Source organism: Porites lutea, chromosome 6 (genome assembly GCF_958299795.1).
Source record: "Porites lutea chromosome 6, jaPorLute2.1, whole genome shotgun sequence".
Classification (NCBI taxonomy): Eukaryota; Metazoa; Cnidaria; class Anthozoa; order Scleractinia; family Poritidae; genus Porites; species Porites lutea.
This window is the reverse complement of record NC_133206.1, coordinates 34,829,220-34,972,190: the sequence shown is the minus strand read 5'-3', so window position 1 is coordinate 34,972,190 and position 142,971 is coordinate 34,829,220. Positions and strand designations below refer to the sequence as shown.

Sequence of the window (142,971 nt, the reverse complement as noted above, 5' to 3'; positions counted from 1 at the left end):
ACTGGCCCTTCTACATTTTGTTACAAAAAACCTCAGCACAAATCTTCATTGCCAACTCGGCTTCTGATTTTTTAATTCCACTTCAATTTTGTAATTATCTTTAATTGTAAGATCAATTACTCTGAACGATTTTCTGCTCAGCTAACCAAAAATAAGTAACTGCATGGAACATTTCTTTGAATTTTCCCACATATTGAAACAAAATGTTTGCTAGTGTTTCTTTTGTGATCTCTTGTGACACATTCTGTGTTTCTCTGGAAGCAGTTTCCGTCCGATCTTTGCTAAGCAAAGAGTAGGCCGGATGCATATTACGGAAAGAGAAATTTTATAAAACACATTGTAAAAGTCAATGATTATTAGAACAAGGAGCACAAAACAAACAAAAATCCAACAGAGGATAAGAAGAGATAAGAAATGCTCCGTCGTAATTTGGTGCCAGGTTCATTGGCAAAAAACGAACAAAATCTTAAGACGGTGACAAACGGACTGAGTAAGAAGATTAACGATATACTGAAAAAAATAATCAAAATATATATTTATGGTAACGAAAATTTGAATGGACTTGTAAATTTTGATTTGCATAAAAATTAGATTCTATTAAGTTATTTGTTTAATGTCTGCGATTTTATTACAAGAATATTCCAGGCGTCTCTTTTCACTGATCAGTGCCGCAAAAAAAGAAGACTTAACGTATCTCCCCGAGAAAAATTATCCTCGGCCGGGGTTATGACATAACATATAAATTGCCTGCAGACTTTCAAGACCTTTCTGCACCTGAGGGCCGACAGAATTGACCGAAGTGGGCAAACTACTTTGGATATTTTCTGGGTCAATGCTTAACTCAAAACCACACTGCTCGCAAATGACAGTTTTCATGTTTTCTGCCATTGTTTAATGATATGAAGGGCTGCATCAAGTTGTTCATCAACGAAATTTATTTGGAGCTGACTCGTAAGAATAATCGATGAAAACTATTCGTCAATCGCCAAACTGAAAACAAAAGCACGGCTATGGTTTATGCCTAAAGCTTGAGTTTAGCCAGTTTACTTTTCTTAATTTATAGACAAGGAGTGCTAATATTTCTTAAATTTGTACCTCTTGCTATTAAAATCACGTGTATTTCACGCGTTCCAAAGATTAAACATCAACAATAACTACGCTACGGCCCATTACCTCAAAGAACATTTGGGTCACTTGCATTTTCGCATATTAATTGCTATACTAAGGACCTGTTTAGGTATGTGAAATAACATGTGGTGGGTCACCCCACCTATTATGCAAACGTGATCAAATTAAAATGAAAGATTATATGGCCAGGTGGGTTACCCCACCTAAGCAGATTACCTCACCTAGCTGGGGTCCCCCATCTCCATGTAAACAGGCCCTAAAGCAATGAAAAATGATCGAATCTGGTGACAAGTTTTCTTTTCTAGGCTAGTCCCTGGCAACAGTACAATCATCTCGTGTATTCCCGCCATTTTCATCTTGTACGCATGTTATACATGTACTGCAATAGTTACGACGTCAGCGTTCTTGAAACGTTCCGTTTTTGCCTGTCCGCCACACTGAAACATAGCCTAATGTTCAAATGTCTTTTCTTTCGACGACGTTGATGATGTCGGGGTCCACAAAATACGAAATCAAAAAACGGATTTCTTAGTTGGCCTAAGTGCACTTTAAATTTCGTGTTTTATTGGCACATCCAAAATATTATTCTTTTTAATGATCATAGGGCAGTATCCCAGCTAACCGGGCGGGAAATTTCCTTTGTATAAATAACTCACGCCAGGCCAGGCCAGTCCAGCGAACCAAAACAGCAACAATACTTAACATACTGATCATGCGCACTGCTATCAATCTCTCTGAAAACATGAGGGCTCTGAACTGGCTTGCTTCCTGGAATACCGGGATCAAAAAAGTCGTCTCAGTAGCCTCTAAACCTCTAAGATATTCAACTATAACTAGAAATATGTATCTCGCAGACCCTGTCGAAACACGTTGTTGCACTCAAGTTAAGGTCGCCGGATGGGAAAAAGTGCACGTTCTCCTGCAAATTCTGTTCGGAATCGTGACGGCCGATCGATGTACGTAGCTGAAACCAGTTTTTGATCCATCGGCGGGAAAAGCGCTACGTTATTAAATTGACCTCCGTGCAACTTGAATTCGGAGGTAGATTCCAGGAAAAAGAGAAAGGTTTTGCGTTAAGAAGCCGAGCTGAAACGCATCTCCGGCGAACAAGAATGCAGAAGCCGCGACTCATGCTACGGTAAAACGGGCAACAAAACAGGCGTGCAACTTGGTTTGAAAAATTGTTGCAAAACGAGTTGAAGAGAATATTAAGCGCTTTACCAAATTCCAAATTGCCTAAATGTTCTCTTTGCAATACTTTTTCCGCGGAAATGTGCTGGCAGAGGTATTTCTTGATCACCAAAATGACCGCAAAAACAGTTAACACAACGGACCAAACTTGTCGCTTAATGACGTCATTGAAGACATCAAAAGATATTACACAACTATCCCCCAAAGGGGAGGTGAATAGTGGTGGATATATGTACCGAGACGCCAGGGGTCGAGGTATATAGCTAGCGCTGTTTTCTGACCTTGAGGGGGATAGTTGCTTTGGTTGAATAAAAACGAAAAAAGTAAATTAAAAACGTCACTTAGTAGGAACTTTATTTACAATTCACAAACATTTCAGAGATTTTGTCACCTGCATTTTTACGATTTTGTTGCAGATTCAGCATGAAAATAATTGTCTACCTACCATTAACACCGTCAAGCCAAAGTTAGTCACTTTCTTGGTATTTTTTTGTATGACTGCCTCATTTATTGCTCAAATTTCGTCTTCCGTTAATGTCTCGAAGCGACACGCCATCTTGACTCCGGTCGCAAAACAGTGAATAGCCAAGGATATTCCGAGTTACAGGAGCCAGTCAAAACGCGCGAAAAGTGCCATTCACTGATTTGGTAAATATAAAATATACGTGCAAGCCACAACAATGTACGCTCAATACGCAACAAATTTATAAAACTGGGCTTCGCGAGGAACAAAAGGTCATGAAAGCATAAGGAGCGGTATAGGCACGTCTGAATCGTTGTGCTACTACTACCGTGCATAGCTGGTTCGACTAAAGTACGACCTGTTCTTTTTATCAGTCAGATAATGTATGTATTGAGTTAGGCACAGTATTGAGTAACACGACTTTTGTGATCGAGAAGGGCCTTACAAATCAACAATCAGATGTAGCGTTGAAAGCCGCGGAGAACATTTTTGTTGTTGTTTTTAGAACGGGCTTCTTGTTCTCCGATTATTTCTGTCTATTAATTTGGAAAAGAAGATAATAGTTATCCAAAACATATTAAGTACTTGCAAGATTTCATCCGTTAAATTAAGGTTACTACGTGCCTTTCTATAAACTGATGAACTCTCTTTTTTTAACAAACATTCACCAGACTAGTTATTCCCGCTACGGAAAAGAAAATGCTATGCAGAAGATCAAGGAGCACTTAGCCCCACTCACACTCTTTCGATTTGACTTTATTTGAAACGAATACTGTTTTCTCCGTTTTCTAATCGATATTGTTCGTCTGTACGTTTCCATTAGCGTTAACGGATATTTCATGGATATTTCTTAGTAACATTATCTTTCTACACCTCCAAAATAACTGCTTAGTCGACCAAGTTGTCTCACCTATCCCACCAGGCAGTCTTAGGGCCTGTTTACATGGAGGTGGTGGACCCCAGATAGGTGAGGTAACAAGTGGCGGTCACCCCACCTACCATGTAAACGTGATCAAATTAATATGAGAGATAATATAGACAGGCGGATTATCTCACCTGTGGTCCCCCACCTCCATGTAAACAGGCCCTTACATTCTGGTCTAACCCCGAGGTCTCCAAGTCTACTAAATATCCGGCTGACCCTCACTGGTTTGTCGATGTGGTTTTACCTTCACAAGTGTTTTTAACCTCCAAAACGGCTTGCTTGTTAAATTTCGTGTACTGCTTTGATTTTTCACACAGGGAAAATAGCCGTGAGGTTTATTTCAAGTAGTCTTCTGTCATGATAAACTTTTATCTTTATAAAGGAAAAACTGACTAATGACGTGTTTTCATCCGCTGAACACAGTTTTGGCAGTTTGTGATTATATGTCATTTGCCAAATCATGGCAAGAGAAAGGTTTCTGGTCACAAGCTGAAACTTGGCAAGTAAAAAATGTACTGATGAAAGATTTTGATTGACAGGTAAATCGTGACATTTTCGTAGTTTCCATGGCAACATGAACGATTGAATACAACCTTAAAATTTCACTTTTTCTCAGTTTGCATAAAATTCACTCATTAGATTTTCCTATAAATTCGCACACAGCTTACTATAATTAATCATTACCATTTGAAACTTATTTGACCAAATTTTAACTGACGGGTTTTTAGATAATCAATAATTTAATTGAACTGTAATTATTAAATGTGTCACAAAACTCGTCTGTTCAACTTCCATTTTAAAGTTCTCTTCACTTAAAACACTATAAAAGGAAAAATTCTGCCAAATGTCACAAAATTCTAACGAGTAGATTTTAAGAAATCGTGTTCTGTGTACCATTGCTTTTTCGCCGCCATGTCTGTCTGTCTAATTTAAACACGCGCCGTCACGCAAGTTACCGCTGACCGCCCGCAAAACTGTTTTCAGCCACCTTAAACGAGCACGGCAAAAATGTTTGTGAAGGCCGAAGTAAAATGTCAAGTTACTTAACCCTATTACATCTCATTTAGTAAGAAAGTTGAACAAATGCAATTAACTTATACCTACTTTTTGGGGTTTTGTAAGCAGCTATGAGGCGGCCCAAGCGTGGTGGTCAAGCATAGTTACGACATAGGTCGGAAAAATTACTATCACCCGTGTGTGAAGCGCAAGTAAAATTTACTGGTCTACCTGAACTGAAACGGCTCGCCACGGTTTCGGTAGCTCCGTCGTTCTTGCACTTTTACTTCTAACTATTTGCTCAACCACAAAAAGGCATGACTTACCACCTGGAGCACATCCCCGAGCATTGGGTCGACTGACATCATTGCGACTTTTCCAGAAAAATTAGGGTTTTCTGTCTGGTTGGCGTCGACTTGGTGTTTTGGAGGTTTGAATATTTCTTCGACGAACAACTGGTGGGATTCCGGCGATAATGAGCTATTATCTTCATTAAACAAATGGTGGGACTCCAACAATAATGAGCTATTTTCATCTTGGCACATCTGCGACGACGCTACTGGGTGTCTAAACACCTGTCACTTGTCCTATTATGGCCTGGAATGTGTTACACGTATATTAAAGATCAAACGAAGTAAACACCCTTGGGCTTATTATTCAAACTCCTCAACTACATTTCATGACTGCTTATTAGAAGGCGATTTGGTATTTACACTAAATATATAAATAAATGTGAAGATATTTCAACTTGTCACTTTCATTGTTTCCATACGCACCATGTTTTCTTGTCTTCTCGGTCAAGGAACCCGTGAAATCTCATCAATAATCGATTGCCTTTCAACAAAATATCAAACTCGCCACTTTCTCTGTGTTTGCTTATAGCTGTTACAGAGACTTCGCTTAACAATCAAGATGACGCAGTTCGAGCAGAATTTTCTCCAGATAGATATAATCTACTGGATCATGCTCGCCCTTGTCGGCAAGGAGGCGGTACAGCTCTTCTGTTCAGGGACTTGCTAGCGGTTAAAAAAGAGGATGGGGGATTAAAAGTGTCGTTTGAGTTTTCTGAATGGACCGTCCAGCAGGCCTCTTCTCATGATCGGCGGGTGGTTATAATATATCGACGACAGTCAGACTCTGGTGATCGTGGGATTCCAATGAATATATTTTTTACTGAGTTCAGTGACTATCTTGAAACCGTAGTTCTATTCAAGGAACACCTGGTGCTTGTTGCCGCTTTTAATATTCATGTGGATGTACCATATGACAGCTAGTGTACAAAATTTCTAGATCTTTTGGAGTCTTTCAGTTTACAACAGCATGTGGTGGGCCCCACCCACATTTATGGACACACCTTAGAGTTGGTCATCATCCGACAGTCTGATCAGATTTTTCGATCTACATCTCAAGTTGATCGCTATTTCTCTGATCACGCATCAGTGTTTTGTCAACTTCATTTTGTAATGCGTTCCCTCTCTACCAGGACACTTCCGTTCAGGAAACTTAAATCAATTGACGTTGACTCCCTGAATGATGACCTGGCTAAAATCCACCAGATGATCTTGACGACCTTGTTGTTTCCTATATTAAAACCTCAAAAGCTGTTTTGGACAAGCATACTCCTTTAAAGACTCTAAGCATTGTTGTGCGGCTGCGAGTTCTATGGTACACGAAATTCGACATGCTAAGAGAGAGTGTTAGAAAGCTGAAAGACGATGGAGGTTGTCAAAACTTGATTCCGACTTGGCTGCCTCCAAAATCAAGCGCAATACTGTCAACAATCTTTTGAAAGAAGAACGAAAGGGTTTTTATACTAACTTAAGGTGGCTGAACACAGTTTTGCGGGCAGTCAGCGGTAACTCGCGTGACGGCGCGTGTTTTAAATTAGACAAACAAACATGGCGTCGAAAAAAAGCAATGGTACACAGAAGACAATTTCTCAAAATCTGCTCATTAAAATTTTACTTTTATCGTACTTATCGTGACCAACGGAAGTGATTCAGTGCTAGTAAATGCTTGTTTAATCAGCCACAGGATTTGCAAACCAGAAGGGAGAGGTATTTTGAGACAAAGATCGATACAATCTAAAGATAAATTTAACTGTCCCCGAGGCGTCTATTTCTATAGTACTATTAAGGTAATTCCAACAGCATCTGAATTTGAGACTTCGTCCGAAAGTAACGTTAAATCGCTTATTCAGAACTCGGCGTTGAAGTCCAGCCCACTCGACCTCATGCCCTCTCGACTGGTCAGCAAATGCGATGCTCTTCTTCCGGTCATTACTACGATCATCAAAAAATCATACGAAGCTGGAATCTTTTAGGATATTTGGAAGGAGGCGCTTGTATGTCCGTTACTTAAGAAGCCTGGTCTTGATATTATCTTTAAGAACTTCAGACATGTAAGCAATCTGACTTTCCTTTCGAAGCTCACGGAGAAAGCAGTTTTTCATAAGATACATGATCACCTGGCTGATATGGGCTTATACCCGATTGCGCAATCGCCTTCCAGGAACAAACACAGCACTGAAACTGCTCTCCTGAATGTCAAAAACGACATCCTAAAATGAATAAGCAGCATGTAACTCTCCTCGTGCTACTAGCTCTTAGCGCGGGTTTCGATACTGTTCACCACGGTATCTTGCTGGAGGTACTCAACAAGCTGAGACTTAAAGGTAAAGTGTTTGTGTGCGGATATCGGTTCGTGGTTGTCAGTCTGAGAGTCTTGGAATGAAATGCGGAGTTCCTCAAGGCTCCTGTCTTGGGCCATTTTTGTTTACCATCTATACGAGTTCGCTACTAGATGTTGTTCAAGAATATCTGGGGAGCAAGGGATGGCGCAGTGGTGACATATTTTAATGACGGGGGGGTCCGACAGAGGTTCATATTTTATACCCAAAAAAATCCCAACTTCAGAATTTGTCTACCCAAAAAAATCCCTACTTTTTTTAGCATACCCTAAAAAATTCCCTCAGTGTTTTTGCATCAGCAAATTTTATTATTTATCTTCTGAAATAACTGAGTCAGCGACACATCTTTGTATGGGTTCATAAACCACTTTGGCAAGCTTGATGTTATGTTACTAATATTTTCAAGAGCACTTCTTCATACAACAAAAATGGGATCACAACTGACTGTACCTCTTAGCTCTTGCTGGAACTCAACAGCATTGACTCCCGGTTTGAGTTTAGTTTACAAAATCAGTTTTCCTTGCCTTTATTTTTACATAGCAACGTGATCATTTGATAATAGATATATATCAGCGGGTAAACATCTAATTCATGAAACGTTTACTTTGTATACAGTGTTTCCATTGTGGTCTTGATGACTGGCTTGAAAGGCCTTGAATTACGTGACCAATTGAATATTTCTCTCTGGATTAGATGCACGCGGAGTGCCGGTAATTACTTTTCAAATAGATTACAATCTCAGAAATATCCCGTAATACCACACAAGCAGTAAATTGCGCTTATGTTATTGTTGATTTGAGCTGATGAAAAATACAATACCCAAAAAAATCCCTGTGTTGTTTTCGCGACCCAAAAAAATCCCGACCTCTTTCATAGACCCCAAAAAATCCCTTTTGGCCAAAATGTCAGACCCAAAAAAATCCTTCGGACCCCGTGTCATTAAAATATGTGAGTGGGCCCCCTGGACTTCCATCTGTCTGTTGTTACGCTGATGATAAGCGATTTTTACGTCTCTGTTAGTCCCTCAGATGAGACAGGTCAGTCCCCGGGGGTCAGTCAGATGCTGTTGGCGCTATCGAGCGTTGTATTCAAGTTATCAGGAACTGGATGCATGATAACAAACCATTATAGAATGAGACTAAGACTGAGTTTCTTTTAACTGGCACAAAACAACAGATCTGTAAATGAACTTTCTGCTAAGACTATATGAATTTATCACAAACCCAGAACCAGAAAGTTTTCGTAACTTTTTCACAACCACAAAAGGCATCTTTTGGCCCCTTTGGGTCGTATTACAGACCGAAATTACGGAAACCCCAACCCTGTCTGCAAACGGTATAGGCTATTTTTGGGAGCACACTCCCGGATTCTACAAATCCTAGATTCTTTTCCATCGATTACTGTATCTCAATATGTAAAGCGGTTTTGGCTCCATTTCTTTCCTAAAGCGTGACAAAATATTCGATGGCAATAGAGGGATTTCGTCCAACTTGTTAGTCATTTTTTCAAAATGCCAGCCAGCTTCTACTAAGTCCCAAAATTCGGTTAGCATTATTGCTTTAGAAGTGTTACAATTTACAACCACAAACCTTAAGTCAGAAGGTCTTCTCGGTCTGCTCCGCCACGTGGAATCGAATACACTAGGCCATAGTTGTTTGAGTGCAGCAAGACATACAAGTTTTTTAGTGGGGTTTAAGGTAGCGAATTTGATTAATGACACAATTTCAAATAACCGTAATTCCAAAATAGGAGGCTCATGAACGAGCAGCGACTTCTTCAAAGCCGCGGCCATTTTTAAATGTCAAAGACGTACAAACTACTGTCACGCAATTCAATGTACACTTTTCACTGTACGACGTGACAAATTCAGGACTAAATTTCTTAGGGCATTCTTAGATGAGAAACTCAGAAGCTTCAGTGAAAAAAAAAAAAAAAAAAATATATATATATATATATAAAATACTATAACAATAAATGAATCAGCGGAGAAACTAAACAAAATTTCCAGTCGTCGTAAGGAATCACTTAGCACTTATTCCAGAAAAAAATAGCAAAAACGAAAATGGGGAAACTGCAGCAAATTTCTGTTGAATCGCTGCCCTCATGGTATTTTAGAACGTCCCTTAATTTTTAGTCATCAGGGCAACTCTTCTCAAAAACAAAAAGAAAGAATGAGGACAACGAAAACGGCGCAAAAACTTACGGGGTTTTAGAGGGGCTTATAAACGGAGGGACTTAAATCCGGAGGGGTTTATGAAGCACTTCGAAATAAGCTATAGCAGTGCTGATCAAAACACGTTTTGCGTTTACTAGAGTTCAATAAAAATCAAAACGTCAATATAAATCAAATTCAGTTCAATACTTTTGGAACCGAATTAGAGGGGGCTTAAATCGGAGGGGGGAGACTTTAAGCGGAGGTATTTTTTTGGGATCAATTTAGGTTTCTGGGAAACTGCCCACCTACCCCTCCCTTAAGCCAACATTTGCCCTAAGTGAGAAGTAAGTGTTAATGTTTGCTTAGGGGAGGGGTAGATGGGCAGTTTCCCAGAAACCTAAATTGATCTCTTTTTTTTTTGTTTAGTAGGTACATGGGTCTATAACTGGGGGGCTTAGAAAGCAGAAGTTGACGGTATCGCAGTGTCAACAAAATTGGATCTTTTTAAAACTAGTTTTCCAGGAGCCTGCAGACAGATCAATGTTAGGCGAAGGCAAAGAGCGAAAAAGCTTAATGTAGGGTACTCATATTAGTCCCGGTTGTGAAATCCGGAAATATCGTCTACGTAACCAACGCTTAACACCCGACGCTATTAAAGCTCAAGAGACCCCTGCCCCAGGTACAGACTACCTTTAAAATAAGGAGAGTGTAACGAAAACGTTTAAATAATTGAAAATAAGGGAAGTTTGCCATAAAACTAGAACTTAAGTCAAAGAAATACTCGAGAGAAACAAAGTTTCAGTTCGTATGAAAAAAACTCTTCCTGGGAATGAGCAGGATAATGCGCCGCAGTGCTCGTTGTCTTGCCCAGTCCCTTGGCCTCATTATTGCCCGCGGCCGAAGCACTTCGGGTCACGTGGTCCGAGCAAGTTTACTCTGGGCCGTTCTTCTCGGATATGACACCGAGAAGGCCGTCGAAGACACCGCACAGGGACGAGGTAACTCGTTGCCCTAGTGCAGTCTCGACTGGAGACATTGAACAACTTTGTTATTACCATTTGCTAGAAGTAATCCTTTATTAAATAAATACAAATTCAGGGTCCATTAAGAGTAATATATACATTAAATAGGTTGGGATAATTCATCTTTCAAGAATGTTACAGTACAAATGCCGAAGAAAAGTATTGATCACTATAGAGCCTTTTCACATGACGTCACGTCCGCCATAATATACATTGGTTACCCAAAACAATGAAACGGCGGCCATTTTGGTCCTGTTGGAGTTGAGCCTTCTCCTCATGTTAAAACTTCTTTTTGTTCCAATAAATTCCCTAAGCTGCTGGCCACGTGAGCGAAGACGGTTCATTGATCACTGACCACATTACACTCTCATGAGGGATTTGCGTAGAGAGACAAATGCCACAATTTGACCTGGGTACAAGGGTCACGTGCCTACAACTTTCGCTCGAACAGCCTGGTCAACTCAGCTTGGTTAAGGTAAGACAACCAGGACCCAGTTGTTCGAAGGCCGATTAGCTCTAATCCGGGGTTAAATTTTCATCCACGTTTCTTTTTCTTTCGTCGAAAAGTATTTTCTCGTATAATTTTCGAAAATTTTTTAGAGCATCCTATCACCACAATGTAGATAAAAAGAATTAGACTGAATTTGCTTCTTAAGCTTTCATATCTGAATTCAAATTTCGCACCAACCCTGGGTTATCTTAACCCGGCTTTGAACAACCCGGCCCAGAGCATGCGCCAGCGCCGTTTTAGAAAAACGCTTGTTATTACGACACTGTAAAGTAATCTAGACAATAGATTCGAATTTAGAAGAAATCCATACCAATTGGCAAAAATACTGATAACATTTGCAAAATTGTCCTCATCAATGGATGATCACCAAACACCATTTATCCTAGCAAAATCACCAACGTGTAGAAATTGACAGAAAGTGCGTTTCACGTACAGAGTTGTTGTTTAGCTGGTTTAACAAATTGCTTTTTGACGTTCTCGCTCTCGTCGCTGTCGCAGTTTGCTACGGTCCTATTTTTTTTGAAGTAATACTGATCGAATCTGTTATCCTTGAGTTCTTTTTGTTATTATCGGACATTGCCTCAGTTCTCATTGTTATACATTTTCTATTTTTCTTTCAATAAAGTTTCCAATTCAGATGTAATAAATAATTAATTGGGCAACCAGTTTCAACTAGCTGTTAATAAATAATTTAGTACAATAGCTCACACTCGATATATTAAAATTCTAACATGACTACGAGGCTCATTGTGTCGAAATTCCTAGAGGAGATTTGAGCACAAAGAAAACCGAACCAAATATGGAAATATAACCAGAAAGCCTCGAAGTCATGTTAGAATTCTAATATAGCGAACGTGGGCTAATGTGACGACACCAGACGTGCCAGTAATTTACTTCACTGAAGTAAGGGAAAGTTCATTTAATATGACAAGGGGGGGGGGATGAAGATATTGAAACTCGAAGCTTGAAATTTTAGCAGCCCCCCTCGCTAGCGGTTCAATTTTTTAGGAGCCCCCTCCTTGGTAGTCGAAAAAATTTCAGACCCCCCCCCCCCCCTCCTCCTTCAATTCCTTTGCTCCCCTGAAAAAAGATCGCTGGACTGTATTTAATATATTTACCGTTATTGTCTTCAATGGTTTATACTATGACAAACTTGAGATACAGTTGTGATACAATTTTCTAAAGCATTTTTGGGATGAACAAGAGTGTAATAATTACTGAGACTACATTTGTTATATCTGTAAACCACGTGATATAGCTGAGTTGCACAGGTCATTAAATTGTTGAGTTGACAACCATCCGATCTGTATGATGATGTCATGTGTTGGTTTTGAAGTATACAAATTTTCGGAGCCCCCCCTCCTAGCGCAACAATTTTTTCAGAGCCCCCCCCCCTTCGGGTGTCTTAAAATTTTCGGAGCCCCCCCTCAATATCTTCATCCCCCCCCCTTGTCATATTAAATGAACTTTCCCTAAGCGACTCGTATATTCCCCGTATAAAAGACAAGGCGACTGATTTGCTGTTATTTTAACCATTTCTTTCAGTCTGTTTTCCATTCATATTCGTAGAGACACCTTTCGTAGATGCCCTGGGACTGTCCAATAATTCTCCTTCACTCTCCGTGTCAGATAACTGAGTAAGCTGAAGCTTGGAGTTGTTAGAAGACGCGTCCTTCTCATCAGGGGCGCGGTATTCTTCGTTATTTTCGTCTTCCGCACGACAGTTACTAGTGCTTCGTCTCTGATTTGACAAAAGGATGAGCTGAAGCTTTTCACATAGCTTCTTGAAACGATGAACAGGTCCTGAAAAACAAACAAAGAGGTTTTCAATGTTGTGTCCACTGTAGCCACCCTTCTGAATCTACATAATTATTCTGATCATACGAAAACCGAATTCAATAATTTTTTTATTATTCATTCATAATAATTCATCATTTAAAAAAAACTTCAAAAGCATGTTTAATACCTCGATCGGAAGTTCCCGTTTTCATTGCCCTGCTCCTCGATAAAAATTCAGGATATAAAGGCATGTTTAGTCTAACAGATAATTCTTCAAATAGCACTTCACATCCGTCGAGTTGTATTTTTGCTTCTCTTACTACGTTTCTTTCTATTTCTTCGTCGCAAATAGCGTGAAATTTATCGCCATTCTCTCCAGCTCTACCAAAACAGCTGAGCTAACGAATGCTCGTCCTAGAGCTTCTCAGCTGCCAAGCCTTTTTGTGTTGTTATCCCGCAGCACTGACGTCATTTTATCGGATATCGCATACATCTTTCAAATCTGGTCAACGCAAGCTGGTTATCAAGAGTAAGCCGGGGGATTTGAGCCAGTCAGAAAAGGATAAATATTTTGAATGAATAATCCTTATCCGACGAGAAAAAGGCTCCCTGTAACCCCAACTTTTTCCTTAATAAACCGCAACAAAATAGCACAGGGAACTGGACACTAACCTGACTCAAGAACGATGGAGATGGTGTGAATTGTGCTTTCCTCTTGCTTATCACGGTCAGCAGGACAAATGTCAACCGAGATGCGAACAGCTTTCTTGAACATTGTTTTACCTACAAAAAATTTTTCGAAAAAAAAACGGGTTTTATCAACCTCGTTCCCAGGGTCTCTCATGAGAGACCCTGGGAACGAGGTTGGGGTTTTATGAGAATAACCTCCGCCGCAGACGTTCTTAGGGCTTCATGACGCGTTCGTGGGGAGGAAAAGAGTGATGAAGCGAAGCTCTAAAGACGTCTGTGGAGGAGACTTGTATAGTAATAGCCTGCGTCACAGACGTAATTTAGCCTCGGTTAGTAACGTCTGCGAAGCAGCGTCGAGATCCTTGTTCTGGGCCAACGGACTCAACGAATTACCAGAATTTCCTTTCAATCTGATTGGCAAATCGACAATGGCTTTTTTCACCAAGCCAATCATAGCGCGTACCCAAATCCTGGTACACAGGTGGGGCGGACGGACTTTAAAAGCAGGGTTTACTTCGCCTGTGGCGCAGGCAAGTATAACAACTGATTGGAAAGTAAGGACTAAAGGGTCAATGGTCATTGTCACTGATGTTACAGTCAGCTGCTTTTATCGCAGACACTGTAAGGACCTCTAGTCAGTGTCCTCATTAGCGAGAGTCCGTAATAGAGGGAATTCGTTTATTCGTTTTTGCCGGGATTTTTAGGCACTGTCCGTTTTATCGGGGTGTCCATTATACTGAGCGGGGTGTCCCCAAGGCGAGAGTTGACCATATCTACACAGAGAACACCGTACTAAAGCTCTGGCCACCTTTACTCAATCGGTAAGTCTCAAAGTGAAACTACTTAAGAATACACGAAAAGAGAAAGAAATCCCGTACAAACTTTCTTAATTGAATTTGAAGAGGATAATAATTGTTGTTAATTGTTGTATCCGTGTGTCGTACTGTTCACCAGCAGCATGCTTGAAATGTATGCAATTCAACAATTGCTTTTTTCAAAGTCTTTCCCAGTTGCGGAATTTTAAAAGGAGCCAACTTCAATTTAACCACAGTTACTAACAACACATTTAGGGAGGAAAAAATTAACTTTAAGTACAACACACACGATATCCCGTCATCAACGTAAACTTTCTGCTCAAGAAGACAAAATTAGTCTTTCGATTAACATCCAATACAATGTCATCACTCTGACCAACTTACCTCCAGGTTTTTTGTATTCTGCTTTGAAGCCGTTTTGTGAAAGAATCGAGTGTGTTAAGTGACTAACCTGAAATCAAAGAACAATTGTCATCATTATCACAGAAGCTTTGAGTGAAATACTGTCAAGAGAAGAGTCATTTATCTCAACAAAGAAAAATAAAAAAAATTAATAATAATGTATTTTAAAATTGAAGAGAAAAGTAATTTATCCCCACAAAAGAAAAATAAAATAATTTAATAAAAATTTATTTTATAATTTACAGAAAAATCAGCGACCTATTATCCACTTTAGAAACGAGAAGGGAACTGGAGCCGAAATTCGTCCCGCAATTATTTCTGGGATCGTTAGTGGGCACGCGCCGGTCAGCTATTGGCTGATTTTTCTATGTCCCTAGAAACAATCCCAGAAGTCTTTGCGGAAGTTAACACTGTTCAGTTTGCTTCTTGTTTCTAAAGTGGTGAATAGACCTTATTCACGATACCCGCCATCTTTGCACGCGCTAAATGACTTATGGGATAAAAGCAATGTCAAGTGGTTTCTCAGGGGATAAACAAGTGAAAACAATTGCCAATGGAAGAAATCGCGGTCTAGTTTGTTTGTTCTAGACAACAGGAAATGAAGACTTTTTCATCTTAAAGACGATAATGTCAAAATATGGGTGGAATTGATCCTTGTTACTTTTTTGTATGCAATAGCGACCGTAGACGTCCTCATGGCAAACAGTAATGACGTAAATCTTGCAAAAACGCGATATATACATTTTGCATGACTATGAAATCGTCGCCGCGTTTTGATAGAATAAACAAACTCGGCAGTGATTTTATCACTTGTTTGCCCCCTGAAAACCACGTGACATAGCTTTTATCCCATCGATCCTAGAGCTCGTGCAAAGATAGCAGGTATCGTGAATAAAGTCTATTAGACGTCAATGAAACAGCGCGGTAAAGCTCTACGAGCAAGTTTCCAGGGGGTGATGCTTAAGAGCGAGTAAAATACTTCTCCAGCCAACATCTTGCTTCTCTTCAGCCAAAATGTCAGTATCAACTAAAATCAATGTGCTATAACTTACCGATAAAAATGCATGGACAAGATCCGCTTTGACGGTGCTGAAGGGTTTTTCTCGTGTGATTATAAAGAAAGGCTGAAAAGAAAATCACATGAAGTTAGAAAGAGATTTTCAGTTATATCTTGACCCAAATTTAGACTGGTACTCGACCGATACATCAGTCGATGGTGATTGCTACCGCCCTCCGACGACTAGGTCAACGGGGCTGACATAATTAGATGAGTTCAAGTCTTCATCAAACAATTCTGTTGGTCCCTGTTGCGACGAACCACGTCGCATCAGGTTGGTCACTACTAATAGCTTTCGAAACAATGTTATATGAAGGTATGCCCAATTGAAACTTATTTTAAATGGTATTTTGATCAAAAAAAGCAACAACGAAAACAATGGCTTTGCACAAGCAATTTACACTTATAATGCAATATGTTGGAAGATGTCGCGTTCCTTTACACGCCTCATCTAACATCGCCCAACAACATGCAACTTTGTTGCGGCTCCAAAAATACCGGATGCTATTCATCGGCCTTAAATGCTGTACACATCACGTGCCTACCTCGTGTTTATGGTGTGAGTTATGGTGTCCTAACATCAGATGCCCAAACCAGGAGCGCTTAGCGATGCTGTGGTAAGCAGGAAATAAAGACATTATTTTTTTTGCGAGAGGATGAGGGGATGGGGGGAGGGGGCTTTCGTATGGTAATGCTTTTGAAAGAGGAAAATAGAAGCCTAAAACAAGGATAAATATACATTATGGCAAATCTTTTGGCAACAAGAAAAAATTACAAGCAAACTTAAGCATAACAGAAACTTGCGTATACATCAAATGCAGTTAATGGCAATCAAAAGTAGAACTTACTCTGGCGATGAGTCTGGCGAGGCAGAAACTGTACTACTTTCCTGAAAATCTAAGAAAGTAAATAAAACTCTGAGAAAACAGAATACAGTTCGACTAATAGCTCTTGTAAGCATCTCCCTACCCAAACTACCAATATCTTTCCAGTCAAAGTACTATAGAAAAGGAACCGCCCGTATTAAAATTCCCTGACTTTCTCTGACTTTTTCCTGACAAATATATAATTTCCTGACCAACTGAATCAACAATTTCACAAATTAATTCTGGTGATGGATCCAACCCTCTCCTCACAGCCATCCTCTCCACCCACTTATTTATGCTTTCAGCACGTCACGTGCAGTGCCATGAATTATTGATAGTTCCTTAACGTAACATGCAAAAAGAATTGATTATCTTGAAAACTCAAAATCAGCTTGTAGTTCAATTTCATGAACAATATTCTACAATACAACAGGATTCATGTCCGTAAAATGTACAAAAGAATGTTAAATGGTAGAAAACAATAAAAAAAGAGGGAAAATAATAAATATATTTATTCTCTTAAAATTTCACTTTTCCCTGACCTTGAAGAATTTTTTTCCCCTAATTATTTTCTGACCTGTGGCAACCATGATCACCTTTTGCGGTAACACTGATGATTTCTGTTAACTTTTGGTAGGCTGCGAACGTCGCAGACGTATTTCCGGTCGTTGCTTCTCTGAATACGTCTGCGTTTGCAAGCTAATTACACGTGGACTTAAAAAGGCTTAAGTATGGATAACTTGATTACTTTCGTCACTACAAACAACAACTTAAAAAATTTTATTTATGTTTGCAAATTCCGGAAACTACGTTTTATGTCCGCAATAAACTGACTTTCTGGTTGCTGGCTAACGTGGGAACGAATTTGTCAGCCATAGGCCCTTAGCGAAACAGTCACGTGGTACAAAAACACTTTCCTGGGACGAAAACAACACAATGGGGCAGAAAAAAAAACAGGACTTACATAGATAGCACGACAAGCTTGTTACTTCAAAACCATAGTGGGAAAATAAGTTAAAAACAAGGTTTATAAAGCTACTAATTCTATTCAAATCGATTTATTACCACGGATAATATTAGCAATAAATTACATGGCAGGAACCGGTTTTTTTATAGAGTGCCCTTCATATGCGCGCGCACGTCCTCGAAATTTTACCCGTCGCCCTAAAAAAACCGGCGCCTGCTACACAGGCTAAATTAACAACAGATATCAAAACCTACTATTTGCTATTTTTTTCCTGTGAAATCTTGGCGAGCCAACAATCGCATTTTTAAAGTTAACAAATCGGGATCGCCAGGGGCTCCCTGGGGGTGATGTTGCATGGTGCGAAGGCGACTCAGGGGGACTGGACAGCGGACTTTCTTGTTGCGCATTACGGCAAACTGGCTGGTGCTTTGGACTCACATGTACCAGAGGACTGCAAACATTGAAATACAAAGCAATGAAACAATAGCAGAAACAGTTCCGTGTTGGTAAATATCCACTCCTCTAAGAAAACAAACAAAATACGAGTTTAAAAGTAAATAATTGTTTTTGGGTCAGAAACTGGAGTGCGTTCATTGAAGTGCAAGAGATGTGCAATGTGCAGCAGAATCTGCAGTGTACTGGTCTGTGTCTATCTTCTCCTGTCTGGGTGGCAAACTTCTCTGCTTTCATGCACCTGGCTTGTTGAATACAGAGCTAGTGAAAAATTAGCCTGAGAAAACAGCCGACATTTGGCGACGCTACCACTGGTTTTCCCGCCAAATGACGCCTGAGAAACGAGCGCAGAAATTCCATACCGATGACGCGTCACTACCCAGATCTGGGTAGTGATTCTGATTGGTCGTGCCGCGTGGGAAATTTTATTCAACCAATCAGAAGCACTACCCAGATCTGGGTAGTAACGCATTATCATCTCCACAAAGTTTTATACCGGGAGGTTCCGCCCCGAGGTCCAACCCCTTACCCTTTTAAATACCACTATTAACAGAAAAGGTACCCCTTTTGAAGACCTTGTTTTTCGCGGACCTGACCAACCCAAACTCATTCCCAGAGTTCCCTTCTACTTGTAGTTGGAGAGGATCCTGGGAACGAGGTAGCCAGTAAACTCGTTTCTCCCTTGGCTCACAAGAATACTTCGAAATAACTTGGTTTTTCGAACCGCTGTATTACCTGGTTCCTGCTCCAGAATAAGTCTCTGCCCTTGTCCTTGGGGTAACAGGAGGCGAGGCGGTCAGCGAAGTTTTCCTACAAATTTTTAGAAGCTTAGAATAAATTTTTTAGATGCTGTTTTACAAATAAGAAACCTTGATTAACTTTAAATCTACAACAATCTTCAAATGAGCTTAAATCGCACTAAGGGAAGGTCATCGCCTCAATGGTATTATACTAACACCACCTGATATCGTCCTTTTGTGTCCATTTACAGAAGAATTTTAACATTGGCAAGCGTGCAGACAATATCATTATATTTTCAAAAGAGGTGTAAATAACATTTTGGCTTTCACTGGCTGTCTTTAATATTGCCACGTTCAAGTCAGTCTTAGACAAAAATAGTTGAGACACTTGCATCGAACGCTGTTTCTTTTTCCTCTTGACCCGTCTTCTCTCCCTCTCAATATGGTTTATCGCTGTTAACTCACCAAATCTTGTGCGCCACCATTAGGAGGGCTAGAAGACAGTAAAGTGTCCCAAATATTTTGACTGAGACTAAAGCCATAATGTCATGTACTTGCAATATTGCAGTGACTGCTAAGCTTACCTTGGTCTTTGCAATCTTGGAGATCCACAAGAGTCGATCCTTTTTCTTGGTGCATCTTCCACTATAAGAAATTGAGAAAGAATTGCAGCGAGGATCTTTAGTACAAGAATGCTGAATTGATGTTGTTAAACTTTGAAACAGTATCACAACAATCCTGCATTGCTGTGATACGCCGAAAATCGTCGTTGCGAATTGTTTCGTGTACCATGGCCTTTAAAATTTTAAACAGGCCATTTCCGAGTTCTAAACACTTGCACTTTCAAAACGAGGCTACCGGTAAGTGCGAAACCGTCCTGGCGAAAGTGAGTTTTATTTGCAAGAGAATCAAAAGTAATTTAATAATGACAAACCAAAAACTTACAAATCTCTCTTATATTCTTTATGGCTGCAACTGTTGCATCTTCATGAGTGGGGGACCTTTCCTTCCTCTCCAATAACATGAAGTAAATGACTTTTTCTATCGTCTTTCTATAGAATGACAATGAGGAAAGAAGTTCTTAGGATTTAGGGCTCGAAAAAAAACTTGAATCCCAGATTGTCATTTGGACAAGCAGCTCTCACATTTTGCTTGCCTGCGGCCACTTCTTGCTCGTCTTGGTTAATGATTTTGTGAATGGATGACTTACCTGGATCCTTGCCCATTTGCCAAGTAAGTTTTAAGACTTACTTGCCCAGCAAGACTTACTTCCAGACAGGAATTTTTTTGAGCCATGGGATGGTGTAACATTTAGGCCCAAGACATCAGTCACAAGGAAAGCTTTGAGTGCCAGGTATTTTCAAGGAGTCAAGCAGTCATGGATAAGAGGACAACAGACAAGCCCTCTTTACAATATATATATTAACATATGAACAGTAAGCTTGGACGTCAGCATACAAAGGCACCACTGGTAGCCACTCTCAGTCCATTTATGAACTTACTGTATGCACCGAATGTGGATAATGTGTGAAGGTTGGCCACACCAACAGGGTCTATGTCCCCCCTATTTTCCCGTTGTCCAAGCCTCCCACCCCTTTTTTTGCAATTGCCAATTATTAGGAACTGTTGCATAATTTCCCCCTATTCCCCCACTTTCTGTCCTTTTAGAACTCACAGCTCCAGACCTTTCCTCTATCGTCTCACACCCCCTATTATCCAGGGCTCCCAAGCCACTGCCATTCCCACATTACACTGTACAACAGGACTCTAACACCACTGTCTCTGGATGTTTCCCAAAACTTGATCCTACACGACCTTAAATCCTTTGCTTGATACTATACGTACAGTCTCAATTGTGTCAGTAACACACAGTTCAACAGTTGCTGAACAAAACATGTCGCAGCTTCCCTTGTTCATTAAGTTGCAACTTATCGCAAGGTATGGAGTCCATCTCTACTCTCCCTTAACAATGTTCAGCATGCTGAATGGCCTATTTAGCGTTCAACATTTGTTGAACAATGGCCACAAGATTTGTTCATCAATAAATGTCGAAATGTGTTATACTGACGTTACAAGGGCTACAACAAAACTTTTACAACTTAAAACGTAATGTCAGAGTACTCACTCTTGCTTTAAAAGATTGCGTAGAAGCTTTTCCCTGTTCTTGAAGCAACCCAGTGATGACATGCTCTTTAACACATCAGGATCAACCTCATCTTTACTGGGAATCACTTCTGTCTGTCGGGAAAACGTTCGTAATTACACATAGTAGGGATGTATCTTAAGAGCTTTATTTTTTATCTTTAACAACATAAAAGTTCGAAAATTGTGAATGAAACATTGTTTCCACGAGAAGGTTCAGGAACGGGATGAGAGACCTGTGTCTTAAGTATTTAAGGGGTCTGCCCTGCAGGCTTTTAAACCCTTCTCCTGTTTAGCTCACTTTCTCTATTCTTAAGACATAAAATTTAATACTTAATTATCCTTCCCTCTTATAGGCTTTATAACAAAATGAAGACTCTAAACTGATACGAGGCAAACCAGTTGGCTATTTAACAAGTGTGGCCAAGGATTTAAACTCGGCACTACAGAGAACAAATCCAGCTAGCAGTCAGTGCTAAACTTGAATTTGGGGCCTCTGAATTACAAGGCCAACACTCTCAACACTCGGACACACTACCTCCACCAAGTAGATATCACCTACAAGAAGATATCATTTTTTTGACACTAAAGTATAGCAAGTCTACCTGCAAACACCCATACCCTAAGATGTTATGGCATTAGTGAAAAAATTAAACAATATTTTGATACCTTGACCACATCAGCAACATGGGGTACAGGAGCAAGTTCATCTTTGAAACTGAAAAGAAAAATTCAAAGGTTAAAATTATTTTAATATTGGAGAGAGTAATGCAAATGAAACTTTAAACAGCTTTTATTTAAGTTTATATGATGATGCAGGTAAATTGTAGATGAAGTTGACCTCAAGACGTATGAAATAGAACTTAGAAGAGAACATTATTTTGTTACATGGACAAAACAAGTTTAAAATACCTGGTAAGAAAAGGATGCTTTTTTACAGCTTCCATCTACAACAGACAACTAAATCTTAGTTTCCAGGCTAACAACATACGTTTGTTATTTCAACTAAAACAAAGAAAACAAAACAATACATACTTTGTAAATATTTGGCACAAATTGATTGTGTACTTAACTGTAATTCTCTTTTCTGGGTCTACTGTAATCATGCCTTTAATCATTTCTTGGACATCTGTTGGAATGAAGACTGGGATACTGAAATGTCCCCTCTTCACCTGAAAACGAGAAATAACGTGGCTGAAGCCATGGCTCACCTCTTTCATTAACAACAAAATAACTTAAGTACTAAGAAACTACAGTGATGAAAGGTATGGCAGCAGAGATGGAAAATGTGTGTAACACCTAATACAGCTGTAAGAACTGTGTAGTGCTGCACCTTCTTTATGAAGTGGATGTAAACTTCAGTTTGAGCAGGAGAAGAAAGGAGAACAGTGAAGTCCATATGTTCAAAAGTGACCACTGTCTTCAATCAACAAAAGTTTCACAGTGAAAGCCTTTAAATTGAACATCTCATAAATGACTACTTCTTGAGTAATTGACCATGACCACTTTTTGGGGGGAATGTTTATAGTGCAGCTCCACACGCACTTGCGAAGTACGTATGAACAAAGCCCCATTGTTAAGATAATTTGGTAATCTATTCATCCAAGAAAATTTGGTTATGACGTCAGTACACACGTCCGTCCGTTTAGACTCTGAGAGTAGGGGGAAAAAACTCAGAAGGGTAGGGAAGCAAGTCCCAGACACGTGTTTCATTTGGCACAAAAGAAATTTGATTGCCAACAGACTCGCGGACAACTGAAGCCCATTTTTCACTTCAGTTAAGTTTAAAAAATTGTTCTTCAACTGCCACCACAAAATGAAATACAACTGCTGCCAGGTTTCTTTTTTCTGTTATTCAAAACTGAATTGTTACCAATAATAGTGTGAATTACATGTAAACAGATAACGTTACTATACTGCATCACAACAGAACAGTATGCATGGCATGAACTTACTTTCTCCAACAGATTGCGCAAATTTTCATCATCAAAGGGAAGAGCACCCTATATAGATATTAATGAGAAGTAAAAACAATTGCTTCTTTGGGGGAAGAACCTGAACTAACAGCTAGAATAACAGTACAATGTACCACACTGGGCACAGTTTATTCAAACAAAATTCCAAGAGTCCAACACCAAATGGATTGCTTCCGTTCAACCAGTAAAGTTTAAGAAAAAAAATGCCACCTTTGCAGGTGGACTTCCTTTCTTGGTTGAACCAGTGTTGTTGACAATAATTATTTGCCATTACCTTTGATCATTCCTGTTTATTTACCAATACCCACATGTTGGAAATTCAGCCAAAAAGAGAATAATCAGTTTTGAAATGGGGATGTAACACCACAATTTCAAGCATATCTGGGTTCCAAATTTATCCTTGAGGGGACCAAAACAAGACTTGTCAAAAAATGAATTCTATTCGCCACCATAACATTTAAAAATTTGGTTAAATGAAATATGCCCTAGTTTTCTTTTAGGTACAACAATATTAAGTCCAAAACCAGTCATACTTCACAACAGGTTTTTCTTAATAATATTATTTTTTAACAGATCACAATAAGCTGAGTAAGTGTTTACAATGTTGGAAAATTAATACAGTCCCTGAACTTACCACTAACAGAGCATACAAAATAACACCACAGCTCCAAACATCTGCCTTACGACCATCATATTTTTCTCCCTGAGGGGACAAAAGTTATAATTAGGTACATATACAGCATTTTCCCTAAATTTTAGCTCAGCAGGTAAGGGACCATTCATGGCTGTAAGAGGGTCTGAATGGGGGGGTCCACTTGTCGGTTGTTGGTTAAAATTCAGTAATTTTGTCGGTAGTCGGTTAAAATTTTCGATCTTTGTCGGTAGTCGGTTAAACTTTTCGATTTTTGCCGGTTGTCGGAAAATCTCAGTTAATAAGTAAATACGCTTGTTAATTATTTATATTTTTTATGTATTTCACCCACTTTTCAAGACTTTGATCCCTAAGGAAAGAGTAAAACTTGCAAGAATGCATCAATTGATCGTGCCTACACCGCTCTTGTTTTTTATGCAACATGAACGTTTATTTCATCATTGTTTGCCATTAAATGAATAATTAGTACTGATAAAATCACCCAAGCTTTTATTGTAAATGCGAACTTGGTTTCCCTGTCGACTACAGGGCACAGTAAAAAGTAATTAATTAATTACTTACTGGACTCTAGCCTTTTGGATACTTAAATTATTTTCATTGAAAAACTGCAAGGGATGACAGGCTGTACATCTATCCCTCTCATGTTTTGGTTCTAACAAGCATGTCCTTTGCCATAATTTTCCTTTCTCAAAGAAATAGCACTTTAGGTGGTTCTTTAAAATTTTGGCAAGGTAGTGGTTGGTTTTGTATGAGATTCCACTTTTTCATTAAAGCTTCTTTTTTATAGACACTAAGGGCTGGTATTGTGTCACGAAAGGCCATATTTCAGTCTTTTTCTTCCTGGTTGTTTTTTTTCAGAAGCACTGCCTTCCTTTCTGTGAGTTTTACTTCTAATAGCAATTTTTCTTTCAAAATTGTGTGGCTAGCTTCTGTCCATCAAGCGCTTTTGAAATCTGAAATACTTCCTCAGAGGAGTTTGTTCGTAGGATTCTCAAGGCTTCTCGTTTGTCAAACAGGCGCTTTAACAATTAGTGGGTGATAAGAGGTGAAAATGTATATACTGTAAGGTTTCCGTTTCAAATGCGTCTTTACGTCAAGGATAGCTTTTTCTCATTTTTTCGCTGAATGTTGTATCTTGGTATACAACCATTTCTAAAAAGGATGTCTCATTTTCAGATCTTTCGGCCGTAAATTTCATAGGAGGGCATGTAAGTTTAATTGTTCCACGAAGAAAGCTACGATGTCTGGTTTACTTATGTCCCATAGGGGAAAAATGTCATTTATGTAGCGTTTTCAAACAGTTTGATTCTAATAGCAATTTTTCTTTCAAAATTGTGTGGCTAGCTTCTGTCCATCAAACGCTTTTGAAATCTGAAATACTTCCTCAGAGGAGTTTGTTCGTAGGATTCTCAAGGCTTCTCATTTGTCAAACAGGCGCTTTAACAATTAGTGGGTGATAAGAGGTGAAAATGTATATACTGTAAGGTTTCCATTTCAAATGCGTCTTTACGTCAAGGATAGCTTTTTCTCATTTTTTCACTGAATGTTGTATCTTGGTATACAACCGTTTCTAAAAAGGATGTCTCATTTTCAGATCTTTCGGCCGTAAATTTCATAGGAGGGCATGTAAGTTTAATTGTTCCACGAAGAAAGCTACGATGTCTGGTTTACTTATGTCCCATAGGGGAAAAATGTCATTTATGTAGCTTTTTCAAACAGTTGGTTTAAAGACGGTTTTGCTTAAACTTTGTGTTTCAATATGTGCCATGAAAAAGTTTGGAAAGGAAACTGCTGTCTTTGTGCTCATCGCGGTAACGTGGGTTTGTACTGATAGTTATTTACATTAAACGGGGAAGAATTTTCTTTGAAGATTAATCTAAGCAAAAAAACATTCGGTTTTTCACGTTTGACTTTTCAATAAAATTTATAAAGTCGGTAGTGTCTTTAAGGTGTGATTTTGTGATTTTGATATTGGCTGTAGCAATGTACCTGTATCAACAACAAAAAAAGGAAATTCTTTCCCTTAGGCCATCTGATGAGTCATAAATTTAAAGAGGTTACTTACTTCCTCGAGCTAACGGTTAGATTAAATACAAAATGCATTTTTTTCTGGAAACAAATATTGATAATACCAGCCCATGTCGGTCCTCGGTTAATATTTTTCCTATCGGTAGTCGGCAATTTTTTACTCATTTTGTTGGTAGTCAGTAATATTTTTCGCCCTTTGTCGCTAGTCGGTTAACCCCATTCACACCCTCCTGTAAGGCAATAAATGGGCCAGAGGTGCATTTTCCTAGGGGGGGGGGGGAGACGGGAGGAGGTATTGGAGTGAGGGACATGGCCCCACCCTCATTGGGAAATTTAAGAGCTAAGTTCTCTGAAAGGCCATTCCCTTATTTTAAGACCGATTGTACGATGCAAATCGGCCATTGTTCTCTTTAAACAACATTTTCAAACGTTGATTCCAATAATACTCTGCCTTTAATGTTCTCTTCCCACAATGCGCAGCCCATAAAAAGAAAAGCTGTGTATTCTTTACTACTTTTCCACATATTCATTTATTTCCTTGATTGGATCAGATCAAAACGATGGCCAGGTGTTGTAAACATTCATTGTATGCAAATGGTCTTGTGATGAGCATGTAGTTTATTTTCGGTGATGATTGAAATAATGTGGCATGTAAGTCGCTTTTTTGATCTCTGGCAATGATGTAATTCTCTGGAATTGAGGCCCAAGTGAATTTTTTTATGTTTATACAGGCGTATAGCCTGCACCGTCAGATGTATTTCCGGTTGTCGCTACGACGCGTACTAAATCAATTCAGAAACAAATAAAACGTTAATGACCTGAAGAATACGCGACGTCAAAAAAATAGGAATTGAAAAGCCTTTAGCAAGTAAATCCTCTTTCATGTAGAAATAAACCTCCAAGCAAGCGAGACTGAATGCCACTGTAAGACCATTCTTGTTAAATTTTAGTAAACCTTCAAGCGGTTGCAGGCGGTACGAAGAACTATAGACATTAGCTGTGATCGTTTTCACTGTTAACTACAAAGTCCCATAATTACATGTACAAAATATTACATGTATATATATCAACAAACAGCTGTTTATGCAAATGCATGAACAGTATTCATATGCTGATACAAGATGCTTAACTTACCCGGATGACTTCTGGACAGGCATAATGGGGTGACCTATGGATGAAACAATGTACAGTGTACCAGTAATACATGTATGTATCTTGAAAAATATTACTGAAAAAGAACTACATTTAACTAATAATAATTAATTCCACATTTGCTTCAATTTCATTCCTGGTTCAAAATTCATTTTCCTTTGTTTCTGCGTATGGTATGTGTACATGTATGTGTCATGACTCATATTGTAAGTTTACACAAGGGAGATAAATTTTGAACCAAAGATATTAAATAGACCCACACATTTGATTTCAAAATTATATTCCATAATATAATTTAAATAACAACCGTGCACTCACAGAAAAAAAATAGTGCATGTGCTAAAGGTTTGCTCACTCACAAAATAATTCAGAATTTGTATAATACATACATGTACAATATTTTCAGGGCCCAAAATAAATGTTGGGTAGAAGGGGAGGTTGCAGTTATGTTCGTCAGATATTAGCATAAAAATTCTTATAGACAGTATAAGAGCAAAATAGACAGTTGTATAACATATTTTTTTTTCTTCATAAAGGCATAAAGTCTGTTCTGCATATTCATACAGCAGCTGGGTCCACCTTACCAAGTTTTGTTTTTAAATGGCATTGTTTAATCAGGAAAATAGAGGAAAATGAAAAACAAACATCCCTTAAGTAAAGTTTAAATAATATTATTGAGAAAAATAATTTGAAAAATAAACGCAAACTCTCTACAATATTATAAATAACTGTAGCAGTAATCAAGTTACTAAGCAACTAACCCACAACTTGTTTCCAGCATGGCATTATCTCCAACCTAGAGGGTACAAAAATCCTAGATTGAGTCCTTTAAGAAGGAAAAATTAATTCTCTACAGTTCTGTACAAGTTGTATTATGGGTTAAATGTAGATATTTGTTACAGAACCTGGAATTTCAAAACTAGTCCTTCGATTCTAGAAAGCCTGAAAAAGCATATTTGTTATAATACACCTGTAATGTTGGACGTTTAAGTGGGTATCCCCAAGGAATAAAGGGATTGGAGGTCACACCCATAAGAAAGGGGAGGGGGTCTGGGGCCACGAACTCCAAGAATATTTTGAATAATAGAATAAATAAAGTGAAGTCTCTTTGGACAAAGACAATTTTCACATTTGTCCCAATAACCCTTAACTCATATTCTGTCCCTCATGCAGGAAGTTACTTAAACCACAAAAAAATAATTTGCTGCCAAAATCTGTCCATTCACAGGATGGTGGCAGACACCCACCATGCTAAGACCCTGCAGGGAAAGTAAAGCTTAAACACAGATATTAGTCACCTGCAAAGATGCCATTCCAAAGTCTGCAACTTTGATGTTCATCTTCTTGTCAAGAAGTAGATTTTCTGGCTTTAAGTCTCTGTGGCTGTTAGGAAAAATGAAAAGAAATATATATATACATAGGGTAATTTATCTACCGTTAATATATATTGTCATGTTTCAAAGTAAAGCCACACCAGACCCAGACTGTGGATGCTTCTGCTCCAGTATACATGTATATTTTAGCCCTTCACCCTTTAAGTCTCAAGTGTGACCAACATCAATTTTCACATAACAATATCAATGCTTAATCAAATAGAAAGGTTATGAGAATTTATAAAATGATCATTAAGGAGAAAATACCTTGATTTTTTAACAAATTCTCTTAACTGACTTTTCAACAAATCTATGGAGATCAGTTTGTAGAATTTTTATGTGGATATTGGGGATCAAAGGGTTAAAAGAGATTAAGAAGGAGTATCAGATGGATAGTTTACAGAAGTGCACATCAACAATCAAACCAAAGCAAACTTTTTACTTACCAGATACAATGTTTATGGCAGAAGTCAACAGCAGAAATCATCTGAGCAAAAAAACGCCTTGCCTTAAAATACAAACATTTACAAAGGAAACCTTGTTAACTTCATACATGTAATTCTGCACAATGCAGCAAAACAATCAAGATGCACAATTAAATTTCAGACAATGAAAATGTTAGCAATGGATTAAAAGGCAAGCAAGACCAAACATTAGTCAGAAAAAATACCTCTCCCAAGGGAAGTCTTCCTCGTTTTACCAAGTAGTCAAAAAGTTCCCCTCCAGACACATGTTCCAAAACAAGAAACCTAAAGGAGAAGGTACAAGTCAAACCCGCAACCCTTATATTTGTGACTTATTTTCAGTCCAAAAAAATGAAAATATAGGACAAAATAACCTTCTGAGGAAAGTCCTATTGCTGCTTGGAAATGTTGAAAATACATTCATCTAAAGCCTGGTTTCTATATCATCGCTACGATCATACCAATCATATGGAAACCTCTTTCCAGCGATTGTTGCGATCGTAGAGACAACGATCGCCGAGATAGAACTTTTTCCATCTCAGCAATCGTTGTCAGTAAATTGCTATGATTGCTGGAAAGTGGTTTCCATATGATCGCTATATCTATCTCTGAACTTTTTTTTCAAAGCGATTGCAACAATCATATGGAAACCATTCCCCTGGACCCCACAGAACATGAGAAGATCATTAAATCCTGGCTAATACAGTGGGGAGAAAAGGGGGTGGGGGAGCCAGAAAGAACAGAGAGTGGGAGAAGGGCAGGAAGTGGGAGAGAAAAGGAGTGGGAAGTGGCACAAGTAGGGGGAAATTATGCAGCAACGCTTATTTTGTGCCTGAAAAAGGGTTAAAGGGAAGAAGGCAACGGGAACTAAGGAGCCATGGACGTTATTTATAAGAGGGGAGAGGTTTGGACTCCCTGTTCCCCTCTCCGAATACTATAATGTAAGTTACAAGATAACAGCTGTGCATACCTGTTACTTCAGAGGTACGAATGAGGGTATATACTCACAAGTGTTTTTTGCTTTCATAAACATCGTATAAACCAAGGACATGTGGGTGCTCTATCAGCTTCATAATGGCAATTTCCCTTTCAACCTGAAAGAAGGGACCGAAGGCAATATATTTTCATAATTATTATTGGATGTACAACCATGTCAAGTGTTTCTATAAACATGCGTTTACCTATGGTACTTCACATAACACTGAATTTTTTTCCACTCCAAACATGGTCTTTGCATGTTCAGCTAGCCGCGGAAAAGACTGAAAATGAGTCCTTATCATCAGCCCCACCTGATTTTGTTTAAAAATCCTGTTTGAACCTAGTTGCACCATAATTCTGATCACCATCTGAGCAAGAAGAAACAATACTACCCAAACTGTTGTTTACTGGTTAAGATCTATGCTGGCTTTTGTTCTAGGTGTGAAATTAAAGTTAAATATAAAAAATCAGGCATGTGAAGGCTTGGCAAAGTTACAGAAAAACAGGTTTTGACCAAAACGAACAAAAAATACTTGCCCCTAAACTATTACAAGGACTTTTACATGTAGGTTCCTAACCTCCCAGCTTTGCATGCTTTTCTTCAAACAATTTTCTGTCACGCATTTCCTAAGCTGGATTTTGGTGGTTTAACTGTTTCAGAATATTGGTACAGTGCCACTCAACAGTAAGTAACCAGCACATCTTGTTTGGCACACTAGGTGATTCTTGTCGCCATTTCAAAAGTCCACAGCCAGAAAATCAAAACAGCCTGATTTTCAGGCATAAACTACCTATACCATTACTTGTTCTTGTTAATTGATAAAGTGTATATGTGAAGCTTAAATATCGTGAAATACTTCCTTCCATTAAAGAACAAAACACTTGGGGATTACAATGCCGAGTAAGATTGATGGATTTTAACAATTCTCTCTACACTCACAAAACAACCTATTTTATATATGCCTACAATTTATACTTATTTATTAAGCTTAACTCAAAAAGTCTGATTTACACATTCCAACTTTCAATAAAGTCAAGGCCTATTAATATAATAATTCAGGCTCCTGAGTAAACATTTGATTCTTTAATTCGGTTGTTAAGTTTACAGTTTCACGACAAACTATCAATACAACAAACCAACAGGTCTAATAAGTTAAATGTAAAAAATTTTAAAAAATGTTGCTGGCACAATCAGTTCCTCTCTTTCAAGTAAAATACAAAATTAAAGCACCACACAGCAGGGTATAGTCTGTTGGCATGTACGACTCTGAACACTTAAAGCAAAAAAAGGGAAAAATTTGAATTATTATTTTTCATTTTTGATAAGGAACAAATAAAACAATTTTTTATTGTTAACATCAGCGGGAGAATATTACTGCAGAGATGAAAAAGGCCATAACAAGTAATAAGACTATGACTGTCACTGTCAACAGTTAAATTCATCAGAGGATTATAGCCTCTTTCAAGCCTTCATCCGAATGAAAAAAACAGTCTATGAGTCGATCCACTGATCTGAGAAAGAACTTCATCAAAAACCCATCAAATTGTTATAAAATAGAAGTCCATTAAAGGGAAGGTGAACTGGCTTAATTTGGATTTTTTTCAGAACTAGGTTTTGACCCATGTACAACTATGAACATATTTGAACCCAGTCATGTACCTTAAAACAAAATATCTTCAACGAAAAGTTCTTCAGCTTAAGAAAATATCTTTTTATTTGAGAGGGCGATTTTTTTGTAGTTAAATTTATCATGAAAAAAAAAAAATTGAGCTCACAGCATATCTGTTTTTGGTTTACATAAAAAAGCTAAAAACATGTGAAACCCTTTAAATTAATCAAAACCTTTTTAACCTAGTATGTCACTGGGCAATCAAAACCTGACACTTAATTTAATGCAAATTATCAGCGTTTAAATATGAAGAACATGTAAAACAATATGCTATACTCTGCTTTTACTTCCTTATGATCTTACTGCTCACTGAATGACATTTCAGCCTTTATTTATCTTTTTCCAACTCAGACACGCTAAAAGTAAATACAGGTGAATTCCATTTTGTCATTTGACCCACATTAAAGGACAAAATGTTTTCATTATTTTGTAGGAAATTAAAAATAAGTGGTTTCCTTATTTACTTCTGAATCTAGCAAGAAAGTCATGCAATTTCAAAAAACTCAAATCTTGGATAAAAACTGTATTTTTTCTTGCAGTAAGTATTGTTTTTATAAAGGGAGAGACACGAAAACACCACTTTAAAGAAGAAGCTAAAATTTTGACTTAAAGGATTCCAATAAATATTCATATTGGTTCTTGTTGTCATGGCAATTCTCATTGTAACAGCACTGTTATGCGCTTAAGGTTCAGCAATTAAAGCATTAATTTTCACCTATGGTTTTTAAGTCATGGTTTTTCTTCTCTTTACTTGCAGATTCACTGTAAAATGTATTTGATGTTAATAAAGAAATAAAATTATTACTTCATATCATTTTTTTTCTGGTCTGTTTTAAAAAAACTAGCACACAATAGTATTCTTGGTTCATTTTTCATGTTCTATTGTTTTTATGCATAGTTATGTAGAAGTAAAAAATGAGAATTGAATAAAACCATATAAAATGTGCAGTGGAAACCCCCAAAGCACAGGTAATAAATGGTGAATTGTACTACTATTTGGAATGAGAAATTTGAAGCAAGGACCTTAACTGTTGCACAGAAGACACTGATCCCCTTGGAGTTCAAACTGATAAAAACTCTTGAAGTACTCTTTAACTACTACCTGCTGTTCTGTTTGGCAAGACAAAAATTATCTGTCTTTTCACATCATATTTTTTTAAAAAATGAAAAGGTATCGCAGTGTAGCAAATTGATTACTCCCCTTTATGATTGCTTTTTCACGTACGGGACTGAGTATTAAACCTAATTCACAACTTCCTAATGTAGATATAAACAAGAGAGTACTGCTTTAAAAAATGCCCAAAGTGACTTCTGATAAGCTGTTCAATTCTCCTTCCAAATTACCCTATATTTTCTTATGACAAGAGAATTTCACATGGGATTAAAAACCACCTTGAGCATTATTTTTAAGTCTCTTAAATACTGTTTAGGACCCAGGGTCAGGAAGGAGAAAGACTTCTGACACAAGAGTGGTGTAAAGTTGCTTGTATCCAGATGAACTCGATATATAAAGGCCTGACGAAAGAACGATGTTTAAGAAAAATGATAAAAGTTGCAGCTACATACAGCACAGTGATGTTGTGTGACGCAGCTGTTATTTGAAGCATTGCAATAACATACATGTCCCATTTCAATATCAACTACATTCTGAATCGGTTTCCATACCACTAATACGAATTTTTAGCGAATTAATCACAAGGTGACATAAAGGAATCTTTGGGCATGAGTGAAAAGTTGAAATTATAAATTTTAAAGAAAAGATAATTGTAAGAAAACTATTTGTATTTTTATGGACGACGCAATTGCAAGAAACCTTTTGGTCGGACTAGTTGTCAACGGCCAAACTATCGATAGCTGAAATTGATGAAATCTTCATTAAAATATACAAAGTACAGGCTGTCGTAGAACCCCAATGTGAACAGGTTCGTTGAAAAAAATATTAGTTAATGGGCAAAAACTAACAAAAATTGGACGTGAAAATTAACGGAAGCAATTTCTGGAAAATTTCTCTTTGTATTATTATTACAACTGGAAAGACCTATTTCAAACCAATTTGGACATTTGGTAGGCTTCAGCAAAAAAAAGACAAAATCTATCGGCGGCTATGTGAAATGTACAGTATTTCAAGCGAAATGGATAGTAATCTTGCATACTTAGTAAAACAGCTGAAAATTCTCTTTGTTTTGGAAATAAAAAGGCGAATATTTGTTTTGAATTTTTACTTTACGTCAAAATTATCGTCATCTGTCATGTACTTGGCGGAAGAACGATTCGAAACGTAAATTTTTGTCACGGAAGACTAGCTACCAACGAGCTTTAAATAAACCCTTGATTTTTCGCCTCTTAACCTCAATAAACGCAAAGCGAATGAAAATCCGTGCAATATCCAAGGGAAACAAAGCAAGCCAGATACTCATAAATATTTCAAACAAGGAAGCTATAACAAAAAAATTGGGCCAAAAATGAAATGTTTATAAGCAAAACGTGTACATGCATATTGAAGAGAATTTCGGAGCACTGCAGCTAGGATGTGAAAATCTGTTTCTCATTGTCGATTCACAGATATTGCCTGTCTATAAAACGTGAAGCCGTTGAAGGATAAAATTTTTAAATTAAAATGTAAATGCTGCACTGACAGGCCGTTGGTTATTTTCATCACTAAATCACATGCAAATTGCATGTTTACATGTTCGACTTTTCGAGAATCTTTGATATTTTATTGCAAAGTTTTACTAACGAAAGGACTAATAGGCAAAAATTACCTTGCTTAAAACTTGCTCGCTAAGCTTCGTTCGGTCAATTATTTTAACTGCAACCTTCTTTTTCGTCACACAATTGATTCCAAGTTTAACCAGTCCTGTAGAACAGAGAAGGCTATTAAAACTGTGCTTGGAAAATTGATGGATCGAAACTTTACGAATGTTGTTCCATACCAGTCTGTCCTCTACCCAAAGTTCCTTCCAGTACATAAGGTCCCACAGATCTAATATCACATCCCGCCATGCCAAAACACGGTCTTTGCACACTTATGCTACCGGTTTAATTCACATAAACTCCAGCATCGCAAAACTCTTTCGAGTTTTAGAGGCATCCTTTTCTCGACCGCATGAACTCTCGTGTAGGGCTTCAGTTTTGAACCTCATTATCTTGAATCTGTCAATCATGTAGTATTGTCTACCAGTACATTTTGATTGGCTAGCGGCTATTTTGAATTTGACAAACAAACACCAACAAAACAATAAAAAGGCTTTGCGCCTGCGGCCAGATGCCTTGCCGTTTTTGAGTGTAACTTAAACTATCTCAAGAGCATTTTAATTGCTCGGACAATATTGAGGAAAATGCAAATTTCAGTTCAGCGTGAAAGTCGTTTGGCTTTCGATAATCCTGTATTGGTGCGTGGCATCGCCGCAATTTTTTTGTAAACCGATAAATTGACTACAACAACAGTAACTCAACAAACAGTAGTATAGTTCATTTTTCTCTAGTTTTCAAGTAAGTGTCCAATCTTTTTACTATGTCATCTCTTCAATTTAAAGAATATAAAAATGTTCTTTTTTTCTGTAGCTTGGAATCGAGGCCAAAGATGCGTAGATAGCTTAAAAAAAAATTTTTTTTCTTTCCTTTGTATATTTTTGGAACACCGTTTGCAAAACTGGGTAAAGAAACTTCACTTTAATCAGTGGTGTACATGTATTTGCTTTTACTGTTTACTGGCTTTTTTATGCAACTAAACAGTGATTACTTTGGTTAATTACTTCAGCTCTGGCCAATCGCAAATCCTCAAGTACATTGGCATGGAATAATTAACAATTATTCCTCGAGCCCGAATGGGCTCTGAGTCAATAGCCCATGAGGCCGAAGGCCTAATGGGTTATCAATTCAGAGGCCATGAGGGCGAGAGGAATAATTGTTTTAGTAAGATCCAACTAGCTGGTCAAAAAAACGGAGACAAAACAACTTTAGCTAGCACTGAACGCCATTCCGCCGCCATTGTTTTGGTTTTCAAAGCCAGCGCTTTTCTCTACTAGCGCGCTATAACGTATAGCCTAATAGTAGCTCAACCAATCAGAACGCAGATTGATTTGTTTTATATTATGCACCTATCAAAGGGTTGGGGAGGGGGGGAGGCAGGGCATAGGGTGGGGATTTGACTTTTTGCAAAAATTTGCAATCAAATTCCCTGCCCACGGGCAAATCATTCCAGTCAAATGCAACCAAATTTCCCCACCCCAGGCTGCACATTGCTGTCAATCCCAAGGCAGAACCTAAGAAAGGCCCAAATAAAACTCTGCAATCTTTTATAAACGTTGCTGCATCACCAAAGATACATGTTCCTGTTACAGCTGCAATTATACGTTTTAACCATAATCCGTGTTACACTGCGTAGAATACATAAGCCTTTAAGAGAAAGTCCACATTTTGTAAGTCTAAATATCTTTGTAAAGGGTACAAAGAACGTCAGTTTTATAAGTTTACAGTGATTGTAGCGAATGAGCCATACACTAATTAATTGTACTTGCAAAAATCGACTTGGTTTCTCTTTACTTCCGTTTACTTTGATACCACAGTATTTTAAGAGGTTCAATTGAGCAAAAACACGCTAAAACAAACGAAATTTGAAGACAAAACAGTGAAATCCACTCAGCCTTCGCTTGTTCTCATTGGCCTCCATGACTTCCTTATCTTTTCAAACCGAACGGCACATGCGTGAAGCGTGGAAGCGGGAAACATATGTTCGGTCTCAGTCTTTTTCGTCCGAGTCGGCAGTCAAATATCTCCACGTCGGGCGAAGAAAGATTCAAACATCCCCTCCCGCGGGAGAACAAGATCAGTCAAATGCCCTACCCCAGGGACAACAAAGACAATCAAATCCCCACCCCATGCCCTGCCCCCCCCCCCGGCTTTACATTGATAGGTGCATTAGCTTTTAGTAAAATCCAACTAGTGGTCTATTGTCAATGCTGCGTTCTGATTGGTTGAGCTACTACTAGGCTATATGTTATAGCGCGCTAGTAGAGAAAAGCGCTGGTTTTGAAAACCAAAACAATGGCGGCTGAATGGCGTTCAGTGCTAGCTAAAGTTGTTTTGTCTCGATATTTCTGACCAGCTAGTTGGATTTTACTAAAACAATTATCCCTCTCACCCTCATGGCCTCTTAGTTAATAGCTCAATCGGCCTTCGGCCTCATGGGCTCACAGGACATCCGCTTTTTGCAAAAAACGAGAAAATATGTACAGGCTTGCTTCTAGCCTGTTCTCAGATACTTAGGACGTCGGAAAAATAAAACTAGCCTGAGTACAGCCGCCCCCTCCCCCCAGGAAAAATCGGAGTAGGGGAGGGCGCGGAAACAACAAGCGAAAATAAGACAGCGCGCGATCTGGTAGCCTTCGTAGCAGGCGCTTGGCCATTTACTGGAAGTAATGGGCGCAAGAAAGGACGAGCGCGCGTGTCTCCCTCTCGCGCGCCCGTTCTTTCTTGGGCCTGCCACGCAGACTAGCGATCTGGGGAAGGGGGCGGTGGTGAAAAAAAAAGAAGGAAAAGAAAAGAGAGAAATGAATGACAATGGGGGCAGCCTCTCATTTTTCGCATCACTTTTCACTGCATGACTTCAAACTAGGACTAGAATTATACTAATTCCAGGGGCACCCAACGAGAATATAGTTCTTCAAAACCACATAGCATTGTTAAACGTATTTTTAGTATTTAAAAGGTAGATATAGGCATATTTTTATCCCCTAAAAATTTTTCATCTGTTCGCATTTCCTAGCTCAAAGTCTAGTGATCCGAAAATTATAGGGATCAAAACTTACATTTTCGAAAATTTCAGCCAGATAAAAGGTTCCCGAAAATTCTAGGTGATCTTTTTAGGGTAAAAATGCGTTAAAAAAGGGCAATTATACCATTTTTTAGATGTTCGAAAATCCTAGGAGAGGCAGGCAAGCAAGAAATTTTACAACAAACGTTCCGAAAATTCTAGATCTCAAATCGTCTTCCGAACAGATATTTTCCGAAAATTGACGTTGGGTCCCCCTGATTAAATTGAAAATTTGTATATTAATGTATATTTAGCCTTGTTCGGGAGAAAATTATTAAAATTGCTTTTTGATCTGATTCAGTTGATTGGTTTGACGCGTCCTAAGAAACTTCTCATTTCGCTCTTCAACCTCACTTCTATTTTTTTTAAATTATGAGGGATACAACACTGTAAACAGTTTTCAAAAATAAAGTGATATGAACTGCAATAGTATAGCGTCTCCGATAGTCAAGACTTCAGAACACAGCACAATACACACACGGAACCCCTCATGAGAGCAATGGCCATACTGGACCTTCTGTTTGATAGCAGCACTAGTTATGAGAACGGTGGTCGAAGTTCCAGTGGCGGCTCAGTGAGCAAACTCCTGAAACAATTTAGAAGAGAGGCAGAAACTCACGCACGGCGATGTCTGCAACCGTTTTAGCTTCTTGGTTCTGATCTAGTTTCTTTATTACTGGTCGTGACGTTTCGACATCGTATATTTAAAAAAACGTGCCTTCACTCACTCGCTCAAACGACCTCTTCATCCAAAGATTGCGCGGCCGTTAGGCTGCCATGCAATGGTCTCAAGACTTGACTCTTGACTCTCTCCTTTGACTCTCACAAACAACGAGCTTGCAGAAGATCTCATCCCTTTCAGTTTCCGACTCTCACGTCCGAGAAAGCACAGTTCTTTGTCCTTCCTGAACAAACCTTAGCGTTCTTCATTTTAGAGCGGTTTTCATTTGAGTGTCGAAAAGTAATTGGTTTTGCACTTTCTACACGATGCGATTGGCTTAAAAGATTCGCGCCACCTTTTCATCCAATCAGAAGTAAAACCAAAGCCAATTGTGACGCGCTCGCATGCATTTTCCCGCGCTTTGCGTCAGCCACATGTAATTACTTCGAGTTTTGATTGGTTCAATGTATTGTCTGTGTCCTATGTGATTGGCCAGAGTAATTACTTTGGTTTTGGTTTTACGACACTCAAACGAAAACCACTCTATTCATTTCGTTAACACCGTTTGCCATTTAACATAGCGGAGTCCGTCTGGATGACTATGATTCCGTCCTCAGCTAGAATCGACTTCAAGAACATATATCCAAAGTGCCTCGAACCAACTTACAGTATAATCCTCGCTATTTCTACAATTCATAAGCCACTTGAATGTCCCATGGTCAGTTCTGACTTTGAGGTGTCATCCATAGAGATAGCGGTGAAAGTGTCGCACAGCCACATCATCGCCGTTCAGACTTCGTCAAACTCCCTCTCCAACATCAATGACATTAGCATCTATGTCCAGGAAGAGGAGCATTTTTGAAGTTAGGTTGGCCAGCACAGCTGCCTGGGATGAGACTTGCTTAAGCCTGTTAAAAAGCACCGTCGCATTCTTGCATGCCGCGTTCTCTCTCACAATTATGGTACAAAAAAGAATAAAATAATGATTAAAAAATTAACGGTACCAACTTTCCTCACTTGCAACCAATGGCTAAATTGCGGAGGAACCAGAAGGGTGAGATCGGATGTCAGCCTGTAAAGCCGCTCCCCTGCAGCCACTTCAGTCCATCCAGGGAAGGCATAATGCTTGAAAAACCACAAGTGAACCGAGGTTAGCAGGAGCAGTGACCCAGGAAACTTTGAAGATGGGAGGCAGAGATTCAGAGGGACCAATTACGAACTGCTTATAAATCAACAGGGTGAGAGGACAAACCCTCGTTAGAGACCACGTCACACAGAGAAGGAAGCTCGCTTTTTGAGGAGATGGCACTTTTTAGGATTAAGTTTAGTTCCTGCCATTCTTGGTTGGCAAACACTATTTCTAGCTGTTCTAATTCAGTTTCAAGGGTCAGTGTATTTCTAGCGATGTCATCAAGATAAAGGTAACACACCTCTTATGGAAGTCCAGCCAGCACTGCCCCACACCTTCCATGAGGTTCTTGCCTGAAAGTATGGATGCACAGCAATGCACAGTCCAAAAGGCATGACAGTAAACTGATACAGGCCACTCCCAGCCTACCATCCTTGATCCACTGGCAAGGTTCAAGGTGCTGAACCAGCAAGAAGTGGACAAAGTATCAACTGAGTCATCTATTCAGGAAAGCGGATGGATAGAAATCTTTCACTATTGTAACGTTGTGCCATTGGTAATCTACACAGTGAGAGGGACAGCAGGAATAGGTGGATCTGCCCTTCTTGCGAACCAACACAACTGGGGATAGGTATCATACCCACTGACTGGATGAGGGCTCGATAAAATCGTTCATATTCAATAATTTGATATGAATTCTCAAAATTTTAAATAAATATACTATCATTATTTGTTATTATAAGTCACAAAACTACAATGTGTCACATATTCCTAAGGCTGACACACCACCCCTGTAGTTCGTTTTTTAGAATCATTGACAGAAGCAAACAGTTTAAAATGGCATTTTAAGAAATATGCAAATCTAATAATATCATTGGTTAGTCATGCCCCCAAACTTGGTGCTTAGTCACATAACGGCACACTTGGTTTTATCGACTTGGTTAGAGAGCAAGGTTTGTTTAAGGAAATTGCTTTCTTTAAAAACTTTCAATGAACAAGAAAATGTTATGAAGTATCGTTTATTGTCATTAAGCTTCCTCACTAAATGCAGCATCTTCTCATTTGGAATTTGGGTTTTGGTGCGGCATTCATCCCTGTCAAGCTCATACAAGCAGCCCATTTTCCCTTGTTCATTCCAGCCAAAAATGTAACGAAATAATAAATACATTTTGTTATCAACACATAACAAAGTGGGACTTCCAGTGTCCCATGGTGTTTTTGTGTTTAAACTGGCAATGAAATGCCATTCATTTGTTGTTTCATTGTACACTTCACAACTTTCTGAAATATTATTTCTGTTTACTCCACCAGCAATGAAAATCCTACCACATGCAGCTGCTCCACATGCACTCTGTCTTGGTTCTAGGATGTCAGCTATTTTTTCCCATGTGTTTGTGCTGAGGTTGTACTTGTCTGCATCTTTCAGTGTCTCATATCGGTTCTCGGCATACCCACCAAGAAAGTATATGAAATTGTCTTGAGCAACAACGCAAATTCCTACTCGTGAGCCCAGATCAAGTGCAGTCATATCTTCCCATGCGTTTGATTCGGGTTTGTACTTCATAATAAACGTATTATGCTTTTTTCCGCAAGGTGGGTTTCTCCTGCTGGCACTCAGTGACAGACATTCTGAACATGTGTCTTGATCTTCAGAGACCAAAGCACACAATTCTTTGTCATCTCTAACAAAGAATTGATGCAATCTTCTTCGCTCTATAAAAGGTAATGATGTCCAGCAGTTGTAGAAAGAATCATAGCACAAAAGTTTGCCATCACTTTGAGATATAAAATAAAGTTTATCATCACATGAGATGACTTCACCATTATTCATGCTTGGCACTGTGCTAGGGAAACAAGACCACTCATCCTCAGTGGGAGAGTAACATAGAAGTTGGTCTTGCTGTCTATCATCTCGCACACAGATTAGTAATGCAGAGATCTCAAGTGACTTTCTGGGCCTTACATTGCGATCGTAATGGTTCTGAGAGACACTTAACTTCACTGCATTCATCACAAGATGCAAACATTGTTCATTGTTATTCACAAGGTCATTTGCCAACAGATCACTACACAGGAAGTCAAGCGATAAATAAACAAGTCGAACTTCACAAAACAGATCTGCAAAATATTTCTTTCTCTCTTCGTTATCGTGATCAATCCATGCTAGAATAATGTTGAAAACATCTTCCTCGGACTCTACATATATTTCATCACTTGAAATCCACCTTTTAACTTCTTTGCATGACAGATTCAAAAAGTCTTTCGTTTTGGCTACACTGCTGAAACTTGTATATATTAAATTCATGGAGATGGAAAAAAGGTTTTCGCATTGATAACTGTCAGCAAAATAATAAGCTGAAACAGAGTTAGAAACGTTAAGCTTGTCCACCAAAACTTTCTCAGCGATGGTTTTCAGGTGTGGAAGAACCAAGTAGTCTGCCATGGCGATCAAGTCTCGGGTACAATTTTCTCCCCCTGGTATTTGAACACGGCCTGTGTAGATAAACTCCAATATGTCGCTCAAACACCCCTCGTGTATCATTTCAAGGTGGATTATTCCTTCGATAGCCTCTTTCATGTCACTTTTAAGCAGCCTTTCGAAGAAAGGGCTTGCTTCTGAAAGAACACGTCTGTGAGCTTTGAATTCTTTCCCATTTTGAATTACAAGAGTAACGTCAAATGGATGATCAAGCGTTTCTTGTGGAAGGAAAACTTGTTTGGTGTTTGGAATACCACCTGCTGTGGCTTGTAATGAAGTTTCCATCGAAATATTGAAGAAAATACCGGTACTATACTGAAGAGTTTCTCGTGGACCACTCGACTTGTCCAAGGCGTTCTGACTTGACCGGGAGGAACTCGGTAAGAGGAAGTCCGCTGTAGCGCTTACCGCGGCAAAACGTCTACGCATGCGTCAGGTTGAGCATTTCCGGTCTCTTTTTCAGTCACACTTTCCAGTCAGATCAAAGTCTCCCCCGCGCGCTCGGCTTCATTCTGTGTGCAGCTTGTGGTTCAGTTGTTCTGCTTCATACTGCTCGTGTTTTTGACTATTTTGTAGTTATTGAAATTGCTTTTATGGATAACCAGGCACAGATCACTGAAACAATTAGTCGATTACATTCAGAAAAGGTAAGATGATAATAACTCAGTGTGTAATTTTGGTTAAAGCGTCAGGTAAACTGATTTTCATTCACGAAAACAAAGTTTTTGACTGTTATTTTTCACTTAACCTGTCTGAAACTAAGACATATCATTGCAAGCTTGTGTATTATAGTTCTAATTTTTAGTTCTTCAGTTTCTCAGTCTTCATGCCTTAAAGCCGATTCGAGAATTATTTTGAAAACGACAACACACAATCGCTTTGTACTTTTATTTACCAGTAAGTTTTACCGTGTTTTGAAACGAAACTCTTCTGAGTTGATTGCCATGAAACATAAGCTTAATTATACTGTTGAGGTTGGCAGCAAGTTGACAAATCTATTTATTTTTTTCATTCTCAGAATCAGAGAGCGAAAGCTGGTTCGATGGCTTTTAGAAGTCGAAATTTCATGCCATGTATTTAGTAGCTGAAAGTTTCGTGTTTGCGTGCGATGCAGCCGAGCCGCACAGTCTGAAATTATTGAAGTCTTTACCGACCAAAGAACAACCACGTAAAAGAATTAAATAGGCATTTTCTTGAATGAAAGTCTTTATAGGCATGTTTAGTTTCCCGGCACTGAAAGCTCCGGGTGTTCGTGACTGCAGTCATCAAAGTCGAGGTTGTTATTAAATCCCGCACATCTTTTGTTTTGAGTTCTTGTTTTCTCTGATAATAAAAAAATTGTTGAACAGACTAAAATTTTATTTCCTGATTCTAGTGTTAATGATAATGATGACGTCTTTATTTTGGTTTCTTTCATAAGTATTGCCATTCTTTTTTTAGTTATCGCCTTCTCCCAAATTAACTTATGCCAAACCAGTAGCATGCAAGAAAGCCATTCAAAACAAATTCGTCTTGTCAAGCGCTCGCGACCTGCAAACTTCAAACATCATTTTCACCGTTGGTGCAAACAGATAACCATGTGGTGCAAAAGTTTGACACTAGAAAAATATATAAGCTTTCGAATGAAGTGATTTTTTTGGCCCCCTTTTTTGTCTGTTTCGCCCTTTTTGCTTTTAAACTTGGCGCGACGGCAATGTTATGCTTACGCAATTGGTTTATATACTAGACCGGAAATAAAAAGCTGACCGGATGTTAAATTTTGTGCTCATGCGCAGTGCGTTTTGCCGCGGTGTTTATTTACTCAGGTAATACATGATCGACACTGCGGCAAAACGCACTGCGCAAGAGCAAAAAATTCAACATCCAGTAAGCTTTTTATTTCTGGTCTAGTATATGAACCAATTGCGTAAGCATAACGTTGCCGTCGCACCAAGGTTAAAAGCAAAAAGGGAGAAACAGGCAAAAAAGGGGGCGAAAAAATCACTTCATTCGAAAGCTTATATATTTTTCTAGTGTCAAACTTTTGCACCACATGGTTATCTGTTTGCACGAACGGTGAAAATGGTGTTTGAAGTTTGCAGGTCGCGAGCGCTCGACAAGACGAATTTGTTTTTACTGGCTTTCTTGCATGCTACTGGTTTGGGATAAGTTAATTTGGGAGAAGGCGATAACTAAGAAAGAATGGCAATACTTATGAAAGAAACCAAAATAAAGACGTCATCATTATCATTAACACTAGAACCAGGAAATAAAATTTTAGTCTGTTCAACAATTTTTTTATTATCAGAGAAAACAAGAACTCAAAACAAAGATGTGCGGGAGGGCAGTGCGGGATTTAATAACAACCTCGCCTTTGATGACTACAGTCACGAACACCCGGAGCTTTCAGTGCTGGGAAACTAAACATGCCTATAAGTGACATTCGTTCAAGAAAATGCCTATTTAATTCTTTTACATGGTTGTTCTTTTGTTGAAGACTTCAATAATTTCAGACTGTGCGGCTCGGCTGCATCTCATGCAAACACGAAACTTCCAGCTGCTAAATACATGGCATTAAAAGTGCGACTTCTAAAAGCCATCGAACCAGCTTTCGCTCTCTGATTCTGAGAATGAAAAAAATAAATAGAGTTGTCAACTTGCTGCCAACCTCAACCGTATAATTAGGCGTATGTTTCATGGCAATCAACTCAGAAGAGTTTCGTTTCAAAACACGGTAAAACTCACTGGTAAATAAAACTACAAAGCGAATGTGTGTTGTCGTTTTCCAAATAAAGCTCGAATCGGCTTTAAGACATGAAGACTGAGAAATTGAAGAACTGAAAATTAGAACTACAATACACAAGCTTGCAATGATAACTTTTTATGTCTTAGTTTCAGCCAGGTTAAGTGAAAAATAACAGTCCAAAACTTTGTTTTCGTGAATGAAAATCAGTTTACCTGACGCTCTAGCCAAAAATAATTTATCATCTTACCTTTTCTGAATCTAATCGACTAATTGTTTCAGTGATCTGTGCCTGGTTATCCATAAAAGCAATTTCATAACTACAAAATAGTCAAAAACACGAGCAGCATGAAGCAGAACGACTGAACTACAAGCTGCACACAGAATGAAGCCGAGAGCGCGCGGGAGACTTTGATCTGACTGGAAAGTGTGACTAAAAAAGAGACCGGAACTGTTCAACCTGGCGCATGCGTAGACGTTTTGCCGCGGTGTTTACATGATCAGGAAGTACACTTGCTTACTTCGAGAGCCCATATATCCTTTATAATCAGTTAAATCATTGTTATTTAAAGTGGATAAATGAAAAGATACTAGAGAACCTCTCGCTGGGGTGACCCTATTTGGAGAACGACTGATTTGATTTCCTAAATGAATTCTTTATTCAAAAGCAATGATTGTAACATGAATTGCTCTATTGCAATTGCCAATAAATGGCTTTAAAACAAGACGGCGTTCATTTTGTCCTATGTCCTAAACAGGGTAATAAAATTGAGGATGTTGCCCTAGACAGGGTATGTATTTAAGGATTTTTTTTGTCCTAAACAGGCTCAGGGTTCCAAACCCTACCCAATATTGGTCAGTACTCCCACCCTCCCTCTTACCCTCCCTCCCTCCCTGGTAATGTCGATCCGTCATTCCCAGGCCCTGCTCTGGCAGACGGTGCGTCTTCCAGCTTTTATCACATGTTCTTTGTTGGTTTTTCAGAGATCTTGCGGAGATGGAAGGCCGCAGGTAAGCTTTTAACCTTGTTGGCTTTCGCCCTCTTTCTTGGCATATATTTTCCAACAGTTTCAGCCTGGTATTAGAAAACAGTAGAAACAAAACTTTGATGGAACGGATTTGAATTGAAAGTGAATGAATGCCCAATACAGCACAAGCGTGCCCATTACGCTTAAACGTTCTGGTATGAGTTGCTCAGGGGTCGATCTAGGGGGAGGGTGCAGGGGGTGCGCACCCCCTCCACCCTGAGATGACCTGCGGTTTCCTAATACAACTGGTATTCTGCAAAAAAAAAAAGCTAATTGGTTAATTGGTGTTGAAGTAGAGCAAGAGACGAGTGCACCCCCTCCTAAAAAAAAATCCTGGATCCGCCCCTGTTGCTCCTTGGGTTTGGTTACCCGCTTTCAAGTGCATGAAACACTGTGTCAGTGGCTTGAAATCGCCTGTTAGTTGGACAGTACATAGGGCTAAAGTAGCAAAGAAATGCCTTGAAAATCGGGGGCGTCCTTGTTGCGGGGAACTCCCCAGCCTATGTATGAAAGGAAAAGGGCCCGGGGGGTACACCTGGGAATTCTTGGAGGGGTGTGCTGCCCGGTTCTCCAAATCCTGACCCTGTTTCAGACCAAAAAATGTGATTTTCCACACCCGTTTTCAGTACAGACCTCTAAAATGCGCAGGCAGGAAATGTTTTGGATTTGAACTCCCTAAAGACCCCTTTCCTGGGTTTCTGATTGATTCAGACAGGATATTGGCCAGTTCCATTCTTCTCGGGTGAAGCCTTGCAAATTGGTGGATTATTTCATCAAGGTTAATTTCCATGTTGTTTGTTGGATGTGGAGCAAGATTTCAACTTGCAAAGATTTTTTACAATTAAAAATACACCCAGATGATCAAATTCAATCAACTTTTAAAATTATATTTATTATGAAAAATCTGACTGATTTCCGTAAAATGGTGGAAACCGGTGTGGATCCGCACCTGGGATGCCAGGTTCAAAGCAATCCAAAACACAAATGGCTACACTAAGACAATAATAAGTAAACTTTATTCATCTTTCTTACATTATTATCAACATTTGGGATTGAAAGGTGCAAACTTCTTTAATAATTTTTACAGTAACAAATAGAAACAGCAAATGACAGTGTAAAATATTTAGGGGGTAAAACTCTGATGTGGAATTTTTTGCTTCCCTTGGGTAAGCTGTTCTAATCAAGTGAGGTTTTGTTTATCTGTCAAGAAAGGGTAAGAAATATGAGGAGCTTGGTTGAAAATTATGTGACCTCTATGAATTATGCACTGATCAGTTGAAACTTCAACATTACCCCCGGGCATTTGAAGTTTTTCAAACAGGCCTATTCAAATTCGTCAGTTACATTAGCCCAATGTTACTAGTGGTCAAAATATTGCGCCTCCCAAAGGAGAAATGTTTTGCAGATTCACTCAGTAAAATCGAAAAATAGACTTAAGGGAATCCACATGATGCTGATTGGCAACTGAACACTTGATGACTTTTTCATGCCTTAATGCCTCCAAAAATGCATACCTGTAGCTTTTAAAGTCCTCAAAATTTTTAAGAAATATTAACATTAATCAAAGGCTGTTTGACTTTACCTTCTATCTCACTAAGGGAAAGATGGCATCTATCCATCCATGTTGTCAGACCTAATAATAATAATAATAATAATGGAATTTATATAGCGCTGATACATTGCTGTTCTAAGCACTTTACAATGTAAAAAAGGACATAGGAATATCATTAATCACAAGCTTACATATAACCCTACTGTACATTTTGGGAAATTTATAGCATACACATCTTAAAAAGGAAAGAAAACAAAAACAAATATGATGAAACTAAATGTCATATACCTTTTTAAAAAGAAACGTTTTCAACTTAAATTTAAAAAGATTAACATCAGAAAAAGCTCGAATTTCAAAGGGGCGCTTGTTCCATAGTCAGGAGGCAGCAACGGAAAATGCTCGCTGGCCATAAGTTTTCATGTTAAAATTTGGTTCTTCAAGGAGTGAATGATCCCTTGATGACCGTAATGTCCTTGATTGATGGTAAAATTTTAAAATATCTTCAAGATAACGGGGACCAGAGCCATTCAATGTTTTAAAAGTTATTAAATTTATTTTAAAAACAATTCTCTCCTCAACAGGAAGCCAGTGAAGATCTCTGCTCACAGGGTAACAGACAAACTTTTACGTTTAAAAATGTAACACATCCGGTGCAAATTATTCCCTTAGCCAAGCTAAAGGTCAAAATATTCCCATCTGCCTGGGTAAAGTGATGCCATGGTTAGCCTGTGGGAATGTGAAAGTTTTAAATTGATTGGCGCACTAGATGGACATCTCTATTGTGTATTTGTTAGGCATTTGAAGCTACATAAAAGAATGCTTAACAAAGAGAGACCATTTGAATGCAAGGAGTGTGGGAAATGGTTTAAAAGGAAAAGACATTTGTCACAACATAAAAGAACACATACTGGAGAAAAACCATTTGAATGCAAAGTGTGTGGCAAATGGTTTACAAGGAAAGGATATTTGTCACGACATAAAACAACACATACTGGAGAAAAACCATATGAATGTGAAGACTGTGGGAAATGTTTTAAACGGAAAGGACATTTGTCACAGCATAAAACAACACATACTGGAGAAAAACCATATGAATGTGAAGACTCTGGGAAATGCTTCAGCCGTAAATATATTTTACAGAGTCATAAAAGAACACATACTGGGGAAAAACAAGTGGAATGCAAAGAGTGTGGGAAATGTTTTAAAAGGAAAGAATATTTGTCACGACATAAAAGAACACATACTGGAGAAAAACCATTTGAATGTAAAGTGTGTGGGAAATGTTTTAAAAGGAAAGAATATTTGTCATGACATAAAAGAACACTAAATTCAGCATCTTCTCATTTGGAATTTCGGTTTTGGTGCAGCATTCATCCCTGTCAAGCTCATACAAACAGCCCATTTTCCCTTGTTCATTCCAGCCAAAAATGTAACGAAATAATAAATACATTTTGTTATCAACACATAACAAAGTGGGACTTCCAGTGTCCCATGGTGTTTTTGTGTTTAAACTGGCAATGAAATGCCATTCATTTGTTGTTTCATTGTACACTTCACATCTTTCTGAAATATTATTTCTGTTTACTCCACCAGCAATGAAAATTCTACCACATGCAGCTGCTCCACATGCACTCTGTCTTGGTTCTAGGATGTCAGCTATTTTTTCCCATGTGTTTGTGCTGAGGTTGTACCTGTCTGCATCTTTCAGTGTCTCATATCGGTTCTCGGCATATCCACCAAGAAAGTATATGAAATTGTCTTGAGCAACAACGCAAAGTCCTACTCGTGAGTCCAGATCAAGTGCAGTCATATCTTCCCATGTGTTTGATTCGGGTTTGTACTTCATAATAAACGTATTATGCTTTTTTCCGCAAGGTGGGTTTCTCCTGCTGGCACTCAGTGACAGACATTCTGAACATGTGTCTTGATCTTCAGAGACCAAAGCACACAATTCTTTGTCATTTCTAACAAAGAATTGATGCAATCTTCTTTGCTCTATAAAAGGTAATGATGTCCAGCAGTTGTAGAAAAAATCATAGCACAAAAGTTTGCCATCACTTTGAGATATAAAATAAAGTTTATCATCACATGAGATGACTTCACCATTAGTCATGCTTGGCACTGTGCTAGGGAAACAAGACCACTCATCCTCAGTGGGAGAGTAACATAGAAGTTGGTCTTGCTGTCTATCATCTCGCACACAGATTAGTAATGCAGAGATCTCAAGTGACTTTCTGGGCCTTACATTGCGATCGTAATGGTTCTGAGAGACACTTAACTTCACTGCATTCATCACAAGATGCAAACATTGTTCATTGTTGTTCACGAGGTCATTTGCCAACAGACCACTAGTCAAGTCAAGCGATAAATAAACAAGTCGAACTTCACAAAACAGATCTGCAAAATATTTCTTTCTCTCTTCATTATCGTTATCAATCCATGCTAGAATAATGTTGAACACATCTTCCTCGGACTCTACATATATTTCATCACTGGAAATCCACCTTTTGACTTCTCTGCATGACAGATTCAAAAAGTCTTTCGTTTTGGCTACACTGCTGAAATTTGTAAATATTAAACTCATGGAGATGGAAAAAAGGTCTTCGCATTGATAACTGTCAGCAAAATAATAAGCTGAAACAGAGTTAGAACATTAAGCTTGTCCACCAAAACTTTCTCAGCGATGGTTTTCAGGTGTGGAAGAACCAAGTAGTCTGAAATGGCGATCAAGTCTCGGGTACAATTTTCTCCCCCTGGTATTTGAACACGGCCTGTGTAGATAAACTCCAATATGTCGCTCAAACACCCCTCGTGTATCATTTCAAGGTGGATTATTCCTTCGATAGCGTCTTTCATGTCACTTTTAAGCAGCCTTTCGAAGAAAGGGCTTGCTTCTGAAAGAACACGTCTGTGAGCTTTGAATTCTTTCCCATTTTGAATAACAAGAGTAACGTCAAATGGATGATAAAGCGTTTCTTGTGGAAGGAAAACTTGTTTGGTGTTTGGAATATCACCTGCTGTGGCTTGTAATGAAGTTTCCATCGAAATATTGAAGAAAATACCGGTACTATACTGAAGTGTTTCTCGTGGACCACTCGACTTGTCCAAGGCGTTCTGACTTGACCGGGAGGAACTCGGTAAGAGGAAGTCCGCTGTAACGCAGGTAATACGTTAAGGTAATACATGATCAGGAAGTACACTTGCTTACTTCGAGAGCCCATATACCCTTTATAATCAGTTAAATCATTGTTATTTAAAGTGGATAAATGAAAAGATACTAGAGAACCTCTCGTTGGGGTGACCCTATTTGGAGGAACGGAGGACTAACGGAACGACGGAACGGAATGACGGAATTCACGGAATATTCTTAAATATGGAATATACGGAAGTACTAAAACACGGAATTTACAGAACATTCTGTACTTGATTTGAACTGGACTGACATAAAAGCAGAGACAAAGAATGCACAAAATATTCTCAAACAAAACACGGAATATACGGAATATTTTAAAACCCAGAATAAGAGGAAAATCTTTTAAAAAGGATATACATGTATACTGACTCAAACGTCATACTAACTCGAAGAACGTTAGAGTATTTCGTGGATTCCACCATTCCACCGAGTGGAGTCACCCCCAAGGCGGTCATGCTGCTGGACAAGATCATTGCTGGGAACTAAACTCCTTTGAACATTGATAATGATGATGATACCTTTATTAAAGTGTCAAACTGTAATAGCGGTATATAACCACTAAGTGGGGACACTAAAATAAATTTTAAAAAATAAATCAATTAATAAATTAATTAAAAATTAAGAAAAACTATGTACAGTATAAGCAAGTGAGAAATTCGAGAGAACTATATACAATATGTACAAATGTATCCATTACTTATAAATAAAAAAAAAAAGAAATAAAAGATTAAGAAGTGCAAAGAGAGCAGTTAGAGCAGTTATTGTCATCTAATAGCATGCTAAGATCCACTTTTCTGATGTTATATTTGAAGGAGGACAACGTGGAAGCTTTTTTCACATTACTAGGAACAGAACTCCAAACCCTTGGGCCCATATACCTGAGCGAGTGCTTTCCAAAGGAGACTGTGTTGAATCTGGGTATAGTGAAGTCATGATTGCGCAGTTCATACTTAATTGCAGGCTGTTCAAAGAGAGTGCTAATGTATGCTGGGCACATGTTGTTTTTAACTTTATACATGAGAATAGCTATGTCCTGTAGTCGCCGGTTGTGTAGAGTAGATATCCCAGCCATAGATAGTAATTGACCATAGGACGAATGTTTATCACAATATATAGCCCTAAGTGCTCTTTCCTGGATACGCTCTAGTCGTCTAGAATCACTAGCACGGCAAAAATGCCATATAAGGTGACAAAAACACTCTTTTCGTGTGGCAAAATAAGACGCGTCTTACATAAGACGCGAGCTTTCCGTATGAACGGCACATTTCGTCTAAAATAAGACACGACTTAGCTAACGCGCGTCTTATTTTAGAACAGCCCTTAAAGTGCAACTAACCCCCAAAAATGTTTTTCGCTAAATGAAATCTCCTTATTTTTCTGATTACTTTTGCGAAAAAATTATCGTGATTGACAAAATCCTCGCGTTTCCATGGCTGTTTAAAGTTAGGTCCATTGTGTCCCATTACCGAGTTTCGTGAGAGCTGGGTACGAATGTTGTTGTGACGTCATCGAAGGAGGACATCTGCCGCGAACTCATGAGTAAATGACCGAGAAGCGAGAAAGGGAAAATCATTTTAACTGATTTTAAGCGAGCAGGATACTCAAACGACCAAAATTCAACGGAATATGTCTTTAAGTGATTCAAGTTCTGAGAGAAGTTTTAATTCAGAAGAGTCTGAGGCAAATTTGGCCGAAGTGGAAGATGAACAAAGTGATCGCGAGTCGCAAGTTTCATGTGAAAGCCTGGAAAATGACATTGCATATGCCGATCAACCCTTGGCTGATGAAGAATAGCTAAAAAAGTACGAAGAAGAAGTTGATGAAACAAATAAGCTAGAGCAAGAACTACGGGGAAGACTTGAAGAGTCAGTTCATGTGGATTCTTGGTGAGTGTCGACAAATTTGTAGTATGATCGTGTGAAGATCGAAGTAAAAGCTTATGTAAATAATCGAGTACTTGCTTGTTTGGCGGCGTGATTGCTGTAATGTATGATGAGAGTTGTTAGCTGTCGCTACAAAAAGTGTTATTTTTGTATGATTCTAGCCACCTTGATTGTTACAGGTGTTCCTGTGGAAACTGCAGCCGTGTTGTCCTTCAGAATTTGAGCGAGTGCGTGCTACTGCTGATAGGAGCTGTAGTTGGTTGCAAAGAAGCCATGTTTAGCGAAAGTGTTCTTGAAGATATTCAACTCGAAACGGCCTTAAGGTGTATCACACAACATCCTGGTTTTGGTCCTGTCTGCCTTCAAAAGTGGAGCTTCCGTATGGCTGGCGAACGTGTCAATACCAAAGCCAAACAGAGATATAAACAAACTGGAACCGAAGAAAGGTGAGATAGTTTTTGTTATTTTTGTACCGCATTGGAGTCAAATACGATCGATATGGTGCACACTCGATATGAAAACATACAAATTCTTTAATACATCGTCCAGCCGAAATTAAATACTTTTCTTATTGTCTTTTTTTTTACAGTTACTTGCGTAGCATTGCCTACAGGGAGTTTTCCAGGCTTGTCTACAAGCGAATTCCTCTTCCTGCGTGTGCTTACTCGGCAGAGATGAAACATACACTGGATTCGAACTCGACGAAGATGATTAAGTAAACTTTTTAGGCTTTTTCCTTGTAAATTATTCTGTTATTAAATTGTTGATCATCTGTTTAACTGTCTGTTTTACTTCATCTTTTGTGGACGTAAACGGCAGATTCATTTTGAACTGTAGCTTTTACCACTATTTTTTTTCCTTTTGATATACAATTTCATAAATTTCAATAAGCATGTAATAAAAAAGAACTAGTGATAAATCAACAGGTGGGGTGTTTGCCCAGGGGGTACTCACCATAATGGCCTATAAAGGGAGGCTCCGCCTAAAAGGGGTATCTTTTTCTGGCTTCAGTATATGAAAGGGTAGGGATTTTACTCGTTGAAGTATATGAAAGGGTAGGGAAATCTATATTTGGGTCTGTGAAAATTTGTTGAGTACCACCCCAGGGGTGTTCGTTGTAAATAATAAAAAAGTCATTATGCAATGAAAATTTATTTTTGCCCGCCAAAAGAGGCCACTGCTAGCACAAAACTTTTTTCCTCTCCATTATGAAAAAGAGCAATCTCCTATAGCCCCTTGTTACGAGAGAAAGAGAGATCAGGAGATGTGTCACTGATAAGAGAAGGTCAGGTCCTCAAATCCCCTAGTTCTAGACACAACTACCGTAAATCCTCTATTAAGCCCCCCCGGGGGGCTTATTTTTTTCAAGCACTTTTGAGGGGGGGGCTTCTTTAATTTAGCAAAATGCATCACCTGAGCTAAAATACCGTGGTATGAGACAGAGTAGACTAATGCGTTGTACAATTACAGTCACTGTCAAAAGTATTTAATTCAGTTGTGCGAGCCTAAAAGTAACAAAAACAAAATTCTTCTTCAAAAATGTGCTTTCGGCCTCATGTTCTTTGGTAATTTTTATGAGAATGGTTACTTGTATTTATTTGTCGTACACAACATACAAACGAAAATCTCTGGAAAACTCCTCTTATAATTTATTTACATTTTTTATCTCTTACATTTAAATGTTTTATATCAACAGCCTTGAAATTTATGATACTATAATACTATAAGAAAATGGTGACAATTGTCCACAGAGAACTAGAGCACAAAGTTGAGAAAGTTAAGCATATGAAGTTGGAGGTCATGTGGCCGAAGACCAAAAACAATATGAATTTCCAGCCTGAATAAACCATAACTGATCAGTCCACGTTAATTGTTTTGTGAAGAATAAGGATTGGGGGAGGGGGAGGGGGGGGACCTTAATAGAGAGGGGGGGCTTATTAACTTTCCTCCTCTGAAAAGGGGGGGCTTAATAGAGGATTTACGGTATACACACAGCCCGCTGACTGGTTGGTTTCAATTTATTGCCCACCAAAGTCCTTTGACTTTTCTTTAATATTGCTGGTAAGCTTCCTTAAAGAGTTATTATTGCTAACCAACCTTCAAGGCTATGCATAATTTGTACGAGAATTCTGATTTCAATTGCAAAAGGATAGATATAGCTGACCAGTTTTGTCTGTATATATATAGACCACAATTCAATCACAATACACACATGTATATACGTAGTATAACTCAAAACTTGTACAAGAATAGTTCCCTACAGAAGCTCAACAGAGACAATATTCACTATGGCTTTTAAACTTCTAGCCCTATTTCTTATTCTTTGGACAGTCTTTAATATTCTTGTGTCCTTTCATAGGATTTTTGCATGCAGAGCAATAGCAAGCTTTCTTGGGGCCATCTCTGGGAGTTTTCTGTTTTTTTTTTTTCCTTTTTCTTGTATTTGAACTCGTGCTTGCAACTGGTTCATCAGGAACTAGGAAAAAAAGTAAATTGAATACAGTACAATTCAGCAGCTCCTCTAAAGGTGATAGAAAGGGTTGTGAGGATGAAAATCTTTACTCCTTTTTCCACAAAATTCATTCCCTTCTCCAATTTTTATAGAAAATAATCTACATAATATATTATAAACAGAAAAGATCACTACAGTCAAATACACAACTTGTGCAGTTGTGAAAAGAAAGCCTGAAAAAATTCAGGCTTACAGGGATTCCAACCCCGATCTCTGTGATACCAGTGCAGTCCCCGTGCAGGTTGAAATTGAAATGAACTGCTGCAGGAATATGCCTGAAAACAAAAACAGGCAATATTTTCAATAAAGAGGTTATACAGACTTAACTACAAAAACGTAATATCATTCAATAATGAAGGGCTTGGAATAACACTTTGCGAACAAACGTTCTGGATGTTTTTTTCTTACAAATCAGCTAAAAATTTTTCTATGTGGCCTCTGATTCAACAGAAAAACCTTGCCCTGCATTTTTTTGCCAGTTTTAGCTTATTTTGCAAGAAAAAACGTATGCAAAAAATGCGTTGGCCTTTTTTTTTTCGTTAAAATAGGAAACAAAAGAAACCTATTAAGTTCTTTGTTTAGCAAAATAAGCAGAGCGGGAGACTATTCTTACCAGCAATACATTCCAACATAAGAATATGCTATCATCTGAATATGGCTGCCCGGAAATCTTAGCTTACTACGTACAGATAAATATCGTACCTCATCGTAAAGACTGGTCCATCTTCTGCTTTGATTTAGCCGACGACCTTGTTCCCTTTAAAACTAAGTCCGCGAAAACTCGCCTTGAGAATGATGAGCTCCTGATCGTTGATCACTAGATCAAAAGTTCGATTGTTTTTAAGCGCGCACGCTGTAAAAATGGTTGGCTCCTATTTAGCTCTCCTCTGCTGGACAAAGTTCACCCATTTCCGTCCTCTTTTAACGCTTTCCTCGCGTGAGTCATCACAGGACAGGAATTCTATGAAGCCCGATACCTCTTTGGGGATCGGCTGTTCTGCTACAACCGAAAACAACACAAGCGTCGGACATGATTCCAGAAGAAGATTTCAAGAGAAGTCCGTGTTGCTCGCGAAGATCGAGCTCCTTCGATGACGTCACAATAACACTCGGACCCACTCTCCACAGAGCTCGGTAGTGGCCGCAAGAACCGCCAAAATTTGAAACTTTGAAAAATTATAAAAAAATAAGGAAAAAGGCTATGACCAAAATTCTTTCGCACAAGTAAGCAGGATGATAAGAAGATTTCGTTCAGCGAAAAAAAAATTGGGGGGTTAGTTGCACTTTAACACCTTTTCTTAGATAAGACGCGTATTAGCTAAGACGAGAAAAACTTCGTATTCTCGTTCCCAGAGCCACTCGACTTCATTTGTAGCCCCACGTGACCAAGAAACGACGGGCTCTGGGGACGAGAATGGTCTCACATAAAACGCGAACGCATAGAAACGCATAGTACGCATGCGTTAATTTTTGGCGGGAAAATTGTCGCTTGCCCCGTGGTGGACTGGCAGGCCACTGGCGGGAGAAAATTGTTTACAAATTACAACGCGTTTTCGTTTCCTTGTCCATTCTGCTTTATTTTTTTCTTCGCTCAAATAAAATGAGCACGCCGTTAAAGGTAAAAAAGAAACATTTGGTCCATGCATCGCGAAGGAAAAAGATTTTTTGTTATTATGTAAGGAGAAGGCGATAACTGACCTCCTGGACAAATGCGTGACATCTGCTGGTGTAAGTAGACCCTTTTAACTTTAAACTATCACAATTTATATTTGCTAATCAAATTGCTATCTTCGTATTATAAACTTACACTTTAAAAGTAAGCTTAAGTATACGGAAGACTTAGATAAGACATGCTCGTATAAATGGTCCAGTTCGCGTCTTACTTAACGCTTTTTGTGTAAGACGCGTCTTATTTTTCCTCGTACAAATGTATAAATGGCCCTAAGGAATGCTTTAACCCTTTAAGCCCCAATATACACATACAAATTCTCTAAACTCATCTCTATACATTTTATTAAAGAATGTGTTGCGAGAATTTGAGAAAAGATCAAGGCACTTTCTCTTAGATAATCATTTTATTAATTCTCACAACCTTATCTCTACACAATGTATGGATATTGCTGGGAGAAAATTGATGTTGGTCACCATTGGGACTTAAAGGGTTAATGAAGTTCAGAAAGATGTAAACCTCTGGAAGTCTAAAATCTGAAACGGTCTCTCTTGCAGTACCCTTAATATATAGAATTAGGTGATATATAGAATTAGGCAGGGCTAAAAGCGAAGCTCCTTTTAATATCTATAGACTCCACAAAGAAAATATAAAATCGAGTAATACTTAAAACAAGTTGAAAGAAACGAGAACGGTAAAAAACAACAAAAATAGATCTAATTAGCAAAAAAGAAAAAAATTTGCACGTGCAGCACATTATTTTTTCTAATTAGCAAAAAAAAAACCAACTTTGCACGTGCAGCACACTTTTTGGTACATTTCCTTGCCGTTGTTTTGTACAACCAAAACGTGAAACTTCTTTACCTTCCTACTTAGGCGTTTTATGGAGGAAATGTTTGTGTTCCTGTTCACTCTGTTTTTTTTACTGCCTCTCATTTTCACATCGGTAGGCGCTAGCATTTCTCATTTTCTAACCGCCGCTATATAATTTTCATGTTTTTCTTTCAACGAAATTAGTCTCCCGTTGTTATTTATTTCTCGCTCCAAAAACCACCTGCAGATGAACGGTTGAAAAGGAAAGAGCAGAAGCAGGATGGCAATCGTGGGAGGAAGTGAAGACCGTTGCGGCAAACCGAGATAAATAGAGGGATTCTTTGAAGGCCTTTTGTTCCACGAGGCACGAAGCGGATAGGTGAGGTGAGTGAGTTTTCTGCCTACTGATATTGTTACTGGTCATGATAGCGCCCAGCCTACACGGCAGTAGATTCCATATCCTTTTAACCAAGTGGGAGCGCTGCGGCTTGGGGTGAAGAGGGGTTTTGCGTCTCCCTGAGTTCTTTCTCCTGGCTAAAAGAAAATGCGAATGCGAATTCGCAATGTAACTAGTGCAATTTAACACCACCAAAGGGTTTGGAGATACACACACTATTAAAGGCACAGGTCAAACGCCGTACTTCATGTTGGCTGAACCTAACACCAATGAGAACAGTAGATTTTGCTAGGGGAAAAAGTATGGTCTTTTGTTCCAGTCATTAGTATTCATTAGGCTCGGTTAATACGAAGAACGGCCGTCTGACCCGGGTCTTCCAGGGGTTGGGATCCTTGACTCAGTTTGGTGGGCATACTGTTGCTGCTGAGAGTTAGAAACTCTGAACTTGCTAAGGATGAAAAACCCCTAGGGCATCCTTAGTTGGGCAAACACCCTACGAAAAACGGAGAGCGAGCACAACTAAGTCAGAACTTTATTACAGCGTTAAGGTCGCATACCATGTACCCTAACTGGGGACACCTAACTACAATTACTGATCTTATAGTCAATAAAATAATCTAATATTAAATCAATAAAATATGAAATGTACGTCCACACGCAAAATCAGTAATTATTTGTTACATAAAAAACAGTCCTAGTACCACCGACTGGTACTGGCGCTATTTTCATGGAAGTATACTCACAATCACCAACTGTCTTAGCACAACTCAACTACTATCCTAGTTTATATCGATCTGACCTGTTTACAAAAATACTTTTTCAACACAGACTTGGAATTTCTGAGAAGATGACAAGGTAACATTTCTCCATGATTCAACTTCATTAAAAAATGATGAGGAACCAAAGCGATTACAATTTGAATGCTGTAAATAGCTTTTGATTTTTAGCTATAAAAAATTGCGAAAAAACTTTTCTTAAAAACATTTTAGGAAATTTTTTTATAAAGTTAAAAAATGTAAGACGTTTCCACGTTCTCGGTAATCAGGTAACTGGTACATAATATCTTAGAACGGAGATTTTCCTGTAAAAAAGACTAAAATTATAGTGAACAACAACAACAACAAAAAACAGAAAAGAAAAAAACACATAATCGAACTTCTCCAGTAAACAGAAACTTGCCAATGTTTTAGCTGCAGCAACCAAATGGGGCACAGTTCACAGCTGAGAAAAATTCTCATGAGATCTAAGCTTATATGGCATCCAGATCAACACCTGGGGAAACTAAAGTGTAAATTCAGGAGAAAAACAACAATTTGAATAGCACCCATTCTCCTTTCATTCAATGCAAAAAAATTAAATACTATAGTAATCGAGTAACAATAAAACACAGCCATGAAAATAAGAGAAAAAAATAATGACTGTAAAAGACAGGTATTAAGATTCTACTTGAAGCTTTTAACACTAGCGCACTTTTAATGGCGGCCAGAAGGGAATTTCACAGCCTTGCGGCACAGCTCAACAATGCCCAGCTATCTCCATACACAACTGTATGTAACTACACCACTAGTTCTTACAAGTACACGTTCTGATTTCTATGGTTTAGTTTAAATAGTTCAGAAAAACTATTTTTACACACTGTTACAGAAAATTTAATATGCACTCAAAAACACATTTTTTTAAAAGAAATTATATATTTACAAAATTGTACTGTTTCAATGAGGAATGGAAAATAATTAATATTATTTTCACCGTGATTAATCCAGGGTTAAAAAAATTGCAGCTTCTAAGAACCAGAACGTCACTGTTTTGAGGGCTTTAAGTGCATAGCCTGTGAACAGGCCTTTGGTCGGGCAGAGAACTAGGGAGAGGGAGAAGCGAAAAGGCCTGTAGACAAACATTTGGGACCGTCGTTCCACGGCACCCACTGTGCATCAGATCCTGATGCAAGTTCTTATTGGCGAGAGCACTGATTGTTGACAGGTCTGATTGACATAGGCTTTTCGGTCGGCATGTAGCACCCCTTTTGATCACAAAGTGGAAATAACAAAACACTCCAAAGCAATTGCCAAGGGAGGAACTACGCTCTCCAGTCAAAAGACTCACACTATCTTTCCTAGGCTGGAGTTTACCGAGTCACAATGCAATTCTCCATAGTTGATGTAGCTTCGGTTTAAGCTGCACTTGAATCTTACAACTTTGGATCTGTAAATTACTATCCGTGATAATTTTTAAACATTCTGCAAAGAAAACTAACGAGCTGGGCCCAGCATGATAAAACATTTCAGAAAAACATTACATTCACGGACTAAAGAAAATCGATTAGTTATTCAGATCGAGAAGGCACTTTGGAGAAAAGTAAGAGCCTTATTCAGCCGCAATAAAAAGCTTTACGCTTCAAAAGAGGTTAAAGGAAATGCTCTTGCATCAGAGGGCACATCCTGCTGACCAGAGACAAAAACCACAGTAAATCGATACGTATGCCATGACCTCTCAGTGTGTGAAACAAGCGGCTAAATTCACATTTGCTCAGTGAAAATGTAGAACCTTCCAGAGCATAATGTACCTGGCAGAGGAAAAACCTTATGGGAACAAGCAGCATTTTGGCGTGAGGTAAACGTCGTGTAGGCTTACCGCCCCCTTTTATTGCTATAAATTCAGGATAAATACCCAAAGGTGTAATTCCTGTCTGCAATCGTAGCGCTGCTGATCTCTTTGTACTTGTCTTTGGAGGTTCACGTTCTCGAGAAGTCATGATCTGTACCTTTCGCATTCCAAGTTCGCTCATTGCTGGGGCTTGTTAAATTAGAAACTGAACTAGCAAGACGAACGACCCGTCGCGCACAAGTTAAGCAGCTTAAATCGGAAAAGCTCTCTCCTTGCTCAGAGGAAATCTTGAGGATTCAAATGCTTTTGCTAGTACAACGCTGTCTTGGCTACTGTCAACCAGCAAGGTCTTATTTCTTGAAACTCCAAAGACCAGCACCGTACTAATTCTTTTACAGGAGATCAACAATTTTTTTTCAAAATCAACAATTAGGCTCGCGGTCTATTTCACTTTGTTTTGAGACAGAGCAAAACAGGGCTCATTTCCCGTTAATTTTCCCAGGAGTTACTCGCGCGCGAAATTGATTGACAGATAACAATCTTACCGACAGATGTTCAGCAAGATAATTACAAGAGGGCAGAATAACGGCCTTAAATGTTTGTCTACAGGCTCTCTCCCCCCCTTTTCCTTCCCTTTCCTTGCTATTTTTTTCCCCAAACAGAGAGCCTGTTCACAGGCTATAAGTGCATATCATTACAAATGACAAATTGTTGAAAAACACCAAACTACAATTTTAGATCCTGACAAAACACTGATAGTATTCATGTTGTTAGGTCACGTGATAGCACATTTATTTTTCCCAGCTTTAATGTCATGAAATGAGGCATGTTGAAGAAAGTTGCATTTTTTGAAAATTCTCATTGAACAGCATGAAGTAATCTGTAAGTAAGATTCATTTTTCAACCCCCTCGGTAACAGTTCGTCAAATGGTATTTGAGTTTTCTCTTTCCATTCATTTTTCTCAAAGTCATAGCTATCAATTTTGTCTTTTCGATTCCATGCACAAATAAGTCGGATTAAACAATACAGCTTGTTATCAACACCCAGCAAAGTTGGATTGTAATGATCAAATGGTGTCTTCCTCAACCTTGCTACAAAATGCCATTCATTTGTTTCTTCATCATACACTTCACAACTCTCGGCTAAATCACGAGTTACTCCACCAACCACAAAAATGTTTCTGTGTGTAGCAGTGGCACGAGCATACCATCTTGGATACTGAAGGTTTGCTAGTTTCTCCCATGTGTCTTTAATGACATCATACCTATCGGCACTTGCAAGTTCCTCACTTCGATCTGGGCTGCAATAACCACCACCAATGAAATACACAAAATTGTCCTTGGCCACAACACAAACTCCAGATCTTGAATTGCAGTCGAAATCAAATGATGTTATGTCTTCCCAGGAATTGGTTTCTGGTTTGTACTTTCTCAAGAAAGAAAGATGTGGGGTCTTACTACAGGGTCCAGGAATTTTGCTTTGGTACCGGGATGTACAGTCAGGGCAACATAGAAGATCTTCAGCTACAAAGGCATAAATTGCTTCATCACCTCTTGCAAATATGTTGTGCACTGTCCTGTAATCCTCATATGGCAATGAAGCCCAACAATTTGATAATGGATCATAACACAACAGCCTTCTCTCTCTGATTCCTATGTCCTCATCAGGATATAAGTGAAAATAAAGTTTTCCATGACAGGATATAACATCTGCAATATTGGGTGGAACTGTCCCATTAAACTTAGACCATGTGTCTTCAAGTGGATTATAACAACAAAGCATGTTGTCTTCCTGTCTACTGAAACCTTGTACACATATCACCATGACAGGCATCTCTAGTGACTTTCTAGGACGAATACTGTGCTGCTGAAAGTCTTTTGATTCAATGATCTTCAAAGCATCCTTCACAAGCCCCATGCTGTATTTATCACCAATCAAAAACTCACTTGTCATGATGTCACGGTACAAAAAGTCACGTGATATATATACAAGTCGAACTTCACAGAATAATATGGGGAAATATTGCTTCCGGTCCAGTTTATTACAATCCACCCATTTAAAAATGATCTTGAATACATCTTCTTCGGCAGTTACAACTATGTCGTCACTTGAAATCCACATTTTGATTTCATCGCACGGCAAACTCAAAAACTCCTCCGTTTGGGCCACGTGCATGAAATTGGCATGAATGAAGTTTCTGGTCTCAAAAATGAGCTCGTCACATTGATATTTCACGCCAAACTGATAAAGTGAAACAGAATTTGATATCTTTAAGTCCTTCACTAAATGTTTTCCAGCAACAGCCTTCAGACGTGGTAAAACCAAGTAGTCTGACATGGCGATCAAGTCTCGGGCATACTTTTCTTCTGCTACCGATATTTGAACATGGCTTGTGTAGATAAACTCCAATATATCGTTCAAACACTGCTCGTTTATCATTTCTAAATGGATTACTCCTTCGATAGACTCTTTCATGTCACTTTTAAGCAGCCTTTCAAAGAAAGGACTTGCTTCTGAAAGAACACGTCTATGAGCTTTGAATTCTTTCCCATTTTGAATCACCAGAGTAACGTCAAATGGATCATCAAGTGTTTCTTGTGGAAGGAATGCTTGCTTGGTATTTGGAATATCACCTGCTGTAGCGTGTGATGAAGCTTCCATCGAAAATAACGGCAAACAGTTGAACGATTCAATCGACTGTAGTTTGGAGAGTACTACGTTCCCACACGTAGTTCGTGGAACAGAGATTCCGATGAAAAACACTGATTGCAGGCGTAGCGGATATAAATAGCCTTCGTTTCTCTCTAGCACTCCTCTATCAAGTGCTCACGCCTCCGCGCCTCTCTCCTTCGCAGAGGCCTGGGCCGGTTTCATACCCTCCAAGGGAGTGACAAACATCAATTTTCTCCCAACGTTATCAATACGCAATCAAGGGAAGAGGTCATGAGAATTGATAAAATGATTACCAAAGGAAAAATTCTCCGATCGTTTTTCAAACTCTCCCAACTAATTCAGTAAAGAAATGTATAGAGATCAGTTTGGAGAATTTGTATGTAGATATTGGGGCTTAAAGGGTTAAGATAACCCTGGGATAGTGCGAAATTTGAATTCAGATACGAAAGCTTAAAAACCAAATTCACTTTAATATTCCTTTGGTCTGCAATTTGGTGATTGTATGTTCTAAAAAGAAATAGGGAAAATTATCTTAGAAAATGCTATTAAACTAAAGAAAAAGATTAAACCCTGGGTTAGCACTAATCGGCTTTTGAACAAGTGGGCCCTTGAGGCTGGGAGAAAGAAATAGAAAGTGTGTTGGGATAAATAGAGGGGGCATCAACTGGCGAAGGGCCAGAACCACTAGGGCTAGAGGACCTGAGAGTGGGTGGGGCTAATCTGTGGGGGGCTGGGGAAGGATTGAAATTTAGTAATTTTGCAATGGCACGAAGTACATCTTAAACTCCAATCCTGTAATAAGAGTAATGCACCAGTGCCAATTTCTGGGTTCCAAAAACTCTTGAATGAGGCTAAGTGCAAAACCTTTGTTCTGAAATGAGTTGCTCCTCACTTAGAAACAGAGGTTTGAGACAACTTGGAAATGACCTATTAAGAAACCCTTGCTTGAAACTTGGCTTTCTAGGTAGCCTGATATTAAAACATCCAAGGTCAATAACGGCCCCTATGCTTCTTAGCTTTTTTGTAGCCAATTACAGATAGCTCAAGACCTATTTTGGGGCATAAAAGTAAAGGAATTGAAACCCTGTTCTGTATAGAAAGAGGGATTGGGACCCATAAAATTCCTACCTGGCTGCTATTTCTTTACCCAACAATCACCCTCCCCCCGGCCCTTTGTTTAGACAGTTTCCAATGAAATTGGCACACCTTGTTCACGTTACTGAGGACAAAAATGCCACGCAACATGTCCAGTGAGGTCATCCGGTGACACGTCCCCAGCCAAATGAGTATGTTTGCTGAAGTGACCCCACCTGGAGACAATAAAATGTCTGGGGCTAGCTCCCACAAGAGACTGTGGAGGGGATCCCGAGGGTGTTTGCCGACTCGCTCCGCGGTGTAAATTGCAGATTTTGGTCTCACTTGTGGTGTTTGGGATGGAAAGTAACTACATTTGCCCATTCAGGTATCTTTTAGGGCTGGGCATAAAGAAATTTACAAAAAATGCTGTGATGTCTGTTCTAGTATGGTCTCCCTCAGGGGTCAGTTTAAGATTGAGCCACACCCACATTGGTCTCCCTTTGGGGTTTAATTTTAATTTCCAACAAGTATCCCTGTCACTTTAAGATAAGAGTCCCCCCCCCAAAAAAAAAAAAATATATATATATTTTTTTTTGGTGCAGCCTGAGAGAAAGGTTAATCAATTGTTGAGCCAAGGAGGAAAGTTGTGCATGTCCTTAAATTTGGTAGAGTTTTTTCGGGTATTTTTGGTGAAAAGGCAGCCATCTCTCCCCCCAACTTTAAGTATATAGAGTAAGATGAAGAAATAGTCTGGGACTTGGCATAAAGGCAAGGAAAGACAAGTTTTTAAACTCTTCTTTTTAATATTTTAATCGAATCAACTAGTGTACATTGTTATTGCCTCTGAGAAGCTGTTTGTGAGATATGCAATTAACTTTAGAAATTGATGTAGGCATTACAAAGTGCTGCTGGGACATCAGTTTCGACCATGTGGCTGGTTGAAGTCCAAATCTGGGCCAATAGCTACAATGCCATATGGGTTAATCTTCACGTGACTTTGCTAGAAAACAAAGAAATAACCAATTTATACATTTTAAAATAGTATAGGAAGATGTGCTATGTGGCTATGCTAAAAAAAACTCATGGACTACAGAAAACTGACTGAAGAAACTTAGCTTCTCACTTTCCCAAAACTACTACTGTCAACCTTGATACCAGGCTTCTCTCCAACTCAGACAAGGGTGCACTACAATGGCCTGTTACAGTTGAGTTGCAGTGTACATGTGATAGGTAAAATATTAGTGACAGGTATACACAGGTATTTACAGTAACATTTCATGGGCCACTGACCCCTGAGCTTCGCGAGGTTCTGGGATACACATATTTCTAGTAGTTCATTCTTATGACTTCCTTGTAAATTTGAGCAGGGGCGGATCTAGGGGGAGGGTGCAGGGGGTGCGCACCCCCCCCCCCCTGAGATGACCTGCGGTTTTCTAATACAACTGGTATTCTGCAAAAAAAAAAAAAAAACTATGTGGTTTATTGGTGTTGAAGTAGAGCAAGAGACGAGTGCACCCCATCCTAAGAAAAATCCTGGATCCGCCCCTGTTGAGTTATTTTCATTGGAAGGAAAAGCTGTAAGTATTATGCAGAGTAACAACAACTCAGGACAGTAGATCAAAACTCTGATTCAACTGTCAAGCACCTCACCTGATAATGTTTTTGAATGTGTTCAGCATCAACAGTTTCTCCAATTCCACTTGTTTGATACAGATCTCGAAGATATCCCCAGATGTTGGGATAATCAATGATACGCTTCTTATTACACTATTGAGTAAAATCAATGAGACAAACAGTTAAAAAGCCGTGTGATGATGTTAAAAGCCATCACTAGTTAATAGCCACTATTATTGCCATATAATAAAGTGTAATAAGAAAGTTTAATAATTAGGCATAAGCACAAAAAAGCCAGCATAAATTGGCTCACCTTGCAACAAAGTTTACGCTGTGAGGTAGCTTTGCTTCATTTTGGCTGGACGGTGACCAAAAAACAGCTTAATCACAAATGCTCGAAGAGCAAATGATTTAACCTAAAAAACATTGTGAGATTCATACCTTGAAGTGCCCAACATAAACCATATCAAATCTGACAAGTGTGGTGAAGAGACGAACATCAGCCTCTGTGATGGTGTTACCAGTAAGATAACGAGATTTACTCAGGATATCTTCTACCTACAGAAAGAACAATGAAATTAAAAATCAATCAATGATTACAAAAATAGGAAGTGAATAGGAAGAATACCACCAGTAATGTGTTTGTTATTTGATGCTAAAAATAAAGCCAGCAGATTCATGTAAAAGTGACTTCAGTTGGGGTTTAATTTTATATTTAATACTCCAATACAATCTCAAGACTTTGTAAGAGTGGTGAAAAGAAAGGAAACAATAATCTTCAAGGAAAGTACAGTGGAAGCTCTTGTAAGCAGACACCCTTGGGATGCAAAAAAGGTGTAACTGGAGCTGGCCACTTACAGGAATGAAAAAAAAAAGTGTGTGTATGGGAGTCGAGAAAAACAGGGTTTTGAGAAGGCAGCCTTAAGAAGAGCTGTCCGCTTATGACAGTGTCCGTTGGGAGAGCCTCCACTGTATAACAGCTTCGGCACATAATAGTTTATAAATGTGACAGGAAACATTGCTACCGGTGACTGCAGTGGGGTGGGGGAAGACTAGGAATTTGGGGGTAGGGATGTGCCACTGGGATAGTGAAACCATTGACCTGTACCAGACCATGTTCAATATCAACCACCATGCACCAAAACTCCTGTTCCTATCCCAAACTACAAATGTAGCACTTTATGGAAACTAGAAACTCCAGTCTTCATAATATTGACTGACTGTCCATAAATGATAGTCTATTATACACCGTAATCATCTGATTCCCATACCCTCTTCCAGGATAAACTAAATGGGAGTATTATTTGTCTGTTGAGTGTATGTGTTCAAAGCAAACAGCCTCCAACTGTGTCAAAGACTGCTGCAAGCTGTTTCAGATTATATGAACTGAAAACCAAGGATTTAGAGACTGGAAGAGACTGTTCACAATGTAGGCTTCCCATTTAAGAAGTATATATTTTTTTCACCTTATCAAGGGCATTGAATACATCTTTCACTGCAACATCATATGCTTCCTGTGATGTGGCAAATCCTGCACGGTAAACACCATTGTTGATATTTCTGCAGATGTAAAAACAACAACAACAACAACAAAGTTTTCCTTACAATACTTCTTCTACTGACAACTATAGGCCTAACCACCACAAAACCTGGATTTTTCAACAAGATTTTGCAAGAGATTTCAGTGAATATTTTGTCAGGACTAGCCTGGCAAGCCAGGGGAGGGGGTGAGGTTATTTGGGGGTTCCAGAATTTTGTTTTGCACACCTGACGAGGAAATCTTTTTTTTTTTTTCACTTTGGTAGCATTGTTTTTGCAACAGTGACTGAAAATGTGTGTTTTTTTCACTTGACAAATGTACTGATAAATTTTGCCCAACCTCACCAACCCCACCCCCATCACTTTTCTAAATGGTCCATTCCTGGGGGTCATCTTAGTGGTCTTTGTTACGTAATCGTACTTACGGATAAATCCATCCGTTGAGCTCTTCAATCTTCTCACTCAAATGATCTGGATACAGATCTAAATTTTTCTGCTCTTCAGTGGCACAGAACGCGTTAAACTCTTTAGTAAACATGCGGATGATCTCACTAGATTCATTGTTTACGAGAGTTTTCTTCTTCTTGTCCCACAACACGGGCACAGTAACTTTTCCCGAATACTCAGGGTTGGAAAGGTTGTAAACTTCTCTTAGGGTTCGGCATCCATTGACTGTATCCAGTGAACATTTGGGCTTGCTGTCTGTAAATGTCCATCCTTCAGTGCCAAGAAACCAATCCACAACAGTGTAAGAGATGACGTTCTCGAGGCCTTTAAGCTTTCGTGTTATGAGAGTGCGGTGTGCCCAAGGGCACGCGAGCGAAACGTACAGGTGATATCGATCAGCTTCGGCTAAAAATCCGCTGGAACCATCAGCTGTCACTTGGTTTCGGAACTTAGACGGTGTACGGACGAACTCTCCTTTCTTACTTATATCGGTTGACCAATCGGGCGGTTTAACACTCATCGTTTACTCACTGCAGTGCAAAGCTTTACACACTTAATTTTGCAAGATATTGATTCTTCAAAGCAAACCTGGGTGCTTTTTTTATTTCCATGATTAATCCATGATAGGTTTTTGAAATTTGCTGAATCATGATCTCATGCGCATTGTGTCTCGCTTTTGAGGTTTGTGATTGGTTGAATTTCTCCCGCGGTTTGCGGTTTTCACCAAATCCCAAGTCTCCTTCGCAGCCACTCGTACCACTCGGGCCGGAGTCACGCAATGTTCCCTGCCGGCTACGGCTTTTTTCTAATTTTCGACAATTCTACAGCTCGCACTGAGCACGAACAAAAAGGAACGAAGTGCACATTTTGTTAGTTTCATGGTAACAAACCCTGAACATGTCCTTTTTATGTCAAAAAGGAAGGTTTGTAACAAAACAAGGTCACCCCTAGCCTCTTATTACCACTGCAGCATAGCCAACGGCATCTTATAAAGCAGAGACAACTAAAGAGTCAATAAAGACAAAAACGGAAATCGGAAATTGTTTCTGTATCCGTGTTTTCTAAAGTATTAAGCTTAGATTAATTTGTCATGTCCACAAATTTGGAATATAAAGCAACAGAAAGACAGAGAAAAAGAGAAAGTAGGCGGAAGGCCAGCGAAGCTTAAGGAGAAAAAGGGCGACAGAAACCTACAGCGAGAGATAAAAAAACAAAGGAGACGTTTTTTGTTGTAACTACAACATGAAAATTTTGCAGCGGCGATGACAAAATGAGAAATGCTAGCGGCTACCAATCAAATGCAAGGTGAAAATGAGCGGCTGTGAAAAAAAGTGAACGAGAACACGTACGACATTTCCTCCATTAAAAGTGTAACTAAGAAGTTTTTGGAAGTTTCACGTTGTAGTCGTGCAAAACAACGGCAAAGAAATGTACAAAAAAATTGTGCTGCACGTGCAAAGTTGCTTTTTCCCTAATTAGATATTGAAGTATACTCACAGTATAAAGTTGTCTTATGTACTTTACTGTTAAAAAAGTAAGGAGTTGTTGCAAGGGATAACTCGTAGCTTTCCCACGCGCATGCAGGAAAAAAAAAACAGTGCTAAAACGGTTTTGTAATAGTGAGTGGGTTTTCACTTCCTCCAGATAGATAGGAGAAAACGGTTTTGTAATAGTCAGACAAAATTTAAATAGAGAGTTTTCAGCTCCACTTTGTGTAAGTGTGTGTGTTTTGTTTCTATATCCGATTTTTTAGCGCTAAATAGAAGAAGCCGTTTCACGGGTTGCTAGGTGATCGCTCCTCTTTTTCATACTCTTTTCATAGACGTTCCACTCAAATGGGGAAAGCAGTCGAGACCAAAGTAAAACGAGATGAAACGTCTCTGTCTAAGAAGGTGGTAAAGAATCGAAAAGTCCAAGGGGAACTTAAAAACTGGATGACGATACTTAGTACAATATTATATTGATATATTCCATCTAAAAACAAACTATACTAGTTGTAATAATATTTTCTACTTCTGGAAGACTGAACTGTCTATAAAAATAAGCGCCCCAAGTTGGAAGACAGGGTGCAAGCCGGACAATTGATTTAACATTTTTGCTTGACAAGCAGTTTTTCGCTTCGCTGTGCTTCGACCTCGTTTCCATGTTTTGCCTCCAAAATCAGTACGATTTCGTATTCGTCTAACCCCTTTTTCGCCCTTTTAAATAAATATGACATCATCATGACAAAGAAGGGACACGATATCACTTTTCTATTTATAAATTATGATCTTAACTTTTGTTTGATGACTTCATCCCCTAAGAAATTCTGACGTCACTTGCTCCTTGCCAGCTAAAAATAAACTATCACATCATCCCATCTATATGACATGCATGACGTCATCGGCGTTAATGCATTCCTGCGCAACCTCGTCCCCAGGGGTCCCTTTTGTCATGCGCTGGAAAAATCGGGATCCCCGTCGCTGACCAAAAGGATCGCGGCCTCTGGGAACGAGATTGAATCCTACGCAACTTAATGAGATTTCTGCGCATGGAAAAGGATAATTCTGTCCCTACCCCACTACTGTCGTTCTCTTCCATACATTTTTCTACTACTAGGGTAAAGAAAATCGTCCGTTACACCGAGGACTTCTTTATAAAGAGGTTTGTTTCATAGAGGTTCCACTGCATTACAATTGGAAAGGGAAATATCAGGCAATCTTTGGGCTGGGAAATAGGATTTAAAAAACATTCCGCCTGGGAAAGGGAAAGATTATGTGACTAAACAAGGAGTCTTGGAGAATTCTTCCGTTTATTTCCTCTAAAGATGGCCTCTAATTCATTCCATCAGTCAATGAATAAGCACAGAGTACTTCACAACCGCGAAGCAAAACGAGTCTTCTTATATCAAACAAGCTTAACACTGAATACTTTCCTCGAAAAAGGAGTTTCTTTTAAGAAACGCTTCATAATCTCCATCAAAAAAAGCCCGAACACTGAAATTACAAATTTAATTGATATCTCATTGACTGTTCGTTAACTATCCTCCCTCCTGTTTACAAAGCAATCTTCATCAGTCTTAAGAAAAGAGATGAACACAGCCTGTAATGCTTCCGAAGGCCATAAGAGGCTTGTCTTGATGAAAGCCAATGCTGCTCACTTCATCTGCCAAACACAAGAGAACAGTTACAGTAGGCGGCGGTAGGCTACATGGCTGCTGCACATAGGTTTCTATGAATATTATCTTCGACAAGGAAACTGGGCTGAGGTAACTTTCGCAAAGACCCCTGGGATTGTTACCAGGGACAGGGAAAAAACAACCTCGTCCCCAGGATCTTCTCGTTTTTCTCTCTTGCCGCTGTTACAGTGATATGGGCATCCCCTTCTCATATTGCCTTAGCTATTTAGGTTATGGTTAGGGTCAATACAAAATAGAGCTCAAAAATACCTTGGAAGACTTGAAGGGTGGCATACTGATTACTGCTGGTTATGTTCCAAAGTTTTACTACATTCTTTTCCTGATCTCCAGCAGCAATAAACTGACCATTTGTGCTCACAATACTGACCCTGTGAACAAAGGTTAAGTTAAATATACATTACCTTTAAGACTTTCTTAAATAATGAACAAATGTAACATCAAACAAACACAAAAAGTAAATTACGCAACATTGAACCAGTGGTTGTTAGGGGGCAGATTTTAAACGAAATCAGATTACAGGGTTGTCGACAAATTCACCTCAGTCCTGACAAAACTCATCTAATAACTTTTATTGAACAATTCTCAAATCGCTTTTCCCTTTTTCTGACTACAGTTAAAACAACAACAGAAAGGATGTACATGTATCTCTCTGATCACAACATTATGTTAATGCAGTAGCGACATTTTACACCGTAACACAAGAGTTCACAATACAGTTTTCTATGTACTTACTGACCTTTCGGGTAAGACAAAACTTTCCAAGCAGATACCTCTGGAATTTCTAGGATTCATGGCGTACAACGAGCAACCATGACTGTTTTTATGATCAGAATTACATCCCTGAAAAAACACAACATCCAATCATTCAATAAATCGCAAACAGGGACTAGTGTTATTACGCTAAGATGCATTTAAGCACGCCTAAAGCCTGTCTTCCATTTTAAATGAGATAGCTAAAGATACAAATTGTAAACAATGAGCGCAGCTGACATTTACATACATTTCTCCCGCAATAGCTGCCCCCCTCTTTGGTTTGAAGAATAGTCAAATAAAAAAAAAAACCGGATTTTTCCACTTACTACCGAATCGTCAAATTACTTTTTTCCAGCCCTTGAAGGTTCAAAATGTACTAATCGGTGATTATTTTTGTCTGGAGTTCTTTGTTCATTTTTCTATGACCAGAACACCCTAAATGCTACGTTAGAAAATTGTTTGAGTTTAACAAGGAAACATGGAGCTCGAGTCACGTGCATTAGTTTAACAGTATCTTGCGCCCCCTTCAGTCGCGCTCAAGTTCCGTGCTTCGTTTGGACGTTTCACTTGTCCATAAACGCACAAAAAACGCCTTTTTTGCAGACTTAACAAGATTTGACTGTCTTGGAAAACAGGGTCTCGAACAAAACTGACTTGAGGCAGCTGTATTGAAAGAGAAATGTAATTAAGTTTTAGATGTAACAAACACTACCTTAGCTGCTTGAATACTGGACATTATCAGAAAAAGGAGACCCTGAAAAAAAAAAAACAATAAATAAACTATATTTCACTCAAAGACTGTCATTTTATAGAAGGCTCCCAAAGGGATGCCATGATAGCTACTTGCACTTAGAATGATAGAGTTTAAATCATCTTCAGAAATCCTCTCAGAAATATTTACTTTCCTGCTAATTAATCTTTATTAGCTTTTTTTTTAGTATAGCATCATCAAAGAAATGAATATAATTTCCTTGCAGTAAAGGATTATGATAAATAATTTTATTGTAAGTTAAAACCTGAAGAGGGTTTTCTTGCAATAAGAGATGGACAGACTGTAATTTTAGCAAAAAAACAAAAGGAAAAACTTTTATCTCACCTTGTCAGTAAAAGCGTTGATACAAGACAGTTGACCCAACCCTGAAGTGTGAAGGTTTATGCTTCTTAATTGTTGACATGTTATGTGGTTCCTAGAAAGAACAGTATGGTGAGTGACTCTAAATTAAATCTTGCAAGAAACAAATGTTGGAATCGTTGGAAAGGCCTGTAATCGCCTTCAAAAGATTTCGGTGAACACTTTCTCTTCGTGGTGCTCTGTGAGCTGCAAGTAGTACAGGGTGAAACAGATAAACTGGGATTAACTGGCAAATTAAGATTTTGAGTGTGAAAGAACAAGAGTATTCCTCAACCGTACGGACAAAACAGACCATATTGACATACAGTTTTCTTAAACAAAATTCAGCAACAGAATAGAGAAGCTCCCCCCAAAAAATACCTACCCGGAAAAATCTTAAAAGACATTTTAAGAGAATATAAAATATCCGTTAATGTTGGTGGAACAAACAATTTCAGTGTGGACAAGGCAGTCAAACAGCAGAAAAATTGTTGCCTTTCCAGGGTGGGAAAGCCTGAAAACAATTATTTTTACAGTTTTTAAAGCTAATTAAGGCCTCTAAGTAAAGCTACAGAGGCGCATTTGGTCTGCAGAAAACTTACCACAATATCAAGTTCTCATTTGTAGTCCCCAAAAGAAGACAATGACTTCCATGAACAAATTGGAGAGATGACAGTTCAGAGTCACTATAGATAGGAGTAAACTTCTGCCACTGTTCGACCAACCTTGATGAGAAAAGAATAGCAGGAAAGTAGGTTGACAATATGTAAATAAGACAAGAACTACAAATGCATAATGTCCTCCAATGATTTTCTGAGAAAGAAGATTTTTCAGTCAGTTACACTAGCTTCAGACAACCTAGATGATCAGTTACACAACCTACTTCTAGCCTAGACCTAGACCAGATGCTATACCACTGGGCTACAAGACACTTGTGGGAGCTACACTGTAGGGCTACCTAAACTAGGTTCATGTGACAAACATGCTGCATATTGTTAAGACTGAAATGTCGATTTGTGTTCATGGCGCCACGACAGAGATGTAATGGTGTATTTAAGACTAATTGTTTCAGAGATGAGCAACCTTGTCACCACTCTAGTGGCAGTATGAGTTATTATGGTCACAAGACATACTCTTCTAAAAACGGTACATCAGTGTTACACAGAATACAACTTACAAACAAAAGCTGTCCAAAGTCCACTTTGTCAGGGTAATTTTATTAGATGTCTTATCTCCTATGACAAACTCTACGTCTTCGCCAGTCTTGTAATCCTTTGTATCATGGAGTAAACTCATCGTCGAAAAGGAATACTTGTTTTCTCTGTGAATTGTTTAAAACAAATGAATTAAGAACTGCATGCTTTTTTTCCTGTAGTAACATCCATTGGTCAAAAACTGGCGAAAAATGAAAGATCGCTCCTGTGACGACTGTTACCTATGTAAAGTATAAAGGTCCACAACATACACATGATATGATTTGATTCTCCTCAAGTCCTACCACTTATTTGGAGACATTACAAACACAATTACAGAGTCATTAATTTGTTCTACAACATCTAAGAGAGAGGTGCAGATAAAAATTATTTTCATGGGCAGATATCATTACCACAAATTGTTTTAGTCAAGAGGTAAGAAGCACTCCACTTACTGTTCATCAATTTCCAGGTCCAGTGAGTATTCACCCTCCTCTGAATAACCAAGGACTCTGACATTGTAAAAGTAAGAGAAAACTTTTTATTTTCCATATTTCGTTCTTTTTCTGTCTCTTCCCCTCTTAAGTGAAAACCTTGTACAAGTTATCCCGACCTTCATTTTTGGTAAGCAATACGGAAAAAAGAGCTACACCCAAGTTTACTAGTCTTATATTTTTAAACACAATTTTTAACTTTGTGCACTTAAATCAGTTTGGTCCTATTATATGAGCTTGTGATTCAGTGTTTAGATAAAACCCTCAAGATTGATAGTGCTGTTATCCAAAAATTTGAAAATAACTTCAAAGTTGAATTCAGAGTCCCTTAATTTTTACAGACTTCTTCTCCAATGATTTATTTGACTTACATATTACATCAATAAAACCGTATACCAGACATTTCAGCCAAATAAAAGTAACAGCAAAGTTTATCACTTGGAGGAGACTTTTCTTAAAAAGCTTTAATCTCACAAAACTATTTACCGCCAGTCAAATCAAATTTTTTTCACTATTATTACTGAAAGGTAGGAGCAAATTTTCGTAACTGTCACATTTAAAGTAAAAACGTTATGAGACAATGTTGGTCAAAGATTCCTGTGCCTTTACAATAACAGAGCAAAAGAAAGGTCTCTTTACAACAGTAACGCTTCTGTTGAATCATGTCACCCACCTTCCATTTCCATGATGAAAATTTCCACCAACCAGAAGAACAACATGAGACTTAATTGGTACAAACTTGACACTTACAAACTCTTCTTCTCCATCCTATTTAGTAACAACAGATGTTCGAGGTAAAAAAGTGTCCATTTAAGGGGAAATCAGTCTAAGCTTGACTCTATTTGGATAAGAAACCCTAGAATTTCTTTCGTTCCCAGTATTGTAATCTTTTTTTTTAAACTGAACTTGTTTTGGGTCAATGGGTTTTTGGCTCTTGATGAGAAAGAGCCTAAAGCTGTATCGAGTCACAAACCCATAGTAACAGGCCAGTCTTTTATTATTAAAATTCATACTGGGCTGTTAGGCTGAGAGGTATAAAACAAAAGAAATTGCATTGAAATTCAGATATTAACAATTCATTTTCTTTGTTTTATTCTCAGCCTGGGAACCCAGTATCATTGTGATCACTTTGTTACCACATTTATACCATTAATCCTAAACTACCATGAATATCTTTTTGGGGGGATTTACTTTTCTTTTTATTTAGTTATTAATCTATTTTATTTTTATATTATTTTCGATTTTTTATGCAACACCATCTAAGCAAATGGTAATGCGAATGAACTTTGTTGCTTGTTTGTTTGTATGAAGAACACTGATTTATAAAATAATCATATAACAATCTCTCACCACAGGCAGAGTCCATTTACTGAGCACAGTCCACTGTGATTCAGACACAAATGTCCATATAACCACCATGTGAGACAGACAAACTGCCAAAATGTCTCTCTTATCTTTTGACTGTAGTGTTGGGTCCCTTGCTGTTGATGGTTCATATGATGATAGTGATATAGACTTCACTCTGCTGCTCATACCCTGTGTATAATGCTGTTCAAAGAGTTTTGAGAGTACCATTAGATGGATATAACGTAGATGCTGAACTTATTGGGAGTTGATTCTGGGACTCATTAGTTGGTGGAACGTAAAACCCTTGACACCTTCCATATGTTTATTTACTTAGGTTTGCTAATTGCTTATTCTTGGCTGGGTCACAGCAACAGCAGGTGGCGCCAATTACTATGGGCCTGTAAGAGTTCCGCCCCACATAAGAGATAGACCACCACACTGGGGACAACGTCCCCTACTCTTAACAAACAGTGCGTGGGTTCTTTAATGTCCCACAGAATTTATACGAGCAAGGGTCATCCCTACGAAAGAAGACTAGAAAACATAACCGTTTGCAGATGTCCTTACAAAGGCAGCACTTTCTCGTCAGTTATTTCAAGAACCTGAGTGTTAGTCTGGCCGAGTTTGAACCAGAGGCCTCCCGCTCAGTAGGCAAGTGCTTATCAAATTGAAGCAACTGGATAGCAACCCCATGTGGTTGTTCGATGGATAAGGGTGTTCATTAGGCATTGGAGATCAGATAATTCACCATTATTATGCAAAATTCTCGGGCTAACATTAGTTAGCCTATGATTATTATTTTTTATTCAGACAAGAAGCCTCTTTCAAAATATTGTCCTGTAACATTACACATTTCTCTTGCTATTAGAATTCTTAATGAAAACCCTGTAGATAAAGTTTTTTTTCTTTCTCCCTCCCGTCCTTTTGGGAGTTAATTGTGTCATATTAAGTTGTTGGAAAGTAAAACCCTAACACCTTCCATATGATCCAGGAGTTCCTTGCATGTTAAGTTGTTCCACGGATAAATTTTGTCCCTTTTCAATACAGTGTACATTTTGCTTTGTTTGTGTGATAATGTATGGTGATGATTGTGTGTGAAAGAAAAGAAAAGAAAAGAAAACTTAGACCAGGGATAAAATTGAAACAACAAATAAAAAATTTTAACACCTTATTACCTGCAAACAAGCTGTCATTAACAAAGGAGAAAAGTCTTTGCTCTCCTCTGGTGACATCAACTGGGACAGCTGTGAACTCTCTAAAGGTTCTTTCATCTTTCCATGTGGAGTGGCTGCATCCCCTAAACTCGGCTCATTGTAATATTGAGGTGGGCTAGACTTCACTTCAGTTAAACTGACCGCCTCTTGAACATGTTGCTGTTTGATGGGGATCGTTGTCATTTCTTTAACAATTGCTTCGCCGGAAACTGCATTACCACAGTCACTGAGTACAACACTTTCTTTCAAATTTAATTCATTAGAGTGTTTCTGACTTGAAAAATTGTCTTCCTCATTAATTTCTACTGTGGATTTTGCTAGTGGAGTCTTCCCCTTTGATAATCCATCACCTAGATTGTCTAAGATGTTAGATTTAACCCAAGAGGAATTTCCTTCACAGAAATTGTTGTAGGATTCATTTAACTTTCCATTGTCATCAGTTTGCTGAACAACGTCAGTAAAAGATGTGCATGAGCCATTGATATGACAGGAATTGCAGTGATTTGCACAAGTTCCAACACCCTTATATTTTTGTGATTCTTTCTCTGAAGAAACCTGACTTTGTTTTGCTGTCACACTATGCATGTGAGAAACCACTTGTTCATGATCTGATTCAAAGGAATTGCTCCACCAAGCATCTCCGGAAGATAAAATTCTGGACTCTTTACATTTTTGCTCATTATAAACCAATTGTGTGGAGTTTTTCTTTTTTTCTTGCTGGGTTAGACATTTTGAACCAGTGGCTGAGGAAATTACACCTCCTTCTAACCTGAAATTTTGTTTTTCCGTCCTCTCTGTTTGACCTTTCATTTCCCCAAGTCCTGATGCTGCATGATCTTCAACCTCACCAACATTTTCTGCAGCTGTTTTCTCTTCAACAACTGTTTTATTTTCACACTTTGTATCAAACAGTTTTGTATCTCTCGTCACTTCAGTACCATGCTCTTCCGTAATCTTTTCCACTACAGTATTTAGGTCTTTACTTGACCTTTCTGCTGACAAAGTTCCCTTGATTTTTGCAAGCTTCAGCTTTGCAAACTCTCTATCAGGTAGAGAAAAGTCAACTACAACAGCCAGAGACCCACCATTTTTTGTTTGTTCTTGAGTAGGCCTTGGAAAAACAAAATTGCTGATACATGAACTCTCTTCAGGAAAACTGCTATGTGGTGAATTGCCATTATTTTCATGTACTGTGGTAGATTTTAAGTTATTGTTTCTACTGATTGGAGTATCATTCTCTGTCCTTGACTTCTTCTTTCTTATGCGTTTTGTTTTCTTTGCATGTGTAACTTTGTTATCCTGAGAAAAATGAGCTTGATCTCTGAAGTTTGGCATTGATTGTATCCGTGGAGACCTCCTTGGAAACTGTTCTTCAAAGAGCCATAACCAGGGCTGACTCCCTGAAGGACAATAATCACTTTTATCCAGGGTGAATGAGTTGCTGGTTGATTCGTTTTGATGTTTGCCACCATTTTCAATTACAGTCACTCTGTCATTTGCTTTTTCCAAGCTACATGTATGTCTTGTGCTATCATCTTGTGCATTATGATGATCTGATGAATTCCTCATCTTGACATTTTCTTTGCTTTGAGCTAACACATTTTTTGCATTATGTTGCCCTAGCAGACCATTAGAATGACATTGCTTTTGCGACAATTCATGGTTACAACTTTCATTACCTGCTGAAGGTACTTGTACAACACCCTGTCCTGAGCCACAGAGACGACTGTCTATAGCCTTAAGGTCTACACCTTGATGACTCTGGAAACAATCTTTCCCATCCGTAGAAGCCACATCACTATCAAGAATTGTTTCATTATCAGATGAAATAAGAGAGCCTGTTGGTGTAACCATACTACTATCTACTGCAACAAAGCTGTTGTCACTGCTGACCGAACACTGCAACACCTTTTCATTGTCTTCAGATATTTGCTGTGGAATACTTGAAGCTAATAATTCAGATTTCCTGTTAAATGTTTTGTTGCTGTCACTTTGCTCCACAGTTTTGCATTCATTCTCTGATCGAGGCTGACCTTTACTATCACTGTCAAGAGCTTCCTTGAATGTCACAGTTTTAGTAACTCCCTTTTTTTGAGCTGATGAGCACCGTGCGTTTCTAACATCTGTAGAGATTGTGTCCTTAGATAAAAGAACGTTAGAGTTGTCCACAGTGATTGAATTACTAGTGTTTGCATCTCTAACTGTAAATCCATGAAAAGTTTGTCGCCTCTGCTTGTACTTTTCAGCTCTCTGAAATTGTAAGCAAGAATAGCTTGATTTTACATGGACCGCGCTGTTAATTTGAAAACATTAAAGCTTAACTGGTGATAATAATGATAGTACTGCACTTAATTTTGTACCAAACCACTCACATAGTATACATAAGGGATAATTCTCACCTGAAGTTTTTTCAAAGCTTTTGCATGTTTCTTCTCTAGTTCAATTAGCCGCTGTCTGATGAGCTAAAGATGAAAATAATAGTGATAAAATGTTAAGCTGGGTGTGCAAACTAACTGCAGTATCTAGGCATAATTTCCAACCGTTTCAGTGAGTCTAGTCTTGACCAGTTGAATGTGATATATAAACTGGCTGGATACTGAACCTAGGACTAAGCATCTTGATGAATTGTTGATGAGTTTTTTAATCTTGGCTTTTAAGTCTTCTAATTGGCCATTGGATAAGTTGAGATGAAGGGCAAGTACAGGGTTGGTGTTGGGCTAAAGCAAAGGGTGTGTTTTCAGAAAACATTTATTTTGAATTTAAAGTATACAGCTTTTCCGAGAAAGGTTGTCGGAAAAAGTGCACGTGACAATCCGAAAGGTATTGTGGGAAGATTGGAGTTCACTGTTGTTCAAAGAAATTTGAAAGAATGGCAAGAGAGGCCATGGGCATATGTTTTCGAGTGCTTAAGGAAAGCAACAAAAGTAGGTTCAACGGCTACAGTATCCGGAACAGTGTATTGATCATATCCCATGTTACCTTTCAGGATTGTCGCGTGCACATTATTTCCGATAACGTTTCTCGAAATAGCTGTAAACCTAAACTGAAATTCTTAAAGGGTTGGGGAGGGCAGGTGCGATAAACCAATAAACCCTTTTACAACCATCAAACCTCTCTTATTAAGGATACCAAAATGACTCCTTTTTAAGCAACAATAGCTGGCAATGGTGAATCTTTGTAATTTATTTTTAACTTACGTAAACATCATATAAAAACATTTGCTCAATTATTTCAAATAGTCTTTTAAGCCTGAAATAGGTCAGAGCTTAAATCACTAGTATATGTATATCGCCCGAGACATTCATGTAACAGACATATCATTGTAGGCATTGTACAGTCAATTCCGTTCATTCGGACACCAAGAGGGCCATAGAAAGTGACCGTATTGACGGGGTGTTCGTATTAAGCCGGTTGAATTTAGACATAAGGGCTTTTTCTCCCCAGGGACCAAACAAATTGTCCGTAATAATGAGGTGTCCGTACTAGGCGAGTGTCCGTAAATACAGCTGAGCTACAAATACGAATTTCAATGAAGGTCCAAAACATGGCAAATTGAAACAGCTAGAACCAGTTACTGAAGAAGCAGTTTCCAAAAATCTACTTACGTACCACATTTTTTTCACTCATGGTGATATCAACCTACAGAGAAAAGAGTGCTCGCGGCAATCATAAACCCATTCGTCCATCCCACTTCAAGGCCGCCGCCATCTTTGTTCTCGTCTTGAATATTCGCGGGAATATGGGCATTAGGGCTCAGCTCTCCTCACCCGCGATGTCTATAGGTCCGCAGCACGTGCAAAGTCATCACACTTCAAAGGGTCTTTGCTTTACAGATTTCAAGGGGTAACAACTCAAATACTTGAAATAAAAGATGGATTGGTTCTTACTTTGTCGTCATGTAGCAAAAGTTCACACTCCAGCCAACTCCCATTAGACACCCTTGGGGTCATGAGTTTTATTTTTCCTTGATGGCTAGGAAGAGTTCCCATTAGTAAGAGTTTATTTTACACCTTTACTAGAAATATGTTATCACAAAAACCTTGCGAAGTTATAGAGGGTCAGCAGTAAGAATAAGGGAAACAAGGCAAAGGGAAAAATATGATAAAAACAAAACAGAAAAAAACTAAAAAGAAAAAATAATATACAAAAAAGAAAAAGAGTTTTCCACTGGGATTTGAACTTGCATCATACATTCATAATAGTGGGGTATACACAAAGCAAATGCTGAATATAATAGCCATTATGTATGTTGATGTTAAACAAGCAAGTTTAATCACTAACCCTCATTTCAAGAATAATAATCATGCACAAAGAGCTGGCAAATGCAAAACTTTTTAAATTTAAATGAAGATATGATTGTTGCTATGGTCATTACAATTTAAGCAATTTACAAATTAAACCCCCGAAAATTTCGGGACTTCAATGGGATTTCAACCCATGGCCTCTGCATTAGCCCTACAGTGCTCTACCAACTGAGCTATGAATACCCATACATTGTGAGCACCTGGTCTAAAATTCAGTAGGCAGGACTGAAAAAAAAAATACAGTTTGCCTATTAGATTCAGTTTATTTGGGAACTGCAAACATTTATTCAGACTGTCCAACCTTTTGAGTATGTAGAATCGGGATATTTTTTTTAATAATCAAGGAATCATGGGAGTGCTGGAAATATCAGAACAGATGTCAAAATTGGGATTTTTCTTATCCTGATCACATATTGGTTGGGATTCTGGATTTTCCAGTAAAATCGGGAGAATCCCGACAAAATCGGGATGGTTGGATTGTCTGTTAACTACCCAAGCCAAGCCACTTAAATAAATAGTGGAGTGTTTGTGCATGGCTCACCCCTTTCCTTGTTGCAAGCTGTGATTTACGTCAGCTTTTCTTATTGTGATATAAAAGCGCTATAATGTAAAATCATACATATCTGCGATGTCGAACTTTTTTTAACCTATCCTCCTTTTATATTGTATCAAAACAAATGCAGTTCAAGAGCTCGACTTATCAAATATATCTTTCTCTTACGCCCCTAACTGACTGGATGATGTACACTGTCAAATGTTCCAGTTTTGTGATCAGCTGGATTGGGTTTCGCTTCGTACGTGCAAATTGTCACGCCATGGCGATGCGCCTCTTGAAAATCACCTTTCAAGCCGATAAAATAAACTTTACTAGTTTCAGCTCCAAAGTTACGAGGAAAATAAATGGAGAGATGTTCTACATTTGAAAATCGCGCCACCTTGGGGGTGTATTCCAGACTTCCATCATGATCTTCATTCAGGTCGAACTTTTGATCTGGTTCCCCTCTCGCGTCGTCAAACGTCATAAATGGACGATTTTTGTAAAGCATCATCTCTGATGGATGGTCGCCATTTTCTCCACCTATGACCACGATGCCTTTGAGTTTAACTTGACCAACAAAAGGAATGTTAAACAGAAGTTCTTCGTCCACATCGCTTTCCACAAACTTCGTCGTATCGAGACGTTCGTCCCACGGTTTAAAAACGTTTTTAGCTGAGCCTTCTTCAGCCTCATTGAGGCACTGAAGCTTTATCAGGTCAATTTTCTGGAAAAGATAAAACTGGGCGCCTCTCTCCGATTCAGAATGGTCATGTTCGTGTTCATGGTGTTCGTGGCCACAACCCGCCATATTGGAAAACGAGAGAAATTGGGAACTAACAATGTTTCAGTGACAAAATAAATGACGGAAATGATACTGTTGGTAGCATCCGCAGTTCAAAGACTTCATGGGCTCCTAGAGGTCGTCTGGAAAGTTGAAAAAAGAGGAAAAAAAGACGGGGAAATGCCAAGCAATACAACCGTTGTTGCTGTGTCTCTTGTAACAGCTGGCCTGGTTTTCGTTTACTATCGTTTACGCTGCTATTTTGCAGGAGGAGTATGCAAGAATAATGTGTCTATGAAAGGGAAGACTGTGATCATCACTGGAGCCATCCTCGGAGACCCAGGGGCAGTTAGTCGGGTCGATAAAATGTTCGTGGTGAAAGTTTACTGTAAGATCGAGACGAGCCCCTGGGCACTTACTCTTACCGAACCAGTTCCAGAAGCGTTTGAATTGCCTGCTTCTGATTGGCCAGAAAAATTTTTTCTGGCCAATCAGCGAAGAGAAGCTGCCGGGTGACTCTCGTGTTTTCTTACACGACGTAGTTTTCCTTATCGATCGCCATAGTTGCGTAGCGCGTTCAACGGGAAAAGTTTCTCGACGAAAGTTTCAGAACAAAATGTTAACAACCCGCAAAATTACAACCTTTAGCACGGCTACAAGAAACAAACACTCTCCGATGAATTTTTAGGGCGGATCTTTCCAAGGTATCGTAAATTTTTATTGCTGATACGATACGCGATGCATGACTTTCACTTTCCACACCTTAATTTGCTCACATTGTCTAGTATACAACGCCAAGCTTACATTTTCGATGTCCATGTTCGTTGCACGACTTCTGAAACTTTCTACAGCGTGAAAATTTCCGTTGCACGGGCCACGCAACTACGTCGATTGATCGTGGGAATTGCTGGCTTGCTGCAGTGCACGCACCTTCTTACTTTCGCGCCAAAGTCCCTTACCGTACGTATTTTAAATACAGCCGTTATGTTTGGTTCGAAATCTCGGTCCGGTTATATGCTGAATCCTGACTTGTTAATTGAGGTCGATTTTTGGAGGCTGTGTGGGTTTATTTTTACGGACAAGTGAAGAAAAAAAATAAAGGTGAGTTTGTGAAAATGTTTGAAAGTGGTTGGTGTGAAAGTTTTGGAGGGCGATAAACGCGCAGTGTGTGACACGTGTAGGTACTGAGTTGAGAAATCGTGGAAGGGTGGGATGTCTATATAGATATTTTTGTAATCACTAAAACTTTACAAGAAGTGAACGCTCTTAAAGAAATTCCAGGGAGAAGAGACCAAGGAATAGGGACACTTTCCAAAGATCCAACTTCAGCTCTTGATTTAAAGGACCTGGGTCTCTGGCTTACTAAACTGCATAAGAGAACCTAGGTTAATCTTCACTGTGATTAGAATTGTGGCTTATATAGTAGAAATGAATTTTTATTATAAGATATCTTTTAACAAATACATGGATAAAAGTAATTTCACATAATATGTGATTTTTTGCCAAACTATTTATCTATGCTTAACTTGATGTTTCCCCTTACCGACCCCCTCAAACACATCCACAGTGCCATTGTTTTAACTCCCTTGGAATTGAATCTACAAGATTGAAAAAATAATGCTGCAATATTAACAATTTTCCTTTGGTGCATTTGTTTGATATTTCATAACTTCCCTATCATAATTCTCCTCATCTGACAATAATATTCTTCATTGATAATTATTTTTAAATCTTTAAACACCCTCTTCAGAAAGGTAAAAATCGTCATTGCATGGTCACCATTCCACACAGTGTCTCTAAAATACTTTCCACAGAACGTAATTTATCACAATTATCAATTATTGTTTCCTGTAGAAGACAATCAGAGAATATAAATTCTAGAATACAAGCAGTGAAGATTTGATTCTTGAAATTCCTGTCACAGATCATTTTGATTTTCTTCAAGCAGACTAACAGTCTTTGGCACTGATGTCGCAACATAAGTTGCTTGGAATGATTCTGCTGTTTTCATTACTGTCGTCAAAAAAGGAAGGAGTTTTTTCTCTTCTCCAGGTTGTACACTTAATAAAATCTAAAAGAAGAAAGACTTTTAGAATTATGGAAAACAGTAAGAGACAATTTCAGCACAGTTCCCTTTCTTCCAGAGAGTGTTGGAAAACAGTTTTTGTATGTTATGTGTAGGTATACCATATTTACTTGTGTATAATGTGCACCTGAATATAATGCACACCCCATTTTTCTAGACAGTTTTCAAATAATATACTCAAGTATACTTGTTGGTCGCCTAGTAAAACAAACCCTTTGGTACAGAAAGAATCACCAACAAATACCCCAGCATAAATGTTTATTAACAAATTAAAATAAAATAAAATATTACAGCTCCCTAGTATATACATAACTCAAGCAGATACATAAGTAGACATGTGAACTCCAATAAAAAATTTTTAAAAAAATCTCAACAGCTTAAAAATAAAATTAATGTAATGGCATCTGTAGTTCTGTATTATGGGGTGTTTTTCCATAATATGTAAATGTTCAATTGCACTATTATCTTAAGCAGTCACAAGGCTTTCTTCATCAGCTTTCAATTGTCAATAAATGGTGACAAAAAAACATGATAATTCTTGTGAAGCGTCTGTCAGCTTTTAGATATAAGATTACTGAGCATCCTTGAATAAAAGCGAGATCTACTTTTAAGTATAATGAGGGTCCTGAAGGGGGGATATCAATCCCACTGAAACTGTTTCACCCTCAATTCCCATTTTTTACATTTTTTCCCATTCTCAATGACTTAAATCACAATTTCCCAGAGCAACAACATCCCATTTTACCCCTTCAGAACTCCCCACAATGAATTCAGTGTAGCACCCTTCCTAGTAAACTAATCAGCATACTTACCAATGAACAGCTGTATGTACGTGCAACGGGATTTGTCTGGTAAAACTCCTTAAAGAACATTGCCCTGAATTTCTTGTCCCCCAGTTAATGATTCCGGGCTTCCGTACAACAAAGAAAACGCTCCCTAGCCATTCAATATTTCTCGATCTTTTGTTTTGCTTTCCCCTAAGAAACCGGCCTGAATTCCTAGTGACCTCGAGTACTTTACCTGGTCCTCAACAATTGACATGAGAGATGAAATCACTATGACCAATGGATTACTAGGGAATTCATAACCTTTAGCATCTAACGATTTTTAAACCCCCTAGCTTATAGCCAACATTTGGAAGGTTAGACTCTTCTTTCAATTGCCCAAAAACATCTCTTCTTTCCAGAATCTTCTCAATAATAGATCTTTGCTTCGCTTTGAACTGTACCACAGGAAACAAAGACAAGCCTTTTAATTCTTCAAGCGCTTGCAGGAGGTCTCCCTCGAATCTAAAGTTAACACTACTATCAACTTCGGCAGAATTCGTACGGTCAACTGCTGTAAGCTTTTAAGCTTTAAAGTTTCGAAAGGAGTATGGAGCGAAAGCAAGAAGAAGGCACTGCAGCTAGCCGGCATTTCCCACGATCAATCGACGTAGTTGCGTGGCCCGTGCAACGGAAATTTTCACGCTGTAGAAAGTTTCAGAAGTCGTGCAACGAACATGGACATCTAAAATGTAAGCTTGGCGTTGTATACTAGACAATGTGAGCAAATTAAGGTGTGGAAAGTGAAAGTCATGTATCGCGTATCGTATCAGCAATAAAAATTTACGATACCTTGGAAAGATCCGCCCTAAAAATTCATCGGAGAGTGTTTGTTTCTTGTAGCCGTGCTAAAGGTTGTAATTTTGCGGGTTGTTAACATTTTGTTCTGAAACTTTCGTCGAGAAACTTTTCCCGTTGAACGCGCTACGCAACTATGGCGATCGATAAGGAAAACTACGTCATGTAAGAAAACACGAGAGTCACCCGGCAGCTTCTCTTCGCTGATTGGCCAGAAAAAAAATTTTTCTGGCCAATCAGAAGCAGGCAATTCAAACGCTTCTGGAACTGGTTCGGTAAGAGTAAGTGCCCAGGGGCTCGTCTCGATCTTACAGTAAACTTTCACCACGAACATTTTATCGACCCGACTAACTGCCCCTTGGTCTCCGAGGATGCACTGGAGCAAACACAGGGCTTGGCAAAGAAGTAGCTGTGGAGCTTGGTAAACGTCAAGCTCGTGTTATCCTCGCTTGTAGAAGTCTTGAAAAAGGCAAGCAAGCCGCGAGAGAAATCTGTTCCAAGGTTAAAGATGCGATATTAGTCGTGAAGCACCTTGATCTGTCATCTCTGGCATCTGTTCGTCAATTTGCTTATGAAATATTGAAAGAAGAAAAAAGATTAGATGTTCTGATCAACAATGCAGGGGTGTTTATGGACCCCCCTATGATCAAAACCCAGGATGGGTTTGAAATTCATTTTGGTGTAAATCATCTTGGACACTTTCTGTTGACAAAACTGCTGTTAGAGCTGCTTGAGAAATCATCACCAAGTCGGGTTGTTGTAGTATCATCAGCTCTGGCTAAGAGAGCTCGCATTGATTTTGATAACATTTATGCAGAAAAGGGTCATCCAGGAAGACAGGATCATATGAAAGGACCCTATGCTCAGAGCAAACTTGCAAATTTGCTGTTTGCGCATGAATTAAGTAAGAGGCTTCCTGAAGGTAATTGCTCAGACTGTGAGATACAATGAGATACTAACTTCTTGAACCTCCTGGAAAAAAGTAGTTTCCCTCACTTGCATTTTTGTCTCGTCACAGAAAACTCCTCCCCAACAAACGCTGTCTGTTGGGGAGGAGTTTGTTGTCTGTTGTTGTTTGTTGTCTGTTGTTGTTTGAAGAGAAAAATGGTCGTGAAGATAGGGAAAAAGATAGCCTGAGAAAACAGCCAACATTTGGCGACGCTACCACTGGTTTCCCCACCAAACGACGTTTGAGAAACAAGCGCAGAAATTCCATACTGATGACACATCACTAGCCAGATCTGGTTAGTGCTCCTGATTGGAAATGCCACACCAGAAATTTGATTCATCCAATCAGAAGCACTACCCAGATCTGGGTAGTGATGTGTCATCAGTATGGAATTTCTGCACATGCTTCCTAGATGTCATTTGGCGGGGAAACCAGTGGTAGTGTTGGCTGTTTTCTCAGGCTAGGAAAAAGAAAGATCTTTTTGAATTATCGGGGAATAAAATTAGTGTTTGACCTGGGGAAGGGGAATCACCTGTGGTTCCAAGTAACAGGAGGATTAAGAAACAAAGGGTTGTGGAAGTGAGAAATTGGGATTCTACTGTAGAATTACATCCCCTGGAAGAGGGAAGCTAAGGTTACTATTATATCAGGGTATAATTGTCGGAATACAAAGGAAATTAGAAGTGAACAAAAACTTTGAGCACCTTCAGCGGAACAGCCCCATCTGTCATTTGTACACCTTGTTTTCCTCTGCCAGAATATTGTGTAACCTTTCTTTTTAATTTCTCCTGGGTTTTACAGACTTGTCCCAAGAGAAATTGAAAACAATGCTTATACCAAATTTGGGTGGGGGGAGAGGCAAAAGAGGTGTATTGTGAGAGATGTGCAAATGGCGAATATGTGAGAAATTAATATATTCATGGAACACAAGGTGTATCCAGAAATTTATGTTCTGATTGGCTAAATGTCAGGAAAGGAATGTTTTTCAGTCTTCAGTACTGAGCTATTGATAAAAAAAGGGAAAGGCTGCATGATGATACAAAGAACAGCTGCATCAGAGCATGATAGTCTACATTAGAACTGTCTTGTTGTGTAAAGGTACTGTCAAGTGTGTCCTAATGCTATGGTTTGTCTCTTTACATTTTACTAAGGTGTAACTGTCAACTCCCTAAGCCCTGGTATATGCTGGACTGAACTTCATCGCAACTCATCTTTAAGCTTAATGAAGAAGCTACTGCTGTACCCCATTGCATTTATAGTTGCCAAGAGACCCAGAGAAGGAGCTCAGACCATCATATATTGTGCTACTGAAAAGAAATTAGACCAAGTGTCAGGGGCAGTTTTTACTGACTGTGATATGAAGGAGTTTCCACCACATACCAAAGATGATGGAGTTGCTAAGAAACTTTGGGAGCTAAGTGAAACATTAACTCAATAAAACTAAGTGAATACAGAGTGAATTGTCAGGAAATAATGAGCAACTGAAGGACAAATTGGTTGAAGATGATGATGTGGTCATTTTTCTCATTTCTTCTATCAAAGTGTCATTACTCTGCTTAATTTGTCAAATCAAAGAATTCAGAATTCAAGAATAATTGGTTTTATATTCATTCTAAATAATTTTCCCAAGCCAGCTCATGACATCCTACCCTCCACATAGAATTTCTTACATTTGCCTGTTTCTCAGCTGTTTCATAACATGAACAGAATTGTTTTCTTGCCTATACATGTACCCCTCAAAAAGAAGTTTGAACCCAGGAGTCATTTCATAGGTAGGTTAAGCATGATCGTCCAGGTGAATGTAGTCCTGAATAGGACTGTTGTTGTTGACAGTGACTGACGTTTCAACAACCTGTGCGGTATTCATCTTCAAAGTCAAAGTGAGTTGTATCACGTCAGTTGATGGTATTAAACCAACTGTTGTGATACAACTCACTTTGACTCTAAAGATGACTACCTCACAGGTTGTTAAAACATCAGTCACTGTCAACAACAACAGTCCTATTCAGGACTATGTTCAACCGGATGATCATGCTCAACCTACTAATTAATCATTTTTCCCATTCTTGCTGTCATTCTTTGTCAGTAATTTAGCTTTTCATCTTTGCATAGCTGTGAACTCTATAACAAATTTCTTTAAGTTCTGCACTGACTGCCAAAACAGCTAAGCTGCTGTGCCACTGTCTTTTGTGATTTTGTAATGGTGTGTTAGTGATGTCAGTAATAAAATAATTGCAAACGTCTTCCATATTTTTTTGATGCCACTTGCCATTGTATGTTAGCCAGTCAGAAACAGAAGAAAGTGAATAAAAAAACAAATAATGTCCTTAATTGAATGTTTTTATTACTAATAATCTTTGCAACCTGTTATCCACTGTATTAAAATCAATCACTGGTTAATCTAAATCCAATTTATTGAAAACAGTAAATGCCTCTTCGTTATAATTTTTTTCCAAAGTTGGTTATGAAAATACTTTATAGCACAACCTATGTCCTGCTTACAAATACCATTATTGATCAATTCTTTTAAATAATTGTATAAAGAAAATGTCTAGTAATCTAATTGCTATCACTTACATTTCATGACTACAATTTCAATGCATTGAGTTACACTTGTCAACTTTAACATTACTGTAACATTATAATTAAATTAAACTTTAAAAAACATTGACCATAAAGTCAATATTAGAATATAACCTACAAGTCTGTTTTGTAAAATAACAATAGTGAAATTTAAAACATTTTACTCTTAAAGAATTGCACTGTCAAGTAATAATAAAGAATAAGGAATGCAATAGTTAATCTGCCATCCTATCAAGGAATAAAAAATAATGACAGTTTTTGTCATCCATTATTACAGTTACAGATGCAAGACAAACCCAATCAGGGTGCAACAATTGCGATGTCGCATGCACTAGCCAGGTCCCCAGAGCTCTGGGTAAGTATAAAAAACTGTAGCAAACAAAAAAATTCTTTCTTCTAACCCTTCTTGGTTGTAACAACAACAAAACTGTACTGCCTCAGATTTACTATTAAAAATAACCATGGGAAATAAATGAATTGCAAGAAAATTGTCAGTTTAAAAGCGATATTTGTATATGTATTACTAATTCCATGCCAAGAGAATATCGTGAATTACACTAAATACTTTAGGTTCCTTTGAAGGTTAGGTGACAGAAATGAAAATAACAATTTCATTCTTCCTTTACAAGTACTAATGGCAAGCTACTAAGCATTGTTGGGGGAACGATGAATTGACATTAAACAATATTATTGATCACTTTGGTAAAAATTCAATCCACTAAGTATCAAATCAATTAGTGTAATTGACCTAATAAAACTTGTTTTGTCTGCAAGGTAATATTATATCATATTATACATAATTTAATTAATTATTGTGTGATAAAATTTTATAAAAAAATTATCAAAATGGGTCTGCCTGGATCCCTGGGATGTTGGCAAACATTTTGGAACCTAGAAAAGAAAACAAACAAAAGAGGCTAAAAACAGGTGATCTAATAAACATAACTATTATTAAGGATTTTGGCTGAGGCCCCATCCACACTAATAATAATTATTATTTTATACCGGTATGCTGAGCGTTTTCATTGAAAACACATCGATTTGAAAGGCTCTTGAAAGTATACATATTGTAATACATATTGTATTAGTGTGGATCGTCAAAAACGGTCGAAAATGCATCAAAGTGCAAATGATGACCAAAACTATTGCATGTGCATATTTGCATGTGTTGGTAGCATGTGCATAGACTTCAACTGACATCACAACGTGCAATTCTACCGTTTTTGAATGTGTTTGTGTGGACATGGCTCGATCTATGTGTTTTCGATGACAACAAAATGCATACTTTTGAAAACGCATTAGTGTGCAGTGTTCTCCCTTCAAGCTCAGAAAGTAAGGGACCATTCATGGCCGGTAAGGCAAAAAATATGCCCCAGAAGTGCACTTTCCTTGGGGGAAGGGGGAAGTGGAGTGAGGGACATGGCCCCACCCTAGGAGGAGCTAAGTTCTTTGAAACCTCATTCCCTCATTTTAAGACATATTTTATTCAAATAGGCTGTTGTCATCCTTATTTAATTAAACGTTTGATCCCAATAATTACTCTGTCTTCAACGTTCTCTTTCCAAAATGCGTGGCCCATAAAAAGAAAAGCTGTGTATACTTTAGTACTTTTCCATATATTCATTAAAATTCTTTTCAACTTTTGAGACATGCTTTGTAGTCTGAGGGCAGCACTCTTTCAACTGACTGGTTATCAAAAGTCTCAAGAAAAAAACTTAAAAATGTGATTTCGCTTAAGTTTGGAAAAACTTCACATATGGACTACAAGGGGTTGGAGGGTACTTACCTAATAGATGCTCTGGTACAGCACAGGGACCAGTGATCTTAATTACACGACAGTTGTACACCCAGGGAGGTGGTTCCCAATCACTCCACTGACAAATAATTTTAAAAAAAAGTATTAACTGCGTAAAAACTCTACATGACACAACAGACACAATAAACAAATTATTGGTCACCAGGGCCCGATTGTTCAGAAGTTGATTAGCTAAAGTCCAGGTTTAGTTGTCATGGCAACTCAAATGCTCTGTTAAGGAAAAGAGCTAATCAGGCTTCGAGCAAATTGTCCCTGTTCACTAACAAGAAAAAGTAATAAAATGTGGCTCACTGATTGGTTTGGAGGTGCTCTTAATGTTACAGGCAACTGAACAGAGATGGGCTGTGCCCACTTAATGTCCATCTCAACATCAACATGGTATTTACTCTAAAACATCAAGAACAAAAAAAGATTTATTACATTAGTACCCTTGCATGGAAAGTTATATAGTACTGTAAATCCTCAAATAAAGACTTTCCTCAGATTAAAAATTCCAGATCGTTTGAATAAACTATCCCTTCTCTTCCTCCTTTTTTTTTTTCTCCTGAAGAAGTGCTGATCAACTGGTATCTTTGCAACACTTAATTATGTTAGCCTGCATCGCAGAGGTAATTTAAACAACATGGACATCTTTGTTCTAGGCCCCCAGTGGTCTCAACACATTACTGGAAATGCACTTTGAGTTTCCTTTCAACCTGATTGGCACATCAGCAACGGCTTTTTTAGCACGCTGATCATGGCAAGTACTCAAATCCTGGTACACAACTGGGGTCCAGAACTCAGATCTTGGTGCTGTTTTTCAGATGGACTAAAGCAGAAGTTTAGTTCCATCTGCAGTGCAGGCTGAACTATGTGGATTCAAATTTAAACTGAACAAGAGTCAAGTGCCAATACAATATTGCCAATGTCATCATAGAAAACTGATCCTAAATGACCTTGTGCAAATAGCCACTGGGTGACTCTGTCCTCCACCTCACACCTCCCATTTCAGAATCAGTACAGTCTCTCCACCTACAGTGTATTAAGTAAATTATCATTGTTTACCTTTATGATCAAACCATTTGTAGAAGGCTGAAATTCTGCCCGTGTAGACTCCTCCCATAGATCAAGAGGTAATTCCCTGAAGCAATATGAAGAAGATTGTCACCAATTTTCCAGAGTTTGGAACTGCACATGTCAATAATGGCACAAAACTCAACTGTAGATTTTCATTATTATTAATGGCAAAAATTTTAATTTAATTTGTATTTGTTTGCAGTCATGACCTTTAAATATTTTTATGGAGTTCCATTTTAAAGTTCCTTTCTTGATAAATGAATTTGCATCATTTTTGGCAAAAAAAAATACGGGAAGAATAATGGTATGGAACTCTTAGGTCTTTGGTTAGTTATTAAAGACAAAGTCTTGGCTTAAAGTTACTTACAAGTTTCGGAGCTGCTTTCCCTGACAACCATCCAATGACTTCTGTAGCATAGTGTCTATAATAACAGGGATTCTCACTAACTGCATGGATGGTCTGCTCTCATGACTGCTAACAGATGACGACAGTTCTTTGTCTTGAGGTCTGAGATTTACCACTCTAATAAGCTACCATTTAAAAAATACACCACAAAAAATAAAACAAATATTGGTCATACATTTAATGTATCAAAACAAAATTTAAAAAACAGGGAAATGACATGTAGCATTAACGATTTTAGATGTTGCGGCAACTTCAAGGAAAACAATGAATAAAAATCAAATGACACTACAACTAAAATGAAAGAAATGAATGGCAAAAAAGCATGTTATTTAGCTACCTTAATGATGAAAGCATCAATATCCACATTAGAGTTGTTTTTAACATCAACATGCAGTATAGCTGATTCACCAGATGTGTAAACCTTTTTTTCCAGCCTTGAGCCAAAGAAAGAGAACAATCATTGTTTATTATTATATGGCTACAATAGTACGCACGCACTGATTGGCTATTTTCTTGTACTGACCGGGCAATTTGTAGCAAGGTGTCCAAGGCATATACAATCTGTGTTTAACTTGATAGTGGATATCCTTATGGACATACATGTTATGGTCAATTGACAGCTGTCAAAAAGGGCACCCACAGACCAGTGTCACCAGACTATACTGTGGGCTCAAGTGTACAACTCATTCAGGTGACCTGTTTTTTATAGTTGTTGTTGGTTTTAATTGATTACAGACTCAGGTCCATAATGAACAGGCCATATAATAACTAACTTATTAACCTCATCAGTTCAGTCATTACAGGGAAATCTCAGACCAAGGCCTTGATGTATTGACTGAGCGATAGTCTGAGATTTCCGTATAATAACCTCACTCTCAATTAATAAGTAGTATGTAACATCTTCAGTTGCAATAATTAATCAGCATCTAAGACTCTTCTGTTGAATGGGAAAAGTAACTGTTGTAGTAATAATAATTACTAGTTAACTGAGGTAGGTACATGACTGTTAAACTGTGTAGTTGAAGAGCATGAGCACATTATTCAAGTTGCAATCTCTTGTACTTTGCTAGTAAATGTTTCCTGGACAACATTAATTTTAAAACATCTACATGACATGCAGGACTTCAATACAAATAAAATAAGTTGTTAAATTACAAGAGTCATTTGTGGCTGCTTATAATTTTGAAATGGTGGACTACTCAGTTTCTTGAACCAAAAAACAAGATAATTTTTGAGAAGGTATCCAAAAATCCATTAAATGGGCATGAGATGCTTATATATAATTATAATTTTGCAGCAGACAAGGAACCAAAGACATACCAGGAATTAAGCAAAACATCTCCTTTTGGAATGCAGCAACACATTTTAACAGTTCTTCGTTCTGTCACAGTCTCAGGCTCAACAGGTGAAAGGGGAAGGTTTTCATTCACTGTGATGACTTGTGAAGCCTTAACATAACACAAAATAATAAGATATTCAGTCATAAATATGTCACTGTGTACTAAGAATATTAAACTCTCATTTAAAATTGGAACAATATTATAATTCTTGCAAATGGACTTTGTTTTTGAATTGTTCAAGCTTAAATACAGAGTTTCAGAGCATCCACTTATAACCAAAAAATGTTTTTCCAGTCACCAGATACTGATCACTCAATGTTGTATTCTCTAGACAATGGCAATGACCAGCATCTCATTGCCCTAATATACCACTGGAGATTTTGCCAATTTTTTAGGCTATTTCCAGGTCACTATTTGCCCAAAAGGATGAAAACAAAACTTCCCAAAATATTGGTAAGAAGTCACAAGGGTTAACTCTAGTTTTTGCTCCTGACGCCAAAACACAACACTCTAAGTTCGGGGGGTGCACTGAATCAATGCAAACTCTTCATTCAGCTAATTTTATCTTGTTTTCCATTTTACAATGTATGCTTAACACCAATACAGTAGGCAGCGATTTTGTTGCAAATAGTTATGTTGAGTCCTGGGTCTCATCTTAAGAAAAATCATGAGTCTCACTGCAGAACCAGTGAGTTCCAGTTCAAAAAACTACAAGTCCTTTATTGAAAATGCTTGGGCCTTTATGTAACCAGACAGTTAGTCTGAAGACAGACTCAAAAACTGTGTATTAAACAAGTTACTGACAGAAATAAAAATAATGTTATATTCCGTCTATAGATTGAAAGTACAACAAAGACTAAAAGAAAATGCATTGTTTTAAACAACAGCCAGGACAGCCACAGAAATCACACAAACAGAATATTCTACAAATTACAACATCCTCAGATGAAATGATGGATCTTTGCATCCTATGGGATGCATTGCCATGAATTTTTGCATCAGAGGATTTTTATGCATCAGGGAGGCAGGACGTAGAGGTAACATAATCACTGGGGTAGCTATATTGGCCACTCATTAATGTAAAACACATAGAACCCACAAACACGTGACTTGCTTTGACAAAGGGGTATGTACCACGCTAAACATTAGCTCTTGAATCTTTTCATGGTAGACAATAAAACCAAATTTCTGTGGTAAGAAGACAGATTAATAATAAATTATACCTCACCTTCAGAGCTTCGTCAGATCCAGGTCTGTCAACTTCAGCTATAACTTTGTAAGTGATTTCTGCTTTCCACTTGTCTCCATTTGCCTGGTTTCCATTGGCTTCAAACGAAGCTGGTTATCAAAGAAATTGAATAAAAGTTTCACAACTAGACAGATATTAAAGAGGGCCAACAGAACATTCCAAAATTATCTAACCTGGTAGACCTTGCTGAAGGGTATAATGGAATGGATAAGCATAACATCCCATAGGTATTCCATCTACAAAGAAAATGCTTGGTTATTAATATCAGATAAAGGTTTAAGGGCTTCTTTATAAAGGAAGGTGCACTTAATAGCTTATCCAGCTAGTTTACAGGCACTCCACTCAAATACTTAGAAACAAATAATTCAAATACAACATAACAGGATTAAAAACCCTAACTGGCAGGAGGTAACCAGTTAGCTATTTACAAGCATGGTCGAGGATTTGAACTCGGGAAGACCGAGAACAAATCCAGCAAGTGGCTAGAATGAAACTCGAACCTGTGACTGCCAGATTGTGAGAGTCTGACGTGCTGACCACTTTGCCATGCTGCCTCCTTAAAAAAATTTTTCATGGGAGATACCTGGAATGCAAAGAGTCCTCCTTAAAACAAAGTTTAAAAGGTACTTTCCTTGTAGGATGTCTGCGAAACAATAACAAACTCATATGTTTTCACTATGCTTCCAAAGGTGCTTCACTTCCACTGGTACCTCCTTTATTTGTTGTTGCCTTCTTTAAAAAATGTAGGCATTTTCTTAAAACTGTTATCATTGACCCGTTGTAATTTCATTTTCTTAACTTTCCTTGTAACTTATATAGTTTCTTTCCCCTTTTTACTGTTTGGATATTTACACCAAAAATATGAACACTGAATGTACAATACAAATCACATGTACCGCAATTAGTGCTTTTTAATGCACATCGCTATTAGATAATTACCTGGATATTCTATGAGTCTCAGCTCAGCTCTGAACATGTCCTTCCTGCAATTCTTTGTTCCAATTTGTTCAACTGGCAATTGAGTTGCCTCATCCTGATGAACTTCTCTGTATTCCCATTCACCTAAAAAAGGTAAGCCACACTGTCAAGTGTATTTATTACTAAGTTTTGGAATTTTCTCGATCCAAATCATAAACAGGCTACCCTTTCACCTTGACCCAGTTAAGTCTTTTAGCACTCCAAGTTTTATTAAAGAAAATTTCTACAGTTCTCCAATTGGCATTGCTTCCACATTGAAATAATTTCAGGAGTACACCCTTACATTCCCTGTCACACATTATACTCCCGACAGATGATCATGTGTACAATTGAGATTTTACCAGATCTCACCTTCGGCTCGGTCCACAAGATATCCAGGTATGAAATTATGTGCACTAAGATTAATACTTGAATTCACTCTATTTCAAAATTTAGTTGAAAAATTGCTGTGAAACCCTTGCAAAATGTGTCACTGAGTGGTGAGTCGTCAGTGATATTTTAAGTAGTATTGTGTACAGTCAACTCTCTCTTAAGCAGAAGACACCTTTGGGAACTGCACTTTGTATCCATCTAAGAGTGATGTCCGTCGTATAGAGAGTCAAGTAAAGGGAGTAAAGAAAGGCAGGGACCAACTCTAGGTGTCCATTTTACAGAGGTGTTCGTCTTATAGAGAGTCAAACTTACTCTTACTATAAAGAGCAATTTTAAGACGTGCCTTTTTAAGTTTGCTTATGGTTGAATGAATTTTAATTGTTACATATCGATATTTTAGATTTTTATGGCAGAAGTGTATATATTCTTATTGTTTTGCTTATTGTAAATACGTTTGTAGTTTTTATGTTTTTTTTTTTTCATGCTTTTTTTACTAAATATGTAATGCACATTTGATCATTTTTATGAATACCTGCAAAATATAAGTAATTAAATTAAATTAAATTAAAATTATTTGTGAGTATGAGAGAAACAAACTTTCATTGCTCACATTTTTCATATCCTCTAAATTTGAGTTTTACTCCTCTGCATGGATCAGTACCACAAATCCATAGATAGACGGTTCTGTAAAATTAATAATAAAAAAATGATAAAAAATGACAGAGGTAAGTAAAAGACTTGCCACTACAGACAAAAGCACAGACCACTGACAAAATGTAAAAGTAACTGTAACTGAGTGAGCTTAGAAGTGACATCTAAAGATGCAAGAAACTGGGTTGAAAGTATGGCGCTGAGAAAACTGCACCCAACCAAGACTCCTTAAAATGGTGGATCTAGAGGAGGAGCCCAGATCTCCCCTCATTTCTGACCCAAAGAAGGTGTGAAGGTTCGAGAAAAACTTTTTGAGACTGGACTCTCCCTTATAATCAGGCTACCATATTCACACTTTTCACCAAGACCATAATGGTGCATTATGGTCTTGGTGTAAAGAGTGAATGCAGTGTTTTTAGTACAATGTTACCCAGAGTTGTCACTAAGATTTTAAGTCGCCGAGTAAATACAGCAAGAAGGTGAGGAATTAAACAGCTAGGGATTTTCTTCTATTTTCCTACAAAAGTAGCCAGGGGCCACATTCATAATAGTCACACGGAAATCCCCTGCCTCCAGCTCTAAATGATAGCCCTATACTATGAAGATAATCTGAGAGCTCTTTCACTTCTGAGGCAGGGAGACCCAACCAGACGGTAGGCCCTTGATTTAGAGCAATTTTCAACTGAAGTTAAGTGACCCTTCGAATGATTTGGTTTGTTCAAGGTTGCTTTTTAACACCAATAATGAATATTGTGAAAATTCAATTTAAAGTACTCTTTTTTTGGCTCCTTTCTTCCTGGTTTTAATGGCTCATGTAAGGCAGCTTTATATCTCTGGTGATGAGAAATTCTACCCATGTTTCAACCTTTCCTGCATTAATTCCCGATGAACCAAGAGACATAAATAATTAATGTGGTGATTTCCATGAAATTTTCCACCCAAGCCTCAACCCATCAAGGAAAGAGCTATAGTTTAAGCGAACGTTCATGAATTTTTCACTACTTTAAAAATTCAGTAATTTTTTGTTTTGTAGATTTATATCATCAAAAATTAACACCTGAATCAATTAACCCCATATTACCAGTTAAAGAAAAAAAAGGTCCGTATGTTAAATTCAGTGTCGAAACCCTATTGGCATTAAAACGACATTTTGTCGCTGGAAAGCTCGTGACCAAACATGAACACGAAATGAAAATGAACGTTTGAGCATGCACGCGCGTGCATAAAATCGAAAATGTAATCCACGATCCTGTTACATGTACTTATGAACTAGTCAGTCTAAGAATTAACATATTTTTCCTACCCGTAGACTTTCTCGCCTCCAAGATAATCTCCTTTGTTTGTTCTGATAGCTATTCTGTTCATACTCATTTTTGTGGAAGATCAAAACAATGATTATCAAACATCTTCGTTCGAAGTCCAATGACCAAAATACTATAAAATCAGCTTAAAATGTTCGCCTCTCGAATCAGCCTAATTAAGACAAACATTTCTGAGATAACTTTGTTTGTCTTCTCAGCACTGAATAGAAAATATTGAAACCTTTCCCGAGGTTTGGGCAAAAACTTCGGAGCAAAACTCTCCCAAAAGCCAAACGACGTGAACAGCTGAAGGTACCTTACATGAAGAGCTTCAGTCTTCAGTTGCAAAAGACCTGGGTACTAGCTCGATCAAACAACATGGCGGCCTTTACGTGTCTGCGTTTGTGCGGACGAAATACGGTATTGATACTCAACAGGAGAATGCTTAAGGATTTGTCTCAACCGAGTTGTACAAATCGGATTTTCTGTATACCTAAGTACCTTGATAACAGCATTATTCGGTGCTGGAGTAATTTTACAAGCGAAATGTCTGGGGAATCTCGGAATGGAGAAACTTCAGAACTAACAAATCATTCAAAGAATCAAGAGTCGGCCGATACAAAGCTGCTAAGGGTGGCGATCATAGGAGAAGTAAACAGTGGGAAATCAACTCTGACAAACTGTCTTACAGGGCAGAAGATTTGTGCTGTTACACCGATACCTCATACCACTCGTAAACAGACACTAGGGGTGTTTATGGTGGGGGATTCCCAGATCGTACTTCTAGATACTCCTGGGGTAGTGACACACACTGAGGCACGAAGACTGAAAATGACCCGCCAGCATATACTAGCTCCCAGGGAGGCTCTTGATGAAGCAGATCTCATTGCTGTGATTACCGATGCTGCTGATAAGCATAGGAGTATGAAAATTCATGAATCAATTTTAACAGCTTTGGAAAGTCACAAAGATATACCATCAATTCTTATCTTAAACAAAATAGATAAAATTAAATACAAGATGATTCTACTCAATATAGCTGATGCGCTATTGAAAGACCGCGAAAAGGACGAGTGGAGAAATTATCAAAATATTGGAGGTTGGAGTAAATTTAAACATGTATTTATGATTTCTGCAGCGACTGGAGACGGGATCGAGGACATTAAACAGTACTTTGCTGCGAAAAGCAGACAAAGTGAATGGCTGTTTCCTCCTGACACTAGCACAGATCAGCCATTTGAAGAACAAATGCAGGAGATTTTTAGAGAGAAGTTGTTAGAACTGTATGAGCATGAAATACCCTGGCAAATTAAACAGGTGAGTATTAAACTCCATCCTTTTAAAAATAAAAGGCAAGGGTTTGACTGGGATTAGGGCTAGTTGATAGAAAATCACACTGGAAGCATGAAGGTTACCAGTGTGGTTTTCTTCAAAGCATTTTGCGTATTTTGAACTTTGCAAGAGTGCTTATCATTTTTACAGGTTTCTTATGTGTTTAGTTCACCCATACATTATCACAGAGCTGCAAATAACAGTCAGTTATTGGACAATGTCCAATTAAAATCTGCCTATGTCCTATACAAAGTTAACCATAATGATCAAACAGATCAAATACCAAAGACAGACATTTTGTAACTGACGATTTACATAGTGATTAAAGAGATGAAATCAACACAATGCATGTCTGATAGCTTTTCTGGTTAAACAGTTACCTGGTTGGACAAACATCCATTGTAAAAAGCGAAGGCCTGTTGTCAGCTAATAACTTATCATGGCTGATACTGGAAATTCTTTTGGTTCTGTTTTCCTCTTGTTTCTTGTAAAAGTAGCCAGGGGTAACGCTCATCGAAGCTGGGGGAAATCCCCAGGCCCTGTTCATTAGTGAAAGCCTTGCTGATCCAAAATGGGTTGCCCATACATGTATTCAGAACATTTCCCAAAAAGGGGAAGAATATTTCAAATGCATTAAATCTTCCAATTGAGAGGGGTAGCAAGGGTGGCGCAGTGGTGAGAGAACTCACCTCCCACCAGTGTGGCCCAGGTTCAAATCCCGGTGTTGAAGCCATATGTGGGTTGAGTTTGTTGTTGGTGCTCTCGTTTGTTCTGAGGGGTTTTTCTCCAGGTACGCGGGTTTTCCCCTGTCTTTAAAAACCAACATTTCCAAATTCCAATTTGATCTGGAACGCACGGACACCTTTCAACGAGTTCTTAAGAACTGCTGAGTGCTTCGTAGGTAAACAAATTGCAATTACAATTACAAGAGCAGTATGTTCGTAGACAATTTGCTTGATGAAATAAGTCACTTTGCTTTTATTTACTTACACACAACACCAGTAAGTACAGTGTAGCAAAAACTAAAACTAGCTGTTATCAATGGAATGTTGCCCATAGAATACAGCATGCAAAGAAAGTATTGTCCGATAGCCCGGGGCTAGTGGATTTTGCTATTGGGCTAGTGAATCTGTTCTTAACTTGCCCGACAGGTAAGGAAAGTATTTTGAGGAATTAAACTTACAGAAGAACTGTGAAACCAACTCTGTTCATGAAAAAATTTTGGGGGCTAGTTGAAATGATGTTTGGGCTGGAGAAAGCTAGCTTCAGCTTGCCCAAATGGCAAGCTGTAAAAATGACTTTCTTTGCACCCCAGAATACCCCTGTAAATAACCAGTTTTGCTAATTTAAAGTACAAAATCTCATTGGATAGGTGAATGTGATGTGTCAACAAAGAGATGGCCACTGGAGAATTCACCACAAGCTCTATTGTCGCAAGAAAAGTCAGCGTCGATGTGTTTTAGAACAAATTGACCGTTTGAGAGGCCTTGTATCAGCAGATTTACAAAATCTTCTTAGGCAGCCTGTAAATTTAACTGTTGATGTTTCAGTCAGTGAGAAAGTTGGTTTCCAGACACCACTTCACAGTTATTGACACAATAGAGCAATGTTAGAAGTTAGTACCTGGCTTGTAGATATTCACACAGTTTCCCCAATGTCAAACTTTATGTTAAATCATTCAAATAAACAGGTTTAAAAACCTTGGCAACCTGCAGTTTGCAAAGGCTAATAATTGTGTTGGGTTACATAATTCAAAATTAATAGAAGGGTGTAAAGCTGTGACTCATATAACTGAGATATTTTCATGATTTTGTATGAGTCAGATTAGGAATAAAAGACTGAGGTTGCGAACTCTTAATAAAAATAAATTTAAACTTTCTTCAATTAAATGAATAGAGAAGACTTATCTTTGATGTACTTTTTTGTGCTTCAATGTGTTTTCATCACTTTAGTGGATTTTTTAGGATTACATCATAGTCTCTCGAATGGGCCTTTGGAGAGACTTTGATTACATCCTTTACTTCTATAACTTGAGCTTGGGCAGCTTGTGATCATACAAAGTAATATAGGCCTTTTTAGCTTGTATGTTTTGTTTTGCCATTTCTGACCCCCTGATGGTACCCCAGAGACCTTTTTCTTTCAAATGTTGTCCTATGCGTGTGCATCCATATGCATAATTGTGTTTGCATAATTTATGCAAGACAAAAGGCAAATTCCCTGGAGAACATCACGTGGTCTCTATTAGGCCAGCTAAGAAGGTCTGTTTGCTATATATAATGTTATTATAAAAATTGGGAATCTCAGCCTTTTCTGCTCAAACGTATAGAGAAACAAGCCATTTTCAAAGCAAGACAGGCAAAGAAGGATTAGAGGTCAAAGGATGGTTTATAAGTCTCTGTGATGTTCCGCCATGAAATAGTGGTACAGGCACTGTTTTAAGGGGTAAGGTTGAGCCATTAGAATTGCTCATGGTTGTGGTGCACGAGGCACACGGAAAAGGACAAGGGGGAATACTTATTTTCTTTCCCCCTTCCCCCTCCCCAGCTCTATCCATCCAACTGATTACACTTTCTTCTTCCCCCAAGCCTCGTCTTCATCCTCTGTTTTGAAAATCAAAGGTGGCAACTACAGGAAATAATTAGAGCTCGCCTGAAATAGTGTATTTCTTCGCATAATTGCCATCTCTCGAATAATTGCCTCCCTCAAATAATCGCCCCCCTTTGCCAAAAATACTTAACATAATCGCCGCCCTCGAATAACCGCCCCTCCCCCGCCCCTCTCGTCATCTTCTCTTCCTTTTATCCCCTCCTTGTCAAGTTGCAGTGCAATGAGATTCAGCAAAACTGATCAGTGACACTTCAAGCTCTGAAAATTAATCAATGAACTAAAATTTGGAGCACTTAAAAAGCCCATGTTCAGTTTATTTGACGTGATTATTTTTTTTATTTAATGGGATATAAATAGAACAAAATTTTTCAGTCAGCAGTATTTGAAATAATCGCCTCCCTCGAATAATCGCCCCCGGCTATTATTCGAGGAAATACGGTATACACGTGGACCTGCGTGATGCGTGATAAGGGAGGGCACGTTAGCTAACGCGTTAAAAGGATTGGGTACTAACTCAAATGGAGTTTGGGCGCGTGGAACGCCCGGCCAATATTTCCCTCCGAGCAGGCCATACTAGTTTGTAGTGTACAGGGGATTTCATAGGATCAATGTTTGAAGCGATTGTAGAGTCTATTCTTCAGCCTGGCGTCAACAGCCAACTTCTTACAGCAATCAACATCGCATTCGTCTGTCTTCTTGTCATCCTTACACTTCTGTTGGTTACGTTTGGTTTTAACATTCATCTGCTGATGCTGATAATAATCAGTAGCGGTCTTCTCCTTTCAATAAATTGGTGAGTTAAGCTAGAAACGGATATATACTAAGCTCCTTTATTAGCTGTCTATGAACTTATTTGATATTTGTACAAACAACGTAATGGATTTAATTTAAGATCTCATAAGATTCATAACTCTTATGTTTTGAAGGTGAAAATATTGCAAAAGCTATGGAGTGTGTTCCTTTCGGTGAATCCAAAAACGGATTTTAGATCTAAGAACGGATTTCGTGTTCCTTTCGGCAAATCCAAATCCGGATTTTTGATCTGGTGAATCCTTTTTGAAAAAGGATTCATTGGATTTGAAATCCGAAGAATCCAAATCCAGATTAACGGATTAGTGATCTACGCTGTTCCATTCACTATGGATCCGAAATTAGTCAGATGATCCAGCGGTATTTCCAGTTGCAGTATTCCCATAGAGGCCTTAGAGTTTCCTCGTTGCTGTCATTTAATTTGCCGCAAAACATCTGAAAACATTAGAAGATTGTCCCTGGTACATTAAAGTATCCATATACTAACCATTTGTCTCTAAAGATTGCTTGAAATCAGAAATAAGTAAAAGTAACAAATGAACTGCTATCTAACTACAAACTCGCTTGTAGACGCAACAGGCACTCGATCGTGTCACATAAAAAAATCCGAGGTTTGGAACTGGATCAAACTGGCTGACATTCTTTAGATAATTTTCAATTTTAATGGGCTTCTTTCTTTGTCTGTTTTATATGTTCCATCGTTGCTATTCGAACTGCCGACCACTAAATTCTGCACGGTATAATCTCATAATTTGTCAAACAGTAGAAAACACGTCATTTTTTGAGAGGCTGTCATGCATATTGCACACGTTGGCGTAAGGTTACCAAGGTTACAAATCCAATTTCGGATTTCACGTTCCTTTCGACCGCGAAATCTGGCAAATCTAGGATCAAAAATCTGTTTTTGGATTTGCCGAAAGGAACACACCCAAAGAGAAAGAAAAATCGTACACCATGACGTGTTTGGAAAACTGCTCATTCATGTGTACATCTGCCTCCTTCCCTCAAAACAATCAGGAGAAAATATGAGACTAAGATTCGTAAAGTTAACCCTGGAAAACAAGTGGTGCATTTTAAAACTTATGTCAAATGGGTATTACCTTTCAATGTGAATATGATAGGATTTAGTCCACAGACTCAAACTGCAGGCCCCATTTCACGTCACGGCACTTATCTGACTCATGTGGGATGTAAAAGAACCGCTAAGGATGTAACAATCTCTGGTGGTGATCACCAATACTTTCTGTGTCATGGGTTCTGAAAATTGTAGGGAGGGCACTTTGCATCTATGACCTTAAATTCCTGAGCCTGCCCATCTCTTTTGGGCTAGTCTGTGCCCAGAAAAGCTACTTCAGTTATGAAATTGAAAACCATCCCTGGACAGTATACACATAGTATGGAAATAAATTAGAACATTTAAAGGGAACTTAAAAGAGCAAAAGTGTTTGTTTTTTTGTGACATTTATCTTATCATTTTCTTTTCTCACTATGGTAAGGTACTGCTGTAAAATGCAAATTATTTTAAGTTGTTCATAGATTTATTAAATTATAAATAAGGTCTAGTGGTACATATGATGGCTATATTTCTGTATTTTGTTCTTTACAGGTTTGTAAGTGAATTATGGCAAGCTTCTAAGACAACTGCAACAGAGAAAAAGGACCACTGAAAGGCAGTGATAAGTAAAACTGAGGCTGCAGTGTTATGATCAAGTAATGGCATCAATGTTCACACAAACCTTTTGAAGCAAGACTAGTTTATAAATTTCAGAGAACACTTTAGAAGTGCTTCCCTTTATACAGAAAGGAACAAATTTTAAGTGGCAAAAAGAGAAATTGACCTAGGATATGTTGATAAACAACTTTTGGAGACTTAAGACATTGGCGTGGCCTTAGTTTGATCTAATGAGACTAGAGACAAACTTCTATCCTGGTAATGCACACTATGTGTTTGGAGAATCAGGCAAGGATTGCTCAAGGTAAGACAGAAGCATTCCAAACTTCAGTATAAGCTAGGAATGCCTTCAAGGAACTATGCTTACACTGGTAGTTATTAAACTGCCATAATAGACTTTTCAAACAACAAAGAAAAATAGGTGGACAATTATTTGTTTATATCATTGGTCTTTGTGAGTAGATGACAACATTTTTATTGCTGTCTGGTGAGATAATAATTTTATTAGGTTAAACTGGTTCCATGTAAGAAAAAATTAATTACTGTACTATCTGTAATAAAGCTAAAATAACTAATATTACTTCGTGCATTATTCTTTGCATGTAGTTTAAGCTGTTAGTGTTGTAAGTATAATTTTTTACATCAATATGCCTCTTGTGACTTTGTGTGTATTCCAGTCATAAATTCATAGAATACTAAGAGCAAGTTATTCTATTACTTGTTATTTTAAACATTTTAAACAGTTTATCAGTTTCTATGCCTTTTCTCATTGAGGTCTAGATAATGTTATTAATCATATCAGAATTACTGTCAAACTATTACAACTTGTATTCTTACATGAGTTTTGCATTCAATGTATACTGACCACAACCAATAAACATAGAGGTAGCAAATGTCAATTTTTATCACAATGTGGTTTTAATCCTTTTAATGTAGAAATATTTCCAAGGAATAACCATAAATTCATTTTTAATAAGTTGAGATTATGTCCAATGATCTATACAAATGTGACAGCCAGTGAATGCAGTTACACTGGATATTTGGTTAAATTTCTTTTAATTAATACAGCTGAAGCTCTCCTTGCGACCACTCTTGTAAGCGACCAGCTCTAGTTACGACCAACTTTGTGAAACCCTGTCTGAACTGTGACTTAAACTTGTAATGAAATGCTCTCGCAAGCGACCGCTTCCGTAAGTGACCGCGACCACTTTTGGATAACCCAAGTTCTGGACTTTTCCTTTGTTTTTAAGCTATATTAAGCGACCACTCAGAGTCTTATTCATATAAATCAATTCCTTAATAAAACTGCACCCTGGCTGGTTAATGGTTCACTAATAAAGATCTTGTACATGTACATTGGAGGACGTTAAGTTTAGCCATGTCTATATCCAATGTAAAGACACTCCTTATTTTAAACATTGATTTCTTTTGGTTATATTTAGTTATTAATGAGTCTGTGATGTTCTCGTAAGCGACCACCCTCTATCGTTTTAACATGCTTCACTTAAGAGAGCTCATTCTCATAAGTGACCAGCTCTAGTTATGACCTCTTTTTCAAATTTCTGAGGTGGGCACTTACGAGAGCTTTGACTGTACCTGGCTTAATGTTTCAACATTGCCCAACCGTCCCACAAACTAAAAAAAACGTCTGGTCCCCATTTGGGTTTTTGCTGGCAATAATACTGAATAAATACCGCCAAGGTTAAGTAAAGGAATTATTATTATTATTATTTTTATCCTTATTTTTATTTATTTTTTTTACTTGGTGTTGTAGCAGTAAGCACAAAACAGTGTTGAAACGTTTATCCAACCGAAGTATTTAGAAACACGGACGTTTTTTAGTTGGATGATATCACAGTTCGACCACGTATAAAATTTGATTTTCATTTTATCGACCCTTTTGGTATTCAAAAACAAAACCAACTTTGCGCCTCCTTCAACACCTCTAATACAGAGGTAAGTATCTCCACTTTGTTACCGATCAACACCTACCACTGGTGGTTTTTAGCGCGCGCTTTTTTGGGGGTCTCGTGTTCTCAGGATGTGTATTAAGTTGCAGTTTCCATATCCTGTGATTTTTGTCTCTGAATCTGACTCGCTTCCTCTAATTCTTGTTTTCTCGTGGTTGTACTGGACGTTGCCGTGGTAGTGTGGTTCATCGGTGATATCCTATTCCGCTTGCAGCAGATCAATTCGGACAAATGTTTTCGAAACTGACTGCTTTGGAGACTGTAAATAACTGGATTCACGCTAGAATTAAACACAATCAGGGCAGAGGCCACTGTGTGATGTATTCCAACTAGTGTAATGGTACCAGTGAAACCAAGAAAGTAAATTAGCAGCTCGGGAACCCAACACAATACGTAAACGACCGTCACGAAAACAACCATCTTGGTCACCCGCTTCCGGTGGCGCTTCAAAGCCTTCTGGGTATTCTCGCGAATGTTATCTTTTTTGATCCAAAGATGATACACCATTCTTGAGTACAAGATTCCCATGATGCCAATAGGGATCACACCAGCTACCACAGACCACCCAACAGTATAGAAGTGCCCGTAGATGGGCTTGGACCAGCTGTGCCCGCAGCTTTTGAACTCTTTGATGTAAGTGACAGCCATAAAGCCGGGAATTGCCCAAAGAAATGACAGCGACCAACACGTGATCACCAAGATGATAATCTTGGGTTTTGTGAGTTTTCCTCTCTGGCTGTGTGGATATAAAACAGCACAGTAACGCTCAATAGCAATAGCTACAAGGGAGAACACAGAGGCTAAAGCGCCAGCCCAGCCTATGTTTCCACCACTGAAAAGCTTACAAAGAATTTCCCCTGGTTTACCCTCGGGGTGGGTGTAGGTAGGACCTATGACGAAAGGGATGCCAATGAAAAGTGCAACGATCACGTCAGCGGTTGCTAAGTTGATGAGCAGGAAGTTGATTGGAGATCTCATGGGCTTGTTTAGGACAACAGCTAATATCACCAGTGTATTGCCAACCAGGTTGATAAATATCAGTATCGAGAAAAAGATGGCGAAACCGATGAACATTTTGTTTCTTTATTGATGCACCTAAAAGGCAAAACAATGATTATTAGAACCAATCATGAGGGAAATAATGGTTGAAGAAGCGTGCTGTGCATGCGAACAATGAGAATAGCAAAGAATCAACTTTAACTTTGGCTTGTTTTCTACGTTACCTTAAATGACCTAATAAACACCCACTTCCACATAAACGCCTCTTATCTAATAAACGCCCCCTCTACGTTGTTAACTGAAATTTTATTAAACGTCCCTCTCTAATAAAGGTCCCCTGTCTAAAAGACTTCCTGAATTACTCCAAAATACTAGGAATTAGCATAAAGGAGCAAAATCAATCAATTCATTCAGTTTCTTGCTTGATTAACAACTAGATGGAATTCTTGCGTATTTCATCTTTCAAAGCGTCAAGTTCAAAGTAAGCAAATACTAGAGAGATTAAGATTCACGTTTAAGCCAAACGGAAGACGTGAATTTGTACCACGTGACCAAGGTTTCCCCTTATTTTTCGTTTACTCGTTATCGCTTTTGCACAAAAATAAGTAGTTTTATGCCACTTTTAGCCATAGGAATCGTTCGGGACTGTTTTATCTGCTTATTTTCTAAGCTGAGAAATTCTCAACTTGAGTCTGACGTTTGCCGTTTGTGGTAAACGTGACTCGTCATTTCTCTACTAACGATAGCAACACAATGACTGTGAGCGAGGATTCTGACATCGATGTTGGGATTTGAAAGAGCGATTTCAGGGACCGCGGAGGGGGAGGGGCTGGTAGGGCCGCGGCCCCACCACTTTTTTGCGCCCCCGCCCCCACTTCTAGCGCTAAAAAGAAAAATAACAATAGTACAAGTTTTTTTCCGTCTATATTCCGCTATATTCTCTGTATTTTCTTTAATTTCAAACGCCAGGCATTTTGTGGGGCTCCTGTGCTTTTCGCGGTAATTGTGCCCTGGGGCCGACTTGCCCCTTGATCAAACGCCATGCCTTGGCCACCCCTTCGCTTCGTTCGGCAGCGTGTTTTGTACTTCCAGCTCCGGCAGAGTTTTTTTTTGGTCAGATTTATCAGACGAAATAAAGAAAATTACTAGCTTTTTCAGGCCAAACGAAGCTGAGTAGTTGTTTTGAGTTGATAAAAGTTTTATATTTTGTCTTTCTCCTTTCGAATCAATGAAATATTCGATGGCAAGAAGAATTACATTACTTGAACGGTGAACACTAAACGGCCATAGTTAGAAATTTTTGAGATCACTTCAGTGTAGTATTTTCTATACTAAAATTGTAATCGCGTCTTTTCTTGCATTGAATCTGAACTGACCGTGTATGTTGGTCGTTTATTGAAATAGTATTTTCAATTTGTCAGCCCTCCCACTTTTCACCTTGCTCCGCGGTCCCTGGATATAGAACATCTGAAACAACTTATGACAATTTAAGAGCCTGCTCCTCGTTAAAACGTTTTAAAAACTTAATGAAGAACTATTTAATTTCTAAACAATAATTTCAATGTAATATATTTCCTTTATTCTTTAGTTTTTATCTTGTAAATAGTGTAAATAGTGACTAAAAAGCCCCAAGGGAATTTACTATTCAAGTGTGTGTGCCTAGACGTATCAATTGATGGTCAGAGTGGATATCCCGCAGTTTTTAAACTCGCTTGATATTTTCGCCGAAAGCATATTAGTTTAATTGAGCTTGATACGGTTATGGAAATAAACGCCTCTCTCTTTCAAACGCCTTCTATCTACTAAAAGTCCCTGCTTGGACCCCTTAAATTAAATAGACGTCCCGGCCGTTTATTAGGACATATATGCTATGTTTTGTATTCACAACAGCTATTCCATTTTTCAAAGCCCTTGCGCTTTGATCTGTTCTCTCTTAGAGTCACTCTCTAAATAAATTATGATAAAAAATGGATGAAGAATGGTTGGTACCCACGCGAGGACACTCCAGCTTGGCAATGAGGGGATTTACCTAGTATATTCTTTGGTTATGCCCTTATCTTCAATGTTCATTGAGACTCAGTGTATATATTACTTGTGTCACGCAGCTCCCTCCATTTGTTTGCTATTAAAAGTTTGAAACTTCCGCGAGTCATCGAAACATCCGCTTAAAAATTTCTTCAACATGCTTTGACGAGAATCTTGACCTGGATGCCTTCAACCAGGTTTTTTTCTATGCTTAAGAAATGTTTGAACCTGCGATTTCAGCCGGTAATTTATCTGGACTTAAACTATAAACATGGACACTTTTTCAAATTCAACACCCTCGTTAGTCGAAGTAAAACGACAATGACTTTGACAGACTCCAACTATCAACAGCAGTGAATCACACAGGTTTTGAACAAAGCCTTAGAAGTCTACAACTTACAACCATTTCCTTCAATCTGCCTCGTTTTTGCTCCGAACAATATGAAGACGAACTCAGTCCGGGAGATGTAAATTTCAATGACAGGTTGAAAAAATAAACCAAACAAGTTGATCAGCTGTTAAAACTATAAAGCAGGTGAGAATTATGTAACCTGTATATTTCAATTTTCTTTCAGTATTATATAGAAAATGTTAAAAAATTAAGATTTCTCAGTTAGAGTGCCAGAATGTCACCAGTACCCTATTAACGGTTTGCATTTTAAATTTTTCTTTAACGTGGAAAACCCTAGGGCTTTTCTGTGAGGGGCTACGCGCGCGTGTAGGTTATAAGTTTAATTTCTCCCTACGTTGATGAGACAAGCCCACATTTCCACACGCGCAGGCGCGAGTACATTGCGTCGGATTACCCGGCTCTGATGTTTGAAAACGGGCGAAGTAAGATAACCTAGGGTTAGTGTGAAATTTAAACTCAGATATGAGAGCTTAAAAATCAAATTCAGTTTAATTTTCTTTGCCTTCAATTTGATGATTGGATATTTTAAAAAGAATAGAGAAAATTATCCGAGAGAATGCTTTTGATAAAAAGAGAAAGAAAACCGGGTTTAAATTTAACCCCGGGTCAACGCTAACCGGAGTTCGAACAACTGGACCCTGGCCTCGGTTGTTCAAACGTTGGATAGCGCTGTCCACCGGATAAATCACTATTCAGCGGATAAGTATTAAGGAAACCAATTGCGTTATACACTGGTAGAGATTTATCCATCGGATAGCGCTATTTACCTTTTGAACAACTAGGCCTGAAGGTTTCTGCCTGTACTCTGGACTGTTTTATATCTGGTACCCAGTACTCACCAGAACACAGAGGCTACAGCGCCAGCCCAGCCTTTGTTTCCACTACTGAAATAGCTTACAACCACATAAAAGGCTCTTTAACATGATTTGAGGAACTTGATCTGGATGCCTTCAACCAGGTTTTGCTTAAGAAATGTTTGAACCTGCGATTTCAGCCTGTGATTTGCATTTGTTTTTAAACATCTAAAGGGTTTCGCCTGTACTCTGGTCTGTTTTTATTTTTGGTACCCAGCGCTCACCAGGTGGCTTGTTAAACCACAGGCAGCCCAAGCTTGCATGGTGTAATATTTGCTGTGTGTGCCCTTTCTTTTCGATTTAAGGTGCGCCAAAATCGCCTTGAGGAGGGAAAGTGAGGGGATAGACAGCAAGTAATACACCATGAAAGTAAGATAAGGTATTCTTATTGGGAATTTTATCGTATCTATGTTTCCTATAGCGAAGTATTTCGAACGAATATATCATGTGAAGATTTTAAAATTGCATTCGAAGTGTTTGCTGATAATGGTAAAGTAAATACTGAAGTTATTGTGTTATGCGGATAAGCTTCCCTTTCGGCTACCAAACATTTGCCAAGACAGTTAAAAGGTACAGGAGTTCATTCAACAACTATCTGCCAGCAAAAAAATGGAACAAGATTTCGAGAATAAAGAAAGGAATCCTATATCTCAGAATAAACAAGGCAATTTATACCTGTTTCTTGTGTTTTTTTTCTGTTGGCTACACAGTCCGACATCTTGTTGAGCTCATTGTGGAACGAAAGATTTGGGCGTTTGACAAGTACTTCCCAGTTGAGATAAGCCCATGCTGGCATTAACTCTCCCGAAGGGGCCAACTTCGCACATAAGTTACTAACGTGCCAGGAGAATATCGACTCTAATTTTCAATATGAAAGAGGACTTAACCAAAACCTAATCCTAATTTTAACACGCGCAGACTATAAACTCCCTGCACTGGTGCGGAACTCTTTGTTTAATTAAACAACATGATTTGTATATCCCAGCTTTTTTAATGATTGTTTGTACTGGGTATTTACAAACTTTTGCCGTATTGAATTCTCTTGTGACTTAACACTGACGTTCAGTCAACATTAACATCTTCTTTGGTATAAAGTTTTATCCAAACCTTTGTTTTCGGCAATTATGAAAGTTACCACTGATTTTTTTTTTAGGAAAGTTAGCATTAAAATGTTTTTTTTTTCTTTCACAAAGAATACCTTTTTCAAATTTTTATTTGAATGCCCATTTTGCTGTACGCCCATAATCGAAATTGTCCCTCCGAAATTGCCTCTTCGGTGTTGGACTTCTGAACCTTTTAAAGAGAAAATTCATACAAAGTGTTACCGTATTTGGCGTTCTCTTGGAGCTGCTTTGATTAAGAGTTATAAATTAGTGTAACCGTCCATGAACCAACTATGAAGGTCAACTATTTTCAGGTTTGCAGGTTTCACATCCATGAAAAGCAAATATTATTTTAAAATCCTGTTCTCAATGCTTAGCAATTCTCGCCGAAACGTTTCCTTAACTTGGGTGTTTGTCCTTCGCTGAATTTAATTTTGAGATACTCTGGAATTTTAGTAAAGAGGCATCGTCAGAATTCCAGTTCTTAAAATAAACCGCAGAACACGCCCGTAAAGAAGGTCCAGTTTGACATAATCAGCGACTTGCGATAGAAGTGTTCTAACACCGTAGAAACGAGGTAGTACAACCGCCTTATAGAGCGTTTTTACTCACGTGGCCAGCATCAAGTTAAATTTAATGGAACAAGAGAATTCGTTTTCATAAGAAAAAAGTTCAACTCCCACAGGATTGGTTTAGAATACCAAAATGACCGCCGTTTTATTCATTATTTTGGAACACCAATATGGCCGTCGTGACGTCTTATGAAAAACGTTTTAGCAAGATTGCTAAACCTAGACACAACACTAAACTTACTTGAATTATTTATCGTTACTTTTTTATGGTCACTTATTTGGAAACAATATGTTAAGTAGCATTGGAGCACTTAATGGAATCGAATTTCTGTTGGGAAGGCTCCACTCGTCTTATAAAAATTATCGACTAACTAGACTGAAAGATTGAATTTAGAAACATGTCACGTGAAACATTCGGGAGCGGCTTTTTGTTTTGGGGGCAATGACATTATCGTCGATTTAAGCAGAAGGAACGGAGAAAGGGTCCGGCAATTTCACCATGGCGGACGAGTGTACCCGAAAAAGATCCGAAAACTCGGATAACAAACTAAACATTGCGTTTCTTTTCATATTTTCTCTTGTTATAGGTACTGATAATGATATAGAAGGAAAACACCGTTAAATATCTCTTCTACACTCACACTATTATATACTCACTGGACCCAAACCAATGATATCTTTATATTTGCCGTTGAAATATTTTAAACCACTTCAAACCCAGTCGTCAGAAAAAAATGAAAATTATTAAAGAACCACTCTATCGAAACCGAGGGGATTTAAATTACAAAATAAATTTACAGAAATACACGATAATCTTTTGGCAATTTCGACGGAAGAGAAGCCAGTCTTTTTCAATTTGTAATTAATATTTGCAAATAACCATAATGCAGACTCACTTCATGCTGTTAAAATTTATATGGCTGAAGCCCGTAACTGTATGCTTTAATTCACATCTTTCAGTTTCTTCTCTCAAACGCCTCACTGAGACAGACAATTACGCTCGTCAAATAAATCCTCTCGCAAACATTACTTTTTGAAACAGCTTCAAAATTAGAGGCATCAGTTACTAAGAAATGCCAAGTATTAATGCGTTCTAACTAAATGAACCTGAGCGAGGTTAGACCTCTACTGACGTGAAAAGCATGTTGCGCGCAGCTTAACTGTGAATTTTTCAGTTTCTTTTATTGAAGCAGGCGTGCAAGTGACTGTTAAAATAAGCTTGACATCTTGAAGTGTTACTGTAAGTGTTCTTGTCAGAATATTTCAAAATCACAATCCCTTTCATTGTCTCTGTTCAAAGTTTAGTTCCAACCAGTTAAAATCCACTACACGTCCTATGCCCAATTCCGATGAAAAATCTTGAGGCATACTTTTCTTTGGCGCAGATTGTTTTCCTTTCAATTTTTTAAAACTTTGTAATGCTTAAGTGTCTATGTTTTTTTAATGAATATACAACGAAGTTTCTTGGGAAAGTCATAAGAAAAAATTACCTCATTTTGAGGGGGTCGGCGTCTTTATATAGTACTTTCTCATCGTAGACTTAAAAGTTAGTGACATGGCAGAGAATACTTATGGACGAGAGAAATTTTACCTGGATATTTTATAAAAATTACCTTCAGTTTTGGTACCGTAGAGTTAGTCTTGAATTGGATCAAATCTTCTTTGACACCCTGTAAAACTACTCTTTTTTTTTCCGTGGAGTAATTCCAGTGTAATTCTTATAGCTGTTCATAACAGTTGGAATTCTTTGGAAACTGATTAACAATTGAAAAAAGCCGATTCTTCAGAAATATAAGATAGAGCTAAGTGAGCAAATTATTTTGTTTCCTTAAAGTTATTAAAAAGATGAGACTCGCCGCAGGTCGGAAGAAGTACAAAATGATTTATTACTAAGAACATATATCATTTTAGTGTAACTGATTAGTGACTAGAACTGAGCTCACGTTCAAAAAAAAAATTTGTGAGAGGCAGTAAAAGCTTAAAATGGTACAAGGCACTTTTCTTGAAATTTGCCGGAACCTATTTTTAATTTAGATATGTGGAACGATTTGTTATTAATAGTCCTTTATGAAATAGATGTAATTTAACTTCGTCAGTTTCGATTTTTGATTACGTTCAAATTTATCTAAGACTGAATTTTAATTTTGATCTCTGACTGGTGATAACTGAATGTCACAGTTTGCCCTATCGGCTTTGATGCAACTCAGAAGGAATTTTTCACACACTCATTAATGTTTTACCCTCTGCAGAATATACACAACGTAAAAAGCGCTATTATTAAAAGAAAAATTTCCTTGATGCAGGTGGGTGGCCGGTGTTCTCAGTAACTAAATAAAACATAAATTAACTGTGCAGTTTTTTGTGCTTTACAACTGCATCGCCCTCCTCTAGTATCGGTGTTACAGTATGGAAGAAGTTTAATGACAAAAAAGTGTAAAATTGTGCTATTTGAGTGGACAAGAATGAAAATAAAACTTTCTCACGTTTACGACTGTGGTGGGACGTACTGATATTTCTTCGATGCTTTAAGACGCGATAAGTGATGTAAGGGAAAAGCGTTGCTTTTATGCATATGTTCACAGCTGTAAAACTAGGCGTGATTCGCACGTTATGACTCACGCGAATTCACAGCGTTATGATCGTTTCGGTTATACAAGGTTGATGGGCTTAATTTCCGAAAAACCTTAACCATTATTTCATTAGCCTTCTTTGTTATCACTAAAGCTGTCAGCGTATATTTCCAGCGTAATACAGCATAGCAATAATTAGCTGTGCCATTGAACGCGCAATATCAATGTCGTATGGTAGTCTATTCAGTCTCCTATTTAGACTGAAATTCGCCGGATTTGACATTTTTGTTAACGCATTTTGTATTTTCAATGCTCACGTTGTCGTCACTATAGAATCCATTTAACTTAACCATTACATGTCTTTGTTTTTACGTAAATGAAATGTTCGGTTTCGTTTCCTTCCGATGAATTTCTTTTGATATTTGTCGCCATAATCGACTGATCCGTAATGCCACGATGGAATATTTTTTAAGCTTTCCTGCTCGCTTTCGTAGTAATGAAAGTTGAATAGGGAAAGAAGAATTTTGAATGAAAATTTATATGCGGACTTGACAAATATCATATATGTTAATGATCAAAAGAGACTTAATTTGCCATATGACGTCATCAAAATGTCCAGTCCCTGACTGATCCTGTACACAAGTAAATCGTATATCGTGAACTGAATTTGTTTTTAACTTTGCATCTTACACGTACAGTTGTGTGCTTCAAACTACAATGATAAAGCATTAGACGCTACCAAAGACCCGAATCAGGATTTTTTTTTCTCACAAACAGCAATATTTTTCTTTATTTTCTGTATTTCAGTTTCTCTGTTGGTGGACTAGAAAATAGAATGTCAGTCGAGATAGTCTTCATGTTCATGGCCTATTTCAGTGTTTTTGGTGCTTGTAATAAGTTGTTGTAAATAAAAAACTACTGATTTGTTAGGTGATTTGAATTTTCCATTGAAAACTACAGTATTAAGTAAAAAGTGTTCCTTCTCTGGAATACTGCCACGTGTTTCCTTAAAATTAAACCAAACGGATCCCTTTCGGAATCAAGTTACCGGGCACCATAAACCGCGACTCCAAAAAACGAAAAACTGAAGAGAGCCGACGTAAGGTCGCCCTCAAGAAAGGCTAGCCTTACTCGAAACTGTACTTAACCAATCGACACGGCGCGCTGATTAACGTAGTGTGAGTCATTCTTCCGTGCAACGCGCGAGAATCTAAGTTTGTCTTACAAAACAGCATTCTACAACTTAATCTCACCGACGAATGATGTTTCTTTGTTCAGTTACAAAGACTGCTCAAGTATCTACAATAATAAATTTAAGGTAAATTTATTATTGCTTTTGGTTGTGTGGTCGGAAAAATAACCAGCACCTCTTCGCAAACACACCATTACCCACTGGATCGTTAATCGTTTCAGCTTTCTTAACTAAGAGTTTATTCCGAGTCACCAGACCTGAAAAAATCACTGGACTCTGTATGAAACTGCGCATAGATATTTAACCTCAAGCTAAACGTAAAATACTTATAGCAGAAGAAAGTCGCTGATTTCAACTTGTGAGAACTTACAAGAAATCGTGCCTACCCGGCCGAAAATAACTCAAAGTTCTTTTTATGTTTTAAAAGACACAATATAATACCATTCTCCCACGAAGGAAGTAGTTAGCAGTACGAACCCTTATATACAAAAAGCTGAATCTAAACTGCATTTCAAAAGCACTTGAACTCAAGTACACTTGCCTGTCGACCCGTCCTTTTTTGGGTGGAACTAACAAAAAAACGTTATCCATAGGTCAACAGCAGAAAAGTCTTTCAAACCCACTTGAAATTTTTTGGCAGATATTGATTAAGCGTCGTTTTCATCTTTTCCCTTCGGTATTTTCTGAAACTACTTACAAGCGTGAAAATTGCCCTCAAAATGTTAAAAGGCCTAATATTCGTCCAAAAGAAGGAATTGAAAAAGCGTTTTGACTGATAACATCGTCATTTGGCCTCCGAAAGTTGCATTTTCGTAGCAGAGAGGTAATCATCACTTTTCCGAGTAAATGGGGTAGGTTCTTTGGCTCGTGTGACTACACTGTATCAGGCAAGAAAACATGCACATATGCGAGCGATTTATTTTAGTGCTACACCGGTTTGACAGGCTTACGAGTAACGTACCAAAATATACATTGTAAGCGGCGCTTATGACGACAGCAAAACATTGGAAAACATCGTACGTGATATGATAGTTAGAAGACGATTCTAAGAAGATATTTGCCGAGTTAAAAAATAGAAATTGGAGCGACCGAATAACTCGCGCAACTTCGTTTTTATAATGGCCAAATAATGCGCGCAGATTCTACCCTCACTGCTCTGCATTTTTATCGCCTCTGTGCGAAAGCTCTGACAAGTGATACCACTTAAACAACTGGTTTGTATATATCTCTCTGGGTAAAGAAAACCTATAAAACTTGTTAAACATACTTCAAGAGTTACAGACCTGTTACTGAGATGAGACGGGTGTCAGAAAGTTATAAACTTTTCACTCACTGTAGACATCGGCGTTAAGAAGGTGGTGGTTAAGTGTGGTTCCTGCTTGCACAGATAAAGAAAGTTTTATCATTTCAGCGAAAACAAGACAATACCGTCATTCAGAACAACATATTAGTACGTCTGTGAGTCATTTGTTTCGTTTTCAGCCAATGGTCAGTATCAGAGAGAAAACACTTTAAATGTTGCTGATGCATATAAGTCATAATACTGATTATCAAGTTTAATGATTTTTTCTCAATTCGGGCGCGATGAAGACTCAACCAGGGAATTATACAAACAACGTAGATATTACGGAGGAATTATTAGGAAAAACTGATACCAATTTCAAGGTTTGTGTGGTCCGGTATTGCTGCCGAAACTTTAAAGCAAACGATCGACAAGTTCAACCTTTCCATTAAATGCTTATAACTTTTAAAATACTGTATTTTTGTGACTACACAAATTTGAAGTCGTGCAAAATTTTAAGTGCTTGATATCTGCTTTATATAAACTTACCGCTTTTAATCCAGATCGTAGTCGTGTATTTTTCCCAACTCAATATTGATCGTTAACTATCGAGGAAAATGTCTGCCAAATGAAAAGGGATATCATAAGAAGATGATGCAATATACCCCAGCATAAGTCTATACTGCTTGACGTACTAGGCAATAAACTTAACACTGTTCACGGGAAATTGTTTCTCTCTCCCAGCTGTTTAATTATAATATAACAGATCTAGTCTCTGATACAAAATTCGTGCGCGTCACTTTGCCTGTAGTCTGAACTGTCGAGACGTAACCATACGATTCAGTAATTTATAAAAGAACTCTTTCTTTGAAATTTACTTTTCTCTTATAATGAGTTCACTTTTTTTTGCATTGAAACAAGATATTTACCCAATAAAGGGCCTCATTAACACTTAAAAAAGATGCAATTCCGGATACGATAAAATCAATAGGGGGTAAGAAACGTAAATTTTCTCAAAGACCTGACTTAAACGTTCTATTTCTTCTTATAGTTTAGTATATTTGCAGGTATATTTAATAACGTTCGGAGGCGGACTAAAGGAAATCAGGAAACAAAAAAACCTGTCGTGCAATGTGGTCTTTTCACAAGCAAATATGTGATTATTGGTTTTCCACATCTAGTGATTAGTCCGTTATAAGCACAGAAACTGATTAAACTTATTCGGAGACGTTGAAATGAAGACAAAACAAAGGAGTATAATCATAATACGGCTTTGCATCAGTACTGTTGAATCATACTTAAAAATAAACTGTTTAAGCAACCACAACAAAAAAAGGGGATGTGTAGAATCAAAGTTTCCTTTTCTAGTAAAAATACTCTGTTCCTATATAGGACCATTCAGAAACTGGTTGATTACTGCACTCGTTGCACCAAAAATCTCGCCTTCAGTACTCGGGATATTTTGTAGAATAATATATGGCCGCGTCAGTGAGTGATTCCCCGGAAAGTACCCGCGTATCCTTATGTTATCATTAAATCATGTGAAAATCATCATTTGTAGATAAAAAAAAATACTCTCTTACTGAGATGTAGGACTTTGAAATAGATCGTTTTGTAATGCATCTTTGCCGATTGATTTTACAATTAGTATCGCTTAACTTTATCGACTCTTTCTGTATTATAACAAGGACAAGGCGTTTTAACCGACAGATTCACTAGGGAGAAGTCTTAAAATAAACTGTGCAAGAGCAATAGAACAGAAAAAACGTTACACAAAAGTTTCAGATAATTTTTTGCGTTGAAAAGTAATTATTGCTAAGTTCTCTGTTTGTTTTGGTTTGTTGTTGCATTATGTGCCATTGATGAAATTACTTTTTACAGATAAACATTTCTTTTTTAACGCCAAAACTGTAAATTCCTTTCCTCTTCAAAACTGTTAACGGTAGGTTAATGAGATTAAGGCGTACAAAAAGACATTCTCTCATCTGAAATATGAAAATTCGAAAGTCACCTGATTTCTTCGTGCAGAATTTTCCGACTGGTGTAGAATTTCTAAAGAGGACTGTTATTGCCAGAACTGTTCATTAAAACTATGGAATGATTATGTAGAAACATTAACAGAAGTGTTAAAGAAGTTCCCTCATTTTTGGCGTCTGTCGGTCTGCCAGAAAAAGATCGTAATGCTACGTGCTATGGTTTGGTAATTTGTAAGTGGAATGCTCATCATATCTACTATTAACAGTGCTGATAATTGAGTTTAATGATTTCCAATACTGTCCGCTTTCGTCTCGATTTAATCTTTGGGGAAACTGAATGTGGTGCTCTTTTAATCTATTTTTTTTCTTTTTTTTCCATACCTTCCAGATGTTTATTTTCCAGTGGACTGAGACGAAAGAGGTATCTGTTAGAATTTTATCTGGAAAAAATTGCTCACTTTTATATTTCCAAACTGGTTTAAGAGCTTCTAACTTTTTCTCTAGCGTTTCTAACTTTTCTTTCTTTCCAACCTTTGTTCTAGCATTCGTAACTTTGTTTTAGCGTTTCTAAATTTTTTCTTCCTAACTTTTGCTCTAGCGTTTTTTATTTTTGTTATACCGTTCCTAACCTTGCTTTCTTTCTAACCTTTGTTCTAGCGTTTCTAACTTTTCCCTTTTTCTAACCTTTGTTCTAACGTTTCTTACTTTTGTTCTAGCGGTTCTGCTTTGATTCCCTTAACCGTCGGTGTCAGCTGACCACATTTCTATTTTGATTGCCAGTGAGTCCGACATTTCGTCGTCAGCGTAAGACCACTCTAAACCTTACCTCGGGTCAAATAGTACTATGCATAAGATAACTTTCTCCATCTTGCTGCGCTGCTTTTATTAAATTGGCACCACTCACCTTTTGTTAAATTGGGACAACTGCCCTTTTATAGATGTTCAGGAAAATTGCAAACCTCGAAGTCTGTCGCCAAAATGATTTTTTTTTTCATTACGTTTATTAAATTGGGAAGAAATTTACAAGTGCACAGCTGCTATGAGATTTCATGCAGAGAACACAGATAAGGTATTGAACTCCTTGTTTAGTTAGAATAATTTATTTTTTCTGGAAAGACTCCCCGCACGGAGCATTCGCTAGTTAGTGCTGTTCGTCTCGTGTTCTCGAATTTGCCATTTGCCACCCACTGTTGTAGTTTAATAACTGAAGTCCGTGAAATTCACCATTTGGGAATACTGGTGAGAGACTGAATTATTAACGGTGTGAAATCATGTAAACTGTATTTCTTAGTGTACAAGGTTTATGTGAAAACGCAAAGGAGTCTCATATTAAAGTAATTAAAACGTGTGTTGTTTCCACAATTTCTACATTTTTTGTAATTAGAGTAACAAAAAAGGTGCAAAGTTTCACTGTGCTTGCCAGCTTTTTGAATAATCTTTTTGAAGACCTGTCATGTAGGCGTTTGGACATGAATTGTTGTAGGTTAAGGGTGATCAGGTTAGCGGAGCAGACAGTTTTGTTAACCTCGTTTGTCATTTAGAAAGCCTCCAGCTTACGAAAATTTACAAAACTTACAAAACTTTTCTGTCACGAATGTTTTATCAAATTGATAATTTAAAAAATGACAAAGCTGAAGTTTTTTTTTAAGCGAAGAAGGGTTAGCACTCGACACGTCAGCTTTTTAATCTTTTACCGAGAAAAAATGACTTTATTGATTCCGTTGACTAAAAGTTTTGTATTTGACTCTCCCGCCAGTGCAGCTAAGCGCTTCATTTTTCCGTCACGGGTCTATTTGCGATGGAGGGAACTCGTAAGAGAACACGAGATCACATCACCGAGACTCTAAGAGATCTGTACTGGCTTCCTGTTGAGGAGAGAATTGTTTTTGAAATAAATTTAATAACTTTTAAAACATTGAATGGCTCTGGTCCCCGTTATCTTGAAAATATTTTAAAATTTTACCATCAATCAAGGACATTACGGTCATCAAGGGATCATTTAGACCTGAAAGAACCAAATTTTAACATGAAAACTTATGGGCAGCGAGCGTTTTCTGTTGCTGCCCCTGACTATGGAACAAGCTCCCCTTTGAAATTCGAGCTTGTTCTGATGTTAATTTTTTTAAATCTAAGTTGAAAACGTTTCTTTTTTAAAAGGCATATGACATTTAGTTTCATCATATTTGTTTTTGTTTTCTTGCCTTTTTAAGATTTGCATGCTATAAATTTCCCAATATGTACAGTAGTGTTATATGCAAGCTTGTGATTAATGATATTCTTGTGTCCTTTTTCACATTGTAAAGCGCTTAGAACAGCGATGTATAAGCGCTATATAAATTCCATTATTATTATTATTATTAACTTAGCAAGCGGATAAACTGTTAAAAAAAAGAGTGCTGAACCTAACAGAGGGATGTTCTTAGGTAGATTATATGCATCATTTTGGGGTATATCTTTATCTTCAAGTCTTTCTCATTAGCCGGGGAAAATTATAATGTACCTGCCGCGCCCAAGAGTTCTACTTTCTCTATGTTAAATAGTTTGTTTAGTCACACTTCCACAATGATGGGCATAATCATTGTTCAAATTTCTCTCATTCAGATTGAGATTCAGTTGCGTATATCGCTCTTCTTATTCCTCACGATTTTGTAAATTCTTTTCTATATATATATGGACACCTCTAGTAATTAAATCATTTTGTATATCGTTCCCATTCACGATTTATTTGGCTTGGACAATATGGATGTTTTGACAATATGAGTGGTCATTGTTTGCTTGGGCCTTTTTCATTACATTATATAATACACGTGAACATGTTCTTGTAGCTTCTGTCTCTTACCAAACTGGTATTGATAGACATGCATACTTTGCTGTTTAAAAAAGCTTGAACCTTAATGTAACTCTTTGAATATAAAGCGTAAAGGTAATCGTAAATTTACCACTAGGCTAAGTGCTTCAATATGACACCATCAGTCTAAAGATTTTAAACAATGGATCCAGATACTAACAAATAAAAGATAGAAATATAGCCCACTGCTCAAGTACGTTTCCCTCCTCCACCGTTTCAGCCCGTTTCACCAATAGAACTCAGTGAAATAGCGTTAGGTTTTTGGTACGATAATTGAACTGTTTTACCAATACTACGGTCTTTTTTTGAAGAAAATTTCTTTTTGGGGGGATGAAGAGGCTGATAAACCGAGGCGAATGGCAGAATAGACAAAAGATTGTTTCAAGCTTTGTGACTTAATGTTTGGCTGGCTTGCTTTCTCATCAACAATGCTCCGACAAGTTATGAACGGCAAGCCTTACACCTTAACAAAACTGGACTGTTAAATTCTTACCTCTCACCTTTCACATCGATTTTCTGTGTAATGATAAAAAATATTTCACGTGCAGTGTGACGAAGAGTCAGTAAATCTTGTTAGAATCTCATTTGCTGCGAGAATGATCCAAAAAAATTAAGAAGCCTTTAAAAATTTTACATCGTTGACAAGTACTTTGTGCTTATGAGTGTTGTCAATTATGAAGATACGCCGTCAACATTCTTTTCAATTAGGAAGAGCTTCCTAAGCAACAAACCCAAATAATGAATATAAATATTAATCTGAGTCCAGAAATAATTAACGAAGCAAAAGTACTTTGTAATATAAAACAATAGCAAAGCGGTTTTTGTTCAATTTATGAGCGAAAAATATACCAACAAAAATAGTGACAATCTCAAAGATAGCAATGAAACAAAAGCGTAAGTCCAGTTTTAGCAGTTTTTGTTAATTTTGCTTTTTGTGTTTTAAGGTGATAGCCCCAGGAAAGTACAGTATAGTAAACCAGGCAAGAAAGTTAATGGAAGAAAAAATATTTATATATTTCTCACGCGATCAATGTCATTCCCCACACGGACTTTTGTGTAATTGAATAAACGGGCTTTTTAATTTCTAAACGAACACTTTGTTGGATGAATTGAAGCTCCATGTGGATTTCTTTGGAGAAACCTGAGGAGCTTTAGAAAGAGCAGAACTGACCTAAATTTTTGGTATCGAAGATAATGTTAGACCTTCTTATTTTAAGTAGCTTTTTCTTGGTTACTTTGAACGTGGAGAGCGTTGTCACGAATTCAAATTGCTCCAATGCTTGGTTGATATAAGTATGTTTTGGAGGAAAACAACGAAAAAACAGGAACCGCCGGAAGTGAAAACATTTTGGCGAACCTGTTTACAGCATAATACGCTGATTTAAATGAGCATAAGGACGAAAGGCCATCACTCAACTAAAACTTCGAGAACGATATTCTTAATTTTTTTTTTTTTAATTTGAAACACTTTTTTTAATTTCAAATTATTTTAAAGGAAGCTGTGGTTTATTACGATTTTTGCTAAACAGCAAGTTTACATTTTTTGATATCTGACATTTCTCTAAACATCACATGCAAGGCCCTACAACTCATCGATTAGTTTCGTATTTATAGCAACGGATGCGTTTACTACGAACATGTAGAACACTTTTGCGACAAAATAAAAACAGTAAGCAGGGAAGAGGTCGCGTTTGCAAGTGAAAGAAAATACCGAAGGATCTATTCCTATGATCTTGTTGTTGTTGTTTTTTAATTGCTGGGTAGCATAAGTAGGGGAAGTAGCAAGGAAATATATTATGACATATTTACTTCCTGAGAAATAAATGAGCCTCCCAAGAAATGCTAGTCTTATTTAAATGCAAATCAGTGTCGCACTAATTTCAACCCTGATCGAGAAATTTGGCGATTGCAGCATATTACGTTCAGAGAACTGTTGTGGGTTACATGAAACGTGATGCGAGTTTATAGATTATGAAATGAACTTGTAACTTCCTGCAGGCACGCGCGTAAATTCCTTCTTAGCAGCTTTACATCTTCCGTTCGCACGCAATAGTTTTTATTCAAATTCCGCGCGCGCGTTTGTAGTCCTAGCGTATGTTTGTAACGAACTTTTTGTTGGCAATTTTATCTGAGGAGTGCCGTACATGCCGTGCGGTACGAAACTAAATAGTAATAAAAATGCCACGTTGACACCAGACAACCTTGATGATTATATTTTTAAGGTTTGTAAGGTGAAAGATTAGAGCGCAATTACCACTTTATCACCCCTATCTCTCAAGGCAGAAACGATTTCCTAATACGTGTTTTTGACTTTAAATAAAACAAGACACGAGTTGATGACTAATAGCGAACATACTTTAATTTCTTTTGGCAAGAATAGAAAACCTAACCAACCAGAACACTTCTGCGCCTGGTCTCATAAGGGGCCTTATCACCTCGTTTTCCAATGGTGTCTTTCATTGGAGCCATGCGATGTATAGTTGAACAATCAACGAGAGTTTTCCTTTCAAGTTTGGTCGAGGGTCGTTGCAATCGTCAGCCATAGCCTCCGCTGGCTTATTATCGTGCTGATCTTCTTCAAGATTGGCAACAATAACAACACTGTCCTGCAAGCCATCGAATATGGCAGGAATTTTGATATTTTTCCATTCAAAATACTAATCTCCTCCCGAAAACTGAAGAGAGGAAGAACCAAGCCGAGACCGAGACAGCATGAAACGAACACTGGGGCTTTTAACGCCATTCCTTAATGTATTCGTAAACATGTATTATGTATCGAACTGAGGAGATAAATTCAAAGGTATAACCAATCAAATGATATTACGTACGACGTAGAGTGGAAAACCATTAAGAAAATATTGGGTGAACAGACCAAAAAACCGGTTTGATCAGCATGTAGCTCAAAAGCTCTGAATACGTTGATTTACTATAATCACAAAAGTGAACTTATCAATGAGTGACTGTAACACGCTGCTTTAAATTTGAAGTGCATATAAGTTGCTAAAAGTTTCAGTGTAGAACTACAGTGTACTAACAAACAAAAAGTCAACCTACGAAAAAAGGAAGACAAAGGTGGTTAATGAGAATAAGGACCTGTTTACATGGAGGTGGGGGACCCCAGGTAGGTGAGGTAACCCCCCTGTCCATAAAATCTCCCATTTTATTTTGATCACGTTTACATCATAGGTGGGGTGACCCGCCACATGTTACCTCACCTATCTGGGCTCCCCACCTCCATGTAAACAGGCCCTAAGAGTAGATTTGTGTCGTTTCCCAAATTACCTGTAAATTTGCCTTTTGTTAAATACTGCCACCGTTTCTATAGTTTTATATATCACGTCTATTAGTTGTCTTGGCTATTGTGTGCTCTTCTTGTATTAATGGTTTGTATTCATATATCAATTTAACTATCTCAGACGTACTTCCTTCTTTCCTCTCCTCTGTTTTTCTCTTTTTTACACCTATTTTGCCGAAAAAGCAGTAAATTAAAAATTTGTAATTTTTGACCAATATGATAGGTTAAACCCTTTCGAAAATACCCATTTCTCGACCATTCAAAAATAAATGTTTTTTAAGTCTAAAACGTCTTACTTTCTATATAAAATGTTTTCAAACACTTTTTCTTGACCTATTTTGCCGAAAAATAAAAGAATCTATAAATGTAGCATTTTTGGAGAAAATCGTGGGTAAACCTCTCTGAAAAATACCTATTCACGACCATTAAAAACTCGATATTTTTTATAGCCTAAAAAGTCTTGTTTGGTAAATAGATCATTAAGAAACACTTTTTGTTGATATATTTTCCACTCGGGTTTCGGAATCCCGTATTTCTTCAAATAAGCGCCCTCCCCAAAATAAGCGCCAACACCCAAGGCCATAATATCAAAGAAAGACGTTGTCTCTTCTTTTAATGTTTTACCTATAGCCGCGCTCTTGGTAAACGCCGTAAATTCTAAGGAACGACTAGATCATTTGCTAGTTTGTTTAAAGGAAAGCGTAATAAGCGCTCCCCTCGATTAAGCGCCTGGGCACTTATTCCAGGAAATACGGTATACCCCTGCACTGAGGGTAGGCTAGCAAAAAGCGTAGGCGAATGACATTCAAAGTAAATTATAATTGCAACATGGAAAACTACAATCTCACCCGACCAAAATTAAAATGTCGTATTTACTCAAAGAAGCACTCCAATTAAGCTACTCCTTCGAATAAGCGCCGCATTTTGGACATATGAGTTTATAAGCTATGCACCTGAATAAGCACTGCTGTCCGTTCCTGTTTTAAGATTTTGTAAGTTTAATACAGAATATTATAATGTCTTGTGAAAACAACTATTTTTCCCGTCCGTCTTTCAAATAATAGTCGCCTCCATAATAGTCTGCTACACAGCCATTTTTAGTGTCGTCACGCAACGCTCCTCCCCACAAAGAAGAGAGGATGAACGTTGCGTGACGACGCTAAAACGGTTGTGTAGCAGACTACCTCATTCCATTCTTTTATCAAAACTGAATCATTACGGAGTGAGAGGTAAAGCCTATGACTGGTTTTAATCGTATCTGTCCAATAGAGAACAATTTGTATACTTCTTAGTTTTCACTTATTTGCTGATGACAGTGTACACTATTGTTCACGTAAAAACGTTAATGATCTTGAACTAATCTTAAATCAAGAGCTCCATGCAGTGGAGCATGTCTGTTTACCGTAATTGACGCCGCAAATTCGAAATTCTAATTACATCCAGAAAAAAAAAACAAACAAACAAACAAACAAAAAAGAAAGAAAGAAAAAGCATCAGAGCGAACAAGCGCTCATTATTTCTTGCCTTTTCTGTTATTCTAGTCCATGTATTTCAGTAGTTTGTGTCAAACCGACCCCGCTAAAAGTTTATCCCCATTTATTAATGGCATTCTTTCTTCAAATTTGAGCCGCTAAAAAGTTAGAAAATCTATTTTTTTTAGCAGTACATGCACCCAACGGGCCCCTATTTTTCCGCAGAGAAAGGAGGCCGCGCATTGTTGACGTTTTGGGACACTGGGAACTAATACTCATTCAAAGATGGCGCGCAGAAGGCATGGTTGTTTTTCTCCCGTATTTCATCTACTTTGCAAGGTTAGTAGCGATTATAGATAGATCAGACAGAAATAACAATATTATTTATCTTTTTAAACAGTTTTAGAAGTGCTTGTGGTAATGGTTTACTTTGCATTTGGTAAGATCTTGACCCTCATTCTCGAAGCTCATAGGCTTATGCACAAGTCTTTCAATACTTCAATCTTCCCAGTCGGAGAGTTTTCAACGTGTTGATTTTCAAGGGCAAATCGGTGCGTGTCCGACAGCGTATGAAGGTTTTATTTGCAATCGGCCTTTATTAAAGTCTTATCAAAGGTTTATCAAAGGTGCAATGTAGCAAATCGTCACTTCCACATTTCCCACAATGGACCTTATTTGCCCTCCAAAATTGTGCACAACCATTGTTTTAAATTTCTCTTGGGACGGCTGTAATACCTGGAATAAATGAAAAAAAAAAATGGTTTTGCAAAATTTTGGGGGGCAAATGAGGTGAAATAAGGGAAATGTAGAAGTGGCGTATGCTTAGTGGCTTTGCCTTGGGGGTGGGGGGTGGTTGGGTGAAATTTTGAGATTTTGTGAGATGAAGTTGATGATACGAACTAGAAGGGAGATCTGCATCATTCATTTTCCCCCTCTCTCTAAGGGTAGCATGGGGAGGGAGGAGGGGGGGGGGGGGGGCTGGTTGGAGGGTTTTATCTAAGGGGACTTATAACTGGACTGGAAAAAAGGCCTCCAAGGGATTATTAAGCTTAGCAGTGCTGATCCAAATATGTTTTATATTTAATGTCTTTTTTAAAGCCTCGAAATGTCATTTTAATAAGTCAATATGAATTTCAAAAAGGTGGGTTTTTTAATGAGGGGGTGGGGAGCTTATCTGGATAGAAAGGAAAAAAGCCCTTCAAGCAATTTTACCTACCTACCGCAGTGCAGATCAAAATATGTTTTGCATTGATTGTTTTTTTAATTAAACCTCAAAATGTCATTTTTATAAATAGATTACTGAATTTCAATACATTTGGAGGTGGATTTATATCTGGGGGTGGGCTTATACTCTGATGTATTTTTTGTTTACAGGTAGATAGGTATATAACTGGGGGGCTTATAAGTGTGCAGGGGGGGGTTACAGTATTTGTATTTTTTAGAGTTTTTATCAATTTCAGATGTCTGGGACCTTTGTTTCCTCGATTTCATAGTTTTGGAGTCTAAGGGTTCTTTTTTCCATGACTTTGCAAATGAACAGCATTTCTGGGATTATGGTACATTTCAAAGGGATTATTCTACATTTTGCGGAAACTGCCCACCTACCCCTCCCCTAAGTTCAAGTGAAAAGAAAGTGTTAAAGGGTCATAATATTGTTGTCTTTTAGTATATGAAAGTACTGCCTACTTTGAAAGATCCTCCAAAGTACTAATCTTAAACTAAAGTTATATCCAAAATACCATAAAATTCTGAAAATAAGCCCCCAGGCTTATCTTTTTCAAAGGCCCTTTTTGAGGGGCTTATATATGGAGGGAAGTTTGCATTTCAGTGTCAGTTAGGCTTATACATAGAGGGAAATTTGCGTCTCAAAAGCAATTGGGCTAGCTCATAGTTGGAAACAAATTTATGTCAGTAATTTGCAGAAAGTTTTGACTGAAACTCTCTGTGAGGATGTAGATATTTCCGAAATGCAGCTAAAGAAGTACTTTGTCTATACTATGTCTGTATGCACCAAGGAAATCAAAGCCAAGAGTGAAGAGGAACTAGGCAAACAACAATAAACTGTGACACATTCTAACTGCAATCATTCAGCACAATAATAGTGCTTTGGAAAATACAAAAATTTATTTGTTATTTGAAGGCAATTACCAATTACAAGCCCCCGGGGGCTTTTCTTTGGAGGGGGGATTTAACGAAGGGCTTTTGCATTACAATATAATTTTGGGAGGTTATATTTGGTGGGTCTTATAGTAACATGGAGGGGCTTATTTTTGGAATTATACGGTACCACTTATTTTTGGGGGTCTTTGTGTTTAATATTTGAGTCAAAGGCACCTTAAGGACACTTCCATAGTTCAATTATTGACCGGCGGACTGACTGAATGTGTTGCTAATAGACTGACTGGCTGGCTGATGTACTGAGATCCATGCTAAGAAAATGCATGCATTTTACAGCAAGGAGCCTAAAAGTGTGACTGCTTTTGATTTATTCACATTCTTTTGTGCAGATTTAATCCAATCAGAAGCCAGCTGGAAACTGTTCTTGACTTCTGATTGGTTAATTTCTGCATGAAATAATGTAAATTAATTAAAGGAGTTCACTCTTTTGGTTTCCTTGCTGTAGTGACTTCATGATGTGAATCAAGATTACTGCAATTGATGATGAAAGTGACTGATTTTTCACTTCAGATCAGATGTGTCCAGCAGATGTGTCAAGACTTCAGCAGCTAGGATTTTGAACGTATCTTCAGTACTGTAAGTACTATATAGATTGCTTTGTAATCCAGCTATTGAGTGAATCAGATAAACTGAACTCATGCAGCTTATTTGAAGCAAGATTGACGTACAGTTTCATCAGCTTTTGGTGGCTATACCTGGCCTAATTTCACACAAATTCAAAACTGTTTCAAATTTAATGTCACTGTAAAATTAGAGATACATGTCTAAATATAATTGATAAGTGAAAGAAAAACACTACTTGAGTGACTTGACTTCTTCAGGATGTTTATATTTGGCAGCTGTTTCTTGTTTACTACTGAGAAGACAGAGATTCAACAAAACTCAAAGGAAGAATATAAAACAGTTTAAAAATATTTTAAAATGCATTTATTGAAGTCAAATGAATGTTTGTTTCGATCTTTTAATGAATGACAGCTAAATGCTCTAGAGCAGTTTGAGGTTAAAGTGTACAGGTCTTTCCTTGAACAAGTAGTGCATGTGTAAATGGGACTTAAAAAATTGTTCATTTTTGAACTCATTTAGAAATTATTTTGAATTATTGACTGATGGCATTAAGCACTTTGGGTTTTTTCTTTCTTGCTTAATAGGTTGAAAGAATCACATGCGCACGGTTAAAATGAAATCTTAAAACTAAAGTTTTTGATGACAAATGTCAATTCATATGCGATCTGCTTCGAACGAGCTGTGCTAAAATGTTGGTATAATAATGCGAAGTTCTTGTTTTAGTCATTTATTATAGTTCTGCAATCTGTATGATGTGATTTGTGTGGACTGATTTATTGACTGATTGACTGTTTTTTTAAATGAGTGATCCTTAGGTAATTGACCAACTGACTATGAATGGCTAACTGACTAATTCGCCTTCTGAGCGTTAGATTTCACATGTAGTTTCACGTGGCTTTTGATTACCGTTGTTGTAAATAAACGCAGAAAGTTCAGACATCTGTTCTCTCCCACATACTGTACTTGTACAAGCTACAAGTCGCTATTAGAATTTGCATTAACCTTTCGCTGTTTGAAAATCGAATAGTTTAAGGTTCAAAATGTCAAAGCAGAAGATCAGGATTGACTTTGACCGGCTTGAGTATGGTAACACAGAAAGAATAGTTGCCGGAAGTATTCCGGAATATGGAGTTTCAACAAGTGCATGGAAATCTCCTCTGCAGTTGAGAGAATGGTTTTGCCCAGTGGATCTAAACTTGGAAAAAATGAAACTAATGATGCAGACACACTTACCGGGTATAATTCATGATACTGCAATGTGCTTACATTTTCACCTTGACCGCCTTTTATACACTTTAATATAAGCTTATGCTTATCTTGCCTGAAGTATACTGCCTCTGTTTGTCTCTATACATTTAAATACAAAGCCAGTACCTGTTCACAGAAGCCTGCACTTTTGTGGTACATATATGTGAATGGCCTCTTGATTCAACTTAGCATTTAGTAAATAGTCATCAAAAGTGTTGAGTCCCTGTTTGCCATAAAAAACAGTTGAAAATATAATATCAAACAACCCATGGCCAAACCGTCTTTATGGCGAAAATGGATTGGAAATTAATAGTGTGTGGTCGTGAACTTTGAATTTAAATTATGTATGTATTATGAAATTTACCTACATCGCCAGTTTTATCTCTTTCGAAGTTTAGTTCCAATGTTAAAACCATTTCAGCTGCTGAGGCAGGAATTTCCACTACAAGCACTGAAGTCCTCGTTCCTGCAGGTCTGCCATGCCCTTGACTTTAAAATCGCTCTTATTCTTCTACTTAGACATTTTTGAACCTTAAACTAACCGAGTTTCAAACAGCAAAAGGGAAATAGAATTTATAAATTAACACAAACTTAGACTGACTCATGGCTGACTTGCCAGTTGTTGACTGACTTACTTACTGAATGAGTGACTCACAGTTGACTAACAAACTGGAAAACTGATTGACTGCATGTTAGCTGACTTGCTTTACTGACTGACTGGATGGGTTTCTTGCAGATTGAGTAGCTGTCAATTTGAGTAGCTTTCTGATAGATTGGCTTATTGACTGAGTGACCTGCTGACTGACTGACTTGTTAACATTGACTTGTTGAGTAACTGATTGATTTATGCACCTACTGACTAGTTAACGGACTGGCTGTCTGACTTACCAAGCAACATACTGACTAACTGAGTGGCTATAGCTACCTGCCGACTGACAGACTAACAAATCAACTAAGTAACAGTTACTAAGTGACTGATTGAGCAACTGAGTTATGTGTACCAACTAACTGACTGACTTACAAACTGACAAACTGTGCAACTGATCTTCTGACTGACTGACTTAGGGCTAACTGAGAAACTAGCTAATTGACTGTCTGACATACAAACGGAGCAGCTGACTGACTGAGTGAGCAACTGACTTAAATGTACGAACTAACTTACTGACTTACAAACTGACAAACTTTGCAACTGACCTTCTGACTGACTGACTTAGGACCAACTGAGAAACTAGCTAATTGACTGTCTGACATAGAAACTGAGTGAGTGACTGACTGATTGAGCAACTGACTTACCTGTATGAACTAACTGACTGACTTACAAAATCACAAACTGAGAAACTGACCTTCTAGCTGAGTGACTCAGGGCTAACCATACAACTGCCTTACTAACTAAGAAACTACAATTGGCGACAAAATTGTTGAGACATTGTACTCAAATGGGGTAACTTCAGAGAACAAAAGAATCCGCACCCCTTCCCTGTCCTCTCTATTCAAAGTTTGGGTGTTTTTTGTTGTCTATAGGTAGCTTGAACATCGGCACAACGTTACATGGAGGGGATGGGCCCGGAGGAAAATTTATTTCCTCCTTTTGAAGTCAGTAAAAGGTAAAAAAGCCCAGTTTAGGGCAAAGTGTCTCAACTCATTTTGTCGCTGATTGTAGCTAAGTAACTGTCTGAAAACAAACTGACCAAATGATTTACTGACAAACTGACTAATTTACTTACTAAGTAATCAGCTGACATAATAACTGAGCAACTCAGCAACTGGCTAACTGTCTAACTGACTGACTGACTGACTGAGCAAATTAGTTACTGGCTAACTTTTTGACTTGTTGAATGACTGAGTAACTGAGTCACTGGCTGATTGTTTGATGACTGACTGACTGACTGACGGACAGAATGACTGAATAACTGAGGGAATGACTGACTGATTAAACTCCTTACCAAGTGTCTGACTAACTTCAAGCAACTGACTAGCTGACCGAGCTGAAAAAGTTGCTGACTAGCTGACTGGCTACTCCTGACAGACAGTCTGACTAACTGACTGACAGATCAACTGACTGAGTGACTGGCTGGGTAAGGCATGGAGGGGGGGTACTGTTATCAAAGGAGGAGTGCCTTTTGCTAGTACAGTCAAGGGGTTGGTTATAATTTATTATAATTATATGTGGTAAATTATTCCAACATGTTTGCTCACTGGTATTCATGAAAATGTGATGTAGTCAAACCTTGTTAATAATGGGTACTATGTGGACCATATTAACAAGTTGTCTGTATTGAGCAGGTTGAATTTAGAGAGAAATTAAGGGCTTTCTTTCCCTAGGGACAAAGCAAACTGTCTGTAATAATAAGCTTTCCAAACTAAGCAGGCGTCTGTAAAGCAAGGTTTGACTTGAATGGGAAATTAGACTATTCTGAAAATAACTGATGAGCTTCATTGTTTCCAGATCAGATGCCACAGAAAGACTGAACAAGGACCTTCATGAGTCAAGAGCCTCTGTTATCTTCAGTACTGTAAGTGCTGTATGGTTTGTGTTTTAATCCAGCACTTAAATAATAAAAAAACATATAGACAGAACTAAAAGTTTCATTAAGCTATACCACGTACCTTAATTTGTTTCATTTGACAGTTATTTCACTATCTAGTTTACCACAGTTGGGAGCTAGGAATTTTATCAATCTTACTTTTTTCAAAAAAACAGAAAAATTGAGAACGTTTTGTAAATAAAATCCAAAATTTCAGAGAATAATTTCAAAATAACAGTAACCCTATAACCACTAGTAGCCCCCTTTAACCAGCTGTAACTCCCTGTAACCTCCTGTATTCTCTTGTGACCCCCTGGAACCCTTCATAACCCCTCATAACCCCTTTTAAACCCCCTCTAATTCCCTGGAACCCCTCATAACCCCTTGTAATTCCTTGTTATACACGTGAACTAGTTGTTGCCTAGCACGTGACTGCAGCTATTGTGATGAAAAATTACGCGAGTGGATTGTATTGCACGATACTAAAAATTGTTTTCAAAGCACTTTCAAACTGTATATGAAATGACATAATCAGAAAGTTGTAAAAATCATAAATTGGTTGTCATTTATTACACCAACAAGCTACTTTCTTGTTTAACAAATTGTTTTAAACTAACAAAAGCGCTCTACATTTGCATAATTGTGCTCAACTTCGTCGACTATATCTCAGTCATCCTTGTCACCACAGTAATCCCATTCATCACAGTCATCCTAGCCATCCAATTCATACCAGTCATTCTGGTCATCCCAGTCATCTAAGTCATCCTTGTCATCCCAGTAATCCCATTTCTCACAGTCATCCTAGCCATCCAGTAGACCATGTTCGCTATGTTAAAATTCATACTTGGCTCCGAGGCTTGGGGGAATAAAACAAAAGAAATGTATTATTCATTGCTGGGCCTCCAGATGATTTCTTTTGTTTTATTCCCCAAGCCTCGGAGCCAAGTGTGAATTTTAATATAATATTACCAATGGGTCTATTCATACCAGTCATCTAAGTCATCCTTAGTACTCATCCCAGTTGTCCCAGTCACCCTATTCGTCCAATTCATGTCCGTCATCCCAGTAATCCTAGTCATTCTAGTTATCCCAGTCATACTAGTAATACCAGTCATCCTACTGTTTTCGTAACGGGAGTTTGTGGAAAGCAGGGCTAGCCGAGATTTTGAAGAAAAACAACTTTTACAAACTAGGTATACCTATCGATAGAGTGCCAACGAGCAAATCATGCGTATTTTGCTTACGAATAAAATTCCTTTTTCCCCCATTTGATCGTTTCTTGGTCCCTTCCTTTTGCAAGGATTATTTTCTTGAAAAGGTTTTATGCATGTAACACTTTATGAGGTTCCGGAGAAGAGTCAGTTCTCACATTCAGTCTGGTAGCTTTACAAACCTGCTGTGTAAAAGTGTGAAGTGTGTTGAAAGAATAAAAGCAGCTTTGCAGAGGAAGCGATCGGGAATATTATTAAGTCCAGCTACAAATCTACTGTCGGTTCGGTTTCACATTGCAGATAAATATTTGCACAGTTTAATCATTTAAACCTCCTTTCAAATTTCCCGAGGCTTTTTGTTACCCGATTAAAACTTAAAATGATTCGCTGCGCTATCTGAAATGTTTCCAAGGACATGCGATGTACGGCACGTCGGTATTTTAGTTCATTTTTTTATACTGAACTCGGCCAGGTTTCGAAAAAAATGGCGTTGTTTTCTTTTCCTTTGTCGTTCGTTTTAGGCTTGTAATTCGTTTGTTTTTTCTCATTTTTTTGTTTGCTGGTTAGATTTTCTCCCCAACACTAGATTTTCCAACAGAAGCGACTGTATTCTTCGTGTCAAGCTTTCCTTATCTCCCAGTGTAATATGATCCTTTCTAGTGGTGAGAATATTGTAAATATTGTTTGTTGCACATACAACTCTTTCGCTGTTTTACAAACTTCTCTTCAAATCTTAGCATTATGGCCCCTAAAATTAATACAATATATCAAGTGCCCATGTTTCTTGACTGCAGTGGCCAGGTTTGACGAATAAATTTAAGTAAATAAACACAGGAAGTCGCGACGGCGGGAATTGTGTGAAATTTTGTATTTTAAAAAGCCTACCACATTCAACTTGAGCCCGTGCGCCAGGTACTGCCCTTTGATTGGTTGACAACTGACCACTTGGTCTCAGGGGAATCTACATTACATGAGGTTACGGGTTACACTTTTTTCAACTCGATCGAGAATTTTTCTGCCTATCAACCCAGTCGTGCGCAGCTCTATTCTGCTGCCTTGGCAATGATAATCTGTGTGAATGGGGATGTTGTGTATGAATCAACGAAAAGTCCAAACAATTTTTGGGGGGCCAAAAACGCATGCGTCTGTGAAGAAGTGTACCATAAGTGAGCGAAATGAGTTTTCGATCTAAATATATAGGTCGGTTTTCTAAGGCAAAGTTAGGTTGATTATTTCCGGTGGGGTTATAGGGCGGTGAGAGATGGCCAACTCTCTGAAGCCTGCTTGACTAATCCGTGCGGATCCGACTTACCGGGGGGGACTGTCGAGCTTGCTGACGGTTACCAAACTCCGGCCCAGCAAGTGCAGGGAGGTGCTCGAACTATTAACTCGGTCCCAGAGGTTAAATGGGAACCTCGGCACCAGAGGTTAAACGGTTACCTCCGTCCCAGAGGTTAAATGGGAAAAAATGGCCACCAGAGCTGCCTCCCTGACAGGGTTTTTGCTATTTTTTGTGACGTGTCACGCTGCAAGAGATGTAACGCAATGTCACGCAATATGTATTTTTTTTACCCGGGGGACTCACATATGAAAGGGGCGCGGATGCTCGTCGGAAATTTTGAAAAACCCCTAAAAAAACCTGGGCGTTGGCCAACCTTTTTTTGACCCCTGAAAGAGACCATTTTGCTACAATGTTGTTTAGTTATTGATGTTATAAAAAACTTTGATTACATGAATTGAGTAAATAATACGAACTGACTATTAAACATATATCTTGGCGTGCAACCCTAAAAGAGACCTTTACGGCTTAATATAATGACGTTTTGCTCAGAACACCCTAAGTGTCACCAAAATCCGAAATGTGCACCCCTAAGCGAGACGACGAGCATCCCCGCCCCTTTCATATAGGAGTTCTCCCCCACCCCCCACACCCATCCGCGTTTACCAGCAACAGCATGTGCATTTTGTAACGTCAAACGATTCTGGGCTTATCCTGTTGCTTGGCTTGATAAAGATCAGTTGTAACATACACGTCTGTCCGTAACATGACTAATCTTTTGCTCTGAAATTGCTTTCGTAATCCTTTAAACCTTTCGTGAAACAATGGTTTAAATTCTACTAGGAAATTTAGCGCGTTCTTTAAAGTTAGAGGCCTTTGAGAGTCTCTCTTGTTTCTTCCGCGATGGAACATGATACGCGTGAACTTTTTCTGTTGCCTAGCACGTGAGTGCAACTGCTGTGATGAAAACTTGCGCGATGTTAATTTCAAAAGCGGATTGTATTGCACGAGATAAAATATTGTTTTCAAAGCTCCTGGACGTTTCTGAAGTTTTCGAAACTTTATGTACGCAATCACGTCTTTTAAAAAACAAAGGAAAAGGGAAATATCAAAGGAAGATGCTATTGCATATCGCGAAAACAGCAATTCTATTCAAGAGGTCAAATTACAAAGTTTGTATCGGAAGATGCATCTGTTCTTCTGTACATCCGAAAATGAAAACTGATTTCATGCAAACAATGAATTTGTTGACAATTGAGTTGCAATTGAGAGTCTAAGGATCAACAATTTATTATCACTTTTGAAAAAAAGTTTAAGAAAAACTTATCTTTTCTTTTCTCTTTTTTCTTTTTCTTCCTGGGATGGCCGATATTGGCCAGGTTTTTTATTTTTCCCAGTTTTCACGATTTAGATCTGTCGCCCTTTCAAAATAACCTCAGTTCCGCGTGTAGTTACCTCCCGGAGTAGCGCCAATAGGTAAAAATCGAAATCGATAAAAAAATCGTTAGCGATCAAGTCATTTTATCGATTGATAATGCCGGAAAACGGTGAAAAGGTATCCAGAGAAATCTTTTAGCCTGAATTTCGGGTATCCCTTTGCCTCTAGAGGATGTCTGCAATTTAGGCTGGGAAATGTTTTACCTAAGGTCAGGTTGTATTTCTCGTGGTACTTGCTTACGACAACTGTGAATGTAAATAAACCTAACCGTTTCTGTTATTATGTACAAAAGTTTCACGGTTTTAGAGAGAATCTTGTGTCTGTAAATAATAGTTTCCACATTTCTTATTTTTATGTTTGTTGATCAGTTGTTACTCGTGGATGTGTTTTCACAGCTGTACTATTTAACTTATGCCAAAAAAACAATAATGTCAGAAAAATCCATAATATCGATTTGACACAGCAATTTAGTTTATCTATTTTCACCGATTTCCGTTATCAATCGATAAAAATCCCTTGATTGCTATCGATTTTTATGGACAACGATTTTGATCGATTGACTACTCCAGGACAAACAGGCAATCGAAAAAACATCGGCGAGTAAAATTCGAAAGCAACGAGAAGCGCCATGAGACTTTGTTTACACACCGTCGCGTATTTAAAACATTTATTTACACAAGATTCCTTTTACATGTATTTTGGATTGTACAGATAACAAGAGGCCTAAAGTCGTTCCCGTGGGATGCATTGGTCTATGGAAGCATCATTGAGTTCTATCTGAATTTGGCAAAATAAAGGAAATCGGAAAGATATAGTTAATAAAGTTCCAAAGTTTTAATCTGAGATGAAAGTTAATATTCCAAGTAAGCTCTTGATCCGGTTAAAACATAAATTGCAATGTGTTTCCAAGGTCTCAAACTTAAAAAAGTTCCAACGGTTATCCACGATTCCGAGGTATAATGAGCGGCGGGGCTAAAGTGCAGGTAACAGGTCAGAGATCAGGTCACAGGTTACAGGCCACAGGCCACAGGTCAGGTTACAGGCCACAGGTCACAGGCCACAGGTCACACACAAAAAAAAATAGGACACTGGACAAAACTGTTCTGGACTAACATTTTACTATACAAGAATAAAATAAGCCAAGGAACCTTGATGATATGTTTGTCCTTTAAACAATATTAAATTCCTCACATGGAATAATATTTTCATGCTGATCATACGGCATATCCGAACTTCGTAACGAAATCACAAAGGTGTGCAAAATCATGTGATTTGTACGAAAAACAAATCACGTTTTTCTCTGAAAACGAAGGGTTGTCGTGTTATTAGAATGTCATCTCCAAATAAACCGTGCAGCCAAGATAACTTGGAGCGAGTCATTGAAATGCAGCGCTGTATTCCTTTCATACATCAGCAGTTTACAGAGTCAAAGATTCAAGTTGTAATGGTGGAATGCTCCCACCTAAGCCCCACGAGGCAAATCCAACAGAGTTTTTCAAGCTGTTGTGCAATAGAACGTGAGAAAATGGCAAGCTCTTGGGAGGAGAGCCGAGAAATATGGTCCAGCAACTATTTGAGAGGCCCAAATAGCAGTGTCTGAAGTTCTTAGCCCACTACACTTTAACACAGCAGTATTTTGTGACTGGTACAAAGGCAGAGCAGCAGGCCGCCAACTTCAAAAGAGATGGAAGACCGATCTAGTGGCAAGAAGAGTTTAGGACGAGGAAAGTCTGAAATAAGTTGCCGTATTTCAGTGGTCAAACACGTTTTAGATTGTCCTTAAGCTTTTCTTCCGTTTTCCCGTCAAATGCTTTTCCAAAACATCCACAAACACGTCATGATATTCTTAACGCAACATCCCTTCGTTTTGAGATTCGTTTTTTCTAACAAATCACGTGATTTTGCGTACCTTTGTGATTTCGTTACCAACTTTGGTTACGCTGTAGCGCAAGTCCTCCTTGCGTGATAAACATAAATATATTTTCTTATGTGTGGGATTTGGTAAAGTTCAGAACAGAAAAAATATAATTGAGGTTCCTTGGCTTGTTTTATTTTTGTATAATAAAATGTCAATCAAGAACAGTTGTGTTCTGTGTCCTATTGTTTTTGTGTGTGACCTGTGATCTGATCTGTGACCTGACCTGTAGCCTGTGACCTGTAACCTGATCTGTGACCTGACCTGTGACCTGTGACCTGCACTTTAGCCCCACCGCGAGGACAATATTTTCGCAATTTCAGCCCCAATCATCAAGGGTACGAGTTGAAATTTATGCGATTTAACCTTCCATCGTCAAGGTGTTTTCGATAAGAAAAGAAAAAACTGAACTCTAGCTCTGCTCGGCAAAAACTGGCAAACTCTGACCAGAAAAATCTATAAGAAATCCCGTCCCTACAACTAGATGCTACTAAAACCTTACAAAAAAGCTAGACCTAACCTAAAAAGAATCATGATGGGAAAAACCCAGCCTGAATTTCATCCGATTACTTCAAGTCGTTATTACTCCCTCAGTAACGTCTGAATCGACCGGCCGTAATGCCGTCCAGACTCATATAACTTATTTTTACAACAACAACAACAACAACAACACTTTATTTAACCCCATAATATGCAAGAAATAAAAATTTATAACAATAGTACCGACGATGATAGGGGCGCTGGCTGCCCGAAATAACCTAAGAGTTAAAAATGCCAGGCAGCCAGTTAAAAGAAAAGATGTTTAAATGTTTAGGTCAGGAACACAAGAACAAAGAAAACAGAGAAACACACACAAATAGTTAAGTAAACTACCAGTATATAGAGAGACTAAAAATTCATACATTGCAAAACAGTATTATTTCCATTTTAAAGTTACCCAGACAACGTACAGATGTCTAGTAATCTTTGATAAAGTGCTGTTTCATTTTCTTTTTAAACAAAGACAATGAAGATAATTTGATATCTTCGTCAATGGAATTCCATACTGATGGACCTTGAAATCTTAATGGAGATTCTTATACCTTCAGTAATCCATGGATTAGAGAGTTGTTTTGCTTTGCGGTTTGAAATTGTTTTCATAGGTGCATTCCAGTCCTCATTAGGGAGGTCAACGTTAAAACTGTCCCTTGACAATCTAGAAAAGTCCTACACTTTCGACTTTTTAATCTTAATTTTATCCCTTATAGATTTCAGAACCCAGAATTGGGAAAAATGATCACTTATATCACAGATTATATTTCCACAAGCTGCAACGTGATCAGGATTATTAATAAAGATGTTGTCAATTAGGGTGGCGAAGGTAGAGCGAACACGTGTTGGTTTGTCGATTGAGGGAAAGAGAAAACAACTTTGAAGGGAAGACAAGAAGTGGTGACTATACGAAGATGATGCGCATTTTAGAAGGTCAATGTTGAAATCACCCATGATTACAATGTGTTTCCCAGAGAACGCAAGTTTTTCAATAGTCTCATCAAAAAATTAATGATCGAATGATTTCAGCTCAGTGAGTTATGCTGTCTACAAAAGATTCCACAAATAACATTTTTGTTATTCACAAAGGAGAACTCAGTCCACAATACCTGAAAAACTTCATTAGAGGTCTTCTCTCAAATACGATAATAAAGCGATTCATCAATAAACATTCCTACACCCCCAGACGCCAGAGGCGTTGGAACATATTCAAATACGTAGCCAGGTATATGTGCTGTGCACATTTGTGAATTAGCATTGGTGATTTTTGTTTCAGTAACTCCAATGACATTAAAATAAAAATCTACTTCATGCAATAGTTGATTTTGAAGATTTTCCAGGTTACGATTAAGGGTGACTACGTTGTTATGAAAAACAGAAAAGCCAGAGATAGTCTCATCTTTTGACAACTTCGTTTTCATCTCCTTAAAACTATGGGGGGAGAAATATCGACTAGTTATTCTGTTAGAGCAGTAATCAGCGGGGTTCAAATTATGATCTAAGGTTGTATTTAAGGAAAGCAAATCTAAGTCATATAAGCTAGTAAGCTTGTCTAATTCCGTTTTAGTTTTACATGTGATCGACACTGAATTATTAAACTGGCCATTTATTTTTGCCAAATTTCCAGAACAACTATAATACGGTAAAACCTTCAATGTAGATCTAATAGATTTCAGCGTAGTTTTGTTCCTGCCTTTCATAGTAATATCAGTGATAAAACATAATAGTAGTTTTAACTTAGCTGCAAGGATCCTTCGGTCCAGCTTTAGGGTGTTCACAAAGTCTTAACTTAGTTAAGTCGTCAATTGACCGCAGACGAATCGTCATGGAAGAATCCGTTTTGCATAGGAAGATTGCTGTGCCTTTTGCCCAGCACCACTTGTAGTTGTGTGTTTTGGTTCGCCTTTGCTGAATGTAACAGCTCTTGTAGTCTCAGCATGAGGTGGCTGTAAATTGCAATCTGATTAATTTCAGCAGTGGACGGGAGATCCAGGTCCTTGGTAGTTAGTCGACTGGCGTTACCTCTCGACGTCAGTGTCTTGTGTCATACTTCTAGTGAATTGGTAACTGTAGTAGAGCATCTCGTTGATAGCTATGTCAATTCTGTCAACGTTAACTGTCAATAAATCCAACGTACGAGAAAAACTTTCCAGAGCTTTTGACAAGCTCGATTCTGACTTAACAAGGGCATCGTAGCTGTCGCTGAGGAATTGGACATCCTGTGTGTTCAGTAAAGCAGCAGCTGCCGCTTCGTGGAAATCCTTCTGTTCCGCCATCTTGGACTTGATAGACTGAAATTCCTTCGTCAGATCATTCAGTTGTCTGTTTAAATCATTGTTTTCTCTTCTTAACGCTTTCACTCTGTCTCCCATTTGTCAATGAAGAAAAAACGAAATGATCTTAACTAGCCTAACAACAAATACACATACGTGAGAACATGGAGCACTAGCTGAAGCGTCCGGTCAGTCTCGCTACGCAGGCCAAATTACCTGAGTAACTCAGTAACTGGCTAACTGTCTAACTGACTGACTGACTGACTGACTGACTGACTGACTGGGCAAATTGGTTAGTGGCTAACTTAACTTACTGAATTACTGAGTAACTGAGTCACTGGCTGATTGTTTAACTGGCTGGCTTTTGGAATGAGTGATAGAAGAACTGACAGAATGACCTTACC

General features: G+C 38.2%; 11 protein-coding genes and 3 long non-coding RNA genes across 16 annotated transcripts in view; 5 read left to right on the top strand and 9 right to left on the bottom strand.

The window, feature by feature from the left end:
* Nucleotides 1-12,577: 12,577 nt before the first annotated feature.
* On the bottom strand, nt 12,578-34,707 carry LOC140940412 (serine/threonine-protein kinase BRSK2-like). The gene is made up of 24 exons (XM_073389383.1): nt 34,218-34,707; nt 34,047-34,141; nt 29,645-29,730; nt 28,843-28,921; nt 28,619-28,680; nt 28,098-28,182; nt 27,561-27,595; nt 26,782-26,815; nt 23,602-23,670; nt 22,947-22,994; nt 22,065-22,163; nt 21,904-21,938; nt 21,661-21,709; nt 20,975-21,087; nt 19,795-19,901; nt 19,434-19,494; nt 18,845-18,919; nt 17,911-18,107; nt 16,672-16,720; nt 16,369-16,435; nt 15,819-15,890; nt 14,749-14,815; nt 13,532-13,642; nt 12,578-12,883 (listed from the first exon to the last, which is right to left on the bottom strand). The coding sequence occupies exons 1-24, from the start codon at nt 34,285-34,287 to the stop codon at nt 12,609-12,611; spliced, it is 2,040 nt and encodes a 679-aa protein (XP_073245484.1). The 5' UTR covers nt 34,288-34,707; the 3' UTR covers nt 12,578-12,608.
* Nucleotides 34,708-39,717: 5,010 nt separating this feature from the next.
* Nucleotides 39,718-41,756, bottom strand: LOC140941750 (kelch-like protein 21). Its single transcript, XM_073390764.1, has one exon. The coding sequence runs from the start codon at nt 41,651-41,653 to the stop codon at nt 39,797-39,799; it is 1,857 nt and encodes a 618-aa protein (XP_073246865.1). The 5' UTR covers nt 41,654-41,756; the 3' UTR covers nt 39,718-39,796.
* Nucleotides 41,757-47,955: 6,199 nt separating this feature from the next.
* Nucleotides 47,956-49,254, bottom strand: LOC140942222 (kelch-like protein 21). The gene has a single exon (XM_073391186.1). It carries the CDS (start codon nt 49,252-49,254, stop codon nt 47,956-47,958), a length of 1,299 nt encoding a protein of 432 aa, XP_073247287.1.
* A 2,076-nt stretch (nt 49,255-51,330) lies between these two features.
* On the top strand, nt 51,331-52,415 carry LOC140941762 (uncharacterized). Its single transcript, XR_012166500.1, has 3 exons — nt 51,331-51,749; nt 51,926-52,192; nt 52,336-52,415. It is a non-coding gene; the product is annotated as an uncharacterized lncRNA (long non-coding RNA).
* Nucleotides 52,416-60,516: 8,101 nt separating this feature from the next.
* LOC140942220 (kelch-like protein 40) lies at nt 60,517-62,403 on the bottom strand. Its single transcript, XM_073391185.1, has one exon. It carries the CDS (start codon nt 62,401-62,403, stop codon nt 60,517-60,519), a length of 1,887 nt encoding a protein of 628 aa, XP_073247286.1.
* A 1,846-nt stretch (nt 62,404-64,249) lies between these two features.
* On the bottom strand, nt 64,250-67,716 carry LOC140941545 (glutathionyl-hydroquinone reductase YqjG-like). Its single transcript, XM_073390554.1, has 5 exons — nt 67,071-67,716; nt 66,573-66,666; nt 65,548-65,664; nt 65,143-65,259; nt 64,250-64,492 (listed from the first exon to the last, which is right to left on the bottom strand). Exons 1-5 carry the CDS (start codon nt 67,610-67,612, stop codon nt 64,409-64,411), a joined length of 954 nt encoding a protein of 317 aa, XP_073246655.1. The 5' UTR covers nt 67,613-67,716; the 3' UTR covers nt 64,250-64,408.
* Nucleotides 67,717-69,969: 2,253 nt separating this feature from the next.
* On the bottom strand, nt 69,970-80,111 carry LOC140940062 (uncharacterized). The gene is made up of 13 exons (XM_073388939.1): nt 79,992-80,111; nt 78,782-78,844; nt 76,344-78,632; nt 75,172-75,369; nt 74,495-74,589; nt 73,783-73,839; nt 73,312-73,455; nt 72,737-72,859; nt 72,120-72,210; nt 71,736-71,777; nt 71,007-71,110; nt 70,520-70,638; nt 69,970-70,236 (listed from the first exon to the last, which is right to left on the bottom strand). The coding sequence occupies exons 1-13, from the start codon at nt 80,007-80,009 to the stop codon at nt 70,151-70,153; spliced, it is 3,429 nt and encodes a 1,142-aa protein (XP_073245040.1). The 5' UTR covers nt 80,010-80,111; the 3' UTR covers nt 69,970-70,150.
* A 596-nt stretch (nt 80,112-80,707) lies between these two features.
* Nucleotides 80,708-82,066, bottom strand: LOC140940061 (PITH domain-containing protein 1-like). Its single transcript, XM_073388938.1, has one exon. It carries the CDS (start codon nt 82,030-82,032, stop codon nt 81,412-81,414), a length of 621 nt encoding a protein of 206 aa, XP_073245039.1. The 5' UTR covers nt 82,033-82,066; the 3' UTR covers nt 80,708-81,411.
* A 2-nt stretch (nt 82,067-82,068) lies between these two features.
* LOC140940063 (retinol dehydrogenase 12-like) lies at nt 82,069-88,470 on the top strand. Its single transcript, XM_073388940.1, has 3 exons — nt 82,069-82,357; nt 86,096-86,635; nt 87,814-88,470. The coding sequence occupies exons 1-3, from the start codon at nt 82,084-82,086 to the stop codon at nt 88,098-88,100; spliced, it is 1,101 nt and encodes a 366-aa protein (XP_073245041.1). The 5' UTR covers nt 82,069-82,083; the 3' UTR covers nt 88,101-88,470.
* Nucleotides 88,471-89,992: 1,522 nt separating this feature from the next.
* LOC140940060 (arrestin domain-containing protein A-like) lies at nt 89,993-98,695 on the bottom strand. Its single transcript, XM_073388937.1, has 12 exons — nt 98,417-98,695; nt 97,073-97,146; nt 96,052-96,174; nt 95,286-95,348; nt 95,092-95,201; nt 93,844-93,971; nt 92,861-92,957; nt 92,485-92,648; nt 92,106-92,181; nt 91,353-91,448; nt 91,032-91,119; nt 89,993-90,136 (listed from the first exon to the last, which is right to left on the bottom strand). Exons 1-12 carry the CDS (start codon nt 98,482-98,484, stop codon nt 90,087-90,089), a joined length of 1,137 nt encoding a protein of 378 aa, XP_073245038.1. The 5' UTR covers nt 98,485-98,695; the 3' UTR covers nt 89,993-90,086.
* A 129-nt stretch (nt 98,696-98,824) lies between these two features.
* Nucleotides 98,825-101,623, top strand: LOC140940827 (GTPase Era, mitochondrial-like). The gene is made up of 2 exons (XM_073389785.1): nt 98,825-99,731; nt 101,119-101,623. Exons 1-2 carry the CDS (start codon nt 98,856-98,858, stop codon nt 101,338-101,340), a joined length of 1,098 nt encoding a protein of 365 aa, XP_073245886.1. The 5' UTR covers nt 98,825-98,855; the 3' UTR covers nt 101,341-101,623.
* A 1,315-nt stretch (nt 101,624-102,938) lies between these two features.
* LOC140941515 (uncharacterized) lies at nt 102,939-105,265 on the top strand. The gene is made up of 2 exons (XR_012166472.1): nt 102,939-103,146; nt 104,770-105,265. It is a non-coding gene; the product is annotated as an uncharacterized lncRNA (long non-coding RNA).
* Nucleotides 105,266-105,538: 273 nt separating this feature from the next.
* LOC140941514 (allatostatin-A receptor-like) lies at nt 105,539-123,286 on the bottom strand. 3 transcript variants are annotated; one of them, XM_073390524.1, is made up of 3 exons: nt 123,132-123,286; nt 118,364-118,435; nt 105,539-107,900 (listed from the first exon to the last, which is right to left on the bottom strand). In XM_073390524.1, the coding sequence occupies exon 3, from the start codon at nt 107,877-107,879 to the stop codon at nt 106,884-106,886; it is 996 nt and encodes a 331-aa protein (XP_073246625.1). In that variant the 5' UTR covers nt 107,880-107,900; nt 118,364-118,435; nt 123,132-123,286; the 3' UTR covers nt 105,539-106,883. The 3 variants fall into 3 exon arrangements, with proteins under 3 accessions (XP_073246625.1, XP_073246626.1, XP_073246624.1); XM_073390525.1 differs by lacking the exons at nt 118,364-118,435; nt 123,132-123,286 and adding an exon at nt 119,826-120,735; XM_073390523.1 differs by lacking the exon at nt 123,132-123,286 and having other exon boundaries at nt 118,364-118,534.
* A 6,805-nt stretch (nt 123,287-130,091) lies between these two features.
* LOC140940145 (uncharacterized) overlaps nt 130,092-142,971 on the top strand; it is a 17,067-nt gene continuing 4,187 nt past the window's right edge. Inside the window, exons 1-2 of the long non-coding RNA XR_012166305.1 lie at nt 130,092-130,159; nt 133,842-133,908. This is a non-coding gene — a long non-coding RNA (uncharacterized lncRNA). The remainder of the gene's footprint in view (nt 130,160-133,841; nt 133,909-142,971) is intronic.

Excerpts from the sequence above, each read along its gene's own strand:
- LOC140940412 (XM_073389383.1), bottom strand. The coding sequence starts at position 34,287 with ATGGCGGGATGTGATATTAGATCTGTGGGACCTTATGTACTGGAAGGA. Across the intron at positions 28,922-29,644 it reads TATGAAAGCAAAAAACACTT|GTTTCTTGTTTTGGAACATG; the intron begins GTGAGTATATAC and ends CTTCTCCTTTAG. Across the intron at positions 15,891-16,368 it reads ACTCACACCATAAACACGAG|CCTTTCTTTATAATCACACG; the intron begins GTAGGCACGTGA and ends TTTTCTTTTCAG.
- LOC140941750 (XM_073390764.1), bottom strand. The coding sequence starts at position 41,653 with ATGGAAACTTCATTACAAGCCACAGCAGGTGGTATTCCAAACACCAAA.
- LOC140942222 (XM_073391186.1), bottom strand. The coding sequence starts at position 49,254 with ATGAGTTTAATATTTACAAATTTCAGCAGTGTAGCCAAAACGAAAGAC.
- LOC140942220 (XM_073391185.1), bottom strand. The coding sequence starts at position 62,403 with ATGGAAGCTTCATCACACGCTACAGCAGGTGATATTCCAAATACCAAG.
- LOC140941545 (XM_073390554.1), bottom strand. The coding sequence starts at position 67,612 with ATGAGTGTTAAACCGCCCGATTGGTCAACCGATATAAGTAAGAAAGGA. Across the intron at positions 65,260-65,547 it reads TTTATGTTGGGCACTTCAAG|TGTAATAAGAAGCGTATCAT; the intron begins GTATGAATCTCA and ends TTTACTCAATAG. Across the intron at positions 64,493-65,142 it reads ACATTCAAAAACATTATCAG|CAAAGTCACGTGAAGATTAA; the intron begins GTGAGGTGCTTG and ends TTTGTTTTCTAG.
- LOC140940062 (XM_073388939.1), bottom strand. Across the intron at positions 72,211-72,736 it reads AATGAGAACTTGATATTGTG|GAACCACATAACATGTCAAC; the intron begins GTAAGTTTTCTG and ends TGTTCTTTCTAG. Across the intron at positions 71,111-71,735 it reads CCAGTATTCAAGCAGCTAAG|GGATGTAATTCTGATCATAA; the intron begins GTAGTGTTTGTT and ends GTGTTTTTTCAG.
- LOC140940061 (XM_073388938.1), bottom strand. The coding sequence starts at position 82,032 with ATGGCGGGTTGTGGCCACGAACACCATGAACACGAACATGACCATTCT.
- LOC140940063 (XM_073388940.1), top strand. The coding sequence starts at position 82,084 with ATGACGGAAATGATACTGTTGGTAGCATCCGCAGTTCAAAGACTTCAT. Across the intron at positions 82,358-86,095 it reads CGGAGACCCAGGGGCAGTTA|CAAACACAGGGCTTGGCAAA; the intron begins GTCGGGTCGATA and ends GATGCACTGGAG. Across the intron at positions 86,636-87,813 it reads AAGTAAGAGGCTTCCTGAAG|GTGTAACTGTCAACTCCCTA; the intron begins GTAATTGCTCAG and ends CATTTTACTAAG.
- LOC140940060 (XM_073388937.1), bottom strand. The coding sequence starts at position 98,484 with ATGAGTATGAACAGAATAGCTATCAGAACAAACAAAGGAGATTATCTT. Across the intron at positions 96,175-97,072 it reads ATTTAGAGGATATGAAAAAT|GTGAATGGGAATACAGAGAA; the intron begins GTGAGCAATGAA and ends TACCTTTTTTAG. Across the intron at positions 95,202-95,285 it reads CCTTCAGCAAGGTCTACCAG|CTTCGTTTGAAGCCAATGGA; the intron begins GTTAGATAATTT and ends TTTGATAACCAG.
- LOC140940827 (XM_073389785.1), top strand. The coding sequence starts at position 98,856 with ATGCTTAAGGATTTGTCTCAACCGAGTTGTACAAATCGGATTTTCTGT. Across the intron at positions 99,732-101,118 it reads TACCCTGGCAAATTAAACAG|GTGAATGTGATGTGTCAACA; the intron begins GTGAGTATTAAA and ends CTCATTGGATAG.
- LOC140941514 (XM_073390524.1), bottom strand. The coding sequence starts at position 107,879 with ATGTTCATCGGTTTCGCCATCTTTTTCTCGATACTGATATTTATCAAC.